At 51.9% G+C, this 137,021-nt stretch overlaps 3 protein-coding genes and 1 non-coding gene across 7 annotated transcripts; 2 read left to right on the forward strand and 2 right to left on the reverse strand.

The window, feature by feature from the left end:
- The first annotated feature begins 1,818 nt into the window (after positions 1-1,818).
- Positions 1,819-8,986, forward strand: Pgc (progastricsin). The gene is made up of 9 exons (XM_041656492.1): positions 1,819-1,877; positions 3,440-3,599; positions 3,919-4,036; positions 4,876-4,994; positions 5,417-5,616; positions 6,854-6,973; positions 7,468-7,612; positions 8,406-8,504; positions 8,834-8,986. The coding sequence occupies exons 1-9, from the start codon at positions 1,819-1,821 to the stop codon at positions 8,984-8,986; spliced, it is 1,173 nt and encodes a 390-aa protein (XP_041512426.1).
- Positions 8,987-11,532: 2,546 nt separating this feature from the next.
- On the forward strand, positions 11,533-63,730 carry Tfeb (transcription factor EB). Of its 3 annotated transcripts, none has more exons than XM_041656460.1 (9): positions 11,533-11,779; positions 55,743-56,060; positions 56,141-56,395; positions 56,802-56,882; positions 59,161-59,281; positions 59,375-59,431; positions 60,285-60,360; positions 60,827-60,974; positions 62,656-63,730. In XM_041656460.1, the coding sequence occupies exons 2-9, from the start codon at positions 55,854-55,856 to the stop codon at positions 63,133-63,135; spliced, it is 1,425 nt and encodes a 474-aa protein (XP_041512394.1). In that variant the 5' UTR covers positions 11,533-11,779; positions 55,743-55,853; the 3' UTR covers positions 63,136-63,730. The 3 variants fall into 3 exon arrangements, with proteins under 3 accessions (XP_041512394.1, XP_041512393.1, XP_041512392.1); XM_041656459.1 differs by having other exon boundaries at positions 55,832-56,060; XM_041656458.1 differs by lacking the exon at positions 11,533-11,779 and having other exon boundaries at positions 55,674-56,060.
- A 22,502-nt stretch (positions 63,731-86,232) lies between these two features.
- Positions 86,233-101,615, reverse strand: Mdfi (MyoD family inhibitor). 2 transcript variants are annotated; one of them, XM_041656234.1, is made up of 5 exons: positions 101,364-101,615; positions 100,015-100,101; positions 93,750-93,932; positions 90,798-91,025; positions 86,233-86,914 (listed from the first exon to the last, which is right to left on the reverse strand). In XM_041656234.1, exons 2-5 carry the CDS (start codon positions 100,088-100,090, stop codon positions 86,658-86,660), a joined length of 744 nt encoding a protein of 247 aa, XP_041512168.1. In that variant the 5' UTR covers positions 100,091-100,101; positions 101,364-101,615; the 3' UTR covers positions 86,233-86,657. The 2 variants fall into 2 exon arrangements, with proteins under 2 accessions (XP_041512168.1, XP_041512169.1); XM_041656235.1 differs by lacking the exon at positions 93,750-93,932.
- Positions 101,616-107,984: 6,369 nt separating this feature from the next.
- On the reverse strand, positions 107,985-108,152 carry LOC121451172. Its single transcript, XR_005974700.1, has one exon. It is a non-coding gene; the product is annotated as a U1 spliceosomal RNA (small nuclear RNA).
- Positions 108,153-137,021: the final 28,869 nt, after the last annotated feature.

Raw genomic sequence — 137,021 nt, forward strand, 5'->3', positions numbered from 1 at the left:
GGGGGTGCCTGGCCTAGTGGTATAGGGCCTCTTATCCTACCTACCTAGAGCTGAGGCAGGACGTTGACAAGTTCAAGACCTGTCTAGGCTACAGTGTGAGTTCAAGTCTAGCCTGTGTAATTTAGCAAGTGTTTGTCTCAAAAACACAAAGACCCAGTCACAGTAGCTCATGCCTATAATTCCTGAACTTGGGAAGACAGGGCAGAAAGATTGTTTAGAATTCCAGGCCAACCTGAACTACATAGTGAGTTCCTGGCCAACCTGGGCTACAGTGTGAGACCTGGATTCTAAATTTAAAAAAAAAGAAAAGAATTACAAATAAAAATAGCCTGATTGTGCAACCATGTACAATAGATCCGCATCACCCATGAAAAGGGCAGTGTGAAGTGGCATCTGTAACCTGGGCACTGGAGGACAGAGGCAGGTGTGGCCCAGGGGCTCACTAGCCTTCAGTCTAGATGGATTCAGTGAGAGATGCCATCATAATAAGGTAGAGAAAAATGGCTCGGTGGGTAAAGGAGCCATCAAGCCATCAAGCCTGAGCTCTATCCCCAGGACTTACATGGTGGAAAGAGAGAAAAAACTCTCACAACGATGACACATGAGCACCTCCCTCCTCTCTTTCTCACAATGTAAAAACATTATAATTCATTTGAAAATTTAGAAAATAAGGTAGATAAGCAAAGAAGCCATTCAGACATCAGCCCCTGGCCTCCACGTGTGCCTGCACAGATGACCGCATGTGCACACACAAGTAAACACGCATCCACCACATGCACACGCCCACAGATGGGCTGGGGTATAGCTCAGTGGTAGTTGGCTAGCACATACAAGACCCTGGTCTCAACCCCCAAATCCCCAGCCAAATAAAACCCCAGGTAGCAATGGGGAAGGAAGAGAGACAAGGAGAGAGGCAGCGAGGGGCAGTTTGGCCCCTCGGCTCACATCTTGCTCTGGGCATCTGTTCTGGTTCAGACATCCAGAGGTGGTGTGACCGTCCCCTGTGAGTGAGTCTGTGCTGCTGCATTGGGACAGGAGTCCAAAGCCACCACTCCATTCTGACTTCATCCCTAGCACCGGCCTCAGCATCAGCACTGCCTACATGGCCACTGTTGCCACTATGATCATAGCCAGCAGCCTGATTCCTGAGCCTCCAGACACCCCGAACTCCAGCTCCCAGAGGTTTAAGGGCTACTGGGAGGCAGGACTTAAGTTGGACCTCCAAGTATGTCACCTGTAGGTACAACGACAGCTCTCAGGGACTTGTCCCCAAGGGGAAACCAATAATGCCTGGAGACATTTCGGTGGCTGCAACTGGGGGATTGCTCCTGGCACTTAGTGGGCAGATGGGCTACTCCTAGTACCCTACAGAGGACAGAGAATTCTTTCCTTCCAAGTGTCACTAGTGCCAAGCTTGAGGAACCAACCATCAGGACCCTGGTCCCTCACTCAGGTCCTCACCCCCAAATGCCCATATTGTGCATCTGGTTCCCAGAGTTGTAATCTTTGCCCCTCCATGGTGCGGCCACTTTGTTCCCTCTTATCGCGCGCCTTCTGGCCGTCCCTGCTGCAATAGAAAGTCAATAAGATGAAAAGTGTTGTGGTCCTGCTCCAGAAGGAAAAACACACAGAAACCATTGATATGCAGAGTCCGGGGGGCACGCAGCTTGGGGGGGTCATGCTTACCCAGGGCCGGGAGGCAGGGGCCGGGCTAGCTCCTGGGTGTATAAAAGGAAGGAGCACACTCAGGACTTCACTCCACCACAACGGTTGAGCTCGAAGTGGTTTATCCTGTGAGACCAGCTTCGAGTCAGCATCATGAAGTGGATGGTCGTAGCCTTGCTCTGCCTCCCTCTCTTGGAGGCAGCTTTGATCAGGTGAGACTGGATGTGGACTACAGACTCAGACAGCCTTCAGTGGGGGCCAGGTGCCTGGAGCCTGTGGAGGCCAGACAAGGGTGTCAGACCCCCTAGGACTGGAGTTACGGCCGGTTGTGGGTGTTGAGAATTGGACCCTGCTCCTCTGGAAACGCGAATAGTGCCTTTAACTGCTGAGCCATGTCTACCACAACTACCCAGTCCTTTACTGGGTCTTCATGGTAACCTAGAGATAATTTAAAAGCAGAGGGAGTATTCATGGAGGTTACGGATAATTCCCATGGGCTTGAGTATCTATAGTCGGCACCTCATACTTTCTTTTTTCAAATTATGACTCAGTTAGTTTGTGTATGGGAGGAGACTGTGAGTGTATCGGTGCCATTGAATACATGTGGAGGTCAGAGGAAGACAGCAGGAGTCACTTCTCTCCTACTACATGGGTTCTAGGAGCTGAACTCAGGTCGACAGGTTGGCAGCAAGCGCCTTTACCTGCTGAGTCGTCATACCAGGGCTACTACCCGGTAGTTTCTCGGGTGAAAAGCCAGCTCCTCCCAGAAACTTCTGCAAACTCCGCAGAGGTGGTTGGTGTGGCTCTTGCGAAGGGGTTAGCAGAGACACTTTGAAATGTCCTAGAGTCCTAAGAGAATGAGGATTTAAGACGGAGAAAGAAGTAAAAGGAAAAGGAATTCTGAGTTGCAGAGCAAGCAGGTGAATCTCAGAGGTCCCTGGGAGGTGGCAGCCAGCAGCTCTTAGATCATGCTTATGGTGACATGGGCAGAAGCTGCAGCGCCTAAGTTCCAACTCTGGAACTCCCAAGCCACTTTCCCGAAGGACTGTCCGGGGAGGCACAGAGATGTCCCTGGGCTGGAGGTAGGGTTAGTACCGTTCTCTTCACACAATGCTGGGTCACCTCAGTCAGTGCTGGGTGAGAGAGGGCCACCATAGGAAGGAATCCTTTGAGGATGGGGCTCGCTGGGTAGAGGGCTTGTGTGATGCCCTGACTTGTCTGATGTCCCCAGCTCTCTATAAACTAGGTGTGGTGGTGCATGCTTGGGAGGCAGAGGCAGAAGGACCAGAAGTTAGAGGCCGCTCTTTGATAAAAATTCCGTTTGAGACTAACCAGAGACACATGAGACCCTATCTCAAAAGCATAGACACTAATTCTAACAAAGATAGTTCTCCAAGTCACCCTCCCCTTCTTGGGAGGGAATTCCAGCGTATATCAGAGCAGGGGGCCTGGGTAGCAGGGGTACTTTCATGTGGGGCGAAGGTGGATGAGGATGAAGTTGATGAGTTTCTAAATCTCAGAACAAACATTAAGAAGGAGTTTGAGAACAAGAGGAAAGGAGAAGGAAAAGATGATAAAGGGAGAAAAAGCTGGAAAGAAATCAAGACAGAGAGATGGGGAGACAGACAGATACAAACAGTGGGCATGTGCGGGGCAGGGCGTCAGGAGAGAGGGAGGGGGAGACAGAGAGAGACAGAGGCCAGATGTGGGGAGGGGGAGTGTAGAAGGAGAAAGGAAGGAGGGAGGCTCCCACCCGACACACAGCCTTCTGCAGGGTCCCCCTGAAGAGGATGAAGACTATCCGAGAGACCATGAGGGAAAAGGGTGTGCTCAATGATTTCCTGAAAAAGCATAAGTATGACCCTGGCCTGAAGTACCGCTTTGGCAACTTCGGTGACTTCAGCGTACTCTACGAGCCCATAGCCTACATGGACGTAAGTCTTAACACCACTGTCCCTGCTGCCAAAGCTGAGGGTTCCCTGTCTTCCCATCCTGGGGTGCACTGTTGGAAGAGCTTGGGGTGGGGTCCTTACTGACCTTGCAGCCCTCAGAGAGCTTGGTGACTGCCCTGGTCAACACAGACTGAGCATCCTTAGGTTTGGGGCAGATTTCCAGGGAAGACTAAGGCCACTGGCTTTAGTGTGGTTTGGAGGGCAGCATCTGGGTCCTTTCCCGTGTACCTGCAGAGTTGCGGAGCCCCTAGATCCCTCAGAGCTAACCAGTCTACCCGTGATATCCCCTCTCCCTTATTAGGCTGCCTACTTTGGTGAGATCAGCATCGGAACTCCACCCCAGAACTTCTTGGTCCTTTTCGACACTGGCTCCTCCAACCTGTGGGTGCCTTCTGTCTACTGCCAAAGCGAGGCCTGCAGTGAGTGCTGGGTGGGCAGGAAAGGGAGGCTGGGGGAAATCCATCCCTGGAGAAGATGGTGGTATTTTCAGTCACATGACATATCCAAGCCTTGTCAAAGAGGCTGGCCCTGCAGCTGGGTGGCTCTTTTGCCTTTTCTGCTAAGCAGCAAATATGCGTTCATCTATGCCAGCCCTCCTCGCCCACTCCATTTTCTTCCGTCCCACCCATCCTGGTGACCAGGACAATAGCATCCTTTTTCTTGTGGGTCATCTCCACTCGCTTCACGGCAGTCAGTTCTGCCTTCTATTCACCCCACGTCGGCGTCAGGAGTGTCTAAAGGATGGGCTGGAACAATGGATGTGGTCTTGTCCTGCTGTACTTTGTCAGGCAGATAGAATTTGGGCAGGCATTTTGTAATGCTGCTTTTGTCCCTACCTGAGCCTTGGGATCCTATTATCTCTGGTCCAAGAGGTCTCTCTTTGGCTATATCTCATGCTGCCTCTGGATCTTGGAATGACCAAGTTCTTGAAGGGTTGGAGGCTGTGGAATGAGAGGTGCTTAGTGGCCCATTTGCTCCGATGGTGGATGAGCAATCCATTTGTGCTAGGGCTTTTCTGGGACCTAGGACAATGGAGATTAAGTCCAGCCAACCCTGCCCAGAGACACCAAAGTCCCAGAGCTTACCCTATAAATCACAGAGGGCTTTCAGGTCATGGGTGATTCAAAGGCAGGAGCCTCAGCTGATCACCCCTTGCTGTCACGAATAGGGGATGCTGAAGCCCCAGGTTTAAGTACAGGCTGAGGAAGAAGCCCCCTCCACTCAACAATCTGACCTCTATGTCATACCTCCCCTGCAGCCACCCACACCCGCTACAACCCTAGCAAGTCCTCTACCTACTACACGAAAGGACAGACCTTCTCCCTGCAGTATGGCACCGGCAGCCTTACTGGCTTCTTTGGCTATGACACTCTGACCGTGAGTGTGACTTCCTGCCCCTGGGTCGGGGTGGGAGGGAGATGAGGGCCTTCACAAAGCCCCTGAAACATGGCAGAAAAGCTCATAGGATGGGAAGTCAGCACGAGACCTTGTCCATCCACGATGCGGACGCTTGCTGACGGTGGTTGTTCTGTCAGGATGGCTGAGAAAGCCACAATGAACCCTTTGGTTGTGGCCACCTCCCTGCAAGAAGATAGCTCTTCAGAGGAGAGGGGTGGGGCAGGGACCATGCAGTGATGCTCCTGATTCTAAGGAGGGACAATGGCTGCAACCAACTTATGAAGCTGTAGGGGGAACTGAGGCAAGGAGAGAGGAACAAGAGTTGTCTCTGGGGAGCGGTGGGGGATCGAGGTAGGTCCATCTGGTGTGTCACTATCTCTCTATTTTAACCTCTGCTCCAGGTCCAAGGCATTAAGGTCCCCAACCAGGAGTTTGGCCTGAGCGAGAACGAACCTGGCACTGATTTCGTCTATGCAGACTTCGATGGCATCATGGGCCTGGCCTTCCCCGGCCTATCTGCTGGTGGTGCCACCACCGCCATGCAGGGCTTGTTGAAGGAGGGCGCTCTCTCCCAGCCCCTCTTTGGTGTCTACCTCGGCAGGTAAGTGACCACTTAGGAATTTCTCTGCCTTCCACTGCTCAACTGTGGCTCAGAAGCTTGTCGGCTGAGTGCTTTGCCCACCCCTGTCCCAGCCTCGCCTTCCTTTCCAGCTCTGGAATCTCACACTCCCCACCCCGTATCTGTTTCCTGTCCACTCCTATTTTTTTCAACATTTATTTATTTGTGTTAGAGCAGGGGTCGGGGTTCACGCCACAGCGAACCTGTAGAAGTCAGAGGACAACTTGCAGGAGCCGGTTCTCCTCTTTCACTGTGTGGGTCTCAAAGATGGCGCTCAGCTTGCCAGGCTAAGCCACAAGCACCTTATTTGCTGAGCCAACCTGCCAGCCCATGCAGGTGTTGTGTTCCTTGGCTGTGACAAGCTCTCTATGTCCAGCTCAGATCTGGGCGTGGTTTTTATTCTAGCTCTTCCTGGGTCAGCTCTGTGCCCTCCCCCCAGGTCCCTCTCTGGCTGAGATTTTCCACTGTGTATCTCTTTTGTATAGTAATCTCTTGCTTCATCCCCTTTGATCTGCTGTCCCAGCTGGTCCTGGAGTCTTTGGGGCTTGGCCCGGGGTTAACCTCTAACCTGTTGTTATCTTTCCAGCAAACACAAGCAGGCCTCGCCTGGGCCTCAGGTTTCTCTCTTTTTTTCCCAGAGTTAACCACCTTCTAGAATGTGCATACACTCACTGTGACTTAAGGGCCTGACTCTGACATTGGCACCTTCACTGTCACAGGCCCTACAGACTTGTTTTTTGCTTCTGCTTACAATTACTCTGCATGTCACCTTTGGGAGCTCCATCCATCCCTGCTTTGCTCCTTCTCCAATGGGTGGGGCCCACCTAGCTGCCTGCTAAGAGGGGCTGGGACTCTATGGGACAGCATCACTCCAGAGGCTGAAGCACTGGAGATTTTGAGAGGCCCACACAGGTAGCTCATCTGGGGGAAACACATCCTATCTACAGGAAGACCCAATCTGAGGAAAATACAGACTGTCCTCAGGAAGCCTCAGTCTGAGGGAGACCTAGCTCATTTGCAGGGAGCCCCAGTCTGAGGGGACCTTTCCACAGGGAGCCCCAGTCTGAGAGGACCTGTCCACAGGGAGCCCCAGTCTGAGGAGACCTAGCTCATCTGCAGGGAGCCTCAATGTAAAGTGAGGTCGGGAGCTGTTTCCTGAAGATGGCCAACTCACCACAGGATGCTGTTCATTCCTGATCCTTCCTTTTGTCTTCTGTAGCCAGGAGGGATCTGATGGTGGACAGATTGTTTTTGGAGGTGTGGACAAGAACCTCTACACTGGGGAGCTCACCTGGATTCCCGTCACCCAGGACCTCTACTGGCAGATCAGCATCGATGAGTGAGTCTGCAGTGGGGTCTTCTCTGCTTGCACCTCCAAACACTATAAACCGTCCGTTCATCCAGGCACTGCTGGTGGGGATGGGTGGGAGAGGACTTTAAGATAGGCCACGTCCCGGAGTCACAGCTAACCTATGCAGGAGCATCAGAGTCGAGCTAAATCTGGAGAAGAGGGGCAACACATAAAATCTCAATCATGAGGTCCCCTGCAGTCCAACGCCACAGGTTAGAGGCTGAATGTGTTTCAAAGTCCTTGCAGCAACCAGTGGCTCTGGCTTTCGCTGTGTCTACAGCCTTCCTTGAAACTTTGGAAGTAGGTTCAACGGCCATTCATATGGCTTTGAAGAGACTCAAGGGTGATATGAAGTGGGGTCCCCTTACCTTCCTCATTGATGGCTTGTCTCTGTGTGCAGCCCCCTGTGTCACTGTGGTGGGAGGCCCCTCTGCCTGCCCTGAACAGGTGGGAACTGAGGCTGCTATCTTCTTACCATTCAGCTTCCTTATTGGTGGAACCACCTCTGGCTGGTGCTCCCAGGGCTGCCAGGGCATTGTCGACACTGGTACCTCTCTCCTCACCATGCCCTCTCAGTACCTGAGCGACTTTCTGGAGGCCATAGGAGCTGAGGAAGAATATGGAGAGGTGAGTACGGTAGGCAGGGCTCCCCCTCCCTCAGGAATGGCCATCTTATGGGGTGGCAGGACTGTGTGTGCCACTTACAGCTTCTCTTTGGGAAATCAAAGCTAGCTGAATTCTTGGCCTCCAGGCTTTTAGCTACGGAGGGCACTGGTGGGTAGTGGCCCTGGCAGGGTGGAGACCTGGAGGCTGGAGCTGAGGAAGTAGGGCAAAGCAAGACTCTTCTGAGCTGAAGTCACCTTGGAATATGGAGTAAACACTGCCTGGCCTTTAGGGTTGGAGAAAATGACTAGAAAGCGGGACCGAGCAGATGAGTAACAAGGGACAGCTCTGTGGTCCACATGTCCTCACCCCCCCAGAGTCAGGCTCTCTCCTGCTCTTTCCACCCTAAAGCCAGTGGAGAGTTGACTACTCAAGATATTCTCCTAGTTCTGGGGAAACTGATGGTTTCCATGTTCTACAGAAATGTATGTTAAAGGGCACTTGCAAGAAAGGCAACAATCCACATTCTCTCATAGTGGAAATTCAGTCAGGAGCAAAGCTTTAGGGTAGTGGGTTCCTCAGGGTTCCTCGAACCCCTCCCCACCTGTGCCAATGCTACTGAATGTTCATAGTAGTTGAGTCAGCATTGCCTTGGAGCTGTGCACCCCAATATAAAGCAGACTGGGGTGTGGATCTAGGGTTTAGGGTGCGAGGTGGCAGGCGTGATGGGGTACAGGCCTACGGTGCTGAGGTGGCAGGCATGTTGGATACAGTTCTAAGTGAGACATATCGGCATGGACCGTGTTCCTTTCTGCAGTATTTTGTGAGCTGTGACAGCGTCAGTAGCCTGCCTACCTTCAACTTTGTCCTCAACGGTGTCGAGTTCCCTCTGTCACCCTCTTCCTACATCCTTCAGGTAAGGTCTCATTCCTATGGGCAGAGCCGCTGGGATCTAGAGTGGTCTAGAACAGCTATGCAGAGGTTTGCGGCTTAACTGTCAGGCTGACCTGTTACAGGCCAGGAGCAGGGGGAAGGTAGTCTGAGGAGGAAGCCCTCCACTCCGTAGAACCATGGCAACGGGAAGTCAGCTATTGGGGAAAGAGCACTCTCTCTCCCCGAGCCCCAACAGCCCTTGCTGTGGAGGGGCAGCTGTTCCATGAGCCCCTGGGCAGTCTTGAGTCATTCAGTTGCTGAAGTTCAGTTCACCCGTGAGCGTGTGAGAGAATGCTGTCTTCTGTTGAACAGGAGGATGGCTACTGCATGGTAGGCCTTGAGAGCACCCCTCTGACCTCTGAAGATGGCCAGCCCTTCTGGATCCTTGGGGATGTCTTCCTCAGGTCTTACTACGCTGTCTTTGACATGGGCAACAAGAAGGTGGGCTTTGCCACTGCTGTCTAGACTTGCCATCTAGACCCTGTGCCCTTCCTCCTCTCAACCTCCCCCAACTTGTGAGGAGTACCCTCTGTCCTTGCCCTCTGCCTCCAACCTTCCCCTTCTGTACCCTACACTTTCTCTGATAATAAATAGTTCTTCACATTGACCAGCCTGTTGTGGTATGTGTATGGGATGTGTTGGGTGGGGGAGCTGGGTAAAGTTGTGACTCAGACTACTGGGTCTTCGGGACTGTGGGAGTGGGGATCATGGCAAGTTCCCCTTCGACTGACCTCAGTGGCCACGAGGTTTCCCAGTGGGTCATTGAGATGCTAAGCGAAGCAGAGTTTGAAGCCAGGCTTGGACATAGGCTGCTTCAGAGTCTAGAGCCTCTTCTCAGATTCCCTCTGAAGACATGATGGGAGCAGGGCTTGTACTGAAGGGCAAATGGGAAACACCCTGCTGAACCACACCCCAGACTCCGTGGACCTCAAGGCCATGGGAATGACCCCTAGCAATGTGCCTGTTTGTCTCTTCAGCTTTGAATCCATTTTGACTAGAATTTTCTGAAGGATGTTCATTTCTAACAGTTATGGGTCCTTGAGGAAGCAAGATGCTTATTTCTAGGAAGGCTGCAGAAGGTTGAGACTTAGTTAAAGTGACCATATTTTTACCCAACCTCCTAAATCCAAGGACTTGTGTTTGAAGGAGAGAGGGTTGCCCCTCGCCTATGGACAGGTTGGCCAGCTCTTTCCCTGGCTTTCTCTGGCCAGCTCAGTTAGAGGTCTATTGCTCTAGACTTTATTCTTGTACATCCTTAGCAGTTTCTCAGAAAGCCCCAGAAATATGGGGTCACATGATGGGGGGAAGAGGAGGAAGAAGAGGAAGAAAATAAAGGGTAAGGTGGAGGGAGAGAGGTAAGGGGAAGAAAAGGGCAGGAGATGTGGAGAAAAGGAGGCAGTGGGAGAGGGAGTAAAGAAAACAACAGAGAAAGAAAGCTAAGAATGTTATCTTAGTGCTCTGAGCTTCTGTTCGGAGGAAGAGACAAGCGAGGAGACTGGAAAGCTTCTGAACAGTAAAATGGCGGTGATGTGGTTTCCATCTTATACTTACAGGCAGGCACGAAGGGCAAGATCCAAACTGAGACAGGATAGAAGGGGAGATTATGGGACTTGAGAGGAAAAGGTATCCTTCTCATTCTGCAGTCTGGATGAAGTCTTCTGTCGGCTGAGAATCATGACCTCTAGGACAATGACCATCTCATGTGAAGGCTGCCCACGCAGAGGTCATCTCAGTAAGTGCTTAAACAGACAATCCAGAGTGGGGACATGCTCTTGGAAAGCAGAGGCAGGCAGACCTCTGTGAGTTCGAGGGCAGCGTAATCCACTAGTGAATTCTGAGCCAGCTAAGGTTATTTGGTGAATCCCTGTCTCAACAAAATAAAACAATGGTAAACACAACAATAAACCAGGCTTAAGGTCTGAGCACGTGTGTCCCGGAGTCAAGCCTCAGCTCTCCCCTAGACAGTTTGGGAACCTGACAAGTAAGACTGTTTTGTTTACAGTTAAGATAGCCTCACTTCCTTTATGATCTTTAACCTGGTCAATTACAACACTATCAGGTCCACCCCAGGAAACATCCTGTGATCTTATTTAAGTTTCTCAGCAGTTGTCTGTAGATAACTTCAGAGATCACCAAAACAAGAAAGCTGGCCATTGTAAAAAACAATGAGAAGCCCACACCCAGTTTCTCTGGTGGGCCTACCCTTTCCACTTTCCCTGATAGCCTCTTTCTCTTAACCTCTGTGTTTTAAATATATATTTAAAAATACATTTTTAAGTCTGGCAGTGGTGGTGCAGGTCTTTAATCCCAGCACTTGGGAGGCAGAGGTAGAAGGATCTCTGTGAGTCTGAGGCCAGCCTGGTCTGCAAAGTGAGTTCCAGCACAGCCAAGGCTACACAGAGAAATCCTGGCAACGAAAACAAACGAACAATATATATGTTATTTTTATACATTTGCACACGTATTTTTAAAGAAGCTACAGTTCTGCTTCATACTGGCTTGTTCTGAAATAATAATAATAATTAATAGAACAGAAATTATTATTATTATTTAACAAAGCAGTCAAAAGTCTCTAAGTGGAAGTTCCTAAAGGATAAGGTAACTCCTCTGTCTGCTGCTGGCAATCCTGAGAGTGAACACCTTCGCATAAACCAGGAGGGACCACCTGGGACCCTATATCTTTCTCACATTCCTGCATTCCTGGAAAAGAAGCTTGGTATTGGTCCTTTCACAAGATGTCATAATGTAGTAGATCCTACCTCGGGACACCACTGATAGAGAGGAGAAAGAAAATATGAAAAGGGAAAAAGGGGACAAACTTTTAAAGTCAAAAGTTGATTCCTTGGGACCTCGGCCAGTAGAGTAGAACTGCAAATCCCGGCGAGCCCCGCGCGGCAGCGGCAGGGACTACGTTTCCCAGCGCGCGCCGCGGGAGGCCTCCGGGGGCGGTCCGCAGGGGGCGGGTGCTGCCCTCTGCCGGGCTCAGCGGGAAGTGGGCGCGGAGTGACAGCCGGAGCCCGAGCGCCGGGCGCGGGGCTAGGTGACAGCGGAGGCGGCAGCCGCGGGCGGGACGAAGAGAGCGGCGACGGCGCCGACGGCGGCGGGAAGGGCGGACGGGGCGGGTCTGGCTGGTGGCGCGTAGCCTGAGGAGCCCGAAAGCGGGCGGCGGGCGAAGATCGGGGGTCGGGCACCCGAACTTGAGACAAGTTGCCGGAACCACAGGGCGCCGGCGGCGGACAGATTGACCTTCAAAGCGAGGTGAGCGGGACTAGGGGGCAAGGGGTGCACGGGGAACTGGGGAACGCCAGCTCCGCACTTTCCATCCTGTGGGTGCCGGAGACAGGTGGGGTGGGTGGATGGGGGTACAGACGAACAGGACAGGGTGCACTGCACCGCCACCCATCCGCAGCCGGTGGAGCCCTGGGTTCCCAGCGCGTGGCCGGAGCGGTGCGGCTCGTCAGCCGGGGAGCCCCTCGGGCCCCTCCCTTCAGGCCGGGTAGGGGGCCGCCTCCCCGCGACCTTATGTAACCGGAGCGGGAGTGGCCGGGGCGGGCACGGGCCTTCCTGGCCCGGGGAAGCTGAGTGGAGCTGGGGCGGGAGGCGCAGGAGTAAACTTGCAATAAGTTTTGAGGGACGCTCGGGGCCCTCGGCTCGCTCCCCCTTCCCCGATACGGCGGGGGTGGGGGGGCTCGGGAGGGGGAGTCCGAGGTTCGGGGAGGTGTGCAAGCACCAAGGCCGGCGGGGCCAGGCCCAGCCTGGATGGTCGCGGGGGAGTGGGAGGGCCGGCGAGGCGCCACGCCCCGTGGGCTGGGCTGCTGTGTCCGGGGTTTGTGTGGACGTCCCATCCCTCTGTGCCTCCCTCCCTCCTTGATCTCTTGCAGAAGACACCCCTGATTTCAGCCCCTGGTGTCCCTGGCAAACTTCTCTCGCCTTACCCCAACTCGGAACCCCAACTCGGGTTGCACCTTCTGTGCGTCTCGCTTTCTGCTTCCCTGAACTTCCAGTTGTCTGCCCTCCTCCCTGAGCCACCCTCTTGGTCCCTAATTTCGGAAAATACGCCCCCTTTCCCGTTTGTCCCCTTCACTCTGCACCGTCCAACCCCAGGCTAGCTCGCCCCGGGCTCCAGGTCAGTGCCTTTGTCTCCCCCACCCCCAATTCCGGACCCCGTTGCTTCTTCCGCCCAGCGCCTCCTGGAAGAGAGCTGGCGGCTGCCACCTGGGTCCCCGCCCCTCGGCCCCCGTCGTGCTCTGGGTTCTGGCTTCACGCACCGCTGCCCGGAGCTGCTCGGGGCTGCGCGAGCAGGTTCGCGCCGCAGCCGCCTGGCGCGCCCCAGCCCCGCGCCCTGGAGAGGAAGGGAGGACGCCCGCCCGGGTGGGGCTGGTCTGCGCCAGCGCTCCCCCGGCCCCCGCCCTCCATTCTGCTCCTGCCCCTCACCGCGGTGCCCTTCCCCAACGTGCGTCAGCTTTCGCTCGTCCTGCAGAGGACTATGCAGTGTGACAGTTGCAGGACTAAACTTGGGTGCTCGGTTAACTGGGGAAGTGTGGGCTCCACGGATCGGGAGTGAGGGACTGCTTGATGCAGCAGGGAAGGGGAGCCTCTAGGACGTGGCCTGAGGTCCCTACACCCTCCCTGGCCTGGATTCCGCTGGCCCAGACCAGGCACTGTTGGGGTGTGAGGTGGGGGCGGATCTCCAGTGTCCTCTAGGGCGGCCAGGTGCCAGATACTAGCAGATCCAGACGCGGAGGTCAGGCTCGATGGCCGGTTCCCTTCGTAGCTGCTTGGTGCCCCGCTGGGGAGCCAGTCTCCAGGCTCTACTCCCCCGCAGCGCCCAGTCTGGAGAGAGAGCCAGCCTTAGTAACCCGCCAGTCAAGAGAGGTAGTTGGAAGGGGGAAGGGTTGCTGCCTCTGGAGCTTTTACTGTTCCTCAGTTTCCCTCGGCTCTTTTGGTTCCCTTCTTTAGGCTTGCCTCAGTTATAGGAGAGTTGAGAAGGAGAGCGTGTGATGAAGGGCAGGTCTGTTTTGGGGTTCTCCTGCGTGAGAGAAGCCGATATGGCTTAGACTTTACAGGGCTTGTTACAGCTGAGTGCTAATTCTCTGTCCACCTAGGAGGTGGAGCTAGATGGAGACCCAGGTCTCTTGGTTCCAGGCCCCATGGAATGAGGCAAGGTACATCTGACGTGAGCATTGAATCCACAGAGAGCCAACTGCATTTACGGCTGATGGCCTGGTGACTCAGTAAGAGGTGGGCAGGGAGTGAGCCAGGGAAGAGTTCATTCAAGCACCGCTGGGGGATGTCCAGTGTGTCTGCCCATCCCATCACCATGGAGCCGCCACCTGCCCCCACCCCACTTCCTGGACGCGGGGAAATAGGTGGGAGGGGACCTACCCTCTAGCCTGGCTGCCCTTTGAGGGTCTGGCTTCTGGCCCTGATCTCTCTTAGGCTCTGTTTATGGTTGCAATTGCATCGTTAGCTAGGGTTTATAGAGTTACTTAGCACCTGCCCCCACAGGGAGTGGCCCAGCCTCCCTTCCCTCTGGCTTCCTTCTCTTCCTTTTAAAAGTCAAGTTGGTTTTTGCAGGCAGCAGGGGTTTCCCCAACCACAGCTGACTTGAAAGCCAAGTTGAGCCTTTGTCCTGGGGATGGAGGGCAGGGGACACTTAGGGCTGCCATAGAAATGAGTTAGCCTTCTAGTGTGTGTGTTTGGGGCAGAAGGTGGAGGGAGTTCAGATCCTCAGAGCTTCCAGAAGCATCCCTGTGTTGGGCTACAGCCAGCCTCTCTCTCTACCTGTACTGCGAAAGGACCAAATAGAAATAGGATTATCTGTTGCACCACTGTGAGGACCAAGTGCAGAGCCTACATGGTGAGCTTGTGTAATGGATGTGAACGTGTTCATGGATTGCGAAGATGACAGTCTCTGACAGTAAGGAGAACACAGCACTGTGTTAATTAGAATAGCCAAGTGCCACCAGAGGCAGACTGGAGTAAGACCTTGCTGCAAGCAATAGCTGCCAGGCTAATGTATCTTGCATCAGGGTAGGAATTATTGTTTTTGTTATACCGATTCAGAGAAGTTAAGTAAATTGTTGAAAACCACACAGCGTAGAGTAGAGGGCTGGGGTTCTAACCCAGGCTCAACCAATTCCAAGAACCATGTTTTTAATTCCTAAAGAAGACCGCATCAGTGTTTGTCAGAAGTTCTTTTTTTCTTGTTCTATTTATTTACTTATGTATGTATTTATTTATTTTTGTTGTTTCAAGACAGAGTTTCTTTCTTTCTTCCTTCCTTCCTTCCTTTCTTTTTCTTTTTTGAGACAAGGTTTCTCTGTTGCTTTGGAGCCTGTTCTGGAACTAGCTCTTGTAGACCAGGCTGGCCTCGAACTCACAGAGATCTGCCTGCCTCTGCCTCCTGAGTGCTGGACTTAAAGGCATGCGCCACCACCACCTGGCACAAGACAGGGTTTCTTTGTTCAGCTCAGGCTGTCATAGAACCCCCTTTGCAGACCAGACTGGCCTCGAACTCAGAGCTCCACCTGCCTTCGCTTCCTGAGTGCTGGGATTAAAGGCGTGAGCCACTACCACCTGGCCATAAATTCTTTTTAATTTTTTTTTTTTTATTTCTGTGTGTATGAGGTTGTGTTCACAGAGTGCAGTTCCCACAGAGATCAGAAGAGGGCATCAGATCCCTTGGAGCTGGCTTTCTGGGCATTTTTGAGCTGCCAGACAGGGTGCTGGGAACTCACTGCAGGAGATCTTCCCCACTGAACTGTCCCTTCTGTGGATGGAGTGTGTGTTGGAGAGCTGTCTCTGCAGTCAGCAGCAAGGACCAGTGACTGCTGGAGGGCCTGAGGTTCAATTCCCAGCACCCCTATGGCACCACACAGCTGTCATGAGTTTAGTTCTCTTATGGCCTCCTTGGGAGCTGCACACATGCAGTACACAGACATACGTCCACACGTAAAATGCAAATCAAAAATCTAAAAACAAATTATAAAAAATAAAATGAATTTTTTTTTATTTTAGTTTTTAGTTTTTCGAGACAGGGTTTCTCTGTAGCGTCTCTGTAGCTTTTGCAGTCTGTCTTGGAACTAGCTCTAGTAGACAAATGAATTTATTAAGAGTGGGGGCATGATAGTTTGGGGGCCTTCTTTTTGCTGCTCAGGGACTACACTTGTCTCCTGGCTTCCTTTCTGAACTGCTGAGCTAGGTCTCCGGGAGACCCTGCCCTGGGAGGAGATAGGTCAGCAGGACCTTGTTGGTCTCCGTGGAAAGCTCATTTAGCCCAGGCAGGGGAGGACAGCCTTCTGGGCGTGTGGCTCCGACCGTGGACAGCATGCCCTTTAAGCTACAGTACACCCTCGGTAAGGATGTGTTTCATCAGATGTGGAGGAAAGGCAGCGGGGCCTTTGAGAAAGTCACAAGGTCAGAGGACCTGGAGTCCAGAGACCCGACACCATCAGCAACTGTCAGCCTCCTGTGGCTGTCAAGGAACACTAATCATTGGTGGTCCCCTCCAGGAATGGCTGTCTACAGGTCTCTACCTCAGGTACCAGGACACCAGGCTTCAGAACGGGAGGGTGTGGGTGGCAGAAGACCTGGGGACTGATGGAGGCCCTGGAATCAAGTCCGGCTCACGTGTCCCATCTTGTCAGGACGTAACCCAGCCACCATGTATTCAGCACTGTACCGGATGAATGTTGACTCTGGGGCCAGGCTGCCTGGCTTGGAGTCCCAGCTCTGTCGCTTATCAGTGTGGGACCCTGGCAAGCTGTTTAGCAGCCCACTGTACCCCTCCTTTCACGACTAAGAGGTGTATGCCCTACCTGCCTACCTAAGAGCCAGGGCCAAGTGTGTCGATGCCCTGAATACACAGTGCACTTGGAATAACAAGCACGCTCAACTCTTGTGGCTCTTTCGTTTTTTCATTTCTCAGTTTTAAGTGAGAAACAGGCCTAAAGTGCTCCAGGAGAGGGAAAAAAGAACCATGGATGGGCTGGGGATACTTACTTACTGAGCATGCAGGAGGCCCTGGGTTTGATCTCTGGTCCCAGATATGCTGGGCATGGTGGCACACACCTGTAATCCCAGCATTTGAGAAGTGGAGAATCAGAAGTTCAAGGTCATCCTCTGCTAGAATAGTGAGTCTGGGGTTGGCGTGAGAAACATTGGCCCTGCCTAAAAAAGAATCAGTAAGTGGGGTTGGGAAGCTAGGTCATGGCCAAGAGCACTCGGCTCTTCCAGAGCACTGGATCCCAGCACCATTGCCGGGCAGCTCACAGGCACCTGTGAGTCCAGCTTCAGGGCATTTGACATCTTCTTGTCGTCATGGACACAACACATACATTTTAAAAAACATCTTAAAACAAAACAAACAAACAAAAGCTTTACGGTTCGAACAGTCCAGTCATGTATCTAATACCCTCACATATAACACCTTCTAGGCTGGAGAAATGGTTTGGCCATTAAGAGCACCAGCTGCTCCTTAGTGCACCCAGTTCCAATTCCCAGCACACACACAGAGACTCACAGTCTACAGCTCCAGTTCCAATTCCCAGCACACACACAGAGACTCACAGTCTATATAGCTCCAGTTCCAATTCCCAGCACACACACAGAGACTCACAGTCGTCTATAGCTCCAGTTCCAATTCCCAGCACACACATAGAGACAGTCATCTATAACTCCAGTTCCAAGGGATCTATTGCCCTCTTCTGGCCTCAGCATGCACACTGTGCATAGACACACGTGCAGGAGAAACACACATAAGATAAATATTATATATGATAGAGTCGGGCAGTGGTGGCACACTATGTATATACTATAATTCATATGTAGTCAGGTGGTGGTGGCACACACTTTTAATTCCAGCAGTTGGGAGGCAGAGTCTACAGGATCGCTGAGTTTGAGGCCAGTCTGGCCTACAGAGCAAGTTCTAGGACAGCCAGGATTACACAGAGAGATCCTGTCTGTAAAATAAACAAGTAAATAAATAAAATATATGTGTGTATATATCCCAGAGGTTTTTCAGACTCTGGCCACAGTCCCTACTACACTCTGCAACCCCTTCCCCATTCCCAGCTTGTTCTCCTAGTTAGCTGTTCTCAGTTAGCGAGGCTGTGCGGGAGGGTTGGCAATGCCTGCAGTGTCTCTGCTCCCCCCTCGAATTTCACTGTGGAGCGTCTGTCCTGGCACCTCCCTCCTAGCCGTGGCTCTTCCTCTCTGTCTTGCCTGCCTTCCTCTTCACTGTGTGTTACACACACTGACCCTCTTGGCTGCTGTGTTGCTGCTACGGGCAGAGATAAAATTGCAGTGATAGGGAGGACCTGAGACTTATCGCAGCCACAGGAAGTGCTTTGCTATGGAGTGGGCTGGTGGTGGGTGAGGTCGGAGGACAGCCAGAGAGGCAGAGGCATCAGGCGGGATCATTGTTGCTTCTTGGTTTGCGTAGTTTTTCCCTCCTGGTGCTGGGTAGCAAGCCTAGAGCCTTGTGCATGCTAGGCCAGTAAGTGCTGAGACCCTGAGCTCCTCTCCCACCATGATCCTGGTCTTAAATGCGAACACAAAGAAGAAGAGAATGAGCCTGGCCAGTACCAGGCCTTTCCAGTGTTGCTAGCGAGCAGTCCACCTTGTTGGCAGCTATGCATGCAGTGGCAGTCCCATGGCAGCTATGCATGCAGTGGGGTTTGATGCTTTGGAGAGTAATCCAGAGCTTGAACTGCAGCAGATTCCATGTCTAGAAAGCTGGGATTCTTGTGCCCTTGCTTCGCCCTCCTTCCCTTTCGTGCTTGCTCCTGTCACATCTTCCCTGCTCTCTCCCTCCAACCAAAGTGTCCTCTCAGTGAAGCCACAGTTCTCGCGGAGGCTATTGACCTCTCCATCGCACCGCCCACCTGGCTGGGAACTCCTCCAAAATGCCCTTGCCTCCCCATCTCTGGGGGTGGGGCCTAGGCATCAGTACAAAGCAATGCCCAGGCGGTTCCCAGGCTTTTCTCTGGGCCATAGAGTCCAAGGCAAGGTCTCTTGCACCAGGCAGACCGGAGAAGTCCCCAGTGACTGCTCCATTTCAGCTTTCTCTGGCCTGCTTCATATCTCATACTCAGTAGTTCCACAAGCTTCTGAGGTCTGGAGTTTTATTTTTTAAAAATAAGGACTTATTTTTTATTTTTTTTAGTGTGTTTGTGTGTGCGCAGGTGTATTCATGTGCACAGAGACCAGAGGCAACCTGGGGTATCAGGAACAGCGTCTGCCTTCTTTCAGGGAGGGCTTTTCAGGCTCTGGAGCTCACCACTTAGGGGAGGTTAGGAGATCTTGGGGGTCCCCGCATCTCTGTCTCTCTAGCTCTGGGATTATAAGCACATGCCACCACACCCCACAGTTTTTGTTTGTTTGTTTATCAAGACAGGGTTTCTTTGTGTAGCTTTGGAGGCTGTCCTGGAACTGGCTCTGTAGACCAGGCTGGTCTCGAACTCACAGCCACCCACCTACCTCTGCCTCTCAAATGCTGGGATTAAAGGCGTGCGCCTCCACTGCCTGACTCACCCTGCACACTTTTACGTGCTTCAGTGAACCATCCTCACAGCCATTACTTTATTTTATTATCTTTTTAAAGGGTTATTTTCTTCTTTTAAGGTATGTGTGCTCATGTGTGCAGTTGCTGACTGAGGCCAGAAGAGGGCATCAGATCCCCTGGAGCTAGAGTTACAGTTGTCAACCATCTGTAGGGGTACTGGGAACCAAACTTAAGTCCTCTGGAAAGGCAACAGGCACTGTTAATCACAGAGCCATATCTCCATTCCTATTGTACTTGCTTGTTTATTTTTCTTTAAAAAAAACTTTTATTTTAATGTGTATGGGTGTTTTGCTGGACATTTCTGCACATCACAAGCATGCAGTACCTGTGGAGGCCAGAAGAGGGCGTTGTATTCCTGGAACTGGAGTTGCAGATGGTTGTGAGCTGTCATGTGATGTTGGGAACTGAACCAGGTCTTCCGGCAGGAGCAGCCAGTGCCCTTAACCACTGAGCCATCTCTCCAACCCTGTTTTAATTCTTTTTGAGACAAGGTCTTACTATGTGTATATATATCTCAGTATGATCTCAAAGTCATGGTCCTCCTGCCTCTGCCTCCTGAATCCTTGGATCACAGGTGTGTATCATGACACACTACAACCACTCGTCTGGTGTGAACTGAATTTCTGGCAAGTTGTTGGTCCCCAGAACACAACTTTTGACTTGTAGCTATTCAGGTACCCAGTGGTGATGTCTTTGGCTGTTTTGGATTTGTTTGGCTGATATTGTCTTTCAAGGCAGATCTCCAGGGCTGTGCCTACTTCTGCGTTGTGTGCTAACATCTCTGTCCCCAGCCCCCATATTAGTCTGAGTTACTACAACAGAATGGCAGAGAATTAAGAACCCTATAAAGAATAAGGTTTGGCTTTAGCTCACAGTTTTCAAGGCAGGAGACCTCATCTGAGATGACCCTTCTGGTCTTGTATGGGGGATGGGGGTGTGAAGGGAAAGTGTGATGTATTATGTCGTGTGTGTGTGATGAAGGGGGAGTGTAACGTGTTGTGTCGTGTGTGTGTGTGTGTGTGTGTGTGTGAGGGTGAAGGGGGTGAAGGAGGTGTAATGTGTTGTGTTGTGTGTGTGTGTGTGTGTGTGTGTGAGGGTGAAGGGGGAGTGTAACGTGTTGTGTCGTGTGTGTGTGTGAGGGTGAAGGGGGTGTAACGTGTTGTGTTGTGTGTGTGTGTGAGGGTGAAGGGGGTGAAGGGGGTGTAATGTGTTGTGTCGTGTGTGTGTGTGGGTGGGTGAAGGAGGTGACGGGGGAGTGTAACGTTATGTCATGTGTGTGGGAGGGTGAAGGGGGTGTAACGTGTTGTGTCGTGTGTGTGGTGCACGAACTCTTTAGTATGGATGTGGTGTGTGTGCATAGGAGTGTGTATGCGCTGGCGTCGGCCGGAGGTCAGCATCATGTCCTTCCTTCATCACTGGAGACATTTATTTATGATTTATCTTTGAGGCTGAGACTCTCCCCGAACCTGAAGCGTATTAATCTGGCTAGGCTGAATGACTTCAGGGATCTGCGTGCCTCTGCTCACTTAGTGCTGAGGTTACCGGCACATGCTACCACGCCTGACTTTTACATGGGTTCTGGGTATACAAACCAGGATCTTCAGGCTCTGGTCTTAAAACGCTACCAGTTCTCAATCTCAGACTCCATCCTGATGATTCTACCTAATTCTGATCACTTCCCAAAGGCCTACCTCTGAGCATCAGGGTCGGATTGTATTTCCAGCATCTAATCCCCACCGTGAGTAATGAGGATTAAATCTCAGCCCTTATGGGACACTCCGGCCACACCCATGCTTGAGGATCCCAGGAAACTCGGCACCATTTGGTCCCTCTCTGGGACGTGCCGCCTGCTTGCACGGAGTGAGCTGGACGAGTGGCGGATCTGAGCACGGTGTCCATGTCACCAGTGTCCTAGGACATTGCTGGAAGGAGAGAGCCATTCCGAAGCGAGACTGTTACACACCTGCCGCTCACCTCCTTCTCCACATAGGGCCACAGGCGAGTATTTGGTCACTGAATCATACTTATTTTTTGAATCATTATTGTGTGTAATGGGAGAAGGCACATGCCAGGGTGTCTGTGTGGCGGTCAGAAGACAACATTGCTTTGTTTGTATTAGACAGGGTCTCTCTATTCAGCCCTGCCTATCCTAGAACTCACTCTGTAGAGCAGGCTGGCCTCAAACTCACAGAGATCCCCCTGCCACTGCCTCCTGAATGCGCCACCATGCCTGGCGGAGGACGACTCTGTGGAGTCAGTTTTATGTGGCTTCTAGGAATCAAACTCAGGTCCTCAGGCCAACACAGTGAGCACCCGCCCCTCATTCACATTCCTTACAAGAGAAGTATCCTTTCTTTGCTCCGATAGGTGTTAGGAGGAGCCCTGTGAGAGGACATTTCATCTAGAAGGTTCTGGACTCCTGTTTACTTACGTTATTTTAAAATTTATATTTATTTACTAAAAATTACATTTACTTAAATGTGCATGTGTGTGTGTGCGTGTGTACATATGTGTGAAGACACGGTGCTTACGTGAGGGTCAAAGGACAACTTTCAGGAACTGCTTCTCTCCTTCTCCACATGGGCTCGAGGTCAAACTCAGGTCATCAGGTTTGGCAGCTGTCTTGTTGCCCATGTGTGGATTTTTGTTGTTGTTTTTGAGACCTGGTCTTACGTAGCCCAGGCTCTCTGTGTAGTCAAGGACAACTTAGCACTTCTGATCCTCCTGCTTCCCTTTCCAAGTGCTGGGTGACAAGCGTGCACACCACCACGTCTGGCTTTGTTTATTAGTTTGACATTTTTGAGGCGGTCTCACTGTCCACCCCAGTGTGTGGCTCAGGCTAGCCTTGAATTCGCCGCTCTGCCTGTCTCAGTTTCGCCTCCCCCAGGGCTGGGATTGCAGTCTATGCCACCTGGGCCTTGAGGCTCTTACATTCTCAGGAGTGCTTGGGGCTCAGGGTTGGAGGAGCTGGCTGAAAGCTGGTGAGGAGGAGCTTAGGGTCCCAGGGAACAGGTGATTGACACAGCACTGGACCTCAGATGCTTGTAGTTGTTTTTTATTTATTTATTTTTTATTTTTTTAATCTTTGGGAATCTGCCACCCAGCTTCTAAATAAATACACAGAAACTTATTCTTACTTATGAATGCCTGGCCTCAGCTTGGCTTATTTCCAGCTAGCTTTTCTTAAATTATTCTGTTTCTCTAACTACATTTTGCCTCCTTTTTTTTTTTCCCTTCAAGACAGAGTTTCTCTGTGGCTTTGGACCCTGTCCTGGAACTAGCTCTTGTAGACCAGGCTGGTCTCGACCTCACAGAGATCCACCTGCCTCTGCCTCCTCAGTGCTGGGATTAAAGGCATGCGCCACCACTGCCCAGCTGCCTCTGGGTTTTTTACCTTTCTTTATTCTATATATCTCTTTTTATTTCTTGGCTGGCTGTCTAGCTGGGTGGCTGCCCCCATGTCTTCTCCTCCTTTTCTCGTTCCTCCTTTGTTATTAGACCAATCAGGTGTTTTAGACGGGCATGGTAAAACAGCTTCAGAGTCAAATAAATACAACATAAAAGAATGTAGCACATCTTTGCATCACTAAAGAAATATTCTACAGCATAAATGCATGTAACACGTCTTAAGCTAATATTCCACAATAGATATCCTCTCAAGACAGGGATTTGGTCTGTTTGGTCCCCTGCCTACAGGAGAACCTCCGATATGGTGGATGCCCAGTAAAGCTTTTCAGGATGAATGAGTGAACATAAATTGAATCCCATCATATGCCCGGAAACGAGGGCCTAAAAGACGGCTTTTCCACGATCCCTACTCTAGGTACTTCATTGCTGTATACCCAGGGCCTCATACACAGCTCAGCAGAGACCCGTCCTCTGCTTCTGCTCTGATCCCTCCTTTCTCTCTTCTTCTGCAGTGATCCAGTCCCCTCTGGCTTGGGGTTCTCAGCCTGCTGCTCCCCATAGAAAAATTGCCAGCACCCCCAGCTTATCCCAGTTCTACCAGTGGGGCTGTGGGGTGGGGCTTGTGCTTGTTTGGCAAGGGAAGTCACAGCCTGTCCTCTGGTCTGTTTGTAATCAGTTTGGGGACAGCACCTGTTCAGCCTCCTGTGGTCCCTGAGGGATGTGGCGTGGCCAGGAGATGACACACTATACTGTCCAGCCCCACTGTCACTCATCTCCTTGCTCTGGCCAGGTGTGCTCAGCTGTCCCAACAGGGCAGAGCTGACTGACTCTGCCCTGGGCTGACTGACTCTGCCCTGGGCTGACTGACTCTGCCCTGGGCTGACTGAAGCCGAGCAGCCGTCTGACTGGCACTGTTACTGAGAGGAGGAAGGAGGGGGCTTAGCGACCCAGCAGCTCACAGCCATGGTCTTCAGCACCACGGGGACACCCAAGTCTGTGTGTTCAAGGAGGTTGTTAGGGACAGAAGCTTCTGGAAGTCTCGGAGGACAGAGACAGGCAGGCAGACAGTGACAGACTGAGACCTGACTCTCGGGTGGGCCCTCAGCAAGGTGGCTCTGCCCCACTCCAGGTTGTTAGTTAGGGGTCACTGCTGCAGGTCCTGGAGGATTTCTTCCTGGACTGAGTCCTTCCTTCTAGGCATTCTGGAGTAAAGGGGAGGCCCCTGGGCCATTCACCTGCTGTGTAGAAGCCTTGGGACTGTAAGGTATTCCTACCTGGAGGCTGAGGACAGTGCATCTACCCCCACCCCCCACTTCCATAGAACCTGGAACAGTCCCAATATCTATCTCTAGAGCATATTTTCTCTCCCCCTTTCTCTTTCTCTCTCGTTCTATTTCACTCTCTCCATCCACCCTATTTCTTCTTCTGTCTTCCTGTTTTCCTCATGCTCAGGGAATGACCCAGGTGAGCCTCCAGGTCCTGCTGTTGGGCCCTCAGAGGACTGAGCCAGGATAGAGAGGGGTGGGTGTGCAGACACATGCCTGACACTCACTCTGCCCTTCTGCAGGAAGGGGCATCCGAGAAGGGTGAGAAAGAGGTTGAGGTAGCCAGCTCTGGTTGGCCGAGGGACAGCCTGCAGCCTGGGCCACACTGGACACTTTGGGGGGTCTCCATCAAGAGGGCCCCAAGCATCGTCACACACTCTAGAACCATGACTAATGATAGGTTATCATCCAAGTGTTTCAAGCCTAATTATAGTGTTTTCCAAAGCCAGGTGTGGGAAGAAAATGTTAGAATTTCTATTGCTTTACCCATATCTTGTCCTTTCCTGCCCTGTTTTATTGTGAAATGCAGCACAGTTGCCCAAGAAGGCACAGATACTAAGTACCAAGTGACTGGGTCAGCAGGATGGTGAAGGCACAGATACTCAAGTACCAAGTGACTGGGTCAGCAGGATGGTGAAGGCACAGATACTCAAGTACCAAGTGACTGGGTCAGCAGGATGGTGAAGGCACAGATACTCAAGTACCAAGTGACTGGGTCAGCAGGATGGTGAAGGCACAGATACTCAAGTACCAAGTGACTGGGTCAGCAGGATGGTGCAGGCAGTAAGGCACCCGCTGTCGAGCTCTGCGGCTGAGTCTTCCCCTGACTTCCTCAGGAGTCCATGAATGAGCGTGTGTATAAAAAGAATAAATAAGTAAGGAGGGAGCATGAAGGACTAGAGAGATGGCTCACAGTTAAGAGGATTGGTTGGACTCCCGCCACCCACGTGGGGCAGCTCCGGCTCCGGGGCATGTGGCGCCCTCTTCTGGCCGCTAACGGTGCCTTGTACACTTGCACATACAAATGTGCACACACACATACATAAAGATAAAATAATTTTTTAAATGAAAGGGACTCCCCAGATAACAGACACCTGCATGGAGACACAGATGGTAATGTGAACTCTTATAAACAGGCCATGATGGCGCATACCTTTGATCCCAGCACTCAGCGGGCAGAGGCAGGTAGATCTCTTTGAGTTCAAAGCCAGCCTGGTTTACATAGGGAGACTCCTTAAAGCAAGTAAACAACAAGAAGAAACAACTTTTCTTCCCTCCCAGAACTTACTACTATTTTGACTTTATTTTTATTTATATTATTATTATTATTTGGGGTTTATTGAGACAGGGTTTCTCTGTGTAGCCTTGACTGCCCTGGAGCTCACTATGATAGATCAGGCTGGCTGGAATTCAGGTATCTGACTGCCTCTGCCTCTCCTGGGATTAAAGGTATGTGTTGCCGCCGCCACCACCACCTGGTGTCTTATCACAGCTATAATTAACATTCCCATCAACTTTTTAAAATTATGTGCACATCTGTGTTCAGTGACTGCAGAGATTGGAGAAGGTTGTGGGGTCTGCTGGAACTGCAGTTAGAGATGGTTGTGAGTTACCATGTGGGTGCTGGAAACCAAAGCTGGGCCCTCTGAAGAACACCGAGTGCTTTAACCCCTGAGCTGTCTCTCCATTTTAAAAGTAAATCTGTGTTTTGCATATGTTGGCTAGCAAGTGTATGTTACATAATTGGCATACACGGTGGGCCCTCCATCTTTGAGTCCCACATCTGAGCATTAACTGATTTCAGATTAAAAGTATCTGAATGGAGACTTCCTGGTTAAGAGGGCTTGCTTCTCTTTCAGGGCATTTAAGTTTGATTCCAGCACCACCCCGGGTGGCTCCGGCACCTTCTCCTGGATTCTGTGGGCACTGCGCTTCTGTGTGCACACTCATGCATAACAGTACACCTGTATTTAATACGTACATAGCTTCTCTTCCACTGGTCCCTAAACAACACAATCCTGTTAGGTTTTGGAGTAACTGAGTCATGGATAGCAGGGTGCATTGGCTTAGACGTCCTGTATGTAAGAAACACCAAACATTTCTGGATTTTAGCATCCAAAGGGATCCTGGCATGAATCCCAGGAACACTGAGGAATGGGAATGACGGTCCCGTTTCTGAGGACAGGGAATGTATTTTTAATTAGGATTGGTCAGTTTCTTTCCTTTCTTCCTCTCTGTTCAACGTTGTAAGGGGTCTCTGATCAAAATAGGGAAAGACCATTGCTGTAGTACTGGACAGCTGCCAGTGAGTCTTGCTGGAAGGGGAGGGAATGCCACTTGGGAGTGGCAGTGCCTGCTGTGGGGGTACCCTCTTGCCAGCCGTGGTTCTGGACCTCGTGCCTAGGGCATCTGTCGCAGGCGGAGGACTGTGTGCCTCCTGCTGAATTGGGAGGCCCTTGACTTTCAGCCATTCCTAGGGCAGTAATTCTCAGGGGGGAACAATTTACTGGGCAGAGCACGTTTGTCAGTGTCTGAGGACCTTGGCTAGTGACACTAAGAAGCATCTTATAAAGGACACAAGTTGTCCCACATCAGAAAATGGCCTGGTCCTAAGTTTCGGTAGTATGGCCTCTGAGAAGTTACTTAAGTGCCTTGTGCCTCAGTTTCTCCGTCTGAAAAATGGGAATGGTAGGGTTGCTACCTCTCTCCTTAATGGGGTTGGGGAAGCAGTTCTATAAGGACCCTAGGGCTACTTATGTTTTCCAGACAAGACTGGCTTTCTAGTGCGCCCCTCCCCCCATGCTGTCCCTGTCCACTGAACTAGAGGCATCAGCTGGTGAACCGGGTGCTGTGGACCCTCCTGCAGGGAACCACCCTGAGGGCCCCAGGCTTTTGATGAAGACTGCAGAAATGTGGGGCTCCGTGGGAGCCCTGGGGCCCAGGAAGAGCCCCTTCTGACTTTGTCCTTAGCTGGAGTCCAAGGTTGTGGGGGTGATAAAGAGGTACTCACGCCGTTCTTTATCTGAGGCCCCACTGCAGGTCCAGGGCAGCACTGGGGCTCTGTACATCCCGTTCACATTCCTTCCTCTTTGCTAGCCCAGGGCAAGTCAGAGTCACCATCGTCCTTCTGCTCTGGGCTCCCCTCATCTCACTGGCCTCTGCCTTCTCCAGGAGTCCGCTCTCCCCACGACACCTCGGAAATGTGAACTCCTCCATTCTGGGGTACAAGTGGCTTGATTACCGCCTGCTCTTCCAGACAAATACCTACCTGTGGGCACGGGGTCTCACTGCCATTCCTTCACCGTCTGTCAGAGGAGAGGCCTAGGAGCCACAGAAGTCACCTGTGCACAGAGGAGCCTTAGAAGTCACCTGTGCATCAGAATGGCTTTCCCGCCAGGCTAAGTGCTTTGGCTCTGTCTGCCCAGAGCCTGGTGACGTTTGGGTCTCATTTCTAGAGGGGCAATATAAGAGACCAAGGCCACAGGCGTGTGGCTAGCCGGGAAGGTGCAGGAGAACTTTGGCATTCTCTGGGACGTTTGTGTTGGCCATTGTCCCTCTGTGTCTCTCTCAGGGTGCCCTGGAGTGGAATTGGTGACTGAGAAAGGCTCTGTCTAGGACTGGAACTCGGGGTTGGGGTTGGGGAGGTTGGAGCCAGCCTGCCTGGGGAGGGGAAGAGGCTTTCGGCTGGAGCTTCCCTCTGTGCTGTGAGTAATCCCTGGCCACATTTGCAGCTCCCAGGGGATTGTGCAACTTCCTCTCACTGAGGTGCAGGGGGCTGGGTGAGAAACAGCACTGGGGAAAATGAGGAAATGACTGGGGCTTGAGTGGGGGAGTGGAGCTGAGCACCCCAGGGGCCTCCTTCCAAGGGGCACCCTCTCCCAGGTCCGCGCAAGCGTGTGTGCATGTGTGTGACATACCCCCTCTGGCAGCTCTGACTCGGGGCTGTCTTTCACTGAGAGGTTGTCTGACCATGTAATGGGGACCAGCCTCTTCATCCTCTGCCTCAGCCTACTGGGCTGGGCTGGGCCAAGGGCAGAAGGGGAGAAGAAGGTCCAGTTAAGGGGGAGTGTGCCCAGAGCGTGGTGGGAATCACGGGGAATTAGGAGCCAGCCCCAGCTGGGCGTGCGGCTGCTCACTTCCCTAGACTTGTGTCTAGGTCCTAGTTTATAGGTCATGTAGATAGGATGTGTTAGTGGAGGGCGGTCCCGTTTCTGTTGGGTTTGGACCCTGGCCCTGCAGCCTTCCATCTGGGCGATCCTGGCAGGTAGCTTGCTCACAGTGCCCTGTATGCATGTCTAAGATGGAGGTGACAGGTGTAGCCCCCATCTCATGTGCTCATCATGGGCATTAAAGACAAAAGATCTCAGACGCAGAGCCTGGCACCTGTTAGCGTGTTTACCCCCCAGCCAATGTGTCTGTGCATGTGGCAGAACACTGTCCAACGGGTATTCTGGGGGTCTACATCAGGCCTTGCCAATGCTCTACCATCCCAACCTTCAAGGGGATTATCTTTTTGCTTGTTCGTTTGTTTGTTGTGTTTTTGAGGCAGAGTGTCTCTGTAGCTTTGGAGCTTGTCCTGGAACTTGCTCTGTAGATCAGGCTGGACTCAGATTCACAGAGATCCGCCTGCCAAGGTGATTGATTATCTTCGATGGAGAGCGGTGTGATATATACCTGGCTGTACATTCTGGAAGGCCTGGGTTGGTTCTCCCTGAGTTATTTACGGTGTGGCCCTGAGCCTCGGTTTCTTCATACCGTGAGGACCCAACAGTTCCTACTTGTTACAGAGAAGGGAAGGACGAGGTCAGGTAGCATAGCAACAAGGGTAGCGGGCCACCTGCTAGACATGGAGTTGTAGCTAATTAGACGTGGAGGGAGGGCTCTTTTGAACTATGGACCAGGTCACTAATTAACTCATGAAATCAGTGCTATGGACTCCATGAACAGTTTTTTGCTGTTGCTGAGAAAAAGATTATGTATGTTTCTGTGTGAGTGTATACCACATGCATGCAGGTACGTGTAGAGACCAGAAGAGGGTGTCCCATCCTTCCTGGGGCTGAGGTCTCAGATGGTTGTGAGCCCCCTGATAGAGGTGCTGAGAATCAAACTCAGGTCCTTTTGAAGAGCAGGAAGTACTCCTGACCACAGAGCCATCCCTCCAGCCCTCCATGAACATTTTTAAAAACTAAAAAGGAATAGTAGAAAAGGGCTGTGGAAGCCGGGTGGTTGCGCACGCCTTTAATCCCAGCGCTCAGGAGGCAGAGGTAGACGGATCTCTGTGAGTTTGAGGCCAGCCTGGTCTACAGAATGAGTTACAGGACAGCCAGGGTTACATAGAGAAGCATAAGGACGTGCGTTTGAATCCCACATAAAAGCCAGGAATGAGCCAGGCGGTGGTGGCGCATGCCTTTAATCCCAGCACTCGGGAGGCAGAGGCAAGTGGATCTCTGTGAGTTCGAGGCCAGCCTGGTCTACAAGAGCTAGTTCCAGGACAGGAACCAAAAGCTATGGAGAAACCCTGTCTCGAAAAAAAAAAAAAGCCAGGAATGGCCACGCATGCCTGTAACTCCAGTGTTGGGAGTCAGAGACGGGGATTCCAAGAGCTTGCTCGTCAGCCAGCCTTGCTGTAACAGAGAACTTCAGTTTCGGCGAGATACCCTGTCTCACAAGAATGAGGGGGAGGGTAATAGAGCAGGAACCTGGTGTTCTCTTCTGGCACGTGTATGTGCACACGTATCACACACACACACACACACACACTAGAACAGAACTATTTGAGTGTGTTGCACAGTGCCAGTAGATCAGGAACTTCTGTTTTGGAAAGCACTTGGTTTTGTGTGTGCGCCTCCAAGGTCAAATGAAATACATCTTTCTGTGAGTCATGGTTAAAAACTCCAGGGCTGTTGCCTTAGAGACTCCGAGAGGAGGAGAGCTGTGCGGGGCGGGTGTAGTGCCTATTGATTATGAGGCCCAGCACCTAACCCAGAGATGGCTTGGGGCTCAGGTTTCAGGGCCCAGTTCTTCACAAACACAAGCAGAAGGGCAGGGGTGGGGAGAGGAGACAGTTCCTAGCATGGTTGGTTGTGTGGTCTCGGGGTTAGACAGCCTCTAGAGAGGCTGTCCTTATTGGTGGAGGTAGCAGGCTAGGTGGGCATCGTCTGGGAACATTAAGAGGGGCTGTTTCTGTCACCCCCAGATGGTGGGGTAGTGTTGAGCAGTCATGGCTGCCATGTCCCGCCCCCTGCTTGCAGTAACTGGGGAGAAGCAGAGGGTTCTTTCGCCTTTTCCCCTTTTGCTGTGCCTCTGTAACCTCCTGAACTTTGTCTTGGCCTTGCAGCCTCAGCCGGCTCCAGTGAGCCTAGTTTGTGACCTGCTCCAGGAACCCAAAGCCTTTTCATTCCTTAAAGCCTAGCCTTGGCAAGTACTTGGCCCATTTTGGGCCTCAGTGTCTCGTCTGTAGAGTGGGCGTCCTAACCCACTGACAGCCTGCTAGGGCAATGCCCCTGCCCATCTTGTGACTCAGCACTGATAAATGGGTGGCAGGAAGTGTGGGAGCTCCGAGTGGGTTACTCTTGAGGTCTCTCAGGCTGGGATGGCTGAGGAAGATCATGAGGATATCAGCTGCCTGTCTGGAGAATCCCCCTTCCTCCCCACCCTGTGACCGAGGGCAGTAGGAGGAGCTATGGGGAGAACCCTGGTCATGTCAGGCCCGGCTATCCCCTGGCTTTGAGTGGAGGAGGTTTGCTAAGGTCCCAGGGGGTGAGACCAGGTCTGGCAACCCCCAGCCTCTGGAGTACTCCTTTTATTGAGCTTCCAAGGGGCCCACCTTGAGGTTTATGTTGCCAGGGAGGGTTGGTAGCCAAAGTAGCCTCCAGTTTCCAGAAAGCTGTGGGCAGTTTTCTGTCTGCTGAGCTCCGAGCCCAGAGACTCGGGCCTGAGTGTGGTGTTTGATGAAAAGCTGTCCATGTTGAGAACCTGCTGCTTGACTGTGAACTAAGGGCTGCAAAGTTCTCTATTCATGTGGGTCCTGGACTCTGTCACACAACTGATCCGGTCCTTGCCCCTCTAGATGGGGAATCGAAGTCCCCAAGTGGCTAAGAAGGAGGTCTCTGTGCCAGAAAAGCTAGCCTGTTATAGCCCACAGGGCTGCTAGAACTTTCCAGTAATGGTGACTGCTCTTGGTTTGGGTTCACTTCAAATTCTCGTGGCTCCTGCTGACCTTTCTACAAAGTCCTCCAATTAATAAGCCCGAACCTCCCAGGCAGTTTTCTGTCAATGGCTTTGGTGGCCAAGCAGGTATGGAAGGTGGAATTTGAAAAGTGCAATATGGGTGGTGGAAGATGGGAAGTGCCCTCAAAGGGGGCAGAATCTCGATATAACAAGAAAATGTTACCCTGCACTCGGCAGTTCAGTGACCTATGATGTCTTTTATTTTCAAAATAGCAAGATCAAATTTTTAAATGTTATCACCGCCATCAATGATAAATATTTGAGGTGTCAGACATGTTAATTAGCTTGGTTTAATTATTCTACATTGTGTGACTATATTATAATACCAATTGTATCTATAAATATGTATGCCAGTTATTTATCTTTTTTTATATGTATGTTGAGTGCTTGCAATGTGCCTGTGTGCCACATGCGTTCATGGTGCCCACAGAGGCCTGAGGAGGGCATCAGGTCCCCTGGAGCTTCAGTCACCAGTGCTTATGACCAAACCCAGGTCCTCTGCAAGAGCAGACAATGCTCTCAACTGCTGAGCCATCTCTCCAGCCCCTATACAGCACAATGAGAGAGCTGGGCATAGTGGTGCATGTCTTCAGTTCAGTGCTGGGGAGGCAGAGATGGTGGATCTCTGGGTTTAGGGCCATTGTGGTCTATAAGGCAAGTTCTAGGACAGTCAGGGCTATGCAGAGAAACCCTGTCTTTTTGTTTTGTTTTGTTTTTCGAGACAAGGTTTCTCTGTGTAGTTTTGGAGCCTGTCCTGGTACTAGGTCTGTAGAGCAGGCTGGCCTCAAACTCACATAGATCTTCCTGCCTCTGCTTCCCAAGTGCTAGGATTGAAGGTGTGTGTGCACCACTACCGCCTGACAAGAAAACCTGTCTTGAAAAAAAACAGCTGGGCGTTGGTGGTGCACGCCTTTAATCCCAGCACTTGGGAGGCAGAGGCAGGCGGATCTTTGTGAGTTCGAGACCAGCCTGGTCTACAAGAGCTAGTTCCAGGACAGGCTCCAAAACCACAGAGAAACCCTGTCTCGAAAAACCAAAAAAAAAAAAGAAAAAAAACAAAGAAACAAAAAGGCAAAAGATGAGGACTGGGGTGGCCAGTTCTTTTCTGGACTTGTTAGAGCCTTTGGTAGACTAATATTCGTTTAAAATGAATTTTGCATGTGTATATATATGAACATGTATGTGGGGTGTGTGTGTGTACCCTTGAGACAGGCCGTCTAACTGAACCTGGGTCTAGACAGGTCCAGCAAGCCTGTGCCCTGTTCCCGACACAGTACTGGGTTACAGACATCCACACCTGGCTTTTTGTATTTTTTTTTCCCTGGGGATTTGAACTCAGGACCTTCTGCTTTTGTAGGATGGTTACCTGCTGAGTCATCCTCCAGCCCTTCCAGTCCTCCTTCTGTCTCTCTGTTGTGCCTCATGGCGTTGAAGTCCTGATGGGCCTGGAATGAGGCTGTGACATCCCTAAGGCTGGACCAGGTGCTCCGACTTGATGACCAACACTGGCCTGGGACCCCGTCCCTCTTCTTCCGTCCTCTTCCTGGACTGGCTTGTGCACCAAGAGCTCTGACCCCCTTTTTCCAGCCCCCATCCTTAGGCCCCAGCATGAGAATGTCTTGTGTGCCTAACATGTGGTTCCTGGGAGACACTTCAAAGGCTGGTGCATGGCACTATGGCTTTGTCTTGCCCTTCTGTCCTCCGGGGCTGGGGCTCCCCTCTGAAATAAAACCCTCACCCTATCTTGCTGCATTGCTGTGGAGAGGAGTTCCTGTGGTAGAATGTGTGTGTCGCCAAGTCCCCAGATTCCAGCTACAGCCGTGCACAAATGAAACGAGCCTGTGATTTCTGGAGGAGACCCCAGCCATGGGGTCCAATTGGCTAAGACTCCTCTGCATTCGCCTGCTGTGTGATATCGGTCCTGAGTGATACTGCTGCCCTCTCTGGTCTCTGCCCACTGATGACCTCTGGGAAGAGTCAGTCTGGCTGGCTCTGGAGACTCTTTGCACAGGTAAGCAGAGGAACCAGCCAGGGGCATGGCCGTCTTCTTCATGCCCTGCTGAGAACTGGTGTTAAGGAGAGAAACGTGCCTCCGTGCCTCAGTTTACCTCTGCACTGGGCATATCTGAAGCTCTCATGCCTGTTATCCCTACCTCTTGCGCAGGCGCTGGAGATGACCTGTGCTGTGGATGTGTAGGCGCACACCTTGCCTGGCTCTGCAGGTGCAGAGACAGGGCTCCTCTGTGGGCAACGCGGGGCCCAGAGACGGGCTGGGAAGGGCAGGAGGTGGTGCTTCTCTGGCAGAGTTCTTTCCCGGAGGCAGTTTGCCTGCTTGTTCTTAGCTGTGACTCATTACGGACTCTATTTTTAGTTCTGGTTCCAAGTGTTGCCAGCATGTGGTGCACGGCGACCCCTGTGGATGGCTCTGGGGGCTAGCGGAGAGCCGGGCGGCCTCCTGTATCACCCCGTCACCACTCGAAGCTGGGTGTGTGGCGGGTGTCATGTCTGTGCTGCGGTGTTGCTTTCTCTTGTCATTTTATCCTGCCCCAGTGCTGGGGGGGGGGGGGCGGAGGCTGAAGGTCAGCGCATAGACTTCTCTCAGTAGCCATCAGTAGGTCCAGTTGGCCTTTGACCCCCTGCAGACAGGGGACTCGGAAATGGGGCGGTCAAGGAGGAGGTCTGAGGTAATGACAGGGAGATGTGGATGATACTGAGGGGCTGAGAGGGAGGATCTCTCAGCTTCCCTCCACATCGGGTGACAGCCTTAGTGACAGTGGTTGCTTTGGCACAGCAGCAGCCGTGAGGGGTTAAGAGCACAAAGGTGGCTTGGAATCTGGGCATATTCCCCACATTATTGCACATACACGATGCAGGCTGTACTGCCTGGTCACACGCACGGGTGTGCATGGGGCTGAAGCCGGGGCTGTCAGGGAGATGGCTCTGGCAGCTTTGGAGCTGTGGAAAAGACGCTGGCATTTGGAGCTAGGGGCCTTGTCCCCTATGGACTCCGTGACACACATGCCTCATCTGTTTCCTCTGGCCAGATGAGGAGCCAGAGAAAATAAACAAACCAATCCTTAAAATAAACAAACCAGTAGTGATTCATTTCTTATAGTATGTGTATTGTTCCTTGGGAATTTCATATACGGTGTCTTGATCATGCAACCCCATACTTCCCAAAGCTATGGTCTTGAGAACATGGAGGTCCCTCCTGACTATCGGGTAGAGGTGACCCTCCCTTCTCCCCATCCATTGCTTTAGTCTAAGGGCTCCATGTGTCCTGTCTGCTGCTTCCGTGGGCTTGGGGCTCTCTGGTGGGTGACTGCCCACATTGCTGTCCTCTGCCCCTCATTGCTGACTCCAAAGGGTACTGATGGCACGGACCCTTTGGTGCTGAGTGTCCCTCAGTGCCAGACACAGAAGAGCTGCTCTGGGGTAGCTGTTCTTCCACACGGGGCAACCTTGAAGACAGTGGTTATTCTGAGGCAGCTCTTACAGGTGGAATGACCCTGGCTGGAGAGCCCCCAGACCCTGCACAGAAAGCTGTGAAATGGCCCCAGCATGACAGTCCAGGAAAGTGGGAATGGCACAGTGACCTCTCTTTCCACCTTCCTCTTCCTGCCCCTTTCCGATTCCCTGTCTCCTGCTCTGTCGAACTAACCTTGTGCTAGCCCAGCCCTGGGTGCCAGACTCCATCATAACCTTGAATGTAGGCTCCTCCCAGCCATCTGCTCATCTGTGAGAGGAAAGGTCGGTCTCCACAAGGTCCCACTGACCTCATGGTCTCTGAGCTCAGGGCACAGGAGCAATCTCTCAGGGTCAAGATGGTATGGTGCAAATGCACACTCACACTCACACACACGGACACACACACACCGAGACAGTACTGTGTGAGGCTGATGGGACGCCTGTAACCTGTTGTTACTTGATTAGGGAGATGGAGGTCTTTGGCCATCAGAAGATGAGTGGCCATCCATCTGTGTCTGATGGACAAAGGTTGTCACTGTTACATTTGTGTGTGACCTTTGGGGAGTGTGGGCAGAAGCCTTTGGGGCCCCACTTTTGTGTGAAGGAGTGTGTGAAACCTGTTGTAGAGCCCCAGAGGGAGCAAGGGTGGTGAGCTTCTGGCACCAGGTGCTTCCCCGGGCTTCAGCAAAGGGGCCTGGTCCCATTTGGGCCTCAGCCTGAGATATAGGTGGCTTGCCTTCCTCCCTTTCCCCGGGCCTTCAGGTGCTCTGTTCTCTCTCCTGCCTGCTCAAACCTCGCTTGTTCCTGGGGGAAATGGCTGCCTTTTCCTGCGGTCCAATGTCTTTAGTGCTTCAGCCTGTGGCTAAAGGAGATAATATGGGGACCAGTAGGCATCGAGCCCCAGAATCCAGGCAACCCCTGCTCCCGAGGGAAGTGTCTGTTCAGTTCCAGTCTGGGACACTGTGGTCAACACCTGATACCAGCTGAGTGGTTTTCCAGCTTGAGACCTGCCAGGGAGGGGAGCAGGCAGCTGAACCTGCCCAACGCCTGCTTGACACCCTGGATGCAGCCAGCTGGTGACTCATTCCCCCAGGGAGGGTGCCAGCAACTCTCCCGGGGCACCCTAAGGGTATTTGTACAGGCTGGGTGTCCAGAAGTCCTGGGTGTCTCAGAAAACTTGTACAGATGGAGTCCACACCTGAGCAAGTGTAGAAGTAGCAGGAAGGTCCTACATATGGGACCAGGCCACTCACTCTCTTGTCCCTCTACCATCTCTCTGAGTACTGGAGAGGCTGCAACCTCAGGAATACCCTGTTTCGTTATGTAAGAGGTCCAAAATCCCTCCCAAGGGAGCAGGCAGCCAGCGGGTAGACTCGGGAGTCCCTGTTCCTAGTGCCTGCCCCTGGCCTGTCCCTTCTTCTCTCTGAACTGAGGGTAGGAAGTACTTGCTTATCCCTGCAGCCCCTGCTCCAGCCCTACTGCCTGGGACGGGTGGGAGGCTCTCTCCAGGGAAATGAATTCTTGGCTTGAACCCAGATTGCCCAGCTCTACTCCAGAGTAATGCTGGGTGCACACACAGCCCCATTGTGTGCCTGGGCCTCAGGCCTGCGTCATGGGCCTGGCACCAGCGCTATCAACAGCAGTGGCTCCCTAGTCTCTTCAGCAGCTCCCACAGGGGCCCGAGCCCTCAAACTCCAGTGAGGGGGTGGGGGACTGCTGGTCAGGAGAGTCCTGGGACGGGGGCAGGCATGCTCAGCTGCTTAACCACTAGTCCCCCTTCCAGGCCGACCTTCTGAAATTGCTTGACTCCAGCTCTTCAGAGCCAAGCCAGGAAAGCAAGGCAAACAACATATCCTGGGTTGTAAGGGGGCCCGAGACGTGAGGATCTGGAACCCCCATGTCTGTGTAAAGCGAGATAAATAACAATCAAGGATTGGTTGGTTGGTGGGGAGAGCAAGCCTCCAAAGCTGGAGAGCAGGCTCTGCCTCACTTTCCCCACTCTAGCTGTATAGAGGTGAGGTGTGACTGAGACGGGGCCTAGAATTTTATCCTGAGCGCCATAGACTGGCTCTGAGCCCCCGCAGGCCTTGGTTCCACTGGGAAGCAGGACATTCTGCCTCTAGATGCTTCTATTCCGAGAGTCTGGCCTGAGTCTCTCTACCTCCTCAGGTTTCTAGCCTCAAGAGGCCTCTGCAGCAAAGGAGCCTGCCATGGGCAGCCTAGCTTCACGCAAGAAGAGCCCCACTTCTGCCTTGTGCCCAAGTCCAAAGGCCAAGGGGAGAGTCCCGAGACATGCCCTTGTGGAGTCTTCCTGCTTTTCATGGTTGGACTTACTCAGGAGTCCTGTTTCCCACAGCCCATGTTCCTAGCCACCCCGTCCACCCTGGGTGTGAGGCCTGAGTCCTCCTTCAGTGCCTTAGCAAAGGGACAGGGCATTCTCAGTGACTATGGGACTGTGACGTGCCAGGGCTGGTGCATGGGGACAGATGGCGATGACAGCTGGGAGGGGACGCACAGGCTGCCCCCTCCTGCAGTTCCTGCCGCCAAGCTGCTAGGCTTCTCTCTCTGTGCCTTTCCCAACACCCTGACCTCATGACCTCGCCCCCAGGAGACGGGAGCGGCTGTAACAAGCCCTGCGGTGGCATCAGTTACCTGCTGTCTGGAGGATTATAGGAGGTCCCAAGGAGAGAAACCCAGCACAGGCCTTGGGAAGGGTACGAATTAGGAAGCTGGCCAGGAGACTAGAGATTTGGGCCAGCAGTTAAGAGTTTTTCTGGGGCTGGAGAGATGGCTCAGAGGTTAAGAGCATTGCCTGCTCTTCCAAAGGTCCTGAGTTCAATTCCCGGCAACCACATGGTGGCTCACAACCACCTGTAATAAGGTCTGGTGCCCTCTTCTGGGCTGCAGACATACACACAGACAGAATATTGTATACATAATAAATAAATAAATATTTTAAAAAAAGAGTTTTTCTGGTCTTGCAGAGGACCCAGGTTCAATTCCCAACATGCACATGGTAACTCACAGCTACCTATTCTAAATCTAGGGAATCTGACCCCCTCTTCTGATTCCTGCAAGCTTTGGGCACACGTGTGGTGCACATACATACACACAGGCAGAAGACACACACATGAAGTAAAAGAGGATTGAAGAATTGGACAGGAACTTCTCAGTGACTCGGTTTCTCTGTGGAGTTCCTTCCTCCCTAGTCTTATTGAGAAGGTCCCATGAAGACACACATGAGGGCCCCAGGAAGTGATGTTTGCAGAGGTCAGGAGCGGGAGCAATAATAGTACTACAATCAGAGCTGCCTCGTCAGGTCAAGGCTGGGGACCACCTGACTGTGCAAACCTGGCTCCCTGAGTTTAACCCTCAGAACCCGCAATGGGAGAAGAGAAGTGGCTGGAAAGTTCTCTGGCTGCCGCACCAGCGCTGTGGCATGCAGTGGCATGCATGCGTAGGCGTGTTCCCACGCAACAAAGAGAATAGAAACATACTGTATACACCCATCTATCCATCCATTATATCCACCTAGAGTAACTATCAATCTATCCATCTATCTATTCGGCCTCTCTATGTATCCGTTCATCATCCACATGTCCATCCACCCACCTACTTGATCCGTCTATGAATGAATGGTGTTCATTTCTCAAAGTTTATTGAGCACTCAATCTGCCAGATGCTGGGTTATAAACTTTACCCTTGGTCCAGGATGGAGGGTATTTCATTTTAGGGACCAGGAACCTGGAAGTCCATCAAACGAGATAAATTCGTGAAGCTCTCACAGCCAGTAAGTGGGATTCAACCCTCTCTGCTTCAGAACACATATGCTTTCTAAAAAATGATTAACACTATTATTTTATGTATGTGAGTGTTTGCTTGCATGTGTGTCTGTGTACCATGTGTGTGCCTAGTGCTTACAGGCCAGAAGAGGGCTTCGGATTCCATGGAACCAGAGTTACAAATGGTTGTGAGCTGTCATGTGGGTGCTGGGAAGAAGACCTGGGTCCTCTGCAAGAGCAGCCATTGTTCTAAACTGTTGAGCCGGCCCTCCAGCCTCAAAGCACTTGATGGGAATCAGATGGCATCCCAAGTGCCCCCTCCTGAGTTCTAAACACAAAGGCAGCGTTAGCGAACCAGCGCCCATCACACTTAGGTCCTGTAGCACAGCGTTGGAGTTCTGGAGTTCTACCCTAGAGGCGCGCTGCAGGTGGAAGGCAGTGCCAGGTTTCCCAGGAACCTCTTGTCACCATCACCACCTTCGACATGCAGTGTTCTTCTGCACGTTAGCATTTCTGCTAAGCCCTGCTTCTTCCCTCCACCCTTACAGCTCGGCTTCTAGGCACATTCTTACCTGCCCACAGGTCAGGGTGTTCTAGGTACACATTTGGCCACTGCGTCTGGCTCTGGCAGTCTTTCCCAGTGACTGATGCTCACATTCTGGCTTCTCGGGGCCCCTCAGGGAAGTCAGCTCCTGGCACTGGCTCATCCACAGCTGGCCCTTCTAAGCTTAAGAGCCAGCAGCTCAGTTTCAGCCCAGATTCCTACTGGCTGACAAAGAATGTAGCTTTAAATAGTTTATTTGGGAGGATTCCCAGGGATTACCTGGAAAAGTAGGGTCCAGAAGTCCTGGAAGGGCAGGGAGCTGATAAGGTGGAGGTTATGGAGGTGTGCTCTTGGCTCCCTGTCATGGACGGGGGTCTTAGATCATGCTCTGAGGTTACCCAGGGATGGCTTGGGAATGTGGGGGTCACTGGGCCAGATGCTAATGCCATCATTTCTGACTGCATATGATAGTGCTCAGGTGGACTGCTTGGGGCCACACATGGCCAGGAGATATGGCCCTCAGCAGCTTCTGCTGGACTTACCCAACCCAGCCAGGTGGTCAGGCCAGCCCTCCTGCCATACTCCCTTAGGGCTGTGTCCAAGGTAGTCCCTTAACCCTGGGCCAGTCACCCTGCTGTAGTCAGTGTCTAACAGAGGTGGAGAACCTACCAGTTCCCTTTAACTGATAGAGGAAGCTGGCAGGATCTTCCTCTGCGAACAATATGTGTTTACTCCATTCCTGATGCTGGCTAGCTCTTTCCTAGTCTCACCAAGTGAGAGAGCCCTGGATGTTCTGTTTTCACCTAGAAAGATGTGTGGCCACGCTAGGTGGCACATCACCTGCAGCCAACAGTCCCTCTTTAAAGAGAAAAAGATGATTGTTTTTTGTTTTTTAAGGTAGGGTCTTTCTGTGTAGCTCTGGCTATCCTGGAACTCAGTAGGTAGCTCAGGTTGACCTCGAACTCGCTTCCTGAGTGCTGGGATTTTAGGCATGTGACACCACAGCCCGCTAGCAGTCCCTTCCAACTTCCTGAGATGGATGCAGCGGCCATTCTTCCTTTCCTTTACTGCCCCTGCCTCTTCTGTGGGACCATGGCTACCTTCGACTGCCCGTTAGTCAGTGGAGAGTGGAGCCTTTCGGTGCCCAGCGCAACAGGATGCCGTCCATGAAACTTGGTGTGGGGGGATTGGTTTTGCAGAGTCAGCCCTGATCATTTCTAGTCCACTTTGAGGAGAAGGGTCGCATCTCTGGTTCACCTCTGCCTACCCTAGCCCCGCCAATTTTGGGTTATGGCTTCCTCCTAGTTGGGCCAGGTAGAGAGCTAAAAGAGGGAGTGGCGGTTGTGGGTGTGGCTTAGTTGGTAGAGTGCTTGTCTAGTGTGCAGGAAAGTCTGTGTTGGATCCCCAGCCTGTAATCCAAGCCCTTGGGATGTGGAGGTCAAGGTCGTCCTCAGCTCTGTAGTGAGTTTTAGGGCAGTGGGGCCACGTGAGAGGCCCAGTAAGACAGCCCCAGTGTGAGCTGGTGAAGGGCTGGGGCTTGCCATATATCCCTCTTGGGCAGGCACGCCGCACAGATTTCTCCCTTGCTGTCACCTGCAGCTCTTCTCTTTTGACGTTTGGTCACGGTTTGCATGTCTTGGTGGTGGTATCAAGCACACGCCTGTCACTGTGGGCCACCCACCTCACCACTGACACTGTTTAATAGGAGTCTCTTCTCCTTACTCACTGATACAGGTGGCCATGCTTGTTCCAGGCCCAGCTGAGCTTCTGCTCAGGAGCCATAGGTGGGCCTGTGCTGGGTGCTGCTTTCTGGGTCTCTCAGGTTTGGGCTCAAGCATGTTCCATCTGTGGAGAATCTGCTGCTGGAGTCACGCAGGTTTGGGCTCAAGCATCTTTCATATGTTGAATCTGCTGCTGGAGTCACACCCCTGTGAGCAGAAATGTGACAGTTCAAAGTCCTGGAGGAGGCAGAAGGACATGGGGAGAACGATAATTACTAGGGGCAGGATGCTGCTCCCACCCCAACATATGGTCAGGGTTCTCTGCCGCCTAGGAAGCACAAAAGGCTGGTGTTTAAGGACCAGCAAAAGGTAGAAATGGCTGGGGGAAAAGACTTCCATGTTCCTCTCATACCTGCTTGTGGCCCCAGGGGAGAGCTGCAGGTGGCTGGCCTGGACGCAGCTCTGCAGCTCTGGGAGGCTGATCTGGGAAGGTCCTTTCACCTCAGTAGAGGAGAAGGTGGCTTTCAGGGCAAGTGTCCTCTGGCTTCCTGGTTGGCGGGCTGGAGAGGTCAGAGTGTTCAGGCAGTGCAGGTGTAAGGCAGCTGACATTCCTGGAGACACCCAGGTGGGCTAGCTGAGACCAGCACCCTGGCAAGGGAGCCCCCGGCCTTGGTGCCCTGTTGACTCTTCCTGGAGCCAGCTCACTCTTGGGTAGGGCAGGAGAAGAGGGTGTGGAGCCAGGGAGAGAAAGGCCCCTCTGCTGAGGGTTCTGAACCACTGCTTGTGGTCGTCCAGTGGTCTCCGTCCATACTGGCCACCCTCTCCTGCCCCCACCAGGCGTGAGTCAGATCGAAAGCAGAAGCAGCCAGACACCGTGCTGGGTGAAGCGAGGCAGAACCAACTGTGCTATTTTGGAACCTGGTTAATTCCCCCTCCAGCGCCACCACCTCCTTTTTCTCAGAGCTCCTGTCCTTTCCTGGTCCTCAGCCCTCTGCCTTCCTCAGGGGACAGTCGGGATGGTACCTGGTTTTCCCTGGTTTGCATGGGGGTGGTGTTAAAAATTCTCCTGTCGGAACTCCCTTGCTGGCTAAGTAAGAGGGGCTGGCTTCTAGGGGACTGGTCCTTGGGTGGGTGCTGGGGCGGAGTGCCCCCTCCTGGTGGGAGCTGGCAAAGGCTAATGACCCTGCCCTGCCCTGCCCTGCCCTGCTTCTTTCACCAACTCTCGGCCAGCTGTCAGCTGTCACTCCCAGGGTGGGAGCTGACTAGAACTTCAGGTGGGAGCCTGTCCCAGAAGTCAATCTCAGAGGGGTGGGGGTGGGGATTTCCAGACTCAGAGGGAAGATATTTTAGGGTCACAGGCCTTTTCATAACCTGTGAAATCACTCTCTGAAACGGTCCTAATTGACCCCCATAGTAAGTGGCTTTTTTTATTAGGAATGGTAGGCCTGTGCAGGGTTCTGGTTTGGGTCCCATACTTTGGGATTTCTGTAGTGTCCACATGACTTAGGTGTCCCAGAAGTCCAGCCTGCAGTGGTGAATGAGGTCAGTGGGATGTGGGATGGGGTGCTGATGGTGGGGGTGCTGGAGGAAAGAGTGGTCACCTGTCCATGGATAGAGTGGACAGTGGCCTCTCCTGAGTCTATGTAGTCCAGGTATGGTTGCCACTGTCGTGTGTGTGTGTGTGTGTGTGTGTGTGTGTGTGTGTGTGTACTTGGGAAACCATACAGTAAGTACTGAGCATGGGCGCCTGTCAGGGGACCCTGAGGTGACAGTGCCACGTTGCTGTCCCTTGTTCAGCAGCCTGGCCTGATGCCTTTCTATCTCTTGAGAGTGAGGCCCCATCAAGCAGGTAGCCAGTAAGAATGTGGGTCCTTGTCCATCTTGGGTGAGTGGGAGTGGCATATGGCAGATGATAGGGGGTGAAAGCATTGTGGAGGCAAGAGAAATTCCTTGGCCTGCTGAGTGTGTGTGTAAGGGGGGGGGGGGGTCTTAGTGCCTGAGGCTCTGTGTATCTGAGTGTCCTCTGTCTCAGAATTATTCTGCCTTTTGGGGTGTGTGTGCTTGTGACAGGGAGTATCTGTGGATGCAGTGGTCTGTATGAGCGGGTTTCTTCACGCGGTTCTTCCTGACTGAGTCTCAGTACCATCTCAACTGCTCTTCTGCTGTCCCCGAACACTGGGTGTGGGAGCCTCGTGCGCTGGGCCTAGCCATGGATGAAGCAGCCAGCCACCCACACTCCAGCATGCATTTGGCTCAAGTTCATAGTGGAGATTATTCCTGTCCTGTGCCCTTCTAGGGGCTGGACCACCCGGGTCTGACCTCCTTCTTGTCACCGATTTTCACCCTTGAGATCAGATGACCAAATCCCCAGGCCACTCTTGAACTTACCACATCCTTGAGGATGACCTTGAATTCCCGATCCTCCTCCCTTCACTTCCTGAGTGCTGGGGTTACAGGCTTGCACCATCACTCCCTTCAGATCCTGTGCTGAGGGACGAGGACATAGCAGGCCCCTAGCTAGAGCTGGACTCCAGCTGGTAGACAGGCAGGGAGCTGACAGTCTCACAGGTACACCACCCCTCACCCGCTCCATGGAAGACAGCTTTGTTGCCGTCTGTTTACAGATAGGGAAACTGAGGCTCCAGGAGGTTATGTACCTGCCTGCGTACAATCACACGGCTTTGAAGGGAGGGCCCAGAACTCATGTACACTCCACTGAACCTCAGAACCCAAGTAGATCTCACTACATCCGGGTTCTCATGCAACTGTCGGGGAATGCAGTGTGAGGTGTGGTCCTTGGTGGGAAGGAGGGGTAGAGGGGCACAGGGAGAGAGAGGGCTGGTGTCCTGCTCCCACCCGCTTCCGTGTGCACAACTGGGCAGCACATGTGTGTGGCTTCAGAGAGCGATGCTCCGTGGCCTGCCTGCTGTGTGATCTCAGGCAAGCCTCTGCCCCTCTGTTGCCTCTTCTGTAAAATGGGTGTGTCATGCCCCTGTCACAGGTTGGTGGGGTTGTTTGGAGGAGTCAGCAGTATGTGGCAGCTCAGAATGATGCTTTGTGTGTCATTAGCTCTCAGGGAGAGAAATGATTGACATGGCTGTGTCTGTTCAGGGGTGTTTTCTCCTTACGGTCCCATGCCTTGTTCATTTGTTTGGTATTACAGGCAGAACCTGGCTGTTGCAGTTAGGAGGCTGTTTCTGAAGCTCTCATACAAAAGTATGAGGAAGTAGTGGGGAGCAGCAGAGGCTGGGAGCCAGGCCAGGGGTGCTCTGTGGATCCCTACCAAACTCAGGGAGTATGACAGGGGGACAGTGACCCTGAGGGCTGTTAGTAGCCCAGGAAGATAGAGGGAGGCCTCAATAGAGTTAGGCGTTGGACCCAGAGCCAGAAGTTGCTATGAATTTGACAAGGAGCTTTTCTGGCCCCAAGAAAGGGTTCTAAGAGGCTGGGGTGGGATAGGCAGCTTGGTTCCTAAGACCCTTACAGTTCTGGAGAAGAACTTCTAGAACCTCGGGGAGTGGCAGTGGATTGCAGCCCCGACTCTGTCTGTCGAAGCCCTGCAGTCCTACCCACCATTATACCAGATCTAGCCTTGAGTGCATCCATGCTGCCTGAATTTTCTCTACGCCAGACCAGGCTGGAAGGAGTCTCTGAGGGGCCCATTAGCTTCATACAGGGAGCCGAGGCCCAGAGAGCAGGGTTCACCTATCCACTGTGCATCTTCCACGTTACGCTGGCCTTGGGTGAGCTGGAGCCTTTGTGACTTGCCATTGTGAACACAGTTGCTTCTCGCTGCAGGGGAGGCACAGGTGGCTGCGTTGGCACAGGGCATTGGTACCTGTGGTCTTGGTTTTGGAGTCCCCCTCATCTTCCCTCAGAGCTGGACTCCCTCACCTCTTGCATCAGGCTCCTGTCCTGTGTTGGGCGTCAGCTCTCTGACTCCTGTGATCGTATTCTGCCTGACACTTTGGTGTCACCCCAGGCATCAATGGCCTGAGAGCCACATAGATAGTCCCCAAGTCCTGGTCTATGTCTTCTTGGCCAGAAGGCTTGGAGTGACGTGAGTCTGGTGGTGTCTGTGAGAGCCAGAGGGTTGGTGCCCAGGCCTTTATAGGGGCTCTCTGTGGAGTTTACTAAGGGGAGCATTGTGGGTAGGTGGACAGGACTGGGAGTACAAGAGGTGACGGTGGGGAAGTTCTTCTGCTGAAGGTAGTGGTGGCGTCTGCTTTGGGGAGGCTGAGCTGTAGACTTGCCCTGCAGTGTGAGATCAGACAGGCCACTTTCCCCTGAGCTTCAGTTTCCTCTTTTGTTAGAGTTGCTGTTTGTCTCATGAGGTGTCTGTGGGGTGTACACAAGGCCTGATGTGGGCCATGTCTGAGGCTTGACATGTAGGGTCCATGACTAAGGCCTGACATGTGCTGGGGGACTCAGAAGTGTTTGCAGAGCCAGAGGAGAGATCTCTGAACATGTGTGGGGACTCAGAAATGTTTGCAGAGCCAGAGGAGAGATCTCTGAACATGTGTGCTCTTGTCAAGCACAGCACGAGCTCGGCGCCTTCCTGGGAAGTCTGCTGAGTGGACCGACGAATGTGAAACCTGCTCTCGCTGTGAGCTTTCTTCTAGAAAAGCTTGGGAGCCTGATGGGTGACCAGCAAATGAAAGGACAGAACACAGCAGACACAGCGGATACTTGAGTGGCTGGGAGCCTGAGGTGCAGGGCTGGTCCAGTCCCTTGGTCCACTCAGCCAAGGGGACATGTGGCATGCCAGCTAAGGGACAGGAGAGAGGGAGAGGGAGGATCGGCAGATGCAGGTGAGCAGGCAGAGAGACAGGGTCTGTGTGGAGGCTGAGTCCGAACCAAGGACTTTTCTCACATCCCCTCCCCACACTTGCCTTGGCTACACATCCTTTTCCTGCCTCCCATCTTCCCACTTTCAGTGACTCTCCCTATAAAAGGAGTCCAGCTGGTCTCTGAGGGTCAGGACAGGCGTCTGTATGGTCTGGGATTGCCTTTGAAGCTGTTGCCTGTGTGCCCAGTTGCTCAGGTTGCCCCGGATTCACAGGCTGGGCAGGCAGGAGGTGCCAGCTCCCACCCTTTTCTGTGGGATGGGAGCTGGGGCCTGGGTTGATGAACCTTTGAGAACTGGAGGCCACCACAAGGCCGATCAGAAACCATGCTCTGCTCTTAGCCGCCTCCCTTTCCTTCTCTTCCTACCCCTTGTCTTATGCTCTGGCCGGGGTTGGAAGCAGTGTGCTGTAAAATCCCAGCTACTCCTGAGGCTGAGCAAGAGGGATCATGCCCCAAAAGAAGGCTGAGGCTATAGCTCAATGAGAATGTGGGAGACCCGGGGTTCAATTCCCTGTACCTCAGAAATAAAACAGAAACAGGACTGGAGAGATGGCTCAGAGGATAAAGTCCTTTCCTACAGTCAAACCCCAAGAACCAGTCTGCATTCCCTGAACTTCTGAAAACGCTAGACTGTGCAGTGTCCTGCCTGTAATTCCAGCACCAGGACACAGGGCACAGGATCCCCGAACCAAGCTGGCCAGCTAGACCAGCCCATAGCTGTGAGCTGAGTTCAACTGAGAGACCTTACCTCGGTGACCAAGTGAAGAGAGGGACCGAGGAAGACCCCTGATGTCAGCCTCTGTCCTACGTACACATGTACATGCCACGCTCATACACACGCGCACCACACTCATACACATACACATACACACACTCATACACACACACATCCACACACTCATACACACACATGCACACACTCATACACACACACATGCACACACTCATACACATACACATCCACACACTCATACACACACACATCCACACACTCATACACACACACATGCACACCTCGCACTTATACACACATGCACACTACACACTCATACACACACATGCACACCACACACTCATACACACACATCCACACACTCATACACACACACCACACACTCATACACACACACTACACACACATCCACACCACACACTCATGCAGACACACTCCACACACACATCCACACCACACACTCATGCAGACACACTCCACACACACATCCACACCACACACTCATACACACACACCACACATTCATACACACACATCCACGCTACACATTAATACACGCACACCACACACATCCACGCCACACTCATATACACGCACACCACACACTCATACACACACACCACACACTCACGCACACCACACGTACATCTACACCACACACTCATGCGCATACCACACACACATCCACACCACACACTCACGCACACGCACTCCACACACACATCCACGCCACACACTCATACACGCACACCACACACTCATACACGCACACCACACACTCATGCGCATACCACACACACATCCACACCACACACTCCATGCACACCGCTCACCTGCCCACATACATGTTAGAAGAGAAGAGCAGAGGCAGGCCCCTGGCCACCCCAGCCTCTAGTCCAGCAGTGGACCCCACAGGCTGAGCTCCCTGTGGTCACTCACTGTTCTTGGGATGGGTCAACCTTTCCTATGCTCATGTTTGCTCAGGGCCCCATCTTTGGAGTCTCCGCATGTCTATTTCTGGGCCTGCAGCTGTCACCTGTGAGGGCCAGGTCTGTGCTAAGTGTTCCCACTCAGCTAAGTAATGGCAGGCCACATTCTGCATGACAGCCCCGAGTGACTTGGAGGCCAGTGACTGTCAGCTTAGATGCCATAGGTTAGCCTGAAGAGGCCTTCAGGGTGGGGCCTTGCGGGGGGGGGTCCTCAGGTGCCTGGGCATGCCCTCCATCTACCTCAGAGCGGGGAGTGCAGGCAGGAGAGGCCTGATGTAGACGTTTATGAGCTACATGGTTCAAGTTTGTGCATTTAAAAATTACATTTACTTGTTCGTTAGGGGGCTCGAGAGTGCCACAGTGCGCATGCGGGAGGTCAGAGGGGAGCGTGCATGAGTTGGTCCTCTCCTTCCTGTGTCCTGGGAACTGAACTTGCGCCATCACCTCGGCAAGCGCTGTTACTCACTGGCCTCAAATCCGTATGTTTCCTAGGGTCGATTAGGCATCTATAAACAGAAGAAAGACCCAAAGGCAGCTCTCAACTGCCTGTAACTCCTGTTGCGGAGGATCTGATGGCTTCTTATGGTCTGTCTCCATAGGCACCTGCATGTACTGGTGCACATATGGATGAGCAGGCATACACACACATACATAGAAATAAGAATATGTAAAAGGGTATAAAATGTTGGGGCTAGAAAGATGGCTCAGAGGTTATGAGCACTTGTTACTCTTGCAGTGGACCAAAGTTCAGTTCCCAGCATCTACATGGTGGCTCACAACCATCCATGACTCCAGTCCTAGGATGTCTGGCCGCTGCAGGCATTAGGCACATGTGGTACATAAACATACATGCACATCGATTTTTAATTAAATAAATCTTTTAAAAAGTGCACACCACTGATCTCATCCTATTTTGGTACAAGACACATTCCAACCAAATAGTGCACAGATACTTGGGCCTTTCACCCAAACAGTGCACAGATCCAGGTGACACCAGTGTGCTGTTCTGCAGGGTAGGAGGAAGCTGAGAGTCTTGTCGCTACCCTTCCTGACCTCTGGGAGCTGCTGGCCAGATGCTGGGATTGTAACATGCTTTGCAGGTATCTCCAATATTCTAGCCCCGGCCTGCCTGAGAGCCTGGGGAACTGGGAACTGCTCTTCTGCCTCTCTAAGGCCCCTTGCTGTGAGCTTCATAATGAACACAAACTTTGGGAAGGAAACTGTCTTTCAGAGGCTGCTCTCTGCTTGCCTTGAGCCCTGGTTGCGTGGGGCAAATGGATAGGTACCTGGAAGGCTCCTCTTCCTCAATGGAACAGAGACAAGGGGCTTAGGCTGTGGAGATGGCCATGGCTCAGGTAGTCAGGCACAGTAGCAAGCATCTCTATCCCCAGTGCTGGGGACACAGGAAACGGAGATAGGGGGGTTCTGGAGTTCATTGCTCAGCCAGTCTAGCCTATTGGATAGTTCTGGATCAGCGATAGACTTAGGAGGATAGGTAATGTCCACCTCTGACCTCCACATGCGTGTGCACACACATGCAGGCACGTCTATGTTCACACAAGAAGAAAGCTTATTCAAGGACGTTACCCGTGAGCTCAGATACGATGACAGTGACAGCTTGTGTAGTGGTTTTCCATAACCAGGGTGTACACTGTAGAAAATCTGGTTCCAGCTAACAAAACCAGCCTGATTAGTGGGGAAACTGAGGCAGACATTGAGTCAGGCCCAAGGCTGACACTTGAGCCTTCTGCATTCCCATCCCAAGCCCACAGTTCTTTTTCTATCACAGAAGTGGCCTTGTCTTGGGGTATGGGAATTGTGTGGCCATCCGTGCTAGTTTGCCCTCCCCTGCACTTTTGAGACGGGGTTTCAGGGAGCCTAGATTGGCCTTGAACTTCTGATCCTCCTGACCATGCATGCTGGGCAAGTTCTCTGCCCACTGAGCTACAATTCCTGGCCCCTGCATTGTTTCTTCTTGCCACCAGGCCTTTCGGCAGCAGAGGCTGCACAGAGAACAGAGAACACCCTCCCGACCTGGAACCCTCTCCCCTGACTCCTTCCTTTCCTTCTGGTGTCCATTCCCCTGCCCAGGCACCCTGTCAAGAGGCCTTTGTCTAAGGTCATGGTTTCCTCGGGATCCAGCCTGCAGCTCCCACACAGTGGAGGGAAAGAGCACCCTCCCACCACAGAGGCAGGCTGTAGAAAATTACTTAAACAGGCACCCCAGCTCTGGGCTCACACTTTGCGGTTTCAGCTGCCAGACACGTGTTTTTCTGGGAATGCAGGAAACTGGCCCTGCCCTTTGAAGAAGGGTAACTGTGTCTCTTATGGTTGCCAATTCCAGACTGTTGCTGGACACCTTCCTGGCTCTGGGCTATATGAATGAGATCAGCTGCTGAGCCCTTTGATGGGTATAGTTCTTCTTCAAGGGGACTCCTAAAATCAAAGGTGCCCACCTCAGCCCAAAACAGGATGGGGGGGGGGTGGTTCCCAGTCCAGGGAAATCTGGGCTGCCAGGACTCAGCCTTGATAGCAGCTCTGAGGCCTTTATGCCCCCACCTCTCTGTCTGTCTCTGTGATGCAGGGACAGATGCGCACTGTTGAGAATGAACTACAAAATTAAACCAGATTGGAGCTTCAGGGTGACGATGCTCGCTTGTAATCCCAGAAGTTGAGAATTGGACGCAGGAGGATCAGGAGTTTGAGGTTACCTTTAGCTATATAAGGCCAGCCTGGGCTATAAGACACTCTGTCTCAAAAAACAAAACAAGAACAAACGAACAAAAAAAATTAGGTGGCTGGAGAGATAGCTCGCAGTTGAGGCATTTGCTGCTCTTTCCAGAGAACCCAAGCTTGGTTCCAGCACCCACTTCAGCAGCTCACAGCCACTCGTAAATCCAGATCCACCACCCTCTGTCGGTTTCCTTTGACATATGAACACAGGCACGCACGCATGCGCATGCGTACACACCATCTTTAAAACACACACCCACTGGACACCCGTGCACTTATTGTCCGGAGAAACCAGTCATGATTTTGCGTATTTCATCCCAAGACATCTTCTTGCCCATGTGTCACACACTGTGCTGCAGAGACAGCACACCATCAGGAGGTGACGGCAGATTTTATATAAAAGTGTGCATTTGTCCCTTCGCATAACCTCGTGCTGTCTACCCTAAGCACAGCGGAGGGGTGAACCATAGTTTACTGAGCGGCCCTGGTACTGGACACTGAGACTTGATTTTTAGTTTATGTTTTTGATTATTTTGCTTTCATGTCTGTCTGTGTGCCTGGCACTCACGGCAATGAGACGGAAGTATCAGATCCCCCGGACCAGGAGTTATAGACAGTTGTGAGTCCATGGGTGCTGGGAGCGAATCCAGGTTCCCCAGGAAAGCAGCCAGTGCTCTGAGCTGCTGCCTCATCCCTCCAGCTACTTTATTGTTTTAGACAGGCTCTTGCTATCTAGCCAAGGCTGGGCTCAAACTTCTACTGTATCTTCCTGTTTTAATTCTGGAGTGCTGGAAGCGCAGGAATGAGTCACCATGCCCATCTTGAGACTGTTGTATTTCTACCTGATGTGTACTGACTGTATGTTTGCATACAAGTGTTTTCCACGTTTAGAATTCCTTCCTTGGCCTAATGAATATCTGTAATAATAATATAATAATATGAAAAACACCTTTAGTGTGTGTGTGTGTGTGTGTGTGTGTGTGTGTGCGCGCGCGCGCGCCACAGTGTGTAAGTGGAGGCTCAGAGGACAACTTGTGGAAGTCAGTTTTTCCTTGTGGATTCTGGGGATCAAGTTCAGGTCCCCAGGCTTGGTGGCAGGAGCCTTTGTCCTTTGAATCATCTTGCTGGCCCCCAGTTGCTCTCGAGTGATATCGTGGGCTTGGTGAGGTCCAGAATGTTGGTGAAGGCAAGCTGTTTGCTATTACTTCTCAGCTGTGCAAGGTTGGCCTCCCTCCCTCAGTGAACTCCAGAAAATGAAAACAATTAGGAGCCAGCAGCTGGACCAGTGCTCATAAACAAGTCAGCCTGTGTCACCAACACCTGCAGCCTCGCAGACCATTCCTGGCCCCCTCCCGCAGAGTGGCCCTTTCTCCCTCCCAGGCAGTCCCCCAAGGCTAACTGCAGCTTGACTTCTCACACAGTAGATGCTTTGTGCCTGCTTTTGAACTTTATATTTGTAGATGGAACTTTGTACATTTTGGGGTTTTTTTTTTGTTGTTGTTATTGGTGGTGGTTTTTTGAGGCAGGGTCTCTCTTCGTAGCCCTGACTGTCTTGGAACTGCCTGTGTAGACCAGGCTGGGCTTGAACTCACAGAGATCTGCCAGTCTGTCTCCTCTGCCTCTGCCTTCTGAGTGCTGGGATCAAAGGTATGCGCCACCACACCCAGCCTGGCTCCAGGGATTTCTGAGTCTGGCCTCTATTGCGACACGTCAGTGAGGCCCGCGGCAGTGGAGTGTGGGGTCGGTGTTGAATGGCCACGCACAGCTTTTTGTCAGCAGGGAGGAGAACCTGGCCGGGAGCTTGCTCTGTAGACCAGGCTGGCCTCAAATTTGGCCTCAAATTCATAGAGATCTGCCTGCCTCTGCCATGGATTTCGGCTTTGAGATACAACTTTTATTTGTTTGTTGTTTATTATTTATTGAGACAAGGTCTCGTGTGTTAGATTCAGATTCTCTATGTAGCCAAAGATGACCTTAAACTTCTCTGTCCCTCACCCCGCCTCTGTGTGCTGCGGTCACAGGCAGGTACCACCTACCGTGCCCAGTTCACGCAGTGCTGGGGACCCAACCCAGGGGGTTGTGTGCTAGGGAAGCCTCTACCAACTCAGCTACATCTCCACGCCCAGTGGTCCAGTTTTTAAAGGTTCTACCAACAAGGCAGACAAATTCCCAAGAAGCCGGGTATGGGTGACAAACACCTCCCAGCACGTGGGAGACTGGGGCAGGAGGATCAGGAGTTTGTAGCCCTTGAACGTTTCTCCCAACACCGCGTTGAAAGGCAGTTCATTTGGTGGAGCCCTGAAGTGGATGTCCGGCAGCGCACCAGGCCAGATGTAGTAGTGTGCACAGCTGGAATCGTATCATTTGGGACGAGGAAGTAGAAGTGTCAGAAGTTACATGGCGAGTTCAAGAACAGCCTGGGACACATCAGTGCCTCTGCCACTCAGGGCCCCCACTTGTTCTAAGAAGGGCAGAGTTCGGGCCTGGCGAGTGACCTTGGGGGTGGGGTCACTGCTTTTCAGAGATGCCTTCAGACATGATCAGGATCAAATGGGGCTCCTTCCCATAGGCCTGTAGAAGCCAGCCGGCCCCACACGAGTCACACAGGAGGGTACATGCCTCCTAAGTGGGGGGAACCACAGAAACAGGTTCCCCTCCTCCACCCTTCCCCAGAGGTGACCACTTGGAAGAGTTTCAGGTGCCAGGGAGTTCAGAAGAGTATGTTACAAGTAGAGGTGGGAGCGGCTGCCTTCTTCCTCCTGCTGCTTAGAGACTGCGGCTCCAGCCAAGCCATTCCGTCTCCGTGCCTCTGTTTCCTTCCTGTGGATGTCTAAAGGGTAGTCCTCTCCTGGACCAGCCTCCAGCATCCTTCTCCTGCCTAACAGGACTCAGGCTGTCCACTTTATTCTGTAGTTCTTTCCCCCTCCTCCTCTTCTTCGACTTCGTGATGTATCTTTGCTGTCTTCTTTCCTGGACTCAAGACTTTTCCTTGACATCTCTGTCCTCCCATCCTGACTCCCACCCGTCTCCTTAGGAAAAGCTCTCCCAGCTTGTCCACACTCAGATGTATGGTTAGGGAAGTTCACACACTAGTGCGGGTGGCAGCGGAGGAGGCAGGGGGCTCACCGGGTCGTGACTAAGCCATCTAGGCTTTGGGCTGAGGCAGTCAGCCGAGGACCTGGGCAAATGACAGCTGGAAGTACCCAGTGGGTCCTGGTGCACAGATGGGGTTGGCAGTACCACGGGAAGAGGCAGGGATTTTCTGGGGCCACTGACCCCTTCCTTTAGGAGGTGGTGGTATCTGTCCATAGTAAGTCCTGTGGGTCCCATGTTCCTGGGCTTGCACAGGGGACCCTTTCCAGGCTTTGAGGGACAGGAAGAGAGGGGCACAAACACTTGGACTGTCCCTGTCTCCTGGTTCATCCTGGCTAGCCCCCACTGAGGCTGATCAGCATATAGGTTCTCTCCTCCCCAGTACCCATAAGCTCTTGGTCCTTACCATTCATTCTCCCAAGCTCAGCCAGGGAGGCTAGTTTGGCCGTCAGGAATATGGGGTACAGTAGCTCTGTCCGGGAGGTGCTAGGAATGGGAAAGTGTTTTCTGCCTGCTTCCTCCCTCAGAAGTCACTGGTACCCACCCCCGCTTAGCTAGACTCTCTTTTCACTCCATCTGTCCGGAGGCTGGAGAGGGGGTTGAATCCACGTCCATTTCACAGACAGGGAGCTGAGGCTAATGCAGCCAGAGCATGGCCTATTGGGTCTAGCACAGTCCTTGAGGTAGCCAGGCCAACTCTTTGTCAGGGGAACAAGGGACTCCTTCTCCCTAGCCCTCCCTGAGCCGGCTGGCACGGCCAGGCCCCTTGGCCCCCACTGGCCATCTAAAGTCGAATTGTCCATGGAGGGGAGGTTGCTGGCTGCCTAGTGGATGTGCAGGGCTGCATCTGGTCAGAGCCAGGGGTCTGTTGGCAGTGTGGCTAACAGGCTGTGATGTGAAGACAGGGGCACCCCTCTGTAAGAGCTGGAGACGTGCTGGTGGGAGGCAGTGGGGGCTGCAGCTGGGAGCTGCTACGGAATGGGGGAGGGTGGAGAGTCAGGGCCTGGGTTGTTGGGGGCTGCCCTGCCGACAGGGGCTGCTCAGGCCTTCGCTGGGCAGCGAATGGAAAATGGGGGGGAAGGTTGCTGTGTGCTACAGGACAGACAGGATGGTAGGTATCCTCACTCCATTAGGGAGCTGCGGGAGATAGTGGATGGAGTCTTGGTTAGGCATCTGTGACCTGAGCTCCACTTCTGCCCCAGCTCCCCAGAATCTGGGGTGTGTCCTAGCTGTGTCTCACTGCCCGGTGCCTTTGTTTCCCTTCTTCATGAGAAGACCATGGTTTGTGGTTGAGCAAGGACTTCCCAGCATTGCTGATGGAGGCCTTGGATCCCAGTTTGAAAACCCTGGTTAGATTGAGCACCCGCAGACTGCCAGGCAGTGCGCAAGCGGCAGAGGAAGATGCTGTTTACAGAGGAGGAAACTGAGTGAGGCTTTAGGAGGTTAAGCAGCTTGCCCAAATCACACAACAAAGTGAGAACCCGGGCTCTGTGTCCACCTGCTCATGGGAAAGCCCTCTCTCTTGCCAAATCCCTCCTCTCCCTGACTGTCCTCTCAGGGACTCAGGTACCCCAAGCCCTGTGCCTTTCAGTCTGGACTGTCCTTGAGAAGTCACTGGGTTCTACTCTTTTATTTGTGGCCCAGTGAGAGGAAGAGACTTGCCCAGTTACCTAGTGGCCTAGGGAGAGTGCAGGCCCAGTTTGGGGGCTCATTGGGTTTCACCCTTCCACCTCCCTGCCTAGGTTTGGGGGCCTCAGTCACCCTTCCCCACAGTGGGTCAAGCTCCGAGCTCTGAACAGTGAGGAGCCCGAAGCTGCCCCTTCTACATAGGACTAGCCCTGCCTGGGGGCCCTCCTTTCTCGCCGAGACTGTGGGATCCAGGAGCTGGGGGACTACGTGTCCAGTGTCTGACTCACGGATCATATCCATTCTCTCCCTTCTCCTCCATTGGTGTCTGCCTCCCACACCAGAGGCTAGAGGCCGAAGGTGCAGCAGTAAACAGATGAAATGTGTGCCCTCAGGGGACTTGCATTCCTAGTAAGGGACAGACAGCGAATACAATAACAAACTTAAGCCAAAAAATGCCCCGTCCTAGATGGTGGCCTCTGATACAGAGAGGCAAGGCAGGGGGAGGGGATAATGCCATTTTATCACAGTGGTCCCTAAACAGCACTGTAAGCTGACATTTGAGTCTTGGAAGAGGTTAAGACGTGAGCCTTGATGGTATTTGTAGAAAGAATGTTCCAGGTGGAGGGACAGCAAGTGCAAAGGCCCCGAGGTGGAAACACGCCTGGGGTGTTTGAAGGCTAGTTTAGGGGGTGTGGCTGGAGTGGGTAGAACAAGGGGGGGGGAGTGTGTGAGGGTGGGAGATCTAAGGGGGGCCACGAAGGCAGCAGATTTCAGAGGGCCTCTGCGGCCATGTCTTAGGCTTTTGCTCTGAGTGAACAGGAGCCTCGGGAGAGTTCTGAGCAGAAAACAGACAGGAACTAGCAGAATGATGGAACTTCTGGCAGATGGTGGGGGAGGAGCCACAAGCATCTGGAGGCTCCTCAGGCCCTCAGAGAAGGCGTGGCACGGGCTGGGCTAGGGAGGGGCAGGAGAGAGGATGGAGCTGAGGCCAGGTATGAAATGCTCAGGACAGGGATGTGACGGAGGGGCGACATGTGGGCTCCTACCATCACTCTGGTCTAGGAGTCAGGGAACTTGGGCTCATGGCTCAGCTCGCTCAGTGGCCTTGGGCAAATCCCCTCTGTCAGGACTCAGTTTCTCCTTCTGTGCAGTGGGAGCAACCGTACTTGTGCCAGCCCACGTTTAAAGACTATGAGGAGGAGGATGACTGCTTCACGGACCTGTCTCCTCTCGACTGCAGGGAGCCCGAACCAGCAGCTGCCATGGCGTCACGCATCGGGCTGCGCATGCAGCTCATGCGGGAGCAGGCGCAGCAGGAGGAGCAGCGAGAGCGCATGCAGCAGCAGGCCGTCATGCATTACATGCAGCAGCAGCAACAGCAGCCGCAGCTGGGAGGCCCACCCACCCCAGCCATCAACACCCCGGTCCACTTCCAGTCGCCACCACCTGTGCCTGGGGAGGTGCTGAAGGTAGGGCCTCTGCCCCCACTGATTTCTGTCCTGCTCCATGAGTCCCATCCTCTCCACAGCTGTGCCTTCCCCTTCCCCAGGTGCAGTCCTACCTGGAGAACCCCACCTCCTACCACCTGCAGCAGTCCCAGCACCAGAAGGTGCGGGAGTACCTGTCAGAGACCTACGGGAACAAGTTTGCGGCCCACATCAGCCCAGCCCAAGGCTCCCCGAAGCCCCCACCAGCAGCATCCCCTGGGGTGCGGGCTGGACACGTACTGTCCACCTCAGCGGGCAACAGTGCCCCCAACAGTCCCATGGCCATGTTGCACATCAGCTCCAATCCTGAGAAGGAGGTGAGTGAGGGCTGCCGGCTTGGTCTGTCAGCTGTGGCGCTCTGGGAAAGTGGTTTTAGTGGAAGAAGTGGAGCTGTGTCTGCAGGGAGCTCCAATCTCAGGGAGACACAGTCCTGCCTCCAGGGAGCCCTGTTCTGAGGAGAGTTGCCATCTTCTTGTAAGGGGATAGGGCAGACTAAGAGGAAAGCCCAGTGCTCTCGTAGCCCTGGATAGGTGTGTCAAGAACTCCCTGGCAAGGGATAGGTCCTGGGGACAAGCCTAAACCAGCCTTAGGCTCAGCCGAAGGCCCTTTCTCTGGTTCATTTGCTCCTCTAGAGGAGCAGGTTGGGTGAGGTGGTGTTGGGGTAGGTGAATGGCTGCCGCTCTTCAGGTAGGTCATCCCCAAATGAACTTTTCTCTCTTCTAGTTTGATGATGTCATTGACAACATTATGCGCCTGGACAATGTGCTGGGCTACATCAACCCTGAGATGCAGATGCCAAACACGGTACTCTTGGGCTGGACTGGGCTGGGCTGGGGGACACACATAGTGGTTCCAGAGCTGGTGTCTGTGGAGGCAAGACTGTGGGAAAGACTCAGGACTCTGAGTAGAACTGAACCAAGGAAGACAGGCGGGGGATGGTTAGTCCAGCACTTGGGAGGCAGAGGCAGGTGAATCTCCGGAAGTCCGAGGCCAGGCTGGCTCCATAGTGAGTTCTAGGACAGTTGGAGCCACATAAGTGAGGCCTTGCTTCAGAAGAAGAGAAGACAGACATGCCCCAGCCTTGGCCAGGATGTGTGATGGGGTGGTCTCAGGGAGTTCCCTGAGTGGGTAGAGAAGAGGCTAGGAGAACCTTCCAGAGCTGCAGTGTGTCCAAAGAGAGTCAGTCTGTCTTGAGCAGATCATCCCCCTCCTCTGCTGTGTCCAGGGCTGAAGGTTTGTGTTACTCGGAAGGGCTTGCCTTGTTCCCAACCACAGGACCCTTCCCTCGGTCACTCTTGTCTGTATGACCATCTGAGGGTCTCACTGACTTGGGTGGGGAGGGAGAGGCCTAGGTAGCAGATGAGGAGCAGGCTTGGATCAAGAGATCTGGACTTTCTGTCACGACCTTGGGAAGTTCCTCCTCCCCCATTTTGACTCCCCTGTCTACTCAGCTGCAAAATGGGGTGATACCTTTTACCCCACAGGGCTCCGGGGAGATTAGAAGGGACGAAAAAGAGGGTGGGGCCAGAGAGATGGCTCAGTGGCTGACAGGTGAAACCACTCTTGCACAGCCCACACTTGGGAACTCACCCACGTCGGTGACCTGCAACTCCAGCTCCAGGGATCCCACGCCCTCTGTGGGCTCTGTGGCTGCCTGCACAAACCCGCGTTTGGACACAGACATATACATAAAATTTAAATGCAAAACTGAAATAAAAATAAAAAAGAAGACAAAATAGAGGGTGAGAAGAATTAGTTTCAATCAGGCAAACCTGGAGCCACCCCCTCTCAGGGCTCACCTGACAGAGGCTGGAGCCACCACCTCTCTTGGGGCTCACCTGTGTCGGGTCCAATGCTAGCCCGGACCCTCAATTATTTCTCTTGACCATACCCCAATATAAACTATCTCTCCCTGGACCAGCGTGTTTCTCTGTAGCTTTTGGAGCCTGTCCTGGAACTAGCTCTTGTAGACCAGGATGGCCTCAAACTCACAGAGATCCGCCTGTCTCTGCCTACCGAGTGCTGGGATTTAAGGCGTGCGCCACCACCGCCCGGCCACAATTTATATGGCTTTTTCGGGAGGGAGATTCTCAGTGGTCCCTCCTGAAGTCCTGAGTTCACATCCTGAAAATTATTCCTATTTATTCTCCAGCCTTTATACCAAAACTTAACTTAGGGGAAATACATTAGCATTCTGTCTCCTAGGTAACCAGGTGAATGGCTTCTTGTCTCCTTCTGCCTGTCTGCTCTGTATACTAGCTGTCAGGAGACTTGAATCAGCATTTCTATCAGGCATCCTCTAAATTACAAAGAAAGGAACAAACAACATCCTGACCCTTTTTTAGGACAGTGACAGCCTGTCTGTGGGGCTACAGGACCACCTCAGGTGGGGCCTATGGCTTCAGAGCCTGGCTGCCACACCATATAGAAATATGGGCCTACAACCTGCCAGAGGCTGGAGCCACCACCTTCCTTGGGGCTCACCTGCCAGAGGCTAGAGCCACCGCCTTTCTTGGGGCTCACCCCTTTGCTCTGGTTGGTCCTTTGGCTTGAGTATTGCCATGCCACCGAGAGAAAGTCCTGGGGGAGGCAGAGTCAGTCTGGTGGCATTGCCAGGGCAAGCAGGAGGGGGAGCCCAGCTCAGACCTGTTGCTCACAGAAACCGAGGCCAGGAAACCAGGTTCTCCAGTTAATTATCCCTCTCTGGCTCCTGTTTACACAGTGAATCTCTGGGCCTGTGGCTGGCTCTTGCCTGGCTCTGTGGTAGATCTTTTCCAACCCTGCTACAATGCCTTCTGTGCTGCTGCTCTGTTGAATTCCATACTCTCAGAAGAACTCAAACTCCCAAACGAATTGAGCCCCTCCCTGCGGCTTAATCCCTGCATTGGTTAGGTTCCTCTCCAGCCTCCGCCCTGGCCAGGGGCTCCTGAGGGCAGGGCTGCTCTGGGCCACACGTTCCTCAGCACACCGAATTCTGGAGAAGGGGCTCAGGGGTAATTTTAGCACTTCAGGAACAGCTGCTCCTGGCACCATGGGTCCTGGTGAGGACTCACCAAGCCCCCCTCCACTCCTTCCTCCACAGCTACCCCTGTCCAGCAGCCACTTGAATGTGTACAGCGGTGACCCTCAGGTCACAGCCTCCCTGGTAGGTGTCACCAGCAGCTCTTGCCCTGCTGACCTGACCCAGAAGCGAGAGCTAACAGGTACTGCAGTCCTCTCCCCTATACCCTTGGGGCTCCGGAGTCCTTTTTTCTCTCTTTTTCTTCCCACCACCTCTCTCTTTCTCTGGCCTGCAGATGCCGAGAGCCGGGCCCTGGCCAAGGAACGGCAGAAGAAGGACAATCACAATCTAAGTGAGTTCCACCCTTCCCTCATCTTACCCTGCTGAGAAGCCAGTGTCTGCCTCACTCCCCACCAGCCGCCCTGTACCGTCTCAAACCACCCATCTTTCAGCCGCCTTTCACCAGGCCAGCGGTTCTCCACCTGGGGGTCACAGGGGTTTGCCTGATATTCCACAAGGATATCCTACTTGTCAGATATTTATATTATGATTAGTAACAGTAGCAAAATTACAGTTATAAAGTAGCGATGAAAATAATCTTATTTTCACTTTATTTCAATTTGAGGAGCTTGAGAACCACTGCATTAGGTCTTTTTAGGAAAATGGGAGGGACCGCTGGGTGGAATTTTCTTGAATTTTCCAGTTCACTGGATTTTATTCTTCAGGGCCTCGGGCAATAGGAGTGGAAGAGATTGCCCCAGGCAGCTCTCTTGCTAAAACTGACTCCTGACCCTGCCCCCTAATTGTCTAAACTGCACCCTGACCCTCCCCAGCTTCCAACCCCAACCCCAATCTGCATGTCTGTCTGTCTTTCTTTCTTTCTTTCTTTCTTTCTTTCTTTCTTTCTCTCCCCCCCCCCCTCTCCTATCCCTCCTTCCCTTTTCTTTTTTGTTTTTTTGACACAGAGTTTCTCTATGTAACCTGGCTGTCCTGGAACTCACTCTGTAGACCAAACTAACCTCATACTCACAGAGATCCCCCTGTCTCTGCCTCCCAAGTGCTGGGATTAAAGCACCATACTGAGACTTGAGTCCCTTTTATTCTAAACTAAGATTTTCTATGGGGTACCTACCATCTACGTTGGAGGCTTCTCTTAGGTGGGTTCCCAGTGTTCTAACCATGCCCTCTAAAATCTTAATCTGTAGTTGAGAGGAGACGCAGGTTCAACATCAATGACCGCATCAAGGAGCTGGGAATGCTGATCCCCAAGGCCAATGACCTGTGAGCAGGTTTCTGGAGGGAGGGGAAGGGTCTGGGCTGGGCAGAGGCTGCAGACATTATCAGTTCTCAATTGCTAAAGGCAGTGATGGAGGTAGCGTGTTTGAGAAGAGAATATTCCTGTCTCTGCTGGGTCAAGACAGCTTCTGTAGGGGAAGGAGACTTTGGGGTAAAGGGGGAACTTCCTGGAGAAGGACTCATGCTGGGAAAGTGGGTGAAAGACCCTGATGGAGAGGTGAGAGACACAGGGCAGGAGTGAGAGCTGAAGGCGAGAGATAGGCTGGGCAGATTGCTTGGTCCCAAGGATTAGTGAGGAGCTGGACAAATTTCCATAGACAAATCCCCTCTACTCAAGGCTAGGTATGGGGAGGGGTGGAAGCAGCTGGGACTCTGAACCAAGCCTAGTGTTAGGGGGACCTGGCCGGGCCTCTGGGTGCTCACCTCTGACTCCATGTGGTTGTGGCTGCAGGGACGTGCGCTGGAACAAGGGCACCATTCTCAAGGCGTCTGTGGATTACATCCGGAGGATGCAGAAGGACCTGCAGAAATCTCGAGAACTGGAGAACCACTCTCGGCGCCTGGAGATGACCAACAAGCAGCTCTGGCTTCGCATCCAGGTCTGGCCCTGACTTTGGGCTCCTTGGGTGGCTTTCACAGATCTCATCTGGTTCCCGAGTCCTGGGGTGGGGCATAAATGCTGCCCATCAATCAGGAAGCTGCATCAGTCAGGATGTGATACCTCAGTGAAATGAACCCCAGTTCCTTCCGTTCTGTGAGACCCTCAGCCTGCAGTCCACACTGGGGACCAGGCAGGTCTATTCTTCTTAAAGTCAGATACTCGTGTTTTGCCCCACTTTTCAAAAAAAAAAAAAATTAGAAGGGCAGTGGTGGCACACGCCTTTAATCCCAGCACTCAGGGAGGCAGAGGCGGGCGGATCACTGTGAGTTCAAGGCCAGCCTGGTCTACTAGAGCTAGTTCCAGGACAGACTCCAAAGCTACAGAGAACCCTGTCTAGAAAAAACAAAAACAAAACAAAACAAAATTTATATTCTGAGAGATGGAATTTCTCTTTGTAGAGCAGGCTGCCCTGAAAATTATAGTCCTCCTGCCTCAGCTTCCCAAATGCTGGGGTTGCAGGAATAGGCCACTGTCCCTGACTCTGCAGGTCTCTGTGAGGCACCAGTCACCCCTGCTCACATATCCTTGGGCAATGGAAAGTAGACCCTGCATAGGTGCCCTGCGTGTCTGGAAGGCAGAGTGGGTCGAGGCAGCGCTGGCAAACACCTGGGCAAACTGAGGAGCAGGGCTGAGAGTCAGCACCCCACTGGAGCTGGGACTCTGTTCCTGGCTGTATTGAGGGCCCCCAAGGCTGGTCCTCTACAACAGTGGTTCTCACCCTTCCTAAAGCTGTGACCATTAATACAGTTCCCCATGCTGTGGGGACCCCCAGCCACAGAATTTTTTTCATTGCTACTTCATAACTGTAATTTTGCTACTGTTATGAATTGTAGTGTAAATATTTTTGGAGATAGAAATTTGCCAAAGGGGTTATGAGCCACAGGTTGAGAACCACTGCTCTAAACATTAGACCATAGGGTTTTGTTGTTTTTTTTTTTTTTCCTCTGTGTAGTTTGGAGCCTGTCCTGGAACTAGCTCTTATAGAGCAGGCTGGCCTCGAACTCACAGAGATCCACCTGCCTCTGCCTCCTGAGTGCTGGGATTAAAGGTGTGTGCCACCACCTGCTACCACTGCCCGGGGACCACAGGCATTAACTTTTTTTTTTAAAGATTTATTTTATTTATTGTGTATACAATGTTCTGCCTCCATGTATGCTCGCACGCCCGAGGAGGGCGCCAGATCTCATTACAGATGGTTGTGAGCCACCATGTGGTTGCTGGGAATTGAACTCAGGACCTTTGGAAGAGCAGCCAGTGCTCTTAACCACTGAACCATCTCTCCATTTCCCCGGCTTTAACCTTTGATTGTTCACACCTAAGCACACAGACAATTGAAGTGGAAACTGAACTTTGGACTAAACTTATCCTTAACGCATGCCGTGCCTTTTGGTAATTTCTCTTCCCACCTCACTCAGACAAGTCTATTTCAATTTAAAATTTTGAGAGAAAGCCGACCAAGGTGCTCTGTGTTGGCTCGACAAGCCGCAGACCAGCTGTGACTTGGGAGAGAGATGCTGTGCTCTTGAGTGTAGCGGGAGGGGCGGCGAGTGTGGCCGGTCTGGGCGGCTGGCCTGGTGCTGGCATCACATGTCTCTTACGGCTCCTTCTGCTCCCCACAGGAGCTGGAGATGCAGGCACGGGTCCACGGCCTCCCCACGACATCGCCATCCGGCGTGAACATGGCTGAGCTGGCCCAACAGGTGGTGAAGCAGGAACTACCCAGTGAAGACGGCCCAGGGGAGGCGCTCATGCTGGCGCCTGAGGTCCCCGACCCTGAGCCGATGCCGGCTCTCCCTCCGCAGGCCCCACTGCCCCCAGCCGCCCAGCCACAGTCCCCTTTTCATCACCTGGACTTCAGTCACAGTTTGAGCTTTGGGGGTGGGGGTGATGAGGGGCCCACAGGCTACCATGATCCCCTGGGGACAGAGCATGGCTCCCCGTTCCCCAACCTGTCCAAGAAGGATCTGGACTTAATGCTCCTAGATGACTCCCTGCTACCCCTGGCCTCAGACCCCCTCTTTTCTACCATGTCCCCTGAGGCCTCCAAGGCCAGCAGCCGCCGGAGCAGCTTCAGTATGGAGGAGGGCGATGTTCTGTGACCCTGGTTGCCCCTGTGCCAAGGAGCAGGGGCTGCCTGGGGGCTGGGAGGACTGGGCAGAACCCTCCTATCCCTCAGGCTGCAGTTGGAGTGAAGTAGCCGCCTACCCTGCCTCTCCTTCCCTTTGGTCGGCCCCTGTTTGGACTTAGTGCCTGCCTGGCTGCAGATGGGCTAAGCCCTGCCGCTCGGCTTAGAGCCCCCTCCTCTGGGGGCAGTACTATGAATTGCGATGTGGAAGAACAAGGGTGAGGTGAAAGAATATGAGGAACAAGAAGAAACCCTGGTAGGGGAGCCCCTCTCTCGGAGCCCGGGCCCCTCCATGAAGGACATTTTGGAGAAGGTATAAGAAGTACCTCTGAGGTAGCAGCTGGCCTGGGGGTGCCTAGGCCTGCCTTCCTGGGACTAGATGGCACCCAGCCTGTCCCCCCCGGCCTGATACTTCCCCCACAGGTGGGGCACCCACCCCCCTTTGGTGCTAACAGCTCTCCCCTGGCGGTATGAGGGTGGGGTGGCCAGAAGAGGAGTCTGGGTTCAGGGTGGAGAGTACCCCCGCCCCCAGACCCCCCACTTCGTGCCTTTAGTAAACACTGTGCTTTGTATTATTTGTCCTGGCTCTGCGGTGTATGCGGCCTCAGCTCACAACAAGTGGGAGCCAGCCCAACGGGCCCCATCCCGGATCCAGAATTCAAGTGCGCCTTGAGTAGCACTGACTCCTAGGGAGGAGAGAGAAACAACTTTTGCAGTGTGAGGCTGGGGGGGTGGGGTGGGGGGGGATGTGTCTCACTGAAGCCACGAGGTGGCGCTGCAGCCATGCTGGTCCCTCAGTTCCAGCAGTGGTCTGAACAGCTATGCTGTTGGGGATGGGTGGGTCTGCTCCCAGCCGCTTCTCTAGATGTGTTGCTCTGGCTGGCCAGTCTTCTAGTGGGACCCTCAGCATTCTTCCCCTGTCTGGGTAGCTACAAACCAGCTGGAGATGATTGCCAGGCTGTGTCTTTATGGCTATGGGGAAATGGACCCACTTGAACTTGTTTTGGAATAGATGGGAGCAGAGGACCCTAGCTGGGAGTCTGCTCCAGCGCTGTGCAGTGGTGGGGTTCTAGGACCCCTTTGCTCCGGATTCTGGGGCGTTAGACCTTTTGCCTGGATGGGGAAGTGAACCTGATGGCCAAGGAGGGCCTTTGTAGGTTTTGCTTGGTTCCTCAATTTTCAAGGCTCTTCTGCCGGGGAGCAAAATGGATTTCTCTTCAGAGGGTCCCCAAAGGCCAAAGAAGCCTAATTTAAAAAAAAAAATTAAAATCCAGTATGAATATGACTAAGAGGGTAATTTCCTCTTCGAAGAACAAGAGATCAAATCAACATTCGAGCAATTAACGTGCGGAGAAAGGGCGCCAAACGGTGGGCTCGCTGAGCTCAAAGATTAATCTCAAGGTCAGTTGGAGCCTTGGATGACTTTGTAGAGCCTGAGTTCGCCTGCCTTAACTCCTTCCAGTTCAGGGTCCTTCTCCATAGCCTGGGATCTACCCTCCCTCTGAAACTCCTGGCATGAACCCTGAACTCTGGCTGAGGTCAACAGGAGCCTGGGATGTGGGTGGGGTCCACAGACTCTGGGGCCAGCACTTCTGGTGGTTGGTGGATCTAGAGTGACGTGGGAAGCTGACTTCTACGTCCTCATATAACCCCTCAAAACCCTAAGCTACCCCTGTCACCGAGGCCCGCAGCTTCCTGGTCTCAGGGCTCCTGCTGCGTGGGCCGTGGGTCAGGATGGCACTTCCAACAGGACCAGGGTGAGAGTGGGGTTCTGTCCACACGGGGGCGCACAGGCTCAGACAGCAATCTGGGGAGTCGGTCTCAGGGCCAAGCGAGGAGCAGTTCACACTGCTTGGCTGGGTGGCTTCCCTCCCGCCTGGGGCTGCTGATGTCCAACGCAGACTCTGTCTCCAGCACTTCACGTCGCCAGAAAATGTTTATCTGAGACTGGCTGGCAAGACCCTCACCTGTGACTGGAAAGGAGTCGGGCTGGGGGTTATGACTGATCCCAGTCAAATAGGGGACTCTGTTCTTCATCCCTCGATGGAGGGTAACCCTTGGGACATCTGCAAGGGAAAGTCTCGTTAAGGCTGAGTACAAAGCGCTGTGAAGAAAGATGGCCGTGCTGACCCTTCCAGCGAGGTAGCCCCTTTCAAGCCTTGGGGGCAAAGTATGGTGGGATGAGGTCCCAGCAGCCATAGCTTCCTTCAGTCCCATGTAAGAGGACCCAAAGGAGGAGCTGGTGGAGCAGAGATGGGGCACATGCATAGCGTCCTGTCCCCTCAGCTCCAGGTCCTAGCCTGTCTGTCCGTCCACACCAGCTCCTCCCTCTTCCCAGGTTGCCAGTTTTGGATTGCCTGACATCTACAGGGACAACTGGGATCTCAGAAGGCCCTGCTTGGCATTCCTATCTCCACCATTCTTTTAAGTCTGATTCTTCATTTGCTGTTTTGTGACCTATGACAAGCTGAGGGTGTGAGACCCTCTGTGCAGCACACAGACTCATTCCTGACTTCAGGAACTCCTGCCCCGCCCACCTCAAACCCTAGCCCCTCCCCTGACCTCTGAGCGCCCTGGCTGGCCATTGGAGCAACTGGAAAGAGCCCCTTTAATGCCCTTCCTGCTCCACTTCCCAGGGCCTCCAGACCCATGGTTCTGTGTCCACCCCCTCCTGGTGTCTTCCAGACTCATCTCTTCCTTGCTCTCTCTTTTCTGAGGGGAGCAGTGGAATTTATACAATATTTAAGCAGCCGGAGTCTGGTCCTGGAAGATATTAATGTAAAAGGGATGGGCCGCAAATGCTTCTGGACCTGGTTACAATTAGACGGCGATTTTTCTAAAGGTCAATGAATTCAGATAATATCCACAGGGGGAGAGAAATTTAATACCTTTTTAGTGAATTAATTAATTATAATATTATATCGGCTTGGGGTTCTTTTCCAGAGTGATTAAGGCAGCGATCTGTCTTCTGTGAGCTGGCTGACATGAGGACCCTGTCACGGGCTTGGAGAATGGGGCAGGTGGGGGTTGGGGAGGAGGCAGGAAGCGCCACAGAGTTGCAGCAGGTGGGATGACTGCGGAGCCCAATTCTTCCACCTGCACTCCCAAGCCTGCTTCCAGTTCCACCGAGCCTCATCCCACAGTTATACTTGGGGAAACTGAGGCTCGTGGACTGCCAGATCTTGCGTGAGCATGATGACGGATAACTGCCAGGCAGAACTGACTGGAAACTCCTTCTCCGTCCATCCCCTAAGTCAGACGATCTGGACAACCAGGCTTCCATCAGGAACGCTGGGATGTGGCACCTGCTCCTCCTGTCAGGAAACCATTTCCAGGGTGTGGAGTGTATCTGTGAGCCTGCGGGGCTGCTGAAGAGGAGCTGAGATTCCTGTCCTGGGGAGACCTGAGCACAGACACGTTTGTTCCCATCTTCAGTTACACAGTCATTCAACAAACCTTCCTGGCACACCGCTTTGTCCCATGGGAGACAGGCTGAAATCGCCATTCTGGAGTCACAGCTGTTCTTGGAGCAATGAGAGTGGGAGCCCTTTGCAGCTAGGGGGCATCCCCGGGCAACTGCTGAGCCCTCACTGAGAGCTGATCCTAAGTAGATATCCTTAGAGGGTGAGCAGCAGGCATGTAAGCTGGGGACACGGTGGGGACACAGACATATAAACTGGAAGTGATGAAGGGGGCAGAGTTGACAGCTATCTCTAGGGACCAGGCTGGCAGGAGTGCTCCCCCTGTAGGAGGAGGAAGGGAGCACTCTAGGTATGGGACACCGTTTGTGCAGGAAGGCCTGAAGGTGCAGGGTCTTACACCAAATGAGTGAGGGTCCCTGCAGATGGGCTGGCAGTCTGAGACCAGGGCATGGCTGCCTCTGCCCACTCCTGTCCCGGATGTGTTGATGGACACTGTTCCGCAAGGCCACAGCATCTGGGTGGAAGGCTGGAAGCAGCAAAGCCTAACAGACCTACACTTCATGGTGAACTCTGACACAGCTTGCTGCACTAGGAGCCTGTACCTCAGTTTCCCCATCTGTGATGGAGATCTATAACTTCTCGGGCTGCTGTAAGGACTTAAAGGGGATTGAAGAGGAGCTAAACACTGCTTTTAACTCTCCTGACATCCTGGGGGTATATGGTCACTGCCCCCACCACCACTTCATTTCAAGGGGGCACCAGTGGAAGCTCAGGTTAGGGGTGTTCTTTGTTGGGGGATAGACTTTTTCCTTGGCTCTGCTCTTTCTTCTGCCTGCTCCTGTCGCTCTCCCTCAATGCCTCCTTGGCCTGGCTCCCCCCCCAACCCCTCCCCCACTGGCTCACTCCGTGTGCGGCAGGCCAGGGAGGGCCTTCCGATTGTACTATCTTTGGGCCCTAAATTAAAATTGATGACATCTTGGAATGAGCAGTGAGGGTAATTTTGCTTCAGAGCCGGGATGCTAATGAGGCCCCTTAATGGCGCAAATGCTGAGCTGACGGGTCGTGTGTCACACGCAGCAGCTAGGGGGGTAATGGCCGCAGTAAGTGCTGGTAATTACACCCTGTCTTGCTGTATTTTGGCAGGCTTGGTGGGAGATCAGAGGCTCAATCACCGCTGGCGGGGACACCCCCACCTACCATGGGACTGACAGCCAGGGACCCTGGGCCCAGCCAGGCCCCCTCAACTCCAGCCCCACCTAGAATGAGGGTCTTGGGGCTACAGCCTCCAACACGCATGTAATGCAACCCAGAGTCTCACCACGGGGCACCACTCAGCCTTGTACATTCATCTCATGCCTGCGCATGCTCCCTGTGTGCCCTGCACATGGTTCCGTGTCCATGCACCGCTTGCCCAGTACGCTCTCTATGAACACAAGAAGTCCTGTGTAGAGGCACATGGAACCCCACGCAGAATTGCCCTCTCAGACAGCGAGCATGCATTGAGCGCCTACTGTGTTTTCACTAGGAGCCCTCGCCCTCGCAACTAACTGCCTCTCCCCACGTCTCTCTCTCTCCTCTCCCTCTCTCTCTTTTACACAACCTATTTATTTATTGATTATTTTATTTATTTAAAAAATATTTATTTATTATGTATACAATATTCTGTCTGTGTGTATACCTGCAGGCCACAAGAGGGCACCAGACCTCATTACAGATGGTTGTGAGCCACCAGGAGGTTGCTGGGAATTGAACTCAGGACCTTTGGAAGAGCAGGCGAAGCTCTTAACCTCTGAGCCATCTCTCCAGCCCCTAATTTATTTTATTTTCTTCCCGTGTTTTGCCTGCATGTGTATCTGCTCTATGTGTATCTTGTGCGCGATAAGGCCAGAAGGGGGCATCGGATCCCCTGGGATGGGAGTTACAGGTGGTTGTGACTGCCATGTGGGTGCTGGGAGCTGACCCCTGGTTTTGTGGAAGAGCAGCCAGTACCCTCAACCACTGATTCATCTCAGGTTCCTCAAGTGCTACATTAAAAATGTTAGTTTTGTGTATATGTGTATTTGTTTATGTGTCCATATGTGAGTGGGTTGTCTGCAGAGTCCAGGAGAGGGTGCTGAGCCCCTGGAGCTGGAGTGACAGGTGCCTGAGAGTGACCAGATGTGGTGCTGGGAACTGAACTCAGGCCCTCTACAAGAATAGTTGCTACTCTTTTGTTATTGTTGTTGCTTTTGCTTTTCTCTCTGTGTAACTCTGTCCTGGAACTCTCTTTGTAGACCAGGCTGACCTTAAACTCACAGAGATCCACCTGCCTCTGCTTCCCAAGTGCTGGGATCAAAGGTGTGCACCACCACTCCCGTGTCCCCACTCCCCACCCCAGCGAATAGTACAATACTCTTAATGGCAGAACCAGCTCTCCAGCCCTGATGCAGAGTCTAATGTAGCCCCGGCTACAGCCCCACCCCAGCCCTCACCTTTCTAATGCCACCAGCACTTAGAGGACTGGGATGTGCCCTCCAACAACCCCTGCAGGAAGCACACCAGGTGCATATGCACACACTGAATACTTGCCCACACTTCCCATGTGGGGTGTGAGCTCCCCACACTGCTGCATGCACACACCATGTACAGGTGTGAGCGTCCACCACAGCGCTGGTAAAAACCCCAATAGTGCTTGCCAGTTGGGAGCTGGCGAGATGGCTCTGCAGCTAAGAACACTTGTTGCTTTTACAGGGGGCCAAGGGGTTACTCCGTTTCCAGGGATCAGATGTCCTCTTCTGACCTTGGTTGGCACCAGGCTCACATTCGCTGCACTTACATAGATGCAGGCAAAACACACATACGCATAAACCAAAATAAGTAGATTCTTTTGTGCCGGGTGGTGGTGGGGCACATCTTTAATCCCAGCACTTGGCAGGTACCAAAACTATGGAGAAACCCAGTCTCAAAAAAAACAGAGAGAGAGAGAGAGAGAGAGAGAGAGATTTGTTTTAAGTAAGGAAGAGAAGAGCACCTGCTGATAAGATGAGAAACCCTACGAAGTCCACCGGCTCTTGTCCTGTGGGTATCCTGCACCTATCAGTCACATGATTATAATCAGAGTTAAAAGCATGGACGTGGTCTGATTGCCTGGGTTCTCTTTCTAGGTTCATCGAAATGTGCTGTTCCTCAGCCTCTGCCTCCGTTTCCTTATCTGTAAGATGGGGATGCTAAGGGTCCTGCAGACATGGCTGGATGTGTTTATGGGTGCAAGCACATGGTGTCTAACACAACCCCAATAAGTGTGTGGGGAGGTTGTGACCTGGCAAAGAATGCTCTTCAGGATGGCACAGGCACCGAGGAGCAGGCAGTGGAGGCTGGGGTGGTCAGGGAGGGCCTCAAGGAAGAGAGAGGCTTTGAATTATAGCCAGCTTGTCTGTGCATCAGCAGCCTCCCCTGTTACTTGGCTGGGACCTGGCCCAGTGGATGGTCACAATGGAGCAACAGGTGACAACCTAGAGTGTCTGGTAGAAGAAAGATGTAGGGCCACCCATCTAAGTGCAGGGCCAATAGTATTCCTGCTCATAGTCCTCATTCTTATAGTATGACCAGAGCAACCTTGAACTCTGTTGGTACACCCAAGAATCTAACCAGGCCTAGAGAGGGTCACATACCTGGTGACATCTTGGAGAAATATCCCAGATAACACTCACAGTTCATAGTGAAGGGAGTCAGGACGGGAACTCAAGCAGGGTGGACACCTGAGGCAAGAGCTGGAGCAGAGGCCACAGAGGGTGCTGCCTCATACTGGCTGTTCCTCATACACTGCTCAGCTAATTCTCCTTCCTTCCTTCCCTTCCTTCCTTCCTTCCTTCCTTCCTTCCTTTCTTCCTTCCTTCCTTCCTTCTTTCTTCTTTTCTTTTTCCTTTTGAGACTGGGTCCTGGCTGACTGACTTGCTCGGAAAACTCACTACATAGACCAGGCTGGCCTTGAACTCACAGAGAGCCACCTGTCTATGCCTCCCAAGTGCTAGGATTAAAGGGGTGATCCGCACACCCAGTTGAAATCTTGTACAATCCAGGACAACCTGCCCAGGGATGGCACCACCCACTCCTGGGAGATAAAGGCAGGAAGATCAGAAGCACAAGCTCATTCTTGGTTATATATTGATTCTAAGTCCATCCTAATAGACATGAAATCTTGTCTCTTAAAAAAAATAGTCAAGGGGGCTGGAGATATGGCTCAGTGGTTAAGAGCACTGACTGCTCTTCCAAAGGTCCTGAGTTCAATGCCTGGCAACCACATGGTGGCTCACAACCATCTGTAATGAGATCTGGTGCCCTCTTCTGGCCTGGCAGACATACACACAGACAGAGTATTGTATATATAATAAATAAAATTTTTAAAAAAGTCAAAAGAGGGACTGGGGATGTGGCTCAGTTGCACGCGTGAGGTCATGAAGTCCTAGGTTCAATCCCCAGCACCAAATCAACTGGGAATGGTGGACCACACCTGTGATATTAGTGTTTGGGAGGTAGAGGGAGGAGCATCAGGAATTCAAGGTTATCCTTGGCTACAGAAGGCCTTAAGGTCTCATAAGCAAAATCTGTCTCATAAGCAAAAATGATAAAAAAAAAAAAACCCTCCTGGTTGTCCATCTCCACCCTCAGCTGGGAGGCATGTATATTTGCATTATTGTTAGGAGCCTGGATCCAGGGAGTGCGACATTCCCAGAGATTCTCTGGGGTAGGACTAGGCTGGGGTGGGCTACTGCTTTCAGTGGGCAGAGGACGTGAGAAAAGGGAGGGGGAAGGGCTGCTTTCTAATGAACATTAGTGTCTGCTGCGCCTCTAACCATGTGGTTAGTGTAATTAAGAAGTCAATTAGTGCTGTGTCAGTTCAGGTTTAATTAGCCCCCTCTTCAGAGAAGCCTAGAAGACCCTCATGCTAGAAGCTTCTGGAATGAAACATGTGGGAGTAGCATGATGGGTGCAAGGAAGGACAATGGGGTGGGAGAGGGAGAGCCCTGCTTTCTCGTGGTGGGCGCAAGGAAGGACAATGGGGTGGGGGTGGGGAGAGCCCCCGCTTTCTCGTGGTGGGCGCAAGGAAGGACAATGGGGTGGGGATGGGGAGAGCCCTGCTTGCTCTTGTGACACTTCCAGTCCTGGGATCAGAGACTTTTGTTCAGGCCTTCCTTCAGTGACCTTGGCCATGGAGACACTGGGGTCATCTGAGGCTCTCCCCCCTCCAGCATTTGTTATGATACTCTGCTAAGCGCCCATGGGAAATCGAAATTTAAAAATGTAAGTTACTACATCCCTTCCTCTAGTTTCACCATGGAACCTACAATCCAAGCCCTAGTCTCTAAATTTGCTTTATGGTAACCGCTGCATATTTTTCTGTAGTTAGTGAGGAAATGGGTACCCAGAGAGCTTGACTAATTCACTCAAAGTCTCACATCCAGTTAAATGGGAGACCTAGATGATGGGACCCCAAGACCTGCTGTGACTGTGGAAGTAAAGCCTGGTTCCCACAAGGGAGCCTTGCTGCTTCTCTGTGATGAAGGTGGCCCTTCTCTCATTCAGGTCTCTCAGAAAATCATCTCCTCAGTCAGAGAAGACTCAGGCCCCTGTGGAGATCAGCCCATCTCCAGTGAGCTGGGTTACCACTGTGGCCTGTCTCCACCTGAGATGGGAACTCTGTATGCTGGACACTTTCCTGCTCGGTTCCCAGGGCCTGGTGCCTGCTGTCTGCTCTAACGGTGTCTGTGGAGTGAAAGACAGACACACACGTGGGCATTTAGAGCCCTGGCAAGATGGCTCAGAGCATTGGCTACTCTTCTAGAGGACCTGGGTTCCATTTCCAGCAACCACATGACAGCTCACAACTGTCTGTAGCTCCAGTTTCGGGGGTGGCTAGACTCCCTCTTCTGGCCTCCTCAGGAACCAGGCATGAGCAGTGTGATATACAGACACACATGTAGGTGAACACTCGGGTGTGTGTGTATGTGTGTGTGTGTAAAACAAAATTTAAAAAATGGGCACCTCAGGTGCTGGGTGCAACGAAGATAACAGACAAAATTGATTTCTAGCTCATTTTGAGACAGGATCTCATATTTTCTATTTTCTAGGCTGACGCCAAACTGGCTAGGTAGGCAAGGATAACCTCAACTTCCTCTTTGCATGCGTGTGGCATGGGGAGGGGCTGGGAGGTGGGTGCTTATGGGTGTTCCCATGTGTGGGGCGGGCATGCGTGGATTGCATGTGTGCACTGTGGAGACCTGAAGGTGGAGGCAGGGGTCTTTAGAGCTCCTCACTGTCCTGCTGTCTCTCAGTCAAACACCCACGCCTCTCTGCCACACCGTGCCCAGCTTTTAGGTACACTCTTGGATCTTGGGCTCAAAACTCTGATCTGAGGCTTGTTTGACAAGCCTTTATCCAGTGAGTCATCTCAGCCTCACCTCTAAGTGCGGGGATCACAGGCAGGGGCCACCACACCTGCTGTAGTGGGGCTGGAATTGAAGGAAGTCTCCTGCAGGCTGGGCAAGCGCTTTCCAACTGTACCCCGCCCCCCAGCCCTCCTGTCTCTTCCTTTTGGCTCCAGCTTTAATGCTTCCTCTCCTCCTCCTCCTCCTCCTCCTCCTCCTCCTCCTCCTCCTCCTTTTCTTCCTCCTCCTTCTTCTTTTTCTTGGTTTTTCGAGACAGGGTTTCTCTGTGCAGCCCTGGCTGTCCTTGAACTAGCTCTGTAGACCAGGCTGGTCTTGAACTCACAAAGGTTCACCTGTCTCTGCCTCCTGAGTGGTAAGACTAAAGGTGTGCACCACCACGACCCGACTTAATGATGCCTCTCATCAGGACACCCACCACACCTCCCTGTTACTCAACCCACACCCGGTGTTTGGGTACAAAGCGAACCTGATTGTTCTCTTGCTGGCAGGAGGCGGAGGCACCATGATGGATGGTGAGGTCTCCAGCTTGAACAAAAGGCACCTAGGAGGTATGTGTCACACACTGCGGCTTTTCCTTTCCTTGCTCAGTCTCCAGGCAGGAGCAGAATGTTTTATCTCACCAACACAGAACCCTATAACCACCAGCAATCATGGCTATCACCTTCCGTCTCTGCACACCAGTGGGCACACAGTGTCTGCATCCGGGGTCCCAGGAGTGGCTTGTGATGTGTGTAATTCACAGGACTCTGGTCTTCCCTGCCTGAGCTCCTCCCTCTGTTCCATCCTCCCTACTCTGTGGTGGATGCTAGCCAACCAAAGAGTTTGAAGTCCACTGAGGATGGTATCTGCTGGACGAGACAAAGATAAAACACGGGACATTTGGCTTCATCTGCTCCCACACCGCTTTGCTTTCTTTGTCTATTAGGAACCATTTGTGGTGGCCCAAGTCCTGGAGGCCTGGCCTGGTTCTGCAGCCCCTCAGTTCTTAGTGTGGCCAGGAGTGACACTTTTCTTAGCTAGCTGACTGCCCTGTGCTCACCAGGTGAAGCCCACACACCACCAGGTTGAGGGCGGGGTACTTTTCAGTCTCCACAGCCTGACCTGACTCCCTCACCTGTTCTTTGCCCCGCCTCCAGCCCCGCCTCCTGCCCCACCTCCCCCCCCCCCCCACTCCGCCTCAGACTCCTGCTCCTCCTGCTCCACCTCCCAAGCACTGGAATTGCAGGTGTACACCACAACACCCCAGTTTCCAAAGTGCTGGGGTTGAACCCACAGCTTCCAGAATGCTGGACAAACACTCTTCCTGCTGAGCTACATCCCAGCCCTGTGGTTTTTCCTCTCAACTTCAAATTTCCTGAGCCAAACATCAGCCATCTTGGGTGCAGTCACCAATCATTTCTACACAGGCCGAGGTCTCCACCCAGAGCTGCCGAAGTGAATGGCAAGCCCACGTCCTGTGGTCCATTTCCTAAATGGCCCCAGAGCAAACAGCTGAGGGCTAGGGTTTCTGGGAGCGGGTTCCAGCAACCAAGGGCCTCTGCCGGCCTCCCTCCCCACCGCCCCCCACTCCCGGTCTCATATCAGGAAGGTCCCCCCTGGGAGGGAGACAGAGAGATTTGGCTTGAGGGAGAGGAGATGAAGTGGAGAATAGATATAATTGTTCCCATTTGATAACTTTTTCTAATTAGGGACCAATTATATCTGGTACCTAGCTGGGGTCCTGGTAGACTCTCTGGTTCGCTAGGTAATTACTGGCCAGTAATCCCAGAGGTGGGAAGCAAGGGAAGAGCTGTGTTGCCACAACATTTTGGTTTGTTCTGCCTGGCTCTGTGTGTGTGTGTGTGTGTGTGTGTGTGTGTGTGTGTGTGTGTGTGCAGGAGGGACGGAACGACACAAGGACGGGATGATTTTGCCCAAAGAGCAGGCAGGCAGTCTAGTAGTACCCAGGCAGTTCTACTTTCTTGATCAGAGTGGCCATTTCTCCGTAGCCATCAACTGATACCTTGAGGGTGGTGTGGGGACATCTGGAGTTGTGCCTCTTTAGCGCCCGCATGCTCACCGAGTTTTCAGTGAGAGAGTCTCTTCATTTGGAAGCTCTTCTAGGAGGTGAACTTGCACACATGCACACGTGTGTGCATAGCAGCACAGATATTCCATAAGTGTATCATATCCCTATGTTATTGGTAAGAAAACTGAGATGCTAAGTGATGTGAAATGTAAGAGTTTACTGTAGTTATATAGATTGTGATTGAAGGGACTGGAGAGATGACTGCGTGGTTAGGAGCACTTGCTGCTTTTGCAGAGGACCAGGGTTCAGTTCCCAGCACTCACAACCATTTGTAGCTCAATTTCCAGATATGCCGCCCTCTTCTGACTTCTTTGGGTACTGCAACCTGTGTCCGCTCACAGACACACAGACACACAAATGTAGGCAAAAGACACACACGGAATAAAAATATTTTTAAAAAATGTACTTGAAGACTTTTTAAAAAGATTTGCTTATTTTTATTTCATGTGTGAGTGTTTCCTGTTTCCTGCCTGTGGAGAGCTGAGAAAATGGCCAACATAACCTCCCATCCTGAGAAGCCTCCTGCTGCCCTGCCCTCCTGCCATGATAAACCTTATCCCTCAGACTGCGAACCAAAATAAACCTCCTGCCCTTGTGTTCATCTTATCAGGTGTGTGGTACCAGCAACAGGAAAAAAAATGATCAATACATTTATATATTCAGCAGGCAAATATTTTATCATATATGTGATTTATAGCCATTTTGTACTAGCTTATGCTCCCCTCTTTCCAAGATTAGAACCCACAGCCTCATCCCAGGGAGGCAGCCACTCTACTACCTCACCCTTTGGGGATTTTTGGAGTAAGATCAAGCTGGGGTTTGCTGGCTATCTAATATAACCTACTTGGTGAGCTCCAGGCTAGCTGGAGACACTGTCTCAATAGCAGCGTGAGGAGGGTTGCTGGGGATTAGAGATACTTGCAGAGCAAGCACAAGGCCCAGGTTCAGTTCTGAGCTCTGAGAAAGGAAAAGGAAACACCACTAACAAGGCGGGTGGTATCTGCTTGGGAGTGCATGTGCGCACACACCAGGAAGTTCAGAGATAGTGTGGTTTCAGGGCAGACAGCAAGTGGGAGACTTTCACTGCTGCTGAGGCACGGTCTGGTTCTACAGCCTTGCTCAAAGTCGGTGTGTACAATAGACTGACCATCAAATCCTCAGTGATCCTGCTGCTCTGTCTCACCTCCCAGGGCTGCAGCACCATGGCCAGCTGCAGCTGTCTCTTCTCCCCACCCTGGCCTCCTCAGGGATTGTCTTGCTTTGCTAGCCAGGGCTCCTTCATGGGGCGGGAGCTTGCCTGGCATGTGCGAGGGCCTGGATTTGATGAACAGAGCAAGACAAAAGTTAGCATGGAGGTAAAATGTGGACGTCAGACAATAATGAGGGTGGAAATGAGGCGGTCTCTGTCACATGTTCCTGGAGCTTCTGCAGATAGCCCTCCTGCTTTCCTAAACCAATCACTAGCACATGTCCGGAGACTGTCCTGGCTGACTTAGATCAATCATGATTCCTGCCCTGGAGCTGGGGCCTGCTCTCTGAATAAAACTCATGGTTCCCTGGCAGAGTCAAGTAAATTAGAAGTCTATTCCTGAAACAAAATGGGGTGGGGGTGGGAAGTGGCTCAGCACCCAAGAGCACTTTCTACTCTTGTGGAGGACCTGGGTTCAGTTCCCAGCACTGATTCCAAGGGATACAATACCCTCTTATGGTCTCTGAGGCCACTAAGCATGCATGTGCCGCACAAACATGCATTCAGGCAAAACACCCACACAAATGAAAACACACACACACACACACACACACACACACACACACACACACAGACGTACCGCCACCCTACACACAAAGAATGAAGGCTGATACAGCCAATCTCCATTTCTTTTTCTTTCTACTCTCCCTCTGCTCCTTCCTCTTTACCCCCTTCTCCTCTTCCTTCCCCCACCTCATTACGCTCCTTCTCCTCTCTCTATCCCCAATCTTCTCACTTTCTCTGTTCTGGGATTGAATTTGAGGTCTCATGCACGCTAGGCAAGCACTCTACCCCTGAGCCACACTCCCATCTCAGTTTTTTCCATTGTAGAAATTTTGGCAGTGTGCACGGCCACCCAGAAGGAAGCTCGCGCTCCCAGCCTCTGGTGCAGCAGATTGTGACTGGTGGCAACATTCTGGCCAATGGGAAGCTGCAGATGTTCCGGTAGCTCTCGGGAATCTTCTTTAAGGAACTTTGCCATAAGCCTTGGCTCTTATTTTTGTCTTCTCTCCATTTGCTGTCTGGAATGTGGGTGTCACTGTCCCGGACCACGAGAACAAGAATCATGGCAGGGTGTGAGTGGGAAGGGGCCTGGGGCTGTGAGATCTCAGGAACAGGTTCCCGTTTCTGCTCTGGAGCAGTCTCTGAACTGACTAACATGGGGGGAAATGCACCACAGCAGACACGGTCTCCATGAATGCAGCATCGTCAGTGACAGGTGGCAAGCTCCAAGTTCACAGAAAGCCTACCTCAGCACCCGGCTTGGGCTCTCAGGGCAGGGCACGTTCTGTGCTTTATGAAACAATGTAACAGAGTGAGATGGGCTCAGGACCACTGGGGACCAGGCTCACAGGGGTACCCACTGGAGATGTTATTTAGAAAAGGTTGCTGGGCTGGGTGTCCAAGCCAGTGGCTCCAGCTACTTGGGAGGCTGATACAAGAGAATTACAACTTAAACTCAGCAAAACAAGTTCAAGACTAGTCTAGACAACTTAGAGAGTCCTGCCTCAAAATAACAGCCGTAAAAAGGGCTGGGGACATGGCTCAGTGGCAGAGCATTTGCTTAGCATTCTTGATGTCCTGACTTTGATAAAGAGAACAAACAAAATGTTAACGGGCTCTCCAGGTTGATTTCCTCATTGGTAAAGGAAGGCAGGAATTCCAGGGGTGCCGAGCACTGGCAGACGTTCCAGGGACTCAGAGGACGATGCAACCTGATCTCTAGTACATGTGGTGCTCTGCTTCCAAGATGCCCCCACTGATTCTACCTTTCCAGCTTCATGGATTCACACCTTTTGATGTCTTTCAACTTGAGTAGGCCTGACTCAGACACCCAGGTCATTTGGACTCCCTTTGGATGAAATGGATCATTTGCTCTGGAGCAAGCTGACCACGGTGAGTGAGTCCTCTTAAACATCCCTGTGGCACGCCATGTGTGAGGGTGCATGCCTTTAATCCCAGCCCTCAGGGGAGGCAGAGGCAGGCGGATCCCTGAGTTGGAGGCCATTCTAGCTTACAAAGTGAGTGCCAGGACAGCCAGGGCTACGAAGAAAAACCTTGTCCCATAACCAAACAGTAACAGCAAAAACAAATTAAAAAAGAACCCACTCACCACCAACAACAAAAATCCCTGTAGCAAGATGGCCCAAGGGTCTGAGGTCTCTTGCTACTAGTTAGTACAGACTTCTGGCCTTGGGAGTGGGCTACAGTGGAAACATGCCCTCTGGTCCCATCAAGATGACAGAGGCCATAGTTCTAGTTAATGTTATCACCACCACCACCATCACCATCATCATCATCATCATTGATCTTCTAGTAGTGGGCTGAATAAAAACAGCCACTGTAGGCTCTTATTCCTGAATACTTGGTTCCCCAGTTGGTGAAACTGTTTGGGAAGGATTAAGAAGTTATAGCCTTGCTGAGGAGGTGTGTCACTGGGGGTGGACTTTGAAGTTTCAAAAGCCCAAGCCATTTCCAGTTAGCTCTCCCTGCCTTGTGGCTGTGGGTCAAGATCTAAGCTCCAGCACCATGTCTGCCTATCTCCTGCCAAGCTCCCCACCATGATAGTCTGAAATGCTTTTATAAGTTGCCTTGGTCGTGGTACCTTATTATAGTCCTAGGTAAGTAACGAATCATCATTTGAGACAGGGTCTCAGAGAGCTCAGGCTCGTCTAGAACTTACTTTGTAGCCCACGATGACCTTGAATTTCTGATCCTCCTGCCTCTACCTCCCAAGTGGTGATATGATTGGTGTATGATACTATACATAGTTTAGGCAGTGCTGTAGATCAAACCAACAGCTTCATGAATGCTAGGCAACTATTCCATCAATTTAGCCACATCCCCAGAACCCCAGGCTGCCATCTTGATTGAATCTTCTTGAGAGACCCTGAGCCAGACTCACACCATTCCAGCGTATGCAAATGCCAGCGTCACATTCTTGTGTGAAGCCATGGCTGTTCCTTATGGTTCAAAGCTGTTGGTCTGGACTTATTTGTTACACAGCAATGGTAAAAGGCAGCAGAAGTCCACCAGCTATGAGTTCTTTCTGGAAAGACTTTTCTTCACAGTGCCACCCCCGCCCACCCCCTGCCGCCCCTGTCATGTGATCCCATGTCCCAGAAAGGCAACGGCAAGATATAGGAGGCAGTTGCCTGTTCATACTACTTAGAAGGCTCCGTGTTTTCTGCAGAAAAGTGGGAGCCCAGAGACCAGCCTATCCCCAGAGGCATCCCCACCCTGTCTCAACTGTCATAGAGGTACCATGCAGAAGAAGACAGGACAGGGCTGAGGATGTGTTTCAGGTGATAGATGGAAGGGAAGGAAGGAAAAAGAAAGGGAAGGGAAAGAAAGGAAATGAGGATGTGTTTTGAGAGAATATCCCCCATGGTCTCTGGCATTTGGACACTTTATCCCTAGCTGGTAATGCTGGACATCCAGCAGGTGTGCCATTGTTGGCACAGTATGTCCCTGGAGGTGGGCTTTGAGGGTTTAAAGACTCCCGCCGTCCCCAGCTGCTTTCTGCTCTGTGCCTGTGGTCCAAGATGTGAGCTCTCAGCATCCTCTGCAGCCACCATGCCTGGCATGTGCTGCCATGCTTCCTTGACATGACAGACTCTAATCTCTTCGGAGTCATCAGCGAAAATAAACTCTTCTCATCTGCTTTGACCAAGGTGTTTTACGTGGCAACATAAAAGTGTCTAAGAGAAAAATCCTAAGCATTTGCCAGCTTCCCAGAAGAACCACACGTCCCTCTTCCAGTCCTACTGCCCCTTAGGGCAGCAATGGGTGACAGCAATTCTGACTTTAACACCAGGGATGAGAGTCCCGTGCTCAGCTATGTGTGAGCAGAAGCCCATAGCACACCCTGGTCCTTTACCGCAGCTCTGTTTTGTGAGCTTTCTCTGTGATCAGATCCTGTCTCTTTCCGGCTGGATAGAATTCAACGTGCTGGTCTGCATGTCTCCTCTGCCAGCAGGAGACAGTCAGGCTTTCCACCGGGGGACTTTGGTGAATAGTGATATGTGCTTTGTGTGAGTCCAGGGTGTTTTGTACGCCACTAGCTGATACGGCATGTGAATGTCCACTTGGTAGCTTTTGCCCAAGCAGATGTCCCAGGGGCAACATACAATGGGCAGGGGGGCTCAGGTGTATGCCACCCTCACGAGGGGGAAGCTACCTCAAACTGAAGATCGGACTGCTATCTCTGAGGGAGGAAGCTGAGAGCGGACGCGTTGGAGAAGCAGGGCCACCTCGGGGATCACCACGGTCCTTCTCGGTCAAGGAGAAAATACAGATTAAACCACACCGCCAGTGGCACGCACCTTTAATCCCCAGCACCCATGAGGCAGAGGCAGGTGGATCTCTGTGAGTTCAAGCCCAGCGAGTTCTAGGACAATCAGGACTGCACAGAGATGCCCTGTCTTGGAAAAACAAAAACAGCAACAAAAACTCAAGGAAATAAAAACAAGCAAACAAAAAACCCCACACGTTTCTGCTGTTTGCCAACTATTACCTACAAAAGGCTTTGGGCCCTCTGCTGTCCTTAGCTTCTGGGCTGGGGTGTTGTAAAGGGATTGAGAGGGCCGTGCAGTGAGGGAGGAGGCAGGGGAGGCCATGGCTTTAGCACCTCAGGTTGGTGAGCTGAGGACCACTGGTCCTAGAAGGGAAAGGGACATGGGGGCAACTGGTATCTGGGGTCCCAAGGACAAGGATGAAGAGGACAAGAAGGCAAATCCTCCATCAATCTGATCATGGAGAACATTATTATTGTTATTATGAAGTATCCCAAGGCTGATGCTCACGCTGGCCTGGTCAGGGGAGGGGAGGCCCTAATGGTCCCATAAATCCAGGCCATAAAGAGTAATGGGGGGAGACAAATGAGATAATTAGAAATAAATCTCGCCGAGGTGTCTACTCATCAGCGTCTCTAGAACTGGCCAATCTTCCAAGCCATTAGCCAGGGCCTCTAATTAATGCTAAGCTGCCCAGTTCTGTGGAAGCTCCATGTTTGGGAGGGACCCAGGCTGCCCTGACATCCCACGATGGGTGACCTTGGGAGGAGCCTAGGGCCAGGTCCCCACAACACTGTCCTCTCTGGGTGTCCAGGATCTTTCTCAAGCACTTCCGTCTCCTTTCTTTCTTTTTAAAATCACATTTTATTTGTTTGTCTTGCATCTTTGCCTGCTGAGCCATCTGCCAGCCCTACTTCCTTTTCTTCAGCTCACCCCATATCTTCATCTTCTCTATGTCCTGGTATTTCTTTCTCATCAGATGCTCAGGTCCCTGTGGTTAAGCATGGTAGTCTTAGTCAGAAGACATCGTGGGGTCGCCTGGGATAACACTCCACTCTCTGTCAGCACCAGGACAACCCATGCCCCAGAGCTGTCTGGGACCAGGGGAGCTGCACTTGGGGTGTTGGCTCCTGGGACCCTGTTCATCCTCTCTCTCCTAGAGCTGGGAGGTCCTCCTATCTGTCTGCCCCTTGCTCTAACCTCTGCCTGCTGGAGCCTGAGAGGGAGCCGCCATCTCCACCAAGCCACGGATGTTGAAGGCGTATGTCCTTGCTGAACTGTGTTTTACTGTTGGAGGTTTTGAGGCCAGCAACCCCACCAAACATATCTCCTGCACCCCCAGAGTGGCTCCCACTGTTTTCATTTCCCAGCCTGCCTTCTCAGGAGCCCCAAAGTACTCTTCTCTATTCTACATGGCTCTGGAGGGATGGCCATGGAACGCACCTTCCCAGGGCCCAGAAATGTCATGTGTAGTTGGCCTAGCCAATCATAACACAGCCCCAAATCTGTAGCATAAACTGAGTGAATTAGTCTTTTACTTGTCTTTAATCTAGGACTTCTCAGGGGTGCAAACTGAGGCTGTGGAGGGCAGCTAGTGTATGAGCGTCCCCAACACACACCCAGCCCCTGCACTGCTGCAGTAAGGAGGATGCGATCCCCCTAAAAGCAGGTTTCGAGGTGGTCGGGACTGTGAGATGAGAGGCAGGCGGTGGCAGGGTTGGGACGGGGCACCAAAGTCACTGAGGTCCTGTGTCATGGGTGTCACCCCAGACTGTGACCTTCCTCTCCCTGGAAAGGCCAGAGCTCAGCAAGTGAAGAGCTCTACCACCTCCTCTATCCCCAGAGCTGTGCTGTGGCTGTGTTGCTTTCCCAGCTACAGTGGAGTCCCACTGTCCCCCACCTGCACAGCGATAGGGGTGAGCAGCAGCCCTGATGACCTCAGGGGCCATGCCAATCCCACTACTCTTTGGCAGAGGCCCAGGACACGACTGACTGCAAACAAGTCTGGCTGCTCAAGTGCCTCCTCTAACAGCTCCGGAGCCAGGGGTGGTATCTGAAACACTAAGTGCCCAGCTTTGGGTCCAAGAACAGAAAGCGCCCGTTAATATGAGGGAGGCTAAGGGCACGGGCGAGCATCCTGCCTCACACAGCCTCTGCCAACGCATGCACAGCACCTCTTAGATCAGAGCATGTGCAGCCCCTCTTAGACCAGAGCATGTGCAGCACCTCTTAGACCAGAGCAGCATGCGCAGCACCTCTTAGACCAGAGCATGAGGTCCCAGAATGCTTCAGGCCAGGGTCAGCTTGACTTGGTCTCCTTTTCTTATCTCCTACCTCGGTATGGACAACTCAGGAGTGACAGGACCTCACAAGAAATGTCCTGACAAGGGTGACCAGGGTAGTGCTCCAAAAATCAGAGAGAAGCAGAGGCAGGCGCTTCCTGACTCCGGCCTTCAGATCTCCAGAGTCCCTCAAGCGTCAGTGTGTGCACAATGGATACCAAGGCCCGGGTGGGAGTGGGGGGCTTGTTCTGTGACCCATAGCAAAGCCAGCTGAGAACTGTCACCCACTCTGTCCAGCTGAAAGTGAAGGTAGGTGCCATCAGAGGAGTGTGGGAGCTAGGGCTTTCCTGGGATGCTGGCTGGTGCAAATGGGGAGAGAACAGCTGTAGATGAATGCCCTTGGCTTCTTGGGAAAGGTGGATGGTGGGGAAGCAGGGTAGGCATGGGAATGCAGAGTGAACGATGAGCTCAGTGCAGTTCTGGAATGCAGGATGGAGGTCACCATGTGACTCTGAGTGTGTTGGAGGTATACCATGAAGGTGTGTGTTTGAGTAAGGATGTGTGTATATGAAGGAAAATACACATGGAATGGGTGCTGATAAAGGTGTATGTGGTGGGCTGGAGAGATGGCTCAGAGGTTAGGAGCATTGCCTGCTCTTCCAAAGGTCCTGAGTTCAATTCCCAGCAACCACATGGTGGCTCACAACCGCCTGTAATGGGGTCTGGTGCCCTCTTCTGGCCTACAGGCATACACAAGGACAGAATATTGTATACATAATGAATAAATAAATATTTAAAAAAAAACCAAAAAAAGGTGTATGTGTGTTGAGGGGTGTTCCTTGAAGGTGTGTGTGTGTGTGTGTGTGTGTGTGTGTGTGGTGCGCACGCGCACATGTGTTTAGAGTTTGCACATGAATGGAAGTTTCTGTAGAGATGTGTGTGTGTTAAGTAAAGGGTGTGCACACGAAAGTGTGTGATCATGTGTGTGTACACACATGCCTGAAGAAATGTGTATAGAGAAATGAGTATGCACATGAAGTTGAGTGTGTGTGCGCGTGTGTGTGTGCGTGTGTGCTGAGCCTGGCTAGATCTTTCCTGTGTCCTGCCTGCCCCCACCCTGCTCAACTCTTGGGATTCAGCCACTATCCTAAAGAAAACAGCCTGGAGCCTGCAACAGGAAGTCAATGTTTGGACTGCAGAGGTGCCTCTTCCTGCCACCGCCAGCAGTCTATGAGCAGAGAGGGAGGCCAGCAGGGCTTCCTGCCCACCTGGGCTGATGCTGAATTGGTCAGGAGCCCTGCATCCTTTATCCTGGATTTTCTGACCACCTCCCAACCCCCAGACTGAGGGAGCTATGAGGCTGCCACCCCACAAGTCTCCTCCCATGAAAGCGTTCAGGACAGCGGAGATGGGGACAACCTGAGGACCTGTGAATGGGGGTTGTCGACATTCACAGAGGCCCACTGGGGGCCCTGCCTGTGCCACAGACACTCATGTGCCCAGGGATGCACTTGCAGACTGTCTGAGGCACGCTCCCACTGTACTGCTGGCTTGTAACCTGTCTCTTACACCAACCTTTCATTTTCTGGAACCTTCTTCAGAGGGAGTACAGTTATGTAAACGGGTGTGTTCATGGCTGCTGAGAATGGACAAGAATAAAACCAAGTCACCCGTCCACTGGCACTCGGTGGCTCTGCCTCGCTTACTGAGGTCACTGAGAGGGTCAAATTGCGTTCACATTTTTTTGTGGTTGTTGTCGAAAAACAACAACAAAAGAAACTGCACAGGGCGCACACTTTAATCCCAGAGGCAGGTGGACCTTTGTGAGTTCAAGGCCAGCCTGGTCTACAGAGTGAACTCCAGGCCAGCCAGGGCTACAGAGAAAGACCCTGTCTCAAACAAACAAACAAACAACCAGAGCGTATAAGATCCAGGTTGGACTCTTGAACCTTGGACAAGCACAATAACTAAATAAAAATTGTAAACAAATGAATATAGACAAATTAATAACACCAGGGGCCTTGCACTTTCTCTTAGCACGATGGTGACTCCAGGCTGGTCCTGTCTTTTCCTAAATTTCTAGCGTGGTGTTAGAATCCAGAAAGCAGGCAAAGTAAGGTCTGCGGCCTGGGCCTGTCAGGCAGGAGTCCCCTTAGGGCCTGTCACAACCTTCTGCTACGAAGGGAAGCCCACGGCTGCTCCATAATATTTCTGGAGAGAGTCTGGGGTGCCAATGGCCCTTCTGAGTGTCCTTCCTTCCAGCCATTGAGATGGAAGCAGCACCCACACATACCTGAGTGTCTCCTCAGCCACGTCTCTTACCCAGACCCCCAGGTCCCTGTCATGTGGCCTGATCCTGATTGCTGTGGGCCTATGTACCCCAGTGCAGGGATACCCAGGTCTGTCTCTGATGGCCATATACTACTTTTTGCCTGAATGGGTCACTGGACCCATGACCTCCAAGGTTCCTGTGGTCCTGACAAAGGCTTCCTTCTCTTCCAGTCTCTGACACCTGGGGAATAGGACTTGAGCCAGGGAATATGTCCCTTGCTCAGGCCTCATCTGCCCCCAATCCCCAGAGTCCCAGCTTCAAGTCAGGGTGAGGCCCGGGGTCACCCCTTCCAAGGCACCCTTCAGCAGTTGACACAGGATCAGCCTGACCCTTGGAGCAGCTCCATCAGGAAGCTTGGAGAAGCTGCCCCCAGCAGGAGTTAATTAATCAAAGCTGGATGCATCTGTTGTTAATTACACCGTGCCAAGGACCTATCAGTTGGCGGGCATTGGGAACAGCGGTGAGGACCTGACCTATCCTCCTTCCTTGTGGAAAGTGAAGTCATGAGCCAAGGAGAATGGTGTGTGCCACAGGGTCTGTGTGCGCTAGCACGCATGTGTTCCACAGGGTCTGTGTGTGCTAGCACGCGTGTGTGCCACAGGGCAACCTCAGGGCCAGCTCTCGCCTTCTCTCTCATTGGAAACAGTTTCTTCTTCTCAGAGATTCTCTCGGCCTCCATCTTGCTGAGGGGGTTCTGGGATGGCAGACACAGGTTTCTAGAGCCATCTTTTATGTGGACTCTGGGGACTCAAAGCCAATTTCTCATGCTTTTGTGGCAGCGTTTTGCCTATGAGCCCATCCGGGACCGCATATCAGGTCCTGGCAGGGAATACTGCTTTTCAGCAGTTACGCCCTTACATTTTGTCACAGGTCCCAAGGAAAGAGGAGACAGAACAGACAAACATCTTTATTTACAGCAACGAATAGCACAGACCCTCCCTCTGCCCACCCCAGCTTCCAGTCTTACTATGCCCTGTCCCACCCAACCCCACCCCAAGCCTCTTGGGTCACTGTACGGATCAGGCTCCTATAAGAGCCCAGCAAAGGAGCTGGGGAGGAGGGTAAGGGCTGACGTGGGCCGGGCAGGTGTCTTTTCACATTTTCTGTCTTCCGAGCTGGGGTAGCCGAGGGAGGCGGACACCTGGAGCAGAGGTAGAGAAGGACAGAGGCCTCCCATTCCTGCCCCTCCTCTGCGTTCACAGTGTTCGGAGTCCTGGGAGCTAACTGGTCCTGTCTTACCAGGTTCTAGACACCACGTCACCCACCGAGGAGAGCAGGCTTGTCGGTAACGGACCTGTTCTGCGGCTGAGATGGCTCCTCTGGCCATCCCACCTTCTCACATCTGGGCTGGGATTCTGAGGGGGCCCTGGGGTCAGGGGAGGTGTCAAGCTTCGTGTGTCAGCTCTGGGGCTGCTCTGTGGCATCAGGACGAGAAGCAGAGTCCACAGCATTCCATGCAGATCTCCAGGCAGTCTGCCGACTCGCAGCAGGCATCCACAATGCCACAGTCCAGATCGCAGGGCAGGTCGCAGTCCGCGCACTCGCCGGAGCCGCAGCAGCAGCAGCAGAGGCAGGAGTCCTCGGAGCTGCAGGAACCGCACGTGGCACAGTCCAGGACGATGTTGCAGAGTGTCAGGAACTCACAGAACAGACAGGACAGGATGCAGTGGACGCAGCAGTCTGTGGGCGGGGGCAGGCGAGTCAGAGACAGGAGCAAGGGAGCCCCCGTCACAACAGTCCAGTTTCACCTAGTGTCTATAGCCCCCATCGCCCCGAAAAGCAAATGGAGCTAGTGGGGGGATACCCAGTTTCTTTATAGGCACAGGAGGTGAGTAAACCAGAGTGGAACTGAAGGGAGCACAGCCAGTCTGCATTGGGAGTCCTTTTTTTTGGGGGGGGGGGAGTATTTCGAGACAGGATTTCTCTGTTGCTTTGGAGCCTGTCCTAGAACTCGCTCTGTAGACCAGGCTGGCCTTGAACTAACAGAGATCCACCTGTCTCTGCCTCCCGAATGCTGGGATTAAAAGTGTGCACCACCACCACTCTGAATCTCTGCCTTAACTGCGCTCTGATTATGTATTTAACCAAGTGGGTGAAGAGGTGTCCCAGGCACCAGTATAAGTGCGGTGTAGGAAGGACACTCGCCTAAGCCTCCTGTAACAACTCTACGATGTGGGCTGTAATTAGCCCCATTCTACAGATGAAGAAACTGAGGCACAGAGATTAGCCATTTAAAGATGTAGCCAAAGGGTTGGGATTTGGCTCAGTTAATAGAGTGGTTGCTTAGCATGCAGGAGGCCCTGGGTTCAATCCCCAGCACTGTAGAAACTGTGTGCATATGCAATTCCAGTGTTTGGGATACAGAAGCAGGAGGATCAGCAGTTCAAGATCATCCTCAGATACTTGGTGAGTTGGAGGTCACTCTGAGCTACATGAAACCCTGTCTCAAAAAATGAAACAAATAAACAACAATATACTACTCTGTCGTTGGTTACACCTCACCAATCTGCTGTGTGTCCCAGAGCCAGGACAAAAACCAAACAAACAAAAACAAGCAACAAGAACTAAAAACAGAGGCTGCGTCAGATCCTGCCGTGCTCAGAGCTACCACAGACACCCTCAAGGGGGAGAAGCTGAGGTTCCAGGTGGGCCTCAGGCCTGGTGAGCTGTCTCTCCTGACTGCACCTTCTCCTCTGCTCTTTCCGTGCTGATCTTCTGCTGAAACTCAGGCGAAGCACGGCCGAGTGGTACCTCTCTCTCTGCCTGGAATAGTCTCACTCCTTTCTTTCCCTACTTCTCCAAATGCCATCTCCAGCAGGCTCCCCTGGAGGAGCAGAACTCTCCAGAACTCTCCTCACCCTGGCACACCCCGCTCACCGCCCTCCTGCATTCTTCTGACTTCCTAGCTCTGTCGTGGGCCACTGCACAACAGGCTTTACGTAGATGGTCACCTCACCCTTGCCAGGTGGTGGTGGTTTGAAAGAAAATGACCCCTGACTGGAGCGGCACTGTTAGGAGGTGTGGCCTTCTTGGAGGAAGTGTGTCACTGTGGGGGTGGGCTTTGGGGTCTCTTGTTCAAGCTTCCTTCAGTGGGGCTCAGTCAACTTTCCGTTCCCTGCAAGACTAGCACTCCTGACTCTCACACCACATCTGCCTGCTCGCTGCCATGCTCCCCTTCGTGATCATAATGGACTGAACCTCTGAAACTGTCAGCGAGCCCCCCTCAATTAAATGTTTTCTTTATAAGCACTGTCGTGGTCATGATGTCTCCTTCCAGCAATAGTAAACCCTAAGTAGACACAGCTGCTGCCAGGGCAGTCACCTTGGTCTGTTATGGTCACAGATATGTCCCAGTCCACAGAATGCTTCTCTCCTAAGGGCACGCACACGGTCCTGTCTGTGTGTACAAACTGTAGCCGTGCACGGCTGTAATCCCAGCTCACTGTAATCCCAGCTCCCGGCAGGCACAGGCAAGAGGATCAGGAGTTCAAGGTCATCGTCGGCCACAGAGAATCTGAGGCCAGCTTGGACCACACAAAGTGAACACAGTAAGCCCTTATTTGACTGGTGGGCTGAGCCCTCACTGCAGAGTGCTGGACAGTAAGCCCTCCTGAGGGCCAGGCCAGGGGAACCAGAGCTGCACTTTGCTGACTAACACTGTCCAGCACCCTGTGTGGCAGCCCTGTCTTCTATGCCCCAAATGGATCCAGTAGCTCTCTTCAACTCCAGATGTGTTAAATCTGCTGTATTTAAGACTCAGTCCATCTCAACTGTCCCCGTGTGTCAGTAGGTCATCTTTGCGTCCCTCAACATAGTTGGCATAGTTGATAAAAACCTTTCCAGAGTCCCTGCCTCCTGGAGTCTCAGTCAACCTGCCAAATGCCAAACACACCTACTACAGATCACTTCTGAGTTCCCTATCTCGGACTCTGTGCTGGTGTGGCTGTTTCCACGCTAATAAAGCCTCTGTAGTGGGCTTGTCACATGGATAACGACCCCATGTGTGCCCTATCCACAAGAGCCCAATGAGGGCATGGGCTAGGTACCTAGCATGTAGCAGGTGCCCAGAATGCACAGCTATTAATATTATTTATTTTCTTGCACCCCTGGGAGTTGAACCCAGGGCCCTGAGCATGCTAGACAAGTGCTCTATCACCTAGACACTTCTCTCCATCCTCCCCAGGGTAAGTCAGCTAAGCGAATGACTGTCTGTCATAAATACTTTGGGCAGAATCTGCCCCAAGGGGTGAGAAGGTTTCAGAATGCCTTACTTAACAAATTCAGGGATGGTGGGGTGGGCAGGGCCCTCCCTAGAAAGCTGGCTCAGTGGTTTAGAGCATTTGCAGTTCTTGCAGAGGGCTTGGGTTTGATTCCATCCAGTTCGGTTCTTATAGCTTCTACATGATGGCGCTCAACCATTTGTAATTCCAGTTCCAGGGCTTGGACAGCCTCTCCGGCCTCTGAGGGCACCAGGCACACACATGGTGCACACACACATGTGCAGGCAAAACTCTCATACACAAAAATAAATACATCTTTCTTTCTTTTCTTTTTTGGTTTTTCGAGACAGGGTTTCTCTGTAGCTTTGGAGCCTGTCTTGGAACTAGCTCTTGTAGACCAGGCTGGCCTCCAACTCACAGAGATCTGCCTGCCTCTGCCTCCCAAGTTAAAATAAATAAATCTTAAAAGCAACAGCAATAAATGCACACATTGAATCCTGCTTGCAGGGGGCCAGGCCAGGGTCCCCCGACATGAGCAGGGCTGCGATCAGGTAGTTCCTGAACTACAGATGACGGCCCCACGATACTCGATGGGGCAAGCAGATGACTGCCGGCTGTGATGTCGGAGCAGAAGGCAGCTGGGTGTCTGGTCTGAGAAGTTCTGGCATCCCCTGCGGAATCTTGTGTCCCCTACCCCCCATCGCTCAGCATCATTTTACGCTCTACGTTTGCTTTGATTAAACAGATGGTCCACTCCTAAAGGAATTTTTTTTTTTTCATTTTCTCTGGTGTTGGGGATGGAAAGTGGGGTCACAAGCCCCTGGCGGAAATTTTCTGATTCTGGTGTAAACTGGATCAGCCCAGATGGCCACAGTCCTTGTTAGGGTAAGCCTGAGGGAGCCGGTCTGGGACTGAGGTCACTTCACCGCCCCGTGTGCTTCTCAAGGTGCACGAAGTTCAACAGGGCACCAAGGGCTCCTCAGAGCCAGGCTCTCGCACTCTCGTATCAGCCTTCCCCGCGGCTTCTGCCCAGCCTCTAGCTGTTTGCGCCCCATAGATGATTCCCCGGAGGCTGGAGGTCTCCCTTTCTAAACACAAACCCCACAACCATGTGGAGGTAGGAGGATACCTTGCAGGAGTTAGCAAGTCCCTGAGAGCTGGATGGTAGGGGTGTGAGCCACTACACCTGGTTTATTGCCGCTTGAGACAAGATCTAGTTACAAAGCCCAGGACGGCCTTGATCCTCCTGCCTCAGGAGCCAATAGGCAGGAGGCACTGAGTCCAACCGAGCTGCGAGCACAACTCAACCTGCAGCCGCGTCTGCGGGACGGCAGGGGTCTTACCTTCCTGTGCCTGGAGGGGGACCTGGGAAGTTGACCGAGTGCTGCCTTTGCTCTTCCTCCCAGTTTGGCTGCCCAGAGATGGGTGTGTCTGCAACTTCCGGTGGGCCTTGGGGCCTCCCGGGGCACCGTTCCCCGCATGCCCAGCACTGCCCAGTTCTGAGGAGTGGCTATGGTCGGAGCCGTTTGGCAGTAGTGGGGTGCAGCCTAAGGGGTTCCCCTGAGGCTGGCCTGGGGAAATGAAGAGAAGAGGTGGTGACGAAAGGGAGGGTCACCCTCTGATGATCAGTCTGAACCCTACCAGTTCACTTTTAGTTTCACCTCTGGCAGCGAAGGCAGATTTGTGTCCTTTACATGGAGAAACTGAGGCCTGGAAAGCAGAAATGACTAGCCAACAGGGACATCATGGAACAGTCACAGCCTGGGGTTCAGTTTCAACTCCCATGGCAGTGCTCATTCTGGAAAAACAAAAACTAAAACCAAAGGTACAAAGCAGGGGTACCTGCACCCCATTTTCTTACTCCACATGAACTCTGTCCTCTTGTTGTAGGCTCTAGGACCTGGGCTAGACTGGTAGGGTGGAGGAGACAAGGTCAGCTGGGGTTGCCGACAATGGCAGTGAATCAGTTAACCTTCACCTTGCCTTCTGCCAAACCCCCAGCTGTTTTCACCCTCGGTGCTGCTGGTGACTTATTGGGAACATCTGTTTGGAGACTGCATGCTTGGCTCTGGATTGAGGGCCCCTCGTAGCAGCCCCTTTATCTTCTGCTTCTTGCCCTCAGCTCTGCATAGTCCCGCCCTGCTCTGCTACTGTGGGCAGAAAGGACTGAGCGGCTCCTGGTCTGGGTGACAGGGGTGGGGGCGGGACCGGTCGGGAGGGAGAACTGGTAGGGAGCGCCTTCCAAAGGCCATGTGCCCTCCTAAACTAAGCAATCAGTTTTAGAAGCTGAGCCTGGTGATGCCCCAAGCCCTCAGCGGCTTTCTAGATCTCCTTCAGAGGATGCTCAACTGAGCGGCTTGGCACGAGTCTCAGAGAGTGAGGGGACCTGTGTTAGGCTGGTAGGGGAGGTAAGAAGGGGTCACACGAGGTCTGGGCCCTGGCTGCTGAATGCTTTCTGCAAACATGGGGTGCTTCCATTCCCTCAGCAGGACCCTAGTCCTCACTTCTCCAGCAGACTTGGGGATTTACATTCTACAGGGGGGAGATACGAGGAGGCCCTCGGTGCTCAGGAGAGAGGAAGGTGGCCTCAGTGCTGGACTCTGGGGGCTGGATGCTCATGTGCCAGTCAGTCATGGTTCCTTTGAACACTCACTGTGTGCCAACCAGTTGCTGCCCCTTGAACACTGTGTGTGCTGGCCAGTTGTCCCCAGTACTTGCTGGTTATTTTCTAATGGAATCTTCTTTATAACCGCCCCCCGTCCCCATCTTTGAGACTTTTGTAGCCAAAGCTGGACTCAAACTGGTTATGTAGCTGACGATGACCTTGCATAAGAGTTCAAGTCCCTCATTCTCCTGTCTTGACTTCCAACGTGCTGGGATTACTGGTGTAGACCACTGTGCCTCAGGACAGAGGCAAAGGATGGGGGCAAAGGCTGGGGACTGAGGAACTGGGAAACAAGCTGTTACATCCACACAGTCACTTCCTAGAGCAGCAGCTAGTTAACATGCTCTGAGTGGGTATCGGTGTGCAAGACCGTGTGCCAGAGTAATGTCTTTAAACATTGTAAGCCATCTATTATTGGTACATTTCTCAGATGAAAAAACTCGAGGACCAGCTGGTATAACTCACAAGAGATCCCACAGCTAGGAAGCGGAGAGAGGAGGCTGGGAGGATAACACCATGACAAGGTGGGAAGCAGAGGTGCCAGGTTGGGGCAAGGCATGGCTGGGGCCTGCACCTGGTAAACAGGAGCAAAGCCACGGGAGTGGCTAGGCCTGAATCATCCTGGCTCCAGAGAAGACTGGCTGAGCCTTTGGCCAGTGTCACTGTCCCTTGCCCTGCTGCCTAAACATGGGTTCAGTGGCCAGAGGGAGGGAGTCTGTGGTGAGCCTAGGGCCCTGGGAGGCTCTGCAGACACAAAGCTCGCCTGTGGCCTCGGCTGTGGGGTGGCCAAGGGGTGGGGGTGGTGTTGAGTCACAGTGCAAACACTCAAAGCCATAGACACAGGGGTGTCTGTCCCACTCTCGCCTGGGCCCCCTCCCTGTGGCCACGGCCATGACCTCCTTGTCTCGTGTGTGTGTGTGTGTGTGTGTGTGTGTGCATGTATGCATGTGTGTGTGTGTGTGTGTGTGTGTGTGTGTGTGTAGAAGGCTGCTTCCAGGCTGTCCAGTTTGGCCCCAGATGCCCTCGTTAGAAGTGCAGGAGGCACATTATTTATGCCAACACAGCAGGTGGGCACAGCAGAATGAGGCCAGAAGATTGAGTGCTAGGCTTGTGTCCTGGTCTGGTCTGGGTCTGTGCCTCAGTTTCCTCATCTAGAGAATAGGCTTGACAAGAGCTGTGGTGATGTCTCTCTACGAAAGTACTTGAAGTCATTCAAAGACAGAAAATCCGCTTTGAGACACTATCATGGAAGGCAGTAGATGCTTATTACAAAAATGACCCGGGTAGCCCTTGTCCAGCCCCTAGGGCACTGTGAAGACCTCCAAACAGGCCTGGTAAAGAAGATGAACTTTGTTCCGTCCTCCCCAGAGCATCTGGGTGCTCCCCTCTTTCCTCTGCACCCAGGTCCAGTCCTGAAGGGTACACTGCCCTGCCCAGCACACCAGTTCTCTCTCTCAGAGGCAAAGGATGCCTCTTGCCCTGCAAGCTCAAGCTGGGTTTCCAGGAGCTTGGCCTCTTACAAGGTAGAGGTGGAGAAGCTGCTGCACTGTATCCCGACGCCACTCCGTGGTTGGATTTCCTCGGGCAGCCCTGCATGTTGCCACCCCAAACTGTAGCCCCTTGTACTCACATGTCACAGCTTCTGTGTGAACATCGAGGTCAGTGCTGTTCAGAGCCTGGTGAGCCCCAGGACCACTGTCTTGGGGCATGCAGGGTACCACCTCCTCTGGGGAGCCCTCTTCTGATGATGTGTCTGCAGGGTGAGTGGATCCTGCTGCTACCTCCAGCCCAGGGAGGAGGGACATGGTCTGGGCTAGTGAAAAAGCAGACGATGAAGGCTTGTTTCCCTGGCATCTTTCTGTGTGCCCAGGCCCAGGTCTGACCTCCAGGCCAGAGCCCTCAATGAACTCCTTACTTCTGGTCCCTTCATGAGTCAGTCAGCTATCACCTTATCTGGCTGCGGTGTTTGACTTCCAAATGAAGGTTTCTGAATCATAGCTCATATGTGTGCATGTAAGTGTTCCTGGGTGAGTACATGCATGTGGCATCAGGAGGGAGAGGAGAGGCACATGGTGCAGGAGAAAACAGACAAGCTGTCCAGCAGCGGAGCCAGAGAGACAGTTATGGGGACTGACGGGCACTACAAGGCAGATGCCAGGGAAAGGGAGTTCAGGAGATTGGGTGGGGACGGCTGAGATCTAGTGACAGGTTGTCTGGGACCAACAGCAAAGTCAGCCACGAGGAAGAAAGACAAAGACTAGACAGGGCCTGGACAGACCAGGGCAAGAAGCTGCTCAGACAGGAAGAGGGCAGATGCGGAGAAATTGGGTCAGAGAGGGGATGCTGGCATGGGAGAGGAGAGAGAGAGAGTAACCTGGGGGTGAGGAGCAGGGAGGGGCCCCAGGCAGGAAGAGAGGCCAGGAGCAGCCTGGAGCGCTGGGGAAGAGGTGAACCACAGTCCCGTGTAATTAGAGTGACTCTGGGCAGGGTGGGCGGAATGAGGGAACGAGGCCACCTTCAAACCACAGCGCCCTTGGCAGCAGGACTAGAGCCCCTTGGGCTCCCAGGAAGGGATGGGGATGCGCAGTGTCTGAGAACCCACAGCTTTAGCCTCTGGGTAAGGCAGGGGCCACAGGGGTAAAGTCCAAGTTCTGACAATTTTGGCTGTGCTATGCAGTGGGACAGCAGTGGTCTCAGAGCATGGTTCTCTACCTGTGTCTCCCTCATAGTTCCCATGCTGGGAGAAAGAAGAAATAGAAGCAGGAGACTCTGAGAGAGGCAGATGCCAAAGGGCAGGGCTCTGGGGAGGGAGGCAACACAGATGGGGGGGGGGAGAAAACAGCAGAGATGGGGAGGGAGGGTTCACAGATGGGGGCGAGAGTGGGGAGAAAACAGCAGAGATGGGGAGGGAGGCTACACAGATGGGGGAAGGGGGAAAACAGCAGAGATGGGGAGGGAGGGTTCACAGATGGGGGGAGGGGGGAGAAAACAGCAGAGAAGGGGAGGGAGGCTACACAGATGGGGGAAGGGGGAAAACAGCAGAGATGGGGAGGGAGGGTTCACAGATGGGGGCAAGACGGGGGAGAAAACAGCAGAGATGTCCAAAGATAAGAGATCAGAATCCGATCCACCCTGTGCACACCAGAAAGGGATGGAGACAAAGGAAGGTCCTGCCAATGGAAATGGGTTCCATTACAGAGAACAGAGACGAGCTTCCACAGATGTCCTCTGAGCTGTCTTCAGATGACAGCCATAGAGGGAGATAAACAGAGCTGTCCATGGAGATGTGGGCCCTTGGATCTGGGAATCAAAAGCTGGAGGTAGGCCTAGGTGTGCTCCCGTGTCCAGCCACCTCACTGGCTGCTGAGCCCGAGACCCAGTTAACAGCCCCTAGTTCCTCTTGGCCATGCACACAAATCCCAGAGGCCTACTGGGTAGCACAGACACTGCAGACCCAAGTAGGCATGCTTCTGCCTGCCCAGGGCAAACCACAGGCCTCATCACAGATAGGAGCTGGGGCAGAGAGTAGGAGGTGCAGGGGCCCAGGAAGCTTCTGCGTTAGGTCCCAGCTCAAAGCTGCAGCCGGGTATTTATAAGGGTTGGCGAGGAAGAGGACTGGACGAGCACTCAGTTAAAGCATTTGTTTGACATGAAAATAACAACCCTGGTTGCTATTCCCAGCACTGCCAAAAACCCAAAACCCCAAAACAAAAACAAACAATGATAGCTCTTTCACCCTGTGAGTGGTACCAATGGGGTGTGGTATCACTTACCTATAATCCCAACATTGGGTGGTGGAGGCCAGAGGTTCAAAAGTTCAAGGCCAGCCTTGGTTACAAAGCAAGTTCAAGGCCAGTCTGGGCCTCAGGAGAGACCAACTCTTAAAAAAAAGTTTTAAAGCCAGGTGGCGGCACACACCTTTAATCCCCAGCACTCTGTGAGTTCAAGACCAGCCTGGTCTACAGAGTGAGTTGCAGGACAGCCAGGGCTCTCCTCACAGGTTTACACTGAGAAACCTTATCCCAACAAACAAAAATAACAACAGAAAACAAATTTTAAAAGTCTATAGGAGTGTGTGTGTGTGTGTGCACACGCGTGTGCATTGTCAGTAGGTACTCTGGAGAAGGCAGTAGCCTTCTTCGTGGGGGAGGGGTGTTTGAGAAGAGCAATGGGACCAAGACCCCAGAACCACAGTTCGGTGGGAATGAGGGAGCGCACGCTGTTTGATGCTTCTGAGGTTGGGAGCCTGCAACAGCAGCTGGTCATTAAAGGCCCTTGGCTTCCCAGACTTTCTCCTGAGGTCACAGAGTGCGCAGTCCTGTATAGACAGAGCCAAGATTCCTGCTTTTTTGCCCCCCAGGGCTTGAGAAGGAGAAAGACAATAAAGAGGGTTTAAGGCCATGGGAGTCCCCGGCTGTCCTTTCACCTAGGTATCTCTCCTCATAGTCACTACACGGCTGGTGACCAGGATGGAACAAAAGCTTTTAGAGAGACCAGACCATGGCCTGAGGGACACAGAGGGGCAGACCTCCTGAAGCTAGGAAGGTCACAGTGGGGGCAGAGGAGGGAGACAGGCCAGCAGAACAGGGAGGAAAGGGTGGAGTCAGGAAGACTGCTCTGGAGATGCTGCCCCAGAGGACCTGGGCCCCAGGACGCAGCTGGGACAGAAGAGCCAGGGCACACGTGGGCTGAAGACTCCCAGACTGAGAGGCTAAAGAGCCCAGTTTTCCCTCTGTGACCAAAAGACTCCTCATCCTGCATGGAGAAGAGAGAGAGCATCTTGAAGGAGACTCTCCTGACGTGTGTGTGTGTGTGTGTGTGCGCGCGCGCGCGCGCGCGCGCGCGCGCGCGGAGCGTAGAGGAGAGGTGTGGCTGGGAGAGGCCTGACATCTAAGCCACCTATCTGACCAGAGTGACATCACTATTGATTTACACAGTGAACTCAACATGCTAGTGTCCTGCACCTCTGGGTCCCTTCAACACGTGCTCCCCCTAACACGGGGCGAGGCTCTGGTCTGCATGCCTCTCTAGAAAGAAGTGGAGAGAACTTTCCACATGCTCCACAGGAAAGGTGGGGAGACTCACTCCAGCAGCAGGGACCTCGCGGATTCCCTCTGTCTGTCATCCACCAGATTTGGAGGGGGGGGGGGGGGTTCTTGGCCAGGAAGGAAGAGGAGAACCTCTTCCAGTGGGGATGGGTTCACTTCAAGCCTGGCCAGTTCCCATGTTCTGGAGCTCCAAGTCTGGCCCCCAGCATTGTCTTTGTGGACAGTGGATCTGGGCTCCCTGTACCTTGGGCTATGACTATCTCTGGAGAGAGAAGATCAGGACTTCAGGCCAGAGAGTGGTGGCTGATACCTCCCAGTCACTCTCAGTATGAGTAGATACTCAAGTCCTCTGTCACACATCTTTAGTCAATGGACAAAGGTCTTGTGTTCCAGGCACACTCGCCTGTCCAGGCCCCTGGGCCATCACAACAGCTTCTGGCCAGACTACCTGTGCTTATATAGTTGCTCTTGACTCCTCCCTGGCCAGCCGCAGCCTCATCTCTTCCTCCAGTAAGCCTCCTCTGTCACCTGTGATACCAGCGTGCCCTCTGCACAGTCTGTTACCGACAACTTGGCAACGAAGTGCTAGTTTCTGCTGCAAACTGGCCCCTTGTCCGTCACCTTCCCTGTGGAGGTCTGCATGTTTGTGGTTGAGTGTTGGAGTTCAAAATGGCTCAGGTTTGGGAAGGAGAAAGAGGGGCCACATGAAGGATTATGGGCGACATCTGATTTTGAACCCCACGGAGACCAGAGATGGTGGGCTATTTTGATGTCCAGTTAGCGAGGCCCGCACCATGAAGAGGAGGACTGGGGAGGATGTGAGCTGCTGGCTATGTTCAGTCCAGTAGTTTTATTTTAGGTCCAAGGGCTCCAATTCCCAGGAAATTGAATTTAGAGCCACGGGCAGAAATTCGACGCCCCAGTGCTAGGCAGAAATCTTGTGGCTTAGGGAGCCAGGCTCTTGGGGCTCTCAGGAATGGGTGGGGGAGAGGCCAGAGTGTGAGTACTTGGCCACCTGCCCTAACCACAGCTGCCCTGAGTCCTCTTGTGCCCTGTCTGTATCTTGGAACCCTGAAAGAGGAGGCATGTCACACCCTGGCTGTCCTGCCAGCAGCTTCCACTCTGGGGACAGTGCTGTGGCCTCTCTGTTCTGTGAGCGCACAGGGAGCGTGGAGGGTTCTGGTCTCAGGGTCAGACATCTGTGGGGTTCTGGCTGCATCTTCTGCGGTTTGGGCTTCCTGGGTAGCAGGCAGAACAGTACAGGACAGGACAAGTGTTACAAAAGCCACATTGTCTGGCCCAGTTCAGACTGGGGAGGGGGCTTGCTGGGACACTGGGGCCTCAAATTACAGCCCAGGCCTAAGCCTTCCCGGCAATCCCCCCTGGACTCTGTGGCCTGTCTTGAGCACACATTGCTCCCCTCCTCTTCCATTGGGTGGAGAGCAGGTCAGACAGGGGAGGGGGTTCTTGGAAGGAGATATCGGAGGAGAGAAATACTGAATAAGGGAAGGAAGACAGCATGGAAAAGTGGGGGTGGGAGAAAGGCCAAGAGAGACAGAGACAGTTCCCAGACATGAAGGCCTCCCAGTCCCCAGTTTCCCACTGTCCTTCCAAGCCGAAGAAGCCTGGTCCTTGGAGGAGCATCTTCCCTTGAAGTCTAAGTAATTTTATCAAGAACTCTCCCAGAACAGGGACTTAGGGCTGATGAAGAAAGAGCACACACTATCTCCATTGGTCAGACATCCCTCTCAGGTTTTGGAGGCCCCCACCTCTACAGTTGTGAGGGGCCAGGCCAGGTATACAGGCAGCTGAGACCATTCCCCAAACAGACAAACCAACTAGGGGGTCCAGGCTGGGAGTAGGGTGAGGAGATTGAGGCCAGAGAAGGGGGAAAGAAAGGACTTGTCTGAGACCCTGAGGGAACCTGAGGTCAAGCCTTGGATCTTCATTACTGAGACAGTCTGAGGAAAGGGAGAGTTTGGGTGTGAGGAAAACAGAGCCTCTGGCTGAGCCAGAATAAGGTTTTAAGTCAGAAAATCTGGGCCTACACTTTTGCACCCCGCCCCCTACCCACCCCGACTCTAACGGAATCTGCACCTCCATAGAGGTGCCTTCTGTATAAGATAGTTTTAGCCTTTGAGGACAAGGGACTAGGACGCTAGACTGGGAGGCCCCCACACAGCCTTCTTTAGTCTGTAGGGTCCTGGGAGAATCAGGGCAGTTTAGCCCCTGAGGTGGGGGAAGGGGTATTTCACTACGTTGGTAGGATGTGTATGTGTGCCACGCTGGGTAGGGACTGGGCGGAGGGAACGGCAGCTAGCAAGGAGGGAAGGGGCCAGCTTCGTAGCCACTAGTTGCTGAAACAAAAGTTTGCAGAAAGCGCTCTGCTTAGTTTGGGGGAAGGGAAGAAGAGAGACTCAGACGCCACCCACCCCCCACCCGCTACACACCCCGCCTAAGGCCCTCATAAATATTTACACACTGGGCAGAAATGGTTGAGACACAAATCCCAACATTATGGGCAGACGCACGGCGTGTGTGTGTGTGTGTGTGTGTGTGTGTGTGTGTCTGTCTGTGTGTAGAGCTGGGGCTGGGGGGAGTTGGAGCCAACTCCGCTCAGCCATGGCTGCTCCGGGCCCAGTTTCCTCACCCTAGCCCTCTACTCCTTTCTACTCCCCTTGGACCAGGTCCCCAATACTCAGACTTCTCACCCTCACTCCCATCCAAGCTCCTGGGAGCTATCCGCCTGTGTGTCTGCTAGAGAACTAACAACCCCACTCCCCAAAAAAACCCTGTTAGTTTTCCACCCCACTCCGGTCCATCTTTACTTTCCATTCCTTCTCCTACCTGGGTCCAGGGTAGCGCTGGGGACTCCATGGGGCGCGTCGCACAGAGCAGGGCACTGACCGCTCACCTGGGACATCGGCCCGGGACCTGGAGAAAACAGCGCTCAGCGGGCAGGGCGGGCCTCCCCCGGTTGTGCGTGGGGAACCGGGGACTGACTGGGGGTGCCCTAGCGCAGACTCGTGCAAGCTGTGCTCCCAGGCAGGTCACCGCGTGGACCCCTCCATGAGACACCTGGGTGTCGCCTGCGCCCCCTCCCCGCTCACTCGCTCTTGGCTCCCATTCCAGCGCCAGCTCGCACCCACCTAGCGCCCCTTCCTTCTTCCTTCTCTCTCTCCAGCCCCCTCGCTCCTCCCCTCTTCCCTGGCCCACCCTGTCCCCGCCCCCTCCTCGCTGGCTCGCCCCCCACGCATCCCCTCCCCCGTGCGGGGCTCGGCGCTGCCAGGGCAGGACACGTCTGTCCGCGGGGCGTCCGAGGCCCAAGCCCCCACAGGAAGCCAGCTCGTCTGGTTTCCTCTCCTCGCACAGAGCCAGGGGCTCCAGTCTCCCTAGATCTCCGCCTCCTCAGGCCGGGAGGACCTCGCGGGTTGCACAAGGGGCCGCGTGTTTTTTTCCTTCTATCTTAAACTTTGCAAAAGTTTCCAGACTATCAAAAGAAAGAAGTCACTATCACCCTGGGACAAATGTCTGAATACTACTAGCCCACAAATTGCGTTGTCCGAGGATGAGAGCAACCTAGTTCCTCTGGTGCCTTTGTTCATGTCCTCGATTTCCACTAAGAAGCTGGACGCCTGGAGTTTGGGGATCAGCCCGCCAGAAACTAGACCTCCAGGAAATCCAATTGGTGTCTCATCAGCCTCCCCTATCCCATAGCCAGAAGCATCCCCAGTACCCTGCCATCCCCGCCAGCTGGACGTGGGAATTCGTTTCGGGGGGGGGGTTCTTTGGGCTCCAGGCCGGCACCCCAACTTCAAACACGAGGGTGAGTGTAGAAAGGGGTAAGGAGAGGTCAGTCTGTTGGCTTGACTGGAATTGTAAACTCTGGCTGTGGGGAGGGGTTGTCACCAAGCAGGGTGTGTGTGTGGAAAGGAGGGAGTTCGGAGACCCCCAGAGTGACCCCAGGACCCGATTCCGAGAACTTGTGGGCAGCCAGGTAGGGCTGGACAGGGACCCACACTGATCCTGAGCTGCCTCAAGCCCGGCGTCTGAGTCGGTACCACCAGGGCTAATTAGGGAGGCGGCGGCGCCAGGCCACCTCCTCCCAGCCCGCGTTACAACCGAGGGAAGCTGGGACGCCAGGGATGGACCTTCCCCCCCACGGTCATCTCCCAGCCCTCGAAGTCACTACTTACAGCTCTCCTAGGTCTTCTGGGCGCCGTCGGGGCCAGGACCCGCGTGGCCCCCACGGCGCCCGCAGAATTCTCACCACCCTCGAGCCACGTCCCTGCGATGGACTGGAGGGACGGCTCTGAGAAGGAGGTGGGACGGGAAGGGTCCCACCCTGGATGCCTGGATGCTCGCCGCGGTGGGTGGGGGTCTTGTTTGGTTCCCCAGAGCCCTCCGAGATCAGGCTGCTCTCTGGGTGAGAGCTTGGGTGCACTCCTCCTTCCTGGTACGGGCTGAGTCACCGCGACGCGCCCGCGGCTTGCAGGGCTTGGCGGCTGCTGCATTCTTCCTCGCTTACCTGAGCCGGTAGGCTGGGCCTCATAAGCAGCTCCAGTCTCCCGCTGGATTCAGCACCCTATCTTTAAGTTTTTCTGTTTCAGAACAAGGCCCCTGGAACTAACGCAATCCTTCCTACTGTTTCCCTGTTGGCTGTGGGCTGTGAAAGCCCCCGTCAGAAGTCCCTGCACCGCTGCAGCGCACGCTCATTACACGGGTGTGCTCCCTTTGAGGGCTCAGCATGCCAGGTACATGTGGTGCGTGAACTTTTTCTTGTTGTTGAGGCAGCTTTGATGTAGTCCAGGTTGGCCACAGACTCCCGTGTGACAGTAGTGACGTTGGACTTCATACGCTCGTCTGCTCCTACTTACCAGGGGCTGTGATGACAGGCCACCACAGCCCTCTTATGGGGTCCTAGGGGTGGGTTTCCTGATCGCAGTCAGCACTCCTCCAATCCAGCTACATCCCCACTATGAACTTTTGGGTATGCTACCGTATTTGAATAAGAAGCATTTCAGTGAGGGGGGCGGGTCTAGGTGAGACAGGGTCTCATTATGTAGCCAAGCTGACCTGAACTCCTGATCCCCCAGCTGCGGCGTCCTAAGCATTGGGATTACAGGTGAGCACCACTACGCCTGCCTTCACAGACTTGTTTATTACCATTATATTGTTTTTAAGACAGGGTCTCACTATGTTGCCGTGGCCTGGAACTCATTATGTAGACCAGACTACCTTCAAACACTTGCTTTAGCCAGGTGATGGTGGCGCAGGCCTTTCATCCCAGCACTAAGGGAGGCAGAGGCAGGCGGATCTCTGTGAGTTCGAGGCCAGCCTGGTCTACAGAGTGAGTTCCAGGATAGCCAGAGATACACAGAGAAACCCTGTCTCAGAAGCAAAGTAAAACAAGACAGCTCAAACACTTGCTTTGCCTCCCAAGGGCTGGGATTAAAGGTGTGTGTTCTTCTGACTTGTCCCCTCCGCCATGACCATCTCCTCTGCTTCCTTCAGCCGGTCCCATCTTTATTACATTGATTATATCACCCTCTCTTCTCCAGCCTCCTTCAGACCTTTTCCCTCCCATGGTCCCTTTCCTAGAGTTTCACCCTCTATTCGTACATAGTTATACATACACATGCATGGTCATGCACACATATAATTTGATATATATTACATATACATAGAAACATTTAAATCCTCAATAAGAAGAAACATGCAGATTTGTCTTTCTGAGTCTACTCTATTTTGCTTAACGCAATTTCCAGTTTCATCCATTTTCCCGCAAATATCTGGTTTTGCTTTTCTTCAGGGCTGCCTAGAATTTCATTGCGTATGTGACCCGCGTGCTTTAATCCATTGGTCTGTGGATGAGCCTCGGCTGGTTCTGTTTGCTGCTGTCAGCAGTACAGCAGTGAACGTGAACGTGAACGTGAACGTGCAGGTATCTCTGTGGCAAACTGGCTTACGTCCTGCAGTGGTTTAGCTGGGGTTTATGCTAGTAGAAACTTGTTTTCAGTTTTTTTGAGGAATCTCCTCATGGATTTCCATCTCACACAGGTCTGCAATCCCCCTAGGAAAAAGGGGGAATTGCCTGAATTATTGTTATTTTTGTCGTTTTTCCTTGACGATACCCATTCTGACTGAACTGACGTGAATGAGATTGGATGCTCTTTCAGAGTCTTCACCTGAGCAGAATGCCCCACACAGTCTGGTCCTGGCACTCTCTTCCTGAAGGAGCTGGCCGGGTTGCTTGGGTAAGTTAGGGGAGGCCAAAGAGGGATACCAGGTGGCTCTGCACCCTGGTGGTAACAGACATCCCCTGGAGCTAGAGTTTCAAGCCATTGTTAGCTGCCTGATGTGGGTGCTGGGATCTTACAGTACAGGGAGAGCTCACAACCAGGACCTTGCCTGCCCCCTGAAGTGTGTCTGTAAACGGAACAGTATACGTATTTCAATCATATAGGTAGGGAATGAGACACCAAGAGGGGAGGGGCTTGACACATGGTAGCTTCATGTGGACTCCAGTGTTTCACTACCCCCCAAACAGTCAAGATGACAATAAGCCATTGGACCAGCTCTGTAGCCTCCAAGCCTTCTAAAGCTGAGCAAGGCCCTTCCCAGACTGCCCTCTGAGTCTTTCTTAGTGTACCCATAAGCCTGGCCCCTCCAGTGGTGCCCACCCCCCTGTGTTCAGCAGCATGTACCAGTCTTCCCCACTTCCTGTCTTAGACAGAGGTCAGCCAGTTGGTCTGTATGCTGCAGCTGGACCACAGCTGTGGTCTCCGTGCCCTAGAAACTGAAGATAGGACACTGTCTGTGTGAGGTAGGATCCTCCCAGATGAGGGCCATGTAAAGGGGGTGTGTTTTGTTTTGAGATGAGGTCTCACCATGCTCCCTAGACTGACCTCCAACTGCTCGGGTCAGCATCCATTTAGCTAGGACTACAGGCATGTGCCATAACACCAGGTAGGGTGGAGAGGTTGTATGTAGTGAGGGGAGGCTGCTCTGTAGGAATTAACAATTACTTTCCAGCTCTAACTGTGCATAATGGTGTCTGCCTGTAATTCCAGCCCTCAGAGTGCTGATGCAGGAGAATGGTGAGATCCAGGTAAGCCTGGGCTACATAGGGAGACGATATGTCAACAAGCAAAACAAGCTGAGCTGAGCGTAGTGGTGAGTGCCTGTAATCTCCACGCTGGGAGGTAGAAGAAGTAGAGAGATCAGGAGTTCAAGGCCAGCCTCAGCTACATAGCAATTTCCAGACCTGCCTGGGCTACTTGAGACCCTGACTCAAAAGAACAGTGAATATGGGTAGGAGAGTATGGCTGAGTGAGAAAAGGTGCTTGCTTTGAATCCTGACAATCTGAGTACATCTATGGAAAAGTAGAAGATGAGAACCCAGCTCACAAAGTGGTCCTCTGACCTCCATATGCACAGTGAGACATCTGTATCCTCCCACTTTTGTGTGTAGCATATACAATAAATAAATAAATAAATAAATAAATAAACCCACCAAAAGACCACCACCCCAAAACCCTTCCTTGATGCTCACCAAGTCCAGATGTGAAGTCACATACCTATACTAATTCCAGCAATTGGAAGGCTGAGGCAGGAGGATCCCAAATTGGAAGCCAGCCTGAATATACAGTAGGACTTTGTCTTAAAAGAAGCCAGCACAAGATATGTGTCTTTCTTGGTAAAGTGTTTATTTGGCAACCATAGAGCCCTGGATTGCGTCTCCAGCACGTAAGCTGTTTGTGGCGGTGCACACCTAAAATTCTAGTCCTAGTTGCTGTTTTTCATTTTCTTTTGTTTTTATTTTTGTTTCTGTTTTGTCTTTTGAGACAGGATTTCTCTGCGTAGCCCTGACTGTCCTGGAACTTGCTCGGTAGACCAGGTTAGCCTCAAACCCACAAAGATCCACCTGCCTCTGCCTCCTGAGTGCTGGACTTGAAGGTGTGTGCTGTTACCAATACTACCACCTGGCCTGTATTTCTCTAATAATATATAATGTCAAATAAATTTTTATGTTTTTATCATGTATATATCTTCTTTGGTGAGATGTCTGAGTCTCATGTTTAGTGGTTCATTATCTTATGAATTGGTTTTGAGAGTTTTTGTATAATTTAAAGAATCGTGTGTGTGTTCATAGCAGCATTATCTGTAATAGCCAGAACCTGGAAACAACCTAGATGTCCTTCAATGGAAGATTGGATGAAGAAAGTGTGGAATATATACACATTAGAGTACTACTCAGCGGTAAAAAAACAATGACATCTTGAATTTTGCATGCAAATGGATGGAAATAGAAAACACTATCCTGAGTGAGGTTAACCCAGACCCAAAAAGATGAACATGGGATGTACTCACTCATAATTGGTTTCTAGCCATAAATAAAGGACATTGAGTCTATAATTTGTGATCCTAAAGAAGCTAAATAAGAAGGTGAACCCAAAGAAAAACATATAGTTGTCCTCCTGGATATGGGAAGTAGACAAGATTGCCAGGCAAAAAATTGGGATCTTGGGGCTGGAGAGATGGCTCAGATGTTAAGAGCATTGCCTGCTCTACCAAAGGTCCTGAGTTCAATTCCCAGCAACCACATGGTGGCTCACAACCATCTGTAATGGGGTCTGGTGCCCTCTTCTGGCCTGCAGACATACACACAGACAAAATATTGTATACATAATAAATAAATAAATTAAAAAAATTGGGATCTTGGGGGTGGGGTGGGATGGGGGTAAGGGGAGATGGGGAGAGAAAAGTGAGAAGGGGAGGATGGGGGAACTTGGGGAAATGGGATGGTTGGGATAAAGAAAGGGTGGATATGGGAGCAGGGAAGCATATATCTTAATTAAGGGAGCCATATTAGGGTTGGCAAGAGACTTCAACCTAGAGGGGCTCCCAGGTGCCCAGGGCGATGTCCCCAGTTAGTTCCTTGGGCAGCTGAGGATAGGGAACCTGAAATGGCCCTATCCTATAGCCATACTGATGAATATCTTGCATATCACCATAGAACCTTCATCTGGCGATGGATGGAGATAGAGATAGAGACAGAGACCCACACTGGAACACCGGAATGAGCTCCCAAGGTCCCAATAAGGAGCAGAAGGAGGGAGAAGCCCTCCTTGGCTGATGAGAAGCCAAGGACAATGGCACTGGGTTTTGATCCTACTGCATGCACTGGCTTTGTGGGAGCCTAGCCAGTTTGGATGCTCACCTTCGTAGACCTGGATGGAGTGGGGAGGACCTTGGACTTTCCACATGGCAGGGAACCCTGACTGCAAGGAAGTCAGGACCGTGAGGGGTGCACCCACCCACTGAGACAGTGGGGCTGATCTATTGGGAGCTCACCAAGGCCAGCTAGACTGTGACTGAAAAAGCATGGGATAAAACCGGGCTCTCTGAACATGGCGGACAATGGCACTGGATTTTGATCCTACTGCATGCACTGGCTTTGTGGGAGCCTAGCCAGTTTGGATGCTCACCTTCGTAGACCTGGATGGAGGGGGGAGGACCTTGGACTTTCCACAGGGCAGGGAACCCTGACTGCTCTTTGGACTGGAGAGGAAGGGGGAGAGGAGTGGGGGGAGGAGGAGAGGAGTGGGAGGAGGGGGAGGGAAATGGGAGGCTGGGAGGAGGTGGAAATTTTTCTTTCAATAAAGAAAAAAGTATCGTGTGTGTGTAGCGCACCTCTGCACGCACAGAGGCCGATGGAGGACACCAGTGTTCTGCCCTGTTACCTATCTCTGTGTTTTCTTGGATCAGGTCTCTCACTGAACATGCAGCAAGAGACGACAGCTAGCAGACCCAGTGATCCACCTTTCTTGGTCCCTGCAGCACTGGAGTTACAGGCAGTGTGGCTGTGTCCACCTTTTTATGTGGTGCTGAGGATTTGAACTCAGGTCCTTAAGTTTGCACTCAAGCATGTGGAGTTGGTCTTTTATCAGATATGACTTCTGCAAATATTTCCTTCCAGTCTTGCCTTCTTGACAGTTTTTTAAAATTTTAATTAAATCAGGTCTATCACTGATTTCTTTCATGGCCATGCCTTTTGTGATGGCATCTAAAGAGTCCCTGTCACAGCTCTTCTGTGGTCCTTCACACACAAATTATTGTAACACTCGACAGTCACCCAGGAGAGTGCACGATTCAGTGGGTTTTGTTACATTGCATTATTGCTTTATATTGCAGTTAAAAAAACAAAACAGATACAGAATTTTTCATTTCAACAATTTTGAAGTATCCAACTTAATTGGAATAATTATGCCCCTGATATCGTACAGCAACATGTTTATAAGGCTTTTCATCACCCCAGACAGAAACTCTTTAAATATTAAGCAGTATCTCCCTGTATTAGACTGAGAGAGAGAGAGAGAGAGAGAGAGAGAGAGAGAGAGAGAAGAGAGAAGAGAGAAGAGAGAAGAGAGAGAGATCCCAGCCTACCAATCTTAAGTTCTTCGGACTGTGGACCTATCATTCTGACCTGCTTGCCCGTCTTCACATTGTTTATCCCTCTGGACAAACTGGAATTTACAGCTGTCATCACGAAAGAATGTAGTATAAGCTGGGCGATGGTGGCACAAGCCTTGAAACCCAGCAACTCAGGAGGCAGAGGCAAGCAGATCTCTGTGAGTTCGAGACCAGCCTGGTCTACAGAATGAATTCCAGGACAGCCAGGGATACATAGTTAGACCCTGTCTCAAAAAACAAAAACAAACAAAACCCAAGAATGTCGTATAAAGAGCACAAGCAAACAGAGTAGATCTTCATGGGCTCCACAGTGGTAGAGATAGGGGATATTTCCCTAACACATGGGAGTGCACACACGTTTCCCCATTACCACAAATTACAAGGTCGAGTTTCCCAGACGGGGGTGAGGGGGAACCACCACAGTGGGCAGCACGCCGGAGTGCATTGGATGAACCTCACCCTGGGGAAACCACCTTCAGCATCACGGGGCCACCCTGCCAGGTAAGCAAGCACCTTGGCAACAGCGCATTGCCCCGCCTGAAGCAGCATACGCTACAGACAGTCTTGCCTAACCTCCTGGCGGTAATTTTTCTGGATCCCATATCCCTTTGACAATCTGATGATAGCCACAGGCTCTCTCTTCACAAACTTTCTCTGCAAACAAACAGCATTTTCCAGCACAATTCTGGGAGATCCCTGGACTTCAAAAGCCCCATGGAATGACATCAGAGGCTGGGGAATGGGACTCTGGCCACCCCTGTGCCTCTGTCCCCTGTCAGCTGGGTTTTAGAGGACCTCTGACATTAATGATAAAAAGTAGCAATGAAAAATACATGGACAGTAGGGTGAGTTTGGTAGTGAGAAGAAAGCTCCTCTAATAGTAGTGAGAATAAGACAGGACTTCAGGATCTGAGGGAGGTGATAGGACTGGGAAGGATGGGTGTAGCCCTAGGTATTCGTGAACTCGTTTGGGGGTCACCTTGCTTTACCCTGAAGCAGTCAAGCTGATGTGTGCTGTCCCTTTCCACTAACGGGAAGATTACCAGAGTTTGGGGTTCCTTTCTGCCTTGGATCTTGCTGTAAGAAGCAGTCAATTTTCACCTTTATCATGTGATGTTTTCTGTATCAACCAGGATCCAGTCAGGGAAACAGAAACTTCAAGAAGAAAAGCTGTGTTAAGGCTCTGACCACCAGGGCTAGGAAACTGATGGAACCCAGGGACCCACACTGGTAGGCAGCCAGACACAGGAACCTGCCCTGCTACTCTGGTCCACCTGTCCATATGCCTGTCACTGTGCGTGAGAAGTCACTTCCCCAAGCAAGAAAGGGCCCCCTCCACCTCGGGCCTTCCTGTCCCTCACAAGCTCCCTCCATGGGGAGGGAGTGCTGGGAATGCAATGTTGATGTTTAGCTCCATAGAAAATACAGAGGGAAGAAAGGAAGTTGAGTGTTTGACAGGGTAGCCACAACCCCCTCCTTCTTCCCCCAACCCCATCTCTCTCTCTCTCCTCTCAGAAGCTGTGTTTGAACATGACTACCTCCCAGTGCCTCACTAGAAATGGATCCATGGTTTATAAGCGCAAAGCATGACATTGTGAAAGACAAGACGCTGTCTCATCGGCTCCACTTTGTCCCACGGCTACCCCCAGTGTTGAGTCAGTATCCACTAAGGATGCTCTCTCTCTGACGGCTCAGTCCTCTCTCCAACAGAGAGGGCCAGTGTTCTCTGCCTTTTATATCCAGCGATGTCAGAGTCCAGAGAACCCTGACTTAACCCCACCCAGTACAGCTGCCATAACTTGCCCTCCTGGCCAGCCGGAGGAAGGCTGACTCAGCACGGCCGGCTCCCGGCCACGCCTCCCTAGCCGGTGCCGTGGCTCCCGGCCATGTTGCCGATGTCTCTTTCATGTTTCTGTGAGCTTTGGGATCCGAGGCCAAGAAAGGCTGACTCAGACATGACCTCTTCAAGGCCGGCAACTTCCTCCTGCTCCGGGAAGCAGAGTATCCTGCGCCTCTGCCAAGAGGATCGCGATGGAGGTCAGAGGGTCTAGCGATTCGCGCATTTGGTGGTTAGGACATGCAACTGTCCTCACAAGGGAAGTGGGAGAGAGGCTTAGAAATGGGGTCTATCTCATGGATATCGGAGCACCTGGTCTTGTCTTCCCTTAGTCCCTAGACTCCCCGACTTTTGTTGGGGGCCTCTAGGCAGACCTGCAGGATGTCCTGTTTCCTAGGACAACAGAAAGTTGTTAGTCCTGGGGAGGTCACCAGAGAGGGTCACTCAGTCTTCGCAGCTCTATTGACAGTGTGGAGAGAAAGATTCTTTGTTGGGGAGCTACACTCAGAACTGGAGGATGTCCAGCAGCATGCAGAACCTTTGCTCTGCAGTAGCATTTACCAAGAAACCCTCTCATCACGGAAATAAAAACACCCCCAGACCGGAGAGGAGAGAATTGACAACAACCAAATGTCTCGGGAGCAGGGGCAAAAGCTCTCCTGATTGGGGAGTCCCGCCCCCAGAACACCAGGCATGAATGTATTGAAGATGCTCAGTGTTCAGGAGAGAGTGGCTGGCAGGGAATTCAGGTCTCAAAGGTAAGATCCTGCTACTAGGCTGGGGAACAGAGAGCTTCTGGGCTAAGGCAGGAGGCAGAGCAGCAAGCTTCATAGCCAGAATTCCCAGGTGTTGGCGTTTATGAGAGAAGCTATCCTTTCAGGCTTTAGTTTCCTTACTTTAAAATGAGGGTTCTGATGGTACCTGTGCTACAGGACTTTATTGAGCTTGAAAGTATTTCTTTAAAAAATTTTATTTACTTTTAAAGATTTGTTTCATTTTAAATTACGTGTTTATGTGTGTCTGTGTGGGGGTATGTACACGTGAGTGCAATGTCCTCAGAGGCCAGAAGAGGGCCCTAGATTCCCTAGAGCTGGAGTTACAGAAGGTTGTGAACTGCCCAAGGTGGATGCTGGGAACCAAACTCGGGTCCTCTGCAAGAGCAGTGTGTGCTCTTAATTACCGAGCCATCTCTCCAGTCCTGTGAACAATTTCATGGAGAAATTAAGGTTAGACCTGGTAGTCCGTGTGTGCCACACTGGCACCCAGCAGGCAGAACCGGGCAGATCACAGGTTCGAGGCCAGCTTGGTCTACATAGTGAGTTCCAGGCCAGCTTGACTTACAGAATACAGAATGAGACCTTGCCTCAAAAACCAGACCCTCACATAGCAGGGTGGGAACATAGCTCAGCTGGTAGAGGACTTTGCTAACACTTAGGAAACGCTGGGTTGATTCCCAGAGTCACCTAAACTAGGGTGCTGTGGTTTGTGCATACAATACCAAAACTGGGGGGAGGGGGGTAAAGGCGGGAAGCTCAGAAGTTCAGAGATATCCTTGGTTACATAGGGAGTTTGTGGGCAGGCTTGGTTCATCCTTGGCTATACAGGTGAACTGTCTAGTCCTCTGCCCCCTGGTGGTGGCAGTAGCCTCTGAGCTCCTCACATGCACATGCTCTGCCGCAGTAAATAAATTAATAAGGAATTTTAATTTGAAAAATGACAACAAAACCAAGAAAGGACTGGGAGACTTAGCTCAGTGGTAGGGCACTTGCCTGGCAAGTGCGGGGTCCTGCGTTCCATCCCCAACATTGGGAGAATAAAAAGGGAAAAAGAAAAAGAAAAAGAAAGAGAAAAAGAAAAAGAGAGGTCCTGTGAGATCCCTTGCACATGCCACAGTCCATCCTCCCACTAACGTTTGTCCTAACGCATGAACCGGCACTGACACACCACTGTTAACTAAAGTCCCACTTAATCAGGGTTCCTTAGTTTTGACCTAAAGTCTTTTCTCTGAGCCAGAATCCTGTCCAAGACAACTTATATTTAACTGCCAAGTCTCTCCCTCTCTCCCTTCCCCTCCCATTATTTTTATTTTTTAATATGAATGTTTTGCTTGCATATATGCCTGTGCACCACATTCATGCCTGATGTCCATGGAGGCCAGAGGAGGGTATCAGATCCCATGGAGTTGGAGCTACAGATGGCTGGGTGCTGCTGTTCTAGTTAGGGCTACTATTGCTGCGATGAACGCCATGACCAAAAACAACTTGGGGAAGAAAATGTTCGTTTGGCTTACACTTCCACATCACCGTTCATCACTGACGGAAGTCAGAACGGGAACTCAAATAGGGTAAGAACCTGGGAGCAGAAGCTGATGCAGAGGTTCATGGAGGAGTGAGTGCTGCTTACTGGCTTGCTCAGCCTGCTTTCTTTTCTTTTCTATCTATCTTTCTTCCTTCCTTCCTTTCTTTTTTTTTGGTTTTCGAGGCAGGGTTTCTCTGTGGCTTTGGAGCCTGTCCTGGAACTAGCTCTTGTAGACCAGGCTGGCCTCAAACTCACAGAGATCCGCCTGCCTCTGCCTCCTGAGTGCTGGGATTAAAGGCATGCGCCACCACCGCCCAGCTTCAGCCTGCTTTCTTATAGAACCCAGGACCACCCTCGGAGGGAATACCCCCACCAGCCATGGGCTGGCCCTCCCCCATTACTCTCTAGCTAAGAAAATGCCTCGCAGACTTGCCTGCAGCCTGACCCCATGGGGCTATTTTCTCAACTGAGGCTTTCTCCTCTGGGATAACTCCGCTGTGTCAAGCTGACACAAGACCAGCCAGAACAACTACCAAATGTGTACTGGGAACCGACCCCCAGGCCCTCTGGAAGAGCAGCCAGTGCTCTTAATTGCTGATCTATCTCTCACGGCCGCCGTCAAGTCTCATCAGGGCCTTCTTGGCTGTGACCATGGTCCTAGTTTCTCAGATTTTTCTGACTTTTGCTGGTCAGGGAAGATCTGAGAAGAAATTGGTGAACACTCCTACTGAGGTTTGCTCTGTGCTTTCCTTACGATTGGTTATACAGGGGTCATGTGTTCTAGGGAGGAAGAGTACAGGGGCCAGCTGTCATTCACATGAGTGTGATTTGGGGCTGTTATACTGACCTTTATTATTCCGCACTGTAGAGTGACCTCCTCCCCTCTGGACTCAGGTGTTGGAGAGGGGGCCAGCCTTGTGCAGGGCACACTTGAAACATGGGGAGCAGCACCGAGCTGTGGAGATGGACTAAGTTAAGAAATGTAAGGCCTAGGGATGGACCTCAGTGAGCTCTTGTCTGGCATTCAGCAGGTCCTAGGTTCAATTCTTGGCCAACACTGCTCTGTGCATGATGGGTGAGGCTTTATGGCTCAAAGCTGTAATCCCAGCAGTCATGAGACAGAGCTAGATGCCAGAAAACTGTAAGACCAGTTTGGTTCATGTGGTGTGATCCAGACTGCCCAGGGTTACATAGTAAAACCATTTCTCAAAAAAGGGGGAGTAGGCTGCAGAGATAGTTCAGCAGCTGAGAGCTCTGTTGCAGAAGACCCAGGTTCAATACCCCGCACCCACCTGGCAGCCACAACCATGGTCAGAGTTGCTTTTCTGTCGCTGTGATGAAACTCCATGACCAAAAGCAACCTGGGGAGGACAGGGCTGATTTTACCCAAAGCAATGAGGGCATGGATTCAAGCAGAGCAGGCTGGAGGCAGAAACTGATGCTCACCGGCTTGCTCCCTGTGGCTGCTTTTTATAGAACCCAGGACCACCAGCCCAGGGGTGGGACCACTGCAATGGGCTGGACCCTCCCACATCTATCACTAATTTAGACAAAGCTCTACAAGCTTGCCCACTGCCCCCTCTCATGGAGGCGTTTTCTCAGTTGAGGCTCCCTCATCTCTGATGGCCCTGCCTTGTGTCCAGTTGACATAAAACTGGCAAGCACACAATGGTAGGAGGATCCTCTTACCTCTACAGGCATGCGGTGGCTGGTGTGGATCCACACACAAATACATAGGAATTAAATGTTTGAAATATAAAAACAAAGATGTGAAGGGCTTGTGAGGTGACACACCTGGCTCCATGCTGGCTAGGACAATGGCCTCTAAGGCCATCCTAGGACTATGTGAATACACTGCCTAGCATGGCAGAAAGGACTTTGTAGAAACAAGGACACAGACCTTGCAATGGGTGATTTTCTCCTGCGCATTACCATCCTCAAAACGAATCAGCCTTTGGCTGAGACCAGAGAGCCAGGGCAACTGAAGGCCAGGAAAACTGCAGCGTGAGGACTCAGTCTCCCCTACTAAAGGCAACCCAGAAAGACACAGCCATGACAGCCCCGAACTCTGACCTAAGAACTATAATATAAAACAATTCCTATGGCTTATTGCTTCTGACATCATGGTAATTGCAGTGGTGATGGAAACGAGCGTGTGTGCTGGCTAGCATGGCTGGTATGGGAAACAGTCGTTGGACAGAATTTCCTGCCCGCTGCCCTCTGGACCTGCAGGTTCGGCTCCTCTAACAACAACAATCACCAAGCCAGTGCTGGGTGTGGTGCCGTGCGCCTATAGTTGCTGCGCTCAGGAGGCTGAGGCAGAGGATTACACGCTCCAGGTTAGGGTGAGGTGACTTGGTGTGAAGGCCAGGCGCTTGGTGCCAAGCCTCATGGCCTGAGCTTAATTCCTGGACTCAGACTTCCACAAGCAGTCTGCTGACCTCCAGCTGTCCCCGCCCCAAATAAATAAGTGTAGCTATAATGGTAAGAGCAGTAACAGCAACAAACCCACATTCCAGGTCAGCCTGAACCACAGACTAGGAAGTCTGTGTCAGAAGGCCCCTCCCTGGGGAGGCAGAGACACAGGCAGGCAACCCCTGATAGTACAGGGACAACAGTACGGAGTGAGCTACAGAACCAAGCTCACAGAGTTCTTCTAGGAGCTCCATGTGACATGCATGTCCAGGAGTACACTGTGACATGTATGCCCAGGAGTATGGTGTGACATGCATGCCCAGGAGTGCACTGTGACATGTATGTCCATGAGTACACTGTGACATGTATATCCAGGATTACACTATGACATGTACGCCAAGGAGTACGCTGTGACATGTATGTCCATGAGTACACTATGACATGTATGTCCATGAGTACACTGTGACATGTATGTCCATGAGTATGGTGTGACATGTATGCCCAGGAGTATGGTATGACATGCATGCCCGTGAGTACACTGTGACATGTATGCCCAGGAGTGCACTGTGACATTCATGTCCAGGAGTACACTGTGACATGTATGTCCAGGTCCAGGAGTACACTGTGACATGTATGCCCTACACAGACATTATACATGTGAGATAATGATAATAACACTTTTTTGTTTTATTTTGTTTTGTTTGAGACAGGACTTCTCTGTGTAACAGCTTTGGCTATCCTGGAACTCGCTTGTAGGCCAGGCTGGCCTCAAACTCACAGAGATCTGCCTGCCTCTGCCTCCTGAGTGCTGGGATTAAAGGCGTGTGCCACCACTGTCCAGCCATACTGATACTTTTTTTTTTTGGTTTTCGAGACAGGGTTTCTCTGTGGTTTTGGAGCCTGTCCTGGAACTAGCTCTTGTAGACCAGGATGGCCTCAAACTCACAGAGATCTGCCTGCCTCTGCCTCCCGAGTGCTGGGATTAAAGGCGTGCGTCACCACCGCCTGGCCATACTGATACTTTTTAAAGCTCAGCGAGACCAGAAGTAGTGGTGCATGTTTGCCATCTCAGGACTAGGAAGGCATCAGGCTAGATAGATGTACACAGCGAGATTATATCAAACCCCTTAAAAAGGGGCCATCTAGATGACTGAGTGGATAAAGGCTCCTGCTTCCAAGCCTGATGATCTGATTGTATCCCTGGGATCCTCCCTAAAGCTGCACACACACACATACACACACACACACACACACACACACACACACACACACTGCACATACACGCACACACATGCACACACTCACACACGCACTCACGCACACATGCAAGCACACACACACACAGACGTGCACACACAAGCATGCACACACATGCACACACACTCACACGCACACACACGCACGCACACACACACACTCACACACACACAGTATTTATAAGAGGAGAAGACTAGGTGGCTGTCACACACGATGGAGACTAGAGTTCAGATCCTCAGCACCCACACAAAGCCAAATGCGTTCACAGACAGCTGTTACCTTGGCACTGGGGACAGAGAGAGGAGGTGACTGGATCCAGTGAGAGACGTCAAACAAACAAAAAAAAGGTGAAAGGCAATAGTGGAAGACACTAGGTATAAACCTCTGGCCTTCACACATATGTCTTACCTATGCACACACACATATTATATACATATAAACATATACACACAGCCCCCCAAGCCTAAAAACAAACAAAAACAAAATTACAATTGGACAACTCAAAACCTTATTGGTGAATTGTTCCGTTCCTGAGGGTCACCTTCAAGTCAGGTCCTCAGTGGGGCCAATTTATCTTCGTCCCATATCATACCCTGTTCTATGTGCAGCCCAGTTGGAAGGAAGAGAACTGTGCTTCTCTCCTATCTCCCCTTCCTCTACCATCGATCATTAATTTGTTATGAGTCAATCAAGGTTCTTCGGTCAGCTAAAGTCACGCCCAAAGACTCAGTTGAAGGAGACTGTTTGCTGTTTTGTCTCAGCTCAAGATTCCCTGGGAAGGCCTGGGTGTGAAATAGCGCCACAGCTTGGCCCCCAACTGGTGTTGACATTGGGAGTTGCAGAAATGTTGGGAGTGGGGCCTTGCTGCAAGAAAGTGAATCTCTACTGGGCAGGCTTTGAAGTTTATAGCCTGACCCTACTTCCTGTTGTATCTCTGCTTCCTGGTTCATAGAGATGTGAGCAAGCAGCCTGGTGCCCCAGCTGCAATAGCCACGAGCTGGAAGCTGCCAAGGTGGATTCGGTGACTACACTCTCAAATCGTGAGTCAAGCTTGTCAGGTCATGGTAACAAGAAGAGTAGCTGATATACCTCTCGACATAATCCTTGTAGATCGTCGGGAATATCTGGCAGGCATCCACCCATTCACGCCTTCATCCCTTTATTCATGTGATGCTCACTGCATTAGTTACTCCTTCATCTGTTCATTCATGTGATGCTCACTGCATCATCCCTTCATTCATGAGCTGCTCACTGCATTGGTCACTCTTTCATCCCTTCATTCATGCGGTGCTTTCTGCATTGGTTATTCCTTCATCCGTTCATTCATGCGATGCTCACTGCATTAGTTACTTTTTTATTGCGGTGATTAAGCCTCATGACCCTGGGGCTGGAGACGGCTCAGAGGTTGAGAGCACTGGCTGCTTTGCTGAGGACCCAGGTTCAGTTCCCAGCACCTACATGTTGGCTCACAACTGTCTGTAACTCCAGTTGCAGGAGATCCAACAGCTTCTGAGCTCTGATGGCACCAGACATGCACATGGTACACATGGTGCACAGACATACATGCAGGTAAAACATTCACAGGCATTAAAAAAAGGGCAAATGAAGGCTGGAGAGATGACTCACTGCTCTTCCAAAGGTCCTGAGTTCAATTCCCAGCAACCACATGGTGGCTCACAACCATCTGTAATGAGATCTGGTGCCCTCTTCTGGCCTGCAGGCATACATACAGGCAGAACTCTGTATATATAATAAATAAATCTAAGAAAAAAACCACCATGACCATGGGAACGTAAGGAAGACTGGGTTTGTTTTGACTGTGGTTCCAGAGAGGAGTTCATCTCTCTGGGAGGAAAGACAACATGCAGAAGGCATGATGGGAGGAGCGGGAAGCTAAGAGATTGCATCTTTACCATAAGGATGAGAGAGAGACAGAGAGACAGAGAGGCAGAGAGATGGAGACACACACACACACACACACACACACACACACGAGAGAGAGAGAGAGAGACAGAGAGACAGAGAGACCGAGAGACAGAGAGATGGAGACACACACATGAGAGAGAGAGAGAGAGAGAGACTGGGCTCTCAAAGCCAACCCCCAGCAAGGGTAGCCCTCTCTAAGCCCACCTTCCCCAAACAATGTCACTGACTGACTGAGGACCGTGTTGAAATGCCTGTACCTACAGGGAACTTTTTTTTATTTGTTTGTTTTGTTTTCCAAGACAGGGTCTCTCTGTGTAGCTCTGGCTGTCCTGGAACTGGTTTTGTAGACCAGGCAGGCCTTGAACTCACAGAGATTCACTGGCCTCTGCCTCCCAAGTGCTGGGATTAAGGGTGTGTACCACCATACCATGCGCAATAGTTACTTATATTTTCTTGAGATTTTGTCTGCATGTAATGTATGTCTGTGTACCCCATGAGCACCTGGTGCCCAGAGAGGCCAGAAGTGAGTTTGGATTTCCTGGAGCTGGAGTTACAGAAAGTGAGCCATCCTGTGGTTGCTGGGAATTGAACCCTGGTCCTTTGAAAGAGCCCCAGTGCTTTTAACCGCTGAGCCATCTCTCCAGCCCTCAGGCAGCATTCTTATTCAATGGATCCCTGGTGCTCAAGTTCTGGTTGCAGAGGGTGAGCAAGACCCTGGTAGATGCTAATGTGACCTGGGGCCGTCTGGAGGCAAGCTGTGCTTATTTGACTTGGCAGGAGACAGCAAACCGTGAGAATCTGGTAGGCTTCATGGAAGCTGCGTGTTTAAATTGGCCTTGAACAGGCCAGCCTCAGTGCAGAGACAATGTCACCAGCTGTCTGTAAGCAGAGGCCCAGAGGAAGGGGAACAGGCTCACCGTCCTCTTGGGCTCTGCACTGCAACCTGCCTCTTTCTCTTCACATTCCCAGAGCATCCTGCAGAGCCCAGGGCCTCACATTAATGAACAAGAGCATTCCAGTCACATTGCTAGACTCTCTACCTCTCTACCTGCAGCGGCAGGCTCCTCAGGCAGGTATGCAGGCTTACGCCTGCAATCCTCGTTCCCACTCAGGAGGTAAAGGCTGGAGGTTCCAGAGCTTAAGGTCAGCCTTGACTACTTAGTGAGTTCAAGGTCAGTTTGGGCTACTGGAGATTCTGGCTCAAGAAACAACATTAACTAGGGGATAGAGAGGAGGCTCAGTGTGTGTGTGTGTGTGTGTGTGTGTGTGTGTGTGTGTGTGTGTGCTACTCTTGCAAAGGACCCAAGTTTGCTGTTGGGATGCTTACAACCATCTATTCCAGTTCCAGGCTATCCTACAGTCATTTCTGGACTCCATGGCTCCTGGACACACACACACACACACACACACACACACACACACACACAAATAAAATAAATCTTTAAAAAACTAAGTTATATTAATTAATTGATTGGTGGTGATGGTTGCAGCGCTCTCTATTAAAATACTTTGAATTGTACATGGGGGGCAGAACTGCACATCTTAGGGGTGAATTGTGTGGTGTGTGAATTACAGTTCAGTAAAATGGTTCCAAAAAATAGCCATATGGCTGATCATAAACATCTCAAGAGCTCAGTGGTAGAACATTTGTCCTGCATGTGTAAAGCCCAAGCCCACCATGGGAACCCCCCCCCCAAAAAAAGTAAATAAATAAAATAAATCAAGACTATTAAAAGAAAAAAGGAAAAGAACAAGCATGGGGCAGAAGCCCTGCAAGTTCAGGAAAGCCAGAAGGGGCTTTGTTGGAATCAGAGGTCCTGGGGAGTTGGAGGCACAGCCAGTGAGGGGGCTGTGGGGGGAGCGAGGGGTGGAAGTGGCGGCACAGGGAACTCTTTCAGAGCAGTTGGCAGAGAAGGGAATGGATGAGGAGGCCGGGCACTCCTGGGGCAGGAGGAAAGAGGAACACTTGTGTCTGTTGTGCGTTCTCTGAGAGAAAGTGTGCAGAGAGAGAGAATTGAAAACTTCCAGGGAAGAGGGAGAAAAGGGAGAGGAAGCCACACAGTAGAATCTTTTTACCATGTCACTCTGGTGAATTAGATGGGGAAAGCCCCTGAGGATCTTTGAAATGACTTCTGGACTCGACGCACAGGCCAAGGTGAACACGCACTGCCTACTCATGTCTCCCAAGAGCCGTTTGCCTCAACACTAACGCTGTAACCTCCGTCTGGCCGGAGGAAGCGTACACGCAGGTGACATCCCAGCGGGACACAATTGTTAGTGCTGCGCTCACACTGGGGCAGGGGCTCAGAGCCACCATCTGTACACTGTCTGTCACAGTCACAAACCTGTTTCTTTAGCCAGATGGTAGCCTCTGGCTGTAGTGATGTATCAGAGGCCAGATTTACTCTTCTGGCTTCCAAACCTAGAACTCCAGGCTGGGGTGTATTTCATCAGAGCTCTTGGCTGGGTTCACATAGCTCTGAGTTTGAGCCTCTGTATCTTATAGACCACATACCCTGCCATCCCAGATCTTGGGAGGTAGAGGTCAGAAGAATGAGAAGCTCAAGGTCATCCACAGCTACTACAAGGCCATCAAGGCTATGAGATGTCATCTCAATACAAGGGGTAGTGGTAGTCTAGGAGCTGGCTCAGCCAGTAAACTGCTTTCCGAGCAACCATGAGGACCTGAGTTTGAATCACCAGCATCCACTTAAGAACCAGACATGTTGTCGGGTGGTGGTGGCGCATGCCTTTAATCCCAGCACTCGGGAAGCAGAGGCAGGCAGATCTCTGTGAGTTCGAGGCCAGCCTGGTCTACAAGAGCTAGTTCCAGGACAGGCTCCAAAAGCTATGGAGAAACCCTGTCTCGAAAAAAAAAAAAAAAAAAAAGAACCAGACATGTAGTGGTGGTGGTACACACCTTTAGTCCCAGCACCTGGAGGGCAGAAGCAATTGGATCTCTATGAGTTTGAGGCCAGCCTGGTCTGCCAAGTAAGTCCAGGGCATCCAATTCTACAAAGTGAAACCCTGTCTGAAAAAATAAAACAAAGAAACAAATAAAAACAGACATATATATTGAGAAAAATAAAATTTGCAGGTAAATGGATGGATTCAGAAAAAAGTCATCCTGGGTGAGGTAACCCAGACCCCAAAAGACAAATATGGTCTGTTTTCTCTTAAACGTGGATGCTAGCTTTTTGTGTACTGTAATCTGAGTTACCATAGAGGTTAGGTGCCTGGTAAGGGACTAGTGGGACTAGTGGGGAGGAGAGGATCCCCCAAGTCAGAGAAAGAGAGAATATTGTTGTAGAGAGACAAGGAGAAAACTAGAAAAGAAGGACTAATGGGAGGGGAGTGGGAGAGAAGGATGAGGGGGGGTCCAGGGAGGGACAGGTAACACCAAAGGCCATTTGAAAACTAATATGGAAACCTGCATTGTAGAGATGTCCTAAAAGTATATACATATACAAAAGGATCTGCCGAGTGATATTACCACAGCCTTTAACCCCAGCACTCAGGAGGCAGAGGCAGGTGGATCTCTGCAAGTTCAAGGCCAGCCTGATCTACAGAGTGAATTCCAGGACAGCCAGGGCTACACAGGGAAGCAATGTCTCAAAAAAAAAAAAAAAAAAAAAAGAAAGAAAGAAAGAAAAGAAAAGAAAAAGAAAAAAAAGAAAAGAAAAGAAAAAGAATCTAAAAGGAGTTACCAAATAATAGGGGAGACAATGCCCAAATAGCACATCTTATATCACCAAGCAAAATCTCCAGTGCCAGGAATAGGTTGCATCTTTTTGAGTCATTGGTCAAAAGGGTTCCGTGGAAACCCCTAAACATCATAGGCCAAGGCTGTTGATATCTCCACAACCTGACACCAAGGCTCTATTGCAGAAGGCAGAACTTACATATGGCTTTCGGACATGGAGTTGAGCTGGTGCCTGGCTGGAAGCTTCAGCCCTGTTGACTAGTGTTCGTGGTGTTAGAAGGTCCTCTGCATGCTATCAGAGGAGAAAGAGAATCATCAGTATCTCCCAGCTGCAATCCCTGTGACCTGCAACAGCAACCTGCCTGCAAATACACTGGTGCAACCGTGGCACAGACGTCAGGGGGTAACCAACTGCCCTCTCATTGGGTTTAAGACCCACTCTAGGGCTGGAAGCCACACCAGACACTGCCAAGTAGTCAAGAACCTGAGAATAGAAAGGTCACAGGCCTAAGGGAAACCTGACATGTTATCCTGCTAGAGGAAAATAGCAATACAATAACTCATACCAACATACTGCTGTATTGCTATTCTTGGCCCTCAGCAGAGAAGCTTCTTCTTGTATTTGGGAACTAAGACAACTGAGCAGTGCGCGGAGAGTGAGAGATTGGAGCACTCAGTCCTAAGAGGGATATCTTCATCAAAGCCCTCACTCAAGGCTCAGGGATCTGTGAGAATAGGAGGTGGGAGAGAGTAGGAGCCAGAGGTGATGGATGACCAGGTAAACAGCCTTTCTGGTACAACAGGAACAATACTTATATGAACTCACAGAGGCTGTGGCAGGATATACAAGGTTTGCACAGGTTCAAGCTAGACAGGGCCCTAGTGCTGAGAGGGAAAGCAATACAGGCTCCCATCCCTAAGCTGTTTGCAACTGACACCCACTTGCCAAAGAAGAATTGTTTTCTCCAGTGGAGTCTCACTGGATATATTAACCAAACCTCAGGGAAGCTCCCATGCCCAGGAGTAGCTGGCCAGCCCAAAACAAACTCAATAATATTTTTTAAGACTTTTGTCTTATTTTTCTTTGTTTGAGCTTTTTCTGTCTTAGTTGTTGTTTATTTTTATTTTGGGTCTGTTTTGGTGTGTGTACATGTGTGTGTTTCTTTCGCTGTTGTTTTTGCTTATCAGAGAGAGAGGTAAAGAGATAGAAAAAACATGAAGTTGGATGAGGAGGGAGGTAAGGAGATCGGAGAGGAACTAGGGGAGGGAAGACATGTTCAAAATATGTTGTATGAAAAAACCAAACCAGACATGAATAGGCTGGGCATGGTGGTGCATGCCTCTCATGCCAGGACCTAGGAGATAGGGCAGGCAGATCTCTATGAATTCTAGGCCAGTCTGGTCTACATAGCAACTTCCAGGCCAGCCAAAGTTAGAGGTAGAGGTGGGGAGAGAGGGAGAAAGAGAGAGAGAGACTGACCCTGTCTCACAACAATGAACCAAACCCTGATGCAAGGAGCCAGACATAGCTCAGCAGTGAAGAGCACTGTTCAATTCCTAGTGCTGCCTGCTGGCTAACTCCAGTCCCAGGCCTCACAGGGCAGCAGGTGCACACACAGGGCACAGACTTACATGCAGATAAAACTCCCTGCACATGAGAAGTAAAACAAAAAGAGCCCAGAGTTCAAGCCTCAGCACCACATGCAGCACAGGAAAGAAAGACCGAAGCCTAGAGCTCACACAGAGCACAGGCTAGACCAGTGCCTGGAGCTCACACAGAGCACAGGCTAGACCACTGACCATTCTCATCCACAGTGGATATTGCATGTCATGCTCACGCTCCTCAGGGGGGAGTCACCTTGATGAAAGTCTAAATTAGCCTTAGGCAGTTAGTCTGTGCCTATGCCAGGAAGTCTTAAAGGCAAACATCACAGGAGAACTCTGATTCCATCTGGGGAAAGGCTCAGAAGTTGAAGTGTGATCATGAGGGCCCATGTTCGGATCCCCAGAACTCACCTACATGCCAGCAGGTTGCGGTGGACCACCTGGAACCCCAAGCTTGAAAGGTGGAGACTGGCGATCCCAAAGCACCTGGTTGACAAGACTTGCCGAATCAGCAAGCTTTGGGTTTGATGAAGACCAGCCTCTGTGAACAAGGTGGAAAGAACAATGGGGGACGCTGGCTTCCAGATGCATGTGTGTACACATACACTCACATGTACACAATTCACCCGTGAACTTTTGTGTGACAGTATTCCTGGGGAGACGTGAACAAACTCACCCAGATAGGGTACAGACAACAGATGAAAGGGAGAACACCCTGAAAGTCCAGTTGGAGGGGGAATGAGTTTATTGGGATTCCCTGCAGGAATACAGGCAAGGCAGGTGCAGCACCAAATGCCACTGCAGTAAGGGGGATGATCCTGAAAGCGGGAAACTTGGAAGATGCAGCACAACCCGCAGACAACTTAACAGTGTGGGCAGTAACTTTCCCAGGCAACTCAAGTGCGGTTTCTGGAAATGAGACAACGTGTCTTAAGTAGGAAGTACATTGGGTTAGGGAAGGAGCTGATTTGATGATACCTTTGAGGAAAGTCAGTGAGAAAGGCACACAGGGAGATGAGAGCTGGAGGATAAACGGAACAGTGACATGGGCTTATAGAAAGCAATCTAACGCACAATTGGAGGTCTAGATTGAGCAAAGGGGCAAAAATGTGTTTTATGTATGAATTGACAATGTCTCAGCAGGTGAAGGAGCTTGCTGCCAAGCCTGACCACCTGAGTTGTCACAAGCAGAGACCAGAGAAGGATGTTGGGTGCCCACCAGGAACTAGGTGACCAGGAAGCCCCAGTGACCTCTTGTCTCTACCCCACACAGAGCTCAGGTTATAGAAGCTCATGTAGCCATGACCAACTTTTCGTTTTAACTTCTTTATTGGATCTTTGGGAGTCTCACCTCGCTCACCCCATTTCTGCTCACCTCCTGCCCCCTCCTCCGTAGCCTCCCCTTATCCCCATCATGTCCTCAACAAAAGAAAACAAAACAGAGTAAGCAAGCAAACAAAAGCAATAACTAAAACCAAAATCAAACCAAAACAAAAACAGAAAAACCTCTTTGCTTCTCCTTCTTTCCCAACTCTTCAACCCTCTTCCTCCATCCTGGTGGCACTGGAGGCTTCGGTGTGTCATAGAGTGTAGCCCTGTGTCCCGTCAGCTTGACTGGCAAGTGTTCATTGCAGTGAGTCACTGGTCTGGTGTGTTGTTGTTGATTTTTAACTCTTTTCGCATTTACTCTTTTTATTCTTTTGACTTTTTGGGGGATCCCCTTGCTCTTGGAGGGCCTGCCACCCAGCTCCCAAATAAATCACACATGGAGTCTATTCTTTCTTATGAATGCCCGGCTTTAGCTTGGCTTATTTCTTGCCAGCTTTTCTTAAGTTATCCTGTCTACCTTTTCCCTCTGGGCTTTTATCTTTATTTCTGTATACCTTACTTTCACTCTTCCGCCATGGCTTGCTGAGTAGCTGGGTGGCTGCCTCTAGCTCCTCTCTTGTCCTGTCCTGCTCCTTCTTCTTTTCTCCTCCAGATTTCTCCTATTTATTCTCTCTGCCTACCTCACTCCTCCTTGCTATTGGTGGCTCAGTTCTTTATTAGGTGTTTCAGACAGGCAAAGTAACACAGCTTCACAGAGTTAAACAAATGCAGCATAAAAGAATGCAGCACATCTTTGCATCATTAAACAAATGTTCCGCAGCACAAACAAATGTAACACATCTTAAAATAATATTCCACAGCAGTTTGGTTCATGGCCTCTGGTTTCTGAAGGCACACCATCCTCTCTGGGTCCTCATCAGAACTCCTCTGGGGATCTTGTGGCTGCCCAGAGTCTTGGAGATCTTGTAGGTGTTGTTCCACAGGAGCGGTCCCCTCACCAGCTCCAGCAGGTCCTAGAAGGGGTAGATGCTAGGCTGGGTCAACCCAAAGCCTGGCTGTGGGCCTGGGTTGTAGCCACGCTGGTCTGTCTGTCCACCTACTGGGGCCACCTGCCTCAGGCCAGGGGGCAGAGTCAGCTCCCCTACGTGCATTCCCTCAGGGCTGGCTCACCCTTGCCTGTGGTGAGGTTTGCAGGCCATCTCTCCGAGCGCAGGGGCCACCTCTCTTGCTGTAGTGCCCAGTGAGAGGCAAGGCCTGCTTTCTCAGGGCCAGTGAAGGGCGGGGCGGCTCAGCATGGCCCTCTGATTCATCTCACATGGTTCCTAAGGTCTACTGAGGTGATACAGGCCTCAGACATCAACGCAGAGCCCAGCTGCAGCTGGACCTTGGACCCAGACATGACCCATGGCAACAGCTTGGGCCCAGACGACATCCTGGCTCTGAGTGGAAGGAATGGTTCTGGCGGTTGTATGGCCGCTGGACACCACCAAGGACTCAGGTTGTTGCCCAGACAGGGCCTCATGTGGCCTTTGGTGGCACCATAGGTCACGGGCATCAACACAGACCTTGGCTGCGGTAGAACCACGAACTCAAATACGGTTCTAGGCAGTAGCCTAGGCCCGGTTGTCATGGCCCCAGATGGTGGCAAAGGCTGCCAAGATTGGGTACGGCCCCAGCTGCAGCATGGCTCGTGGATCAAACATGGCCCTAGGAGGCAGCTCAGTCCATAGACATCAACACAGACCCTGGCTACTGTAGGACCAGGGACCCAGACATGGCCCTAGGTAGCAGCCCTGCCGGGCATCACCATGGCCCCAGGTGGCAAGCAGGCCTCCAGTGTCGGCCCACTCCTCACCGTCTTCAATTCTTCCATTCTTCATCTTTCCACAGCGCATGAACCATTCCGCTTCTCTGTCTCTCCCGTTTCTCCACCACATAGTTCCTTAGCATAATAGGGCCCACATGCCCAGCGTTGCAAGTCACCAGGAGGGCCCATGACGGTCTTCCGGACAGCCAGGACCTTGAGGACCCCGCCAGGCCCAACTTCTTATGTGAGTTCTGGAACTCAAATGCGGGTCCTCAGGTATGCGCAGGAATATGAGCAGGAAATGCTCTTCCCCACTGAGCAATCTTTTCAGCCCTTGCAACTGTATTTATAACTCATTCATTAATCTATTCATTCATTACTTTTCATTTTAGGGATTAAATCCAGGGCCTCAGACACCTTACACAGATGCTCTACCGATGACGTCCAGCCCCCTCCCTCCCTCCCTCCCCACCCCTCTCACATCTTCCCGGGGACTGAACTCAGGGCCTCACTCTCCTGGGCAAATTCTCTACCACAGAACTACATCCCCAGGCCACTTTGTTTTCACACAGGGCTTCACTGAGTTGCCCAGGCATCCTTAAATACATTCTGTAGTTCAGGCTTGTCTCAAACCTGTGATCCTCCAGCCTCAGCCTCCCTACCACAAACTTCCAGGATCATGAACCTGAGCCATCATACCCAGATTGCATTTTATTTTAGTCTTTCATGCCGTTGCTACCAATACAATTATTACGTGAAAATCGTGGTTATAAAACTCTAACTGGGGGCTGGAGAGATGGCTCAGTGGTTAAGAGCACTGACTGCTCTTGCAGAGGACCCAGATTCAGTTCCTCCCACACTGGATTGTTAACAACAACCTCTAACTCTGGTTTCAGGGGATGCAACTCCCTCCTCAGACCTTCGGGAGCCCCGTAGTCATGTGCTCATAAACACATGCACACAAATAAAAATAAATTTTTTTTGAAAAAGAAAACTGTGACTGGTCATTATACTAAAATTAGAACATAAAGAAGAATATACATTCGGTGTACATGAATTATTGGTTTTTAGTTAATTATTAAACCAAACATCGCTGCCAGTCCTCTAACAAACTCCCAGATATTTAATATTACCTAAATTTAGTGATCAGTATATTTTATTTATTTTACTCTTTCATCATTTAAATAAATATGTTGGGTGGTGGTGCACTTTTTTGATCTCAGAGGCAGGCAAATCTCTGTGAATTCGAGGCCAGTCTGGTCTACAGAATGAGTTCCAGGACAGTCAGGGTTGCACAGAAAACCCTGCTTGAGAAACAAAACAAAAGAATATATATATATATATATGCATGCACAGTCTTTTTTGTTTTGTTTATATATGTGTGTGTATATGCACACGCACACACACACACACACACACACACAGTGTTTTGAAGGCAAAGGCAGGAAGATCTCTGTGAGTTCATGTTCAGACTGGTCTACAGAGAGAATTCTAGCAGGGCTATATAGTGAGACCTTGTCTCAAAAATAAACAAATAAATAATTTTAAAAAGTTTTGTTTTATGTTTTTCTGTGTTAATACAAACTTATAATACTGATTTATAGACCAGCTTGAACTAATATATGACTGTCTACACACACACACACACACACACACACACATTAATAATGTCTTCTCAAGTCAGGTGTGATGACTTACACTCTGGGCTATACAGTGAGTACTAGACCAGCCAGGGCTTATGGTAAGACCCTGTTTTCAAAAAATAAAATTGAATAAGTATTTTTCTCATCTTCTAGAAGAAGAATGAAATCTGAAGGCCACATTCACCTCCAACTTGCTGATAGATTGTCTGACGTGTGCCTGTCCACTCTGCTGGGAACAGAGCCAAGGATGGGGTTGGTCTTGATGTCTCTAGTTTCTAAATGACCAGGCGGGGATAACCAGGCAGAGTCCTTGGCAGACGCAGCCAGCCTGCTGGTGTCCAGCGCCCGTCTCCGAAGGCTGCACTTCCCATGCCGGCTCTGTCCGTGTTTTACAGCATGGGTTGTGATAACTTTTGTGATGCTGTAGATTCCTGGACTGATCTGCCTGTGTGCTCTGGAGTGACTGTGACACGTGACAGTCTCAGGACCCAGCTACTTCTCTAGGAAGAGCAGAACATGGAGAAGTTTCTGGAAGACCTATTAAGATGCTGCAGCCCCTTCCATGGAGACGAGGAACAGTTCGACGGGCTGGGGCGTGAAGACAGACTGATAATGGTAGACATACGGGGCATTGTGTTTCCCCGTCAGCAGGAGAGAGCTTGAAGCTTGCAGCTGGGACGTGGGTTGGTGATTCTGAGTCCTCTTTTGAGATGGTTTCTTTACGCAGCTAACTCCTTGTCACCCTGGGAATAGAAACCAGTGCCACTTGGCAGTCCTAAAAATAAACGCAGGCCAGACAAAGACAGAGACCTGGATGTGTGAGAGCCGGAGACTGGCTAGGACTGTGGAGGCCTTCCCAACCAGCCACACCAAAGCCAAGATCCCTATGAATCGAAAAATGTTTGATCTGATGGAATCAAAAGAACTTTGATCTGATGGAATCAAAAGGCTTGGGTATGTAGCTCAGTTGGTAGAGTGCTTGCCGAGCACTCATGAGGCCCTGTGTTCAATACTGGTATCACATAGAGCCAAGTGTGGTGGCATGGTGGCCTTCTCCCTTTACTCCAGCACTAGGTGTACGTACAAGAAGATCGGGACTTTGAGTGTGTGGCCAGACTGGAATATGGATGATCTTGTCAAAGAAAGATAAAAAAATCAAATGTGAAGTTGCTTTCTCCCATGGTGATGGAGGAAGGTCATTGGTTAAGAAAATAAAGAAACTGCTTGGCTGGCCCTCATAGGTTAGAACATAGGTGGGTGGAGTAAACAGAACAGAATGCTGGGAGGAAGAGGAAGTGAGCTCAGACTCGACAGCTCTGCTCTCTGGAGCAGAGACGCCATGCTCCCCACTCCCAGACAGAGGCCATAGCTCTGCTCTCTGAGGCAGACGCATGAAGCTCAGATGGACGTAGGCTAGAATCTTTCCCGGTAAGACTGATGCTACACAGATTATTAGAGATGGGTTGATCGGGATATGAGAATTAGCCTGTAAGGGCTAGAGTTAATGGGCCAAGCAGTGTTTAAAAGAATACAGTGTCCGTGTAATTATTTTGAGGCATAAGCTAGCAGGCGACCGGGGTGCTGGGGACGCAGCCCCACCGCTCCTATTACAACACCGTGGCCTGGTTTTCTACCAGTGACACTAGCCCCTTAAATCAAGGGGCACTCTGTGCCATTTGACGCCTCTCTAACCTCAGGGCTGCCCCCAACAATCTCTCATCCGAGTGCCTTGTCCCTTTTAGATATCAGTTAAGGTCTCCCTCTGAAGGGCAGAGATGTCTAAATTCCACAAATGATGCTGGGCCATCGCTAGCCCAGGTTTGACTGTTTATCCTGCTACAGCCCGGACCAGCTTGATCACTTGGCCGCCATCTCTAGCGCAGGCTTTGACTGTTTATCCTGCTACAGCCCGGACCAGCTTGATCACTTGGTACTCCTGGCTCAGCCTCCTGAGGGTAGGATTATAGGTATTACCACACCCCCATACCCCCAGCTCTCCAGCATAGTCTTTAAAAGAACTCTAGCTGCTTCTGCCTCAGTCTGGAGTCCTGGACTCTGGGTCAAGATGCTGGGGAAAAATTCAGGCAGCCTCCACGCATGGCAACCACCCCAGCAGAATGCAGCCAAAAGAGGACAAGTATTGCCAGCTTTGCCCCCAGTCAATCATAACAGCAAGTAGTGCTTGTGTTAAGTCCTTATGCTTTGGGATAGTTTTTTTTTTTTTTTTTTTTTTTTTTTTTTTTTTTTTTTTGTTTAGACATCATCTCAACACATAGTGGTCCTGGTTGGCCTGGAACTTGCTTTGCAGATCAGGCTGACCTTGAACTCTCGACCTCCCCTCCGGAGTGCTGGGATTAAGGCATGTTCTATGTTCATGGGGTGGATTTTATATGGGACAGACATGTGGAGATCTGGTGCGAGCCTTCTCTAGGTCATTCCATCCTAATGTGATCCTTAAGGGTGGTACCTTAGCTCCGTTTTCAGGTGCAAAGACTCAACATCGCCCTGCCCTCTCACAGCTGGGAAGTACTGTATCCTGATTCCACAGCTAAGTCTGACTCCACGGGCTGGTTAGAGAATGGTGAGGGTGGGGGGAATGTGTCCCAGACGTTAGCAAAGGAGAAGCCATGTTATCCATGCCTCTTACCTACGTAGGACCATCCTGGGGTACAGCAGGAGCAGAGTGAGGAGAGGCCCAGGGTCCACTGCAGTGGTGACCAGGCCTTGTGTCCGTCCGAACTGACTGGGACAGCACCCTGGCTGTCCACCCTGGCCCCTCTTGCTCCTCACTTGGTATAACATACCTCATGATGTCACAGGGTCCTGGTTGGGTACTATTTCCCCAAAGGGCCCCCGGTTCGCCCAGTTCACCGGCCTGCTGCCCACGTTCCCAGTCTCTTGCTGCGTGTATCTACAGAGTGACTGTCACAGGAGCATCTGCACTGAGCATTCCCTTGGTACATCAAGAGTCCCTCAGCTGGGGGTCACAAGAGGCTTTCTTTCCCAATCTCCTCAGCTACATCCTTTTCCATGAATTCTCTGACTCCCCCTTCTCCCTGTCAGCCTGTGGCATCCTAATGGCACTAAGTCAAACATGAAACTTTTGTTCCTCTCCGGTAGCTGGACTCCCTAATGGACGAGACAGGAAGGACAAGGTGGTCCTGCTAACACCGAACACCTGTGAGCACGTGAGGTCAGAGACACTGCTGGGTACCGCGGGGCTAAGCTCTGTGGAACTGGTTGGCCAGGAGCCAGCCTAGGCACCTGCTGGCAGGGGTGTCCCAACAGGGAGCCTGCATTTCTTTGGGAACCTGGGAGGAGAAAGGAACTTTTCAGTGCAATTGGTAGGGAAGGTAGGGGGCGCAGATGGGAAAGTCAGCTAGTTTCAGATTTTGTCACAGCTGAGGCAGGTAGCAAAGTGAAAGAATAGTCTAGATAGACTGGAGAGACATTGGGGTCTGTTGTGTAGCTTCCCATTGCCCCTGTTGCAGCCTGGAGTGTGACTTTGGAATTAAAAATTCCGTTTAGCCGGGCGGTGGTGGCACACGCCTTTAATCCCAGCACTCGGGAGGCAGAGGCAGGCGGATCTCTGTGAGTTCGAGACCTGCCTGGTCTACAAGAGCTAGTTCCAAGCGGGGCGGTGGTGGCTCACGCCTTTAATCCCAGCACTTGGAAGCCCTGTCTCAAACAAGGGCGGGGTGACATCAGACTGTATTCTAACCTCCAGACATGCCATGTGTGTGGCCACACTTACATATATGACGTGTGTGGGGGGCGGTAAATAAGAAACGAAGCCCTCCCCAGGGCAGCTGTTTCTCTGGTAGCGTACAGACAGCGCCTGCTGGCCACAGAGCTCTAGACAGAATAGAGTCTGCCATGACAGCCCTGAAGCTGCCACTCACTTCTTCATAGGCTCAGTTTCCTCACACGGAGTGACAGGGCAAAGCAAATGTTGTCTGCCCTCTGGAGCTTCCAGTGACTCACCCCACAATCATGCAATCGAGGGCCTGCTGTCTGACGGGTCCTGGGCCGGGTACTGAGGCAACATGGTGAATGGTGCCTGGCCCGTGTCTGTGGTCTTGAACCTCTAGAGCCAACAGGGAGGCTGTGAGTGGTCTCCTGCGGCTGGAACATCATTTGCATTATCGAGTTTGTTAGAAAAGCAGGACCCCTCCTCCATCCCCAGCACAGCCGATTCTCTGAGTGGACTTTCTGACTTGAGGGCCCATCTCTACAGAGGAGACAGGCAGGGCCGAGGAGATGGTTCGGGTGGGAAATAGTTTCTGATGCACACACACCATGACGGCCTGACTACAGATGCCCAACAGCCACCAAAGGAGCCACGCACTGTGCCCCTGTGGTCCCAGTGCCATGAAGGCTCCGGCAAGAGGGTTCCTGGGGCTTCCAGTCAGTCCATCCAACTGAACTGTCAACTTAAGGTTCAGTGAGAAAATGTGGCTTAAAAATAAGATGGAGGGACTGGAGAGATAGCTCAGTGGTTAAGAGCACTAGCTGCTCTTCCAGAGGTCCTGAGTTCAATTCCCAGCAACCACATGGTGGCTCAAAACCATCTGTAATAGGGTCTGGTGCCCTCTTCTGGCCTGCAGGCATACACACAGACAGAATATTGTATACATAATAAATAAATAAATCTAAAAAAAAAATAAGATGGAGGAGCTGGTGAGATAGTTAGGTGGCCAGAGACGCTTGCTTCGGAGCCTGACCACATGAGTTCAATCCCCAGGCTCACATAATTTATTGTTGTTGGGTTTATCGAGCCAGGGTTTCTCTGTGTAACAGCCCTAGCTGTCCTAGAACTCACCTATAGCTGGCCTCAAACTCACAGAGATCCACCTGCCTCTGCCTCTGAGTGCTGGGAGTAAAGGTGTGTGCCACCACCGCCCTGCCTTGTCTCTTTCTTAGACTGACCTGGGCTTTCTCCTCTAGTGTGGAGGAGGTGCAGCTCCTCTGCTCTGTGCTGGGAGAACAGGAGCCGTGTTTGGGGAGGTTGCGAGTCTCCACATGTTTCCCCTTAGGCTTAATTAATGGCCAGGCGGATGTGCTTTTAGGTTGGAGATAATTCCCCTTAGGATGTCAAAGGCAGTGCTCTTTTTCAATGGCGCGACTGAACAGTCAGGCGCTACTTTGGTCTCTGTGCTTTTGATGCGCCTCTGCTTTCTTTCTACGAGACCGTGAGATCGCTCTTTCTGTGAGATCGCTCTTTCTGTCGCGGTTCTGAAACTCTGTGACGGTGCCCTAGGGAATAAGCTTTCACTTGCTCTTTGGCCCGCTCAGTTTGGAAATTCAAGTTGAAAAACTCTTGAATTACTTCTTTTTCCTTTCCCTTCCCCTCTCCAACTAACCCCTACATGTCCCTTTGACAGGTCTTCAATGTTGCCTGGGCTAGCCTTGGACCCTGGGCTGAGGTATGCCTCCTGCCTTAGCCTCCTTGGTAGATGGTACTGCAGGTACTGCAGTGTCTTTCCTGTTTCCCTTTATGGGTTGTGTGTATGTGTATATATGGGGTACTTTTAGTATGGTCTTTATTTTATTCTTAATTGTAATAATTTAATAAGGAATAGCTATTAATTAGTTTACCTTTGGTTTAAAAATGTACTTATCTTGAGCTGAGCGATGGTGGTGCACCCATTTAATCCCAGCACTCAGGAGGCAGAGGCGAGTTAATTTCTGTGAGTTCGAGGCCAGCCTGGTCTACAAGAGATAGTTCCAGGACAGGCTCCAAAGCTGTAGAGAAACCCTTCCACGAACCTCCCCCCGCTTAAAAAAATTACTTATCAGCCGGGCGATGGTGGCGCACCCCTTTAATCCCAGCACTCGGGAGGCAGAGGCAGGCGGATCTCTGTGAGTTCGAGACCAGCCTGGTCTACAAGAGCTAGTTCCAGGACAGACTCCAAAACCACAGAGAAACCCTGTCTTGAAAAACAAAAAACAAAAAAAAAATTACTTATCTTTAAAGTATTATTTATTTTTATTCTCTCTATATGTATGTTTATATGTATGTGCAAAGCTCATGGAAGCCGCAAGAGTGTTGAATCCCCCATAGAACTAGAGTTGCAGATGGTTGTATGACAATATGTGGGTGCTGGGAACTTTAGGTTCACTGGAGGAGTGTTATGTGTTCTTGATGGCTGAGCCATCTCTCTAGCCTGGTTCTGGGAGGATCTGATGCCCTTTATTGGCTGGGTTCTTTTGTTGCTTTTTGTTTTTGTTTTGTTCTAAGACAGGGTTTCTCTGTGTAACAGCCCTGGCTGTCCTGGAACTCAATTTGTAGACCAGTCTGGCCTCAAACTCATGGAGATCCACCTGTCTCTGCTTCTTGAGTACTGGGACTAAAAGCGCGTGCCACCACCGCCTGACTTCTAGCTTTATTTTATTTTATTTATCTTAAGAAAGAGTCTCACATACCCCAGGCTGTCCTCGAGTTCTCCGTGTGGTAGAAGCTGGCCTTGAGATCTTAATCCTCCTGCCTCCTTTCACCTCCTGGTCACTGGCGCAAAACTTGTGTGTTGGTATGCCTGGTTTATGCAGGCTTAGACATGAGCAAGGGCCTTATGCATCTTAGACACACACTCTTGACAGAGTTGTGTCCCGGATCCTGTTGTTTCCTAAGACACGGCCTTGCTATGCACCTAGGCTGGCCTGGAGTCCTCAGCCTTCTCGGTGCTGGGACTACGTTTTTTTCAGCCACACCTGACCCTGTCTTTAGCTTCCAGTCTCCATGCATTGTTTTCATTGCTGCTATCATATTTTTAATTTCTATGACTTCATTTTGTTCTATGAATGCTCATTTTTCTATCGTCTGACTTTTATTTCATAGATATAGCTCAGGAGGCAGAGGCAGGTGGATCTCTGTGAGTTTGAGACCAGCCAGGTTTACATAAAGCAGTTTAGGCCTGGGCTACATAAGGGACCATGAGACCCTGCCTAAAAAAGGTGGAGGGAGAATGGAGTTAATTCAGGCATGATGGCACAAGCTTTTAATGCTAAGACTCAGGAGGCAGAGGCTGATAGAGCTCTGTGAATTTACCAGCCTGGTCTACAGAAAGCATTCTAGGCCAGGGCTGCATATGAGACCATGAGACATGTGTGCAGATGGGAGTGAGCTGAGTGTCTGTGAGTGTATGTGCACGTGTGTGCAGGTGTGAGTGTATGTGCATGTGTGTGCAGGTGGAGTGAGCTGAGTGTCTGTGACTGTATGTGCTCATGTGTGCAGGTGGAGGGAGCTGAGTGTCTGTGAGTGTATGTGCATGTGTGTGCAGGTGTGAGTGTATGTGCACGTGTGTGCAGGTGTAGGGAGCTGAGTGTCTGTGAGTGTATGTGCACGTGTGTGCAGGTGTGAGTGTATGTGCACGTGTGTGCAGGTGTGAGTGTATGTACACGTGTGTGCAGGTGGAGTGAGCTGAGTGTCTGTGAGTGTATGTGCACGTGTGTGCAGGTGTGAGTGTGTGTGCACGTGTGTGCAGGTGTGAGTGTATGTGCACGTGTGTGCAGGTGTGAGTGTATGTGCACGTGTGTGCAGGTGTAGGGAGCTGAGGGTCTGTGAGTGTATGTGCACGTGTGTGCAGGTGTAGGGAGCTGAGGGTCTGTGAGTGTATGTGCACGTGTGTGCAGGTGGAGTGAGCTGAGTGTCTGTGAGTGTATGTGCTCGTGTGAGCAGGTGGAGGGAGCTGAGTGTCTGTGAGTGTATGTGCACGTGTGTGCAGGTGTGAGTGTATGTGCACGTGTGTGCAGGTGTAGGGAGCTGAGTGTCTGTGAGTGTATGTGCACGTGTGTGCAGGTGTGAGTGTATGTGCACGTGTGTGCAGGTGTGAGTGTATGTGCACGTGTGTGCAGGTGTGAGTGAGCTGAGTGTCTGTGAGTGTATGTGCACGTGTGTGCAGGTAGAGTGAGCTGAGTGTCTGTGAGTGCATGTGCACGTGTGTGTAGGTGGAGTGAGCTGAGGGAGCCCACCATGAAGGGAAGCCTGCATCTTTCCTGTCCTTGCTGGCTGAGGACTGGGCTTCCTCAGCCACCCTCCCTTCCGCTGCCCCAGCAGGTCATCCTGTCGTATTCATCTTCTGGAGTCTGTTCCTTAAAATAAAACAATCTCTGAAGCATCTCCGGCTTCAGGAGGTAGGAGGGGAGTGCATGAACTCCATCCTCCATCTTTAATTAGAAGTTGCTCCAACTGGGTTTTCTGTTGTCGCCTCAAATTCCACTGGACTCCGAGTTACGCTTTCCTCTTCTGCCACAGTGAGCTGCTTTTCCATATAGTCAGTCTTCTTCCTGCCCCTGCTTTCTGTCACTCTGTTCTCTAAGCTTCAAAACCATAGGGTCCCTTTTGTATCTTTGTTTTCCTTGTCTCCTATTTGTGGAACAAGGTCACAAGGTTTCTCTCCTTCCTCTCTGCTCCTCACACTCCCTTCCTTGGTTTGCAGCAGCACCCAGACTTGTCTTCTCACAGCAGGGCAGGAATGGGAGGCCCTGGGGAGACATCTTCCAGCGTTGCCCTCACAGCTGATCTGCAGAATGAAAATGTCTGTCTAGTTTTAGTTTTCTTTGGTCTGGGTTTAGTTAGGCATTTGTTTTGTATTTTCAGGCAGGGTATTGGTGTGTAGCCCAGATTGGCCTCAAACTCACAATCTCTTCCACTTCAGTGTCCCTATCAAATCTGTGTAAAAGAAGAAAGGAGCTAGAGAGTCGGCTCAGGGGTTAGGGCATGTGCTGCTCTTCCAGAGGACCTGCGTTCAGTTCTGAGCACCCATGTTAGATACCTTGAAACCGCCTGTCATTCCAGCCCCAGGAGAGCTCAGACCTCTGACCTCCTCAGCACCTAAACTCACATGCACACAACACTCTCCCACGCAACATGCTCATATTGCAAAATAAAATAAATCTTTTTAAAAAAAGATTCTGGGGCTGAAGACATGGCTCAGAGGTTAAGAACATTGGCTGCTCTTTCAGAGACCTGGGTTTGGTTCCCAGCACCCATATGGAAGGCCTGGGGAGTGATCAAGGTGTGAGCCACATGAAGCTTCACAGTCATCTGTAGCTCCAGGTCTTGGGGATCCAGCACCCTCTTCTGGCCTCCTCAGGCATTGCACACACGTGATTTACAGTCACACACATAGGCAAAACACCCATACACATTAAAAGAAAAGGACATGGTAATGAATGCCTTTAATTGCAGAACTTGGGGGGTAGGGGCAGAGTTCTAGGTCAGCTAGGACTATGAGACCCTATCTCCAAACAAAACAAGCAAAAAAAAAAAACCCAAACAAACAAATTAACAAAACCAAAACAGGAAAATAGGGGGGGTCAAAAGTGATGGTGCATGCCTATAATCTTAATTTAGCAGCAGGACCAGGAGTTCAAGGCTATCCTAGAGGCCAAGATGGCCAGAGTCTGTTTCAAAACCAACCAAACAACAACACAAAACAAGCAAAAGGCTTAACAGGTACGAGCACTTGCTGTCCAGCGTGGCGATCAGAGTCCAATCCCTGGAACACACAAAAAGCCAGATGCCCAGAGGCTGTGATGAACATCTGTAAGCCCAGT

The sequence above is a fragment of the Microtus oregoni genome, unplaced genomic scaffold (genome assembly GCF_018167655.1).
Source record: "Microtus oregoni isolate MIOR12 unplaced genomic scaffold, Mior012 000007F_ref0000211, whole genome shotgun sequence".
Lineage (NCBI taxonomy): Eukaryota > Metazoa > Chordata > Mammalia > Rodentia > Cricetidae > Microtus > Microtus oregoni.

Excerpts from the sequence above, each read along its gene's own strand:
- Pgc (XM_041656492.1), top strand. The coding sequence starts at position 1,819 with ATGAAGTGGATGGTCGTAGCCTTGCTCTGCCTCCCTCTCTTGGAGGCA. Across the intron at positions 3,600-3,918 it reads AGCCCATAGCCTACATGGAC|GCTGCCTACTTTGGTGAGAT; the intron begins GTAAGTCTTAAC and ends CTCCCTTATTAG. Across the intron at positions 4,037-4,875 it reads CTGCCAAAGCGAGGCCTGCA|CCACCCACACCCGCTACAAC; the intron begins GTGAGTGCTGGG and ends CCTCCCCTGCAG.
- Tfeb (XM_041656458.1), top strand. The coding sequence starts at position 55,674 with ATGGCTCAGCTCGCTCAGTGGCCTTGGGCAAATCCCCTCTGTCAGGAC. Across the intron at positions 59,432-60,284 it reads GAAGGACAATCACAATCTAA|TTGAGAGGAGACGCAGGTTC; the intron begins GTGAGTTCCACC and ends CTTAATCTGTAG. Across the intron at positions 60,361-60,826 it reads ATCCCCAAGGCCAATGACCT|GGACGTGCGCTGGAACAAGG; the intron begins GTGAGCAGGTTT and ends TTGTGGCTGCAG.
- Mdfi (XM_041656234.1), bottom strand. The coding sequence starts at position 100,090 with ATGTCCCAGGTGAGCGGTCAGTGCCCTGCTCTGTGCGACGCGCCCCAT. Across the intron at positions 93,933-100,014 it reads CAGCGCTACCCTGGACCCAG|CCCAGACCATGTCCCTCCTC; the intron begins GTAGGAGAAGGA and ends CTTTTTCACTAG. Across the intron at positions 86,915-90,797 it reads CCCCCTCCAGGCACAGGAAG|ACTGCTGCGTCCACTGCATC; the intron begins GTAAGACCCCTG and ends CCCCGCCCACAG.